General features: G+C 38.4%; 4 protein-coding genes across 4 annotated transcripts; 2 read left to right on the top strand and 2 right to left on the bottom strand.

Moving 5' to 3' along the window:
* Positions 1 to 10,692: 10,692 nt before the first annotated feature.
* Positions 10,693 to 23,338, bottom strand: LOC114150366 (protein shisa-like-2A). Its single transcript, XM_028026725.1, has 3 exons — positions 23,109 to 23,338; positions 20,568 to 20,704; positions 10,693 to 14,698 (listed from the first exon to the last, which is right to left on the bottom strand). The coding sequence occupies exons 1-3, from the start codon at positions 23,288 to 23,290 to the stop codon at positions 14,511 to 14,513; spliced, it is 507 nt and encodes a 168-aa protein (XP_027882526.1). The 5' UTR covers positions 23,291 to 23,338; the 3' UTR covers positions 10,693 to 14,510.
* Positions 23,339 to 38,353: 15,015 nt separating this feature from the next.
* slc1a7b (solute carrier family 1 member 7b) lies at positions 38,354 to 90,398 on the top strand. The gene is made up of 11 exons (XM_028028595.1): positions 38,354 to 38,735; positions 68,544 to 68,623; positions 72,140 to 72,355; positions 76,055 to 76,097; positions 77,213 to 77,444; positions 77,521 to 77,620; positions 80,286 to 80,519; positions 80,673 to 80,867; positions 84,799 to 84,933; positions 85,054 to 85,153; positions 85,536 to 90,398. Exons 1-11 carry the CDS (start codon positions 38,592 to 38,594, stop codon positions 85,794 to 85,796), a joined length of 1,740 nt encoding a protein of 579 aa, XP_027884396.1. The 5' UTR covers positions 38,354 to 38,591; the 3' UTR covers positions 85,797 to 90,398.
* LOC114151406 (N-lysine methyltransferase KMT5A-A-like) lies at positions 42,690 to 47,383 on the top strand. The gene is made up of 7 exons (XM_028028596.1): positions 42,690 to 44,475; positions 44,566 to 44,728; positions 44,824 to 45,016; positions 45,291 to 45,392; positions 45,510 to 45,593; positions 46,846 to 46,917; positions 47,087 to 47,383. Exons 1-7 carry the CDS (start codon positions 44,370 to 44,372, stop codon positions 47,189 to 47,191), a joined length of 825 nt encoding a protein of 274 aa, XP_027884397.1. The 5' UTR covers positions 42,690 to 44,369; the 3' UTR covers positions 47,192 to 47,383.
* Positions 90,399 to 91,352: 954 nt separating the features above from the next.
* Positions 91,353 to 107,489, bottom strand: podn (podocan). The gene is made up of 11 exons (XM_028028544.1): positions 107,266 to 107,489; positions 104,008 to 104,289; positions 103,236 to 103,329; positions 100,709 to 100,773; positions 98,291 to 98,400; positions 98,044 to 98,200; positions 96,245 to 96,360; positions 95,308 to 95,521; positions 94,734 to 95,177; positions 93,839 to 93,987; positions 91,353 to 92,631 (listed from the first exon to the last, which is right to left on the bottom strand). The coding sequence occupies exons 2-11, from the start codon at positions 104,269 to 104,271 to the stop codon at positions 92,481 to 92,483; spliced, it is 1,764 nt and encodes a 587-aa protein (XP_027884345.1). The 5' UTR covers positions 104,272 to 104,289; positions 107,266 to 107,489; the 3' UTR covers positions 91,353 to 92,480.
* Between the last annotated feature and the right edge of the window lie 3,314 nt (positions 107,490 to 110,803).

Raw genomic sequence — 110,803 nt, 5'->3', positions numbered from 1 at the left:
CCTGGCCATGCTGCCAGGCCAGATGCAGGGTTGGGTTGTTGAATCAGAAGGATGTGGGTGGCTTAGTCTTTTTGACGCACTCAGAGTTTAACACTCACAGGATGTAAGCTGTTAAAATTCCAGATCAGTATATTAATTAAAAGTCCACTATGCATTAGTCTACTTTACCTTGCTAGTTATGTTTTTCAGTCATTCCCATCTCTGCAGCTTCTTCGTTTCAAGAGGGGATGACACACACACACGCACGCACGCCCACCCGCACACACACACACACAAACACATTCATGCGATTAATTTTTCTATCACATGCATATGCAACCACTGAAATAGACATGAAAAGCTTTTTTTGTTTTTTCCATAATCATTTGGAAAAGTGTTTGAGGAAACGCTTGTCTATAGTTTGCTTATGAAGGACAGGAAGAGACAAGCAGTGGTTAAAAGGATGTGGGTACTTAATGTGCTCTCAGCAAGTCAGAAATTTGGAGAGCTTGAACTCATCCAAAAGCTGCACCTGTGCTCTGGCTGCTTCCAGCTCTACCTCCAACTCAGCATAATCTGCTGAGGACTGAAACTAACTTCAGTCAGTCCATTAATCCAAAATAGTAAAAAAAAAAAAAAAACCTCATCCGCTTCTGTATTAGACAGAATTTGGTATAGACAGTTTTCAGTCAATTTTTTCCTTACTTTTTCATGGCAAACATTTATCAAAGATTCAGAAACGTTCCATAAAAATTTTGATCTATATCAACATTATAGCATCATGAAGTTGGTGCAGATTTGTAGCCTTAACATTTTATGATGCCAATCTTGAATTTCACCACATTTCAAAGAGCCTCTGTTCGATAAAGATCTGGTGATTGTGGAAGCCGTTAGAGTATAATACAGTGTAGTTGCCTTATTCAGCTTTCAGAACATGGGCACACAAAATGGTCAAATAATTTGCAACCACACTAAGGCTGATTGAAATCCAGTTGACACTAAGTGACTGAGTATAACAAGAAAATGTGGCAACGGTTTAGGAAGTTTGGATTGCTGGCTTAAACTCTCACTCCATCTGTCTTCGTCATTGTGTCCTTGGGCAAGGCACTTCACCTGCCTTGCCTACTGCTGGTGGTCAGAGGGCCTGGTAGAGCCGGCACATTGCAGCTTCACTTCTGTCAGACCACCTCCAGGCAACTGTCACTATAATGTAGTGTGTGAATGTGTGTGTGAACTGGTGAATGACTGAATGTAGTGTGAAGCGCTTTGGGGTCCTCTGGATTTGATAAAGCGCTATCAAATCCAAGCTCAGGCCATTAACCAACTCCCGACTCGCAAAGCACACACACATACCTTGGGAGAGGCTGATTATACAATGAAAAACTGTAAAAGAGAAATAAAACTACCTGTTCAGGCCTCGGCCATTAGTGCTGAAAAGCAACAGGAAGAACGTATAGTTATGAATAAAATTAAAAGTTTGATTTCTGGAAAACAAAATAAAAAGGTTTTTATGTCTTCCACTCTTTAGTGGAAGAGTTTGGTTCAATAGTGCGAACACCCAAGAAAGTCACATAACACTGCACTGAAGGTGCTTTCACACCAGCCCATATTTGGGCCCCTTTAATTGAACTCTGCTTTTTTTGCCTAGGAAGTCCAGTTTTTTTTGGTGAGGTGTGGATGTGTAATCGAACTCTGATGTGGACCAAAAAAATCTAGTCCACCTAAAAACCTAGTTTTGTTTAAGTGAAACCTGGTGAGGTTCTAATGCAGAACAGCAAGCGGACTCCACTCCAAAAGCTGGAAGTAGACGATAGTGCAGGGCATTCTGGGTAAAAAGAACCAAACAAGTCACATGTATCTCGCGCTTAGAAAGAGAAATGTGGTCTAGAAATTCTAGAAACGCTACAATTTGAAGTCACTCCATTTGTTTGCATTTTGTGAAGAAGGAAGTTGTGCTCAGTGTTTTCTGCAGAGGTTCTTGTGTTATTTCCTTCAGTGGTTCTTGGTGCAGTGCCACCCACAGGTGATGGGGAGAAACAAATTTTTCAAAGGATTTGGATCATTTGACACAGTGAAAGCCAACCACACCAGCTGGAAATGTAATGAATGTAATTTTGGTCCCCAACTGCACTGAGTCTATTGGACTATCAGGGGTGAAAACATCCTTAAATGCGTCGCTTAGCAATGACTGGATGGAACTGATGAGTTGCTTCAGAATCAAAGCTCTGTGGAGCCCAATTTTACCGCTCAAAATGATGAAACAGATGATGAATTTCAAGTAACTGAATTCTCAAGCAGTGAAGTTTGTATCCTCAGAGAAAATGAAGGATCTGAAAGGTGATATAAGCCTGAGCGACAATGTGTCAAACATGGACAGAAGAAGTTGAACACAGATTAAGAAAACCAAAGGAACAACTCAAACTAAAGGAGGAGGTTAAAGCTCATGTGGACAAAGTAGATGTAATACAATCACAAAACTCCGTAAGTGGAAAAAAAAAATCCAATACAAAAAAATCTTCAGATCTGGAGTTCAGGCTTGTTCTCCTTCTGTTGATACAAAATCATTTGTTCCATAACAATGAAATGGAGAGATATGGAAAAGGAATGTTCTGATCCAGCTGCAAGGCCAAAAGAACATCCAGCATCTTAACAGTTACATTGTATGACTGTAACTAATAAACATCATGTCATCAATGTACCAAGAGAAAACACAACAAAAGAAGAAAATGTTCAAAATATGAATCACAGCACATAAACCTTAGGACAGCTATATCTATATTGAAGTTGCAGCATCATCAGATGTGAAAGGCTGTGAAATGATTAATGAAAAGCAAAGCTATGCATCTGTGACATCAAGCTATAGGAAAGAAAAACATCACATTGAAAAGCGCTGTTTTTTTTGTTGTTTTTTTAAAGAAAGAAGCTTTTAATTAACTAAAGAATGTTCCACTTATTTATAAAGCATGTCACAGCACAAAAACATCTCTGAGAAGTTTAGATAGCATTCTTTGAATCTTAAATGATAGCATATTGTCATGACTTGGACAGTGGTTAACGGTCAAGTACATTGCTCTGAATTGGATTGAATCATATCTGACAGAAGTTTATCGTTGCAGTTTGGGAGAATGTTTTTCCTCAGCAGCTCACCTCATGTCCTCAGTCATTCCTCATGTACAGGCTGATCTTGGGTCAGTCCTCAGGAAATAAATGTAACTTCCCATTGTTATGCAGGTAATTTTTGCAACTAATATTTTGTGATGTCTCGCAAATTTCAGGATTTTGATTAATAAAATGGATCTCACCCATCTGAAAAATCTGTCTGGAAGGTAATTTTTTTTCTAATCATGAAACTAACTTATTCCATTAAAATGGTACAAAACAGATTGTGTACGTTCATCAAAAACAGTAAAGTTAACACCAGCTACATCTCCATTACAAGTGTGAGCAGGTCTTTGTCTATACTCTGCTGATGTTGAAAAAAATGCAATTTTGCAATTGCGGTGTTTCCATTAAACAAGAAAGCAAAATTCAAATCACAAGTGAATAAACTTGTTAACATGATAAGTCATTCAAAATCCTGGCAGCGATGGATGTAAACAACTAAATGAGCTTCATCATTCAGAGGAGACGCTGGAAACCCGATCAAACAGCCACAGCTGGAGTTTGGAACGTTTAGCAAAATGAAAAACAGAAATAGATTATTTCTCACCACCTTGTTTAAACAGACAAGAATAACTCTTCCTACCGGTGCTGTTAAGGATATGAGCTGCTGGCTGGAGCTTCTCACTACTCCAAAGTCTTAGACATGTTGACAATAAAAAGGAAGAAAAAGGTGCATCAAGAGTTTACACATCAATGGCTTTTATTAATCAAGGGGTAAAAATATACTATTTTAAAATCTTTCTGAATGTCCTTGTAACAAAAAAAGGTTCAGTTTTAGTACAAAACAGGTTGTGAAAAAACGGCTTTGCACTTTGAGAAGCACTGATGCAGAGAACAATCAGTGCGTTAATGAATGTTGGTCCAGGTTTCTCCATTAAATACAAAACACACACAGCGCTGCAGCTGGTTACAGTTTCTATCTGGTAGAAAAACCACATGAGCTCAATCTTGGCTTTTTAGGATTCCAATAGAGCAGTAGCAAAGCATCTGGACGCCTCCTGGAAGTCTTAAGTGAAAGAGATTTAGGTGTTTTGTTAAAGAGTTATGATACTGTGTTTTTTGGGGGGGGGGGGGGGGGGGGTTGCAGTAATGCAGAAAAAGCTCTGCTGATTTTTTAATCCACCTATTTCCCCTGTCACATATGGCCACATGGTGTGGATCATGACTGCAAAAGCAACATTTTGCAGTCATGAAGTGAGAATCCTCCATATGCTGGCTCAGCTCAGTCACGGCTGAGGAACTGTGTCATCTGAGGGGAGCTGGGAGGAGACCCCCGGGGTCAGACCCACAACAGGCTGGAGAGGCACTACATCCCTTCTGGCCTGGGAGACACTGCTGGACTCCAGTGTTTGCTCTGTCTCACTCACTGTGTCTTCAAAAGAAATGTTTAGAGCAAATAATTATAGCAATAAATGAAAGTGGTTACAGTTGCTGGATAAACTCAGTTTAAAATTCAAATGCAAGAATCGCATCACACAGATCAATATGAAGAATATAAAGGTTGTGCAAAAATGAACATCTATTTACACAGAAAGATAAGAAATAAAAAGCGCTTTCATCACAGACCAGCTTATTGTCATGACAGAACCGCTGTGGTTGAGAATGGAGCTAAAAATATACAGTCATTGACAAGTGATAAGTTACATGACAATTAGTCCATAGCCCTGACTAAGAGAAAGATTTGTCTGCTGCTACACAAAGGAGCAGCTGCCAGAAACCTTATTGAGACACAAGGACTGTAATTCCAAAAATAAGTTGTTTTCTAAAGACCTTTGAACTTAGAAAAAACATGCTGGTAAGAGCTGATAACTTCCCCTGCAATGTTTAGTTATGTTGATGTTGATGTTGTTAAGTTTCAAGTGAGGCCAGTATCAGCATTAAATCTTAGCAGAAAAGTCACAGAGCTCTAAGTTGATTATGATTATGATAATGTGTTTTATCATCCATATCCAGCTAAGTCTTTAAAATCAGAGGAATCATTTCTTGAGCTGTGCGTACGGTTGTGGTCCATCTACTGACCGGTTCTCTGCTCTACCAGAACAAATGGAGATTCTGATACTTTAATGTTGATCCATGAGGTTCCCTCTGGGTACTGCAGCTTCCTCCCACAGTCCAAAACCATGAATGTTAAGTTAACTCTTAGGCAAATGTGTGTCTGCGTGGTTGTTTTTCCAACTTCAGGTCATAATGCCAGTTTTTAAAATGTTTCTCTCTGAGGAATGTTGAACGTTTACTGCAGTGATCCCTTATACTGAGGGAGCCTGTGGTATTAGCAGAGAGGAACCGATCAATTTTAAAGAGATTAAGGTATAAATAAAATAAAGTCATTTGTTTGGTGTTATATTTTAATAAGCAGCTAAAATAGGTGAAATATGGAAGCATTTCTTTGGAAAAACCTTTTACTTTAAGAGAAATATCTAATCTTAGAAACATAATTGTCCACTTTTGTAAAACACGACTGCCAGCATCAGCAGCTTGCTTGATAAGCATTGTCATGACAACATGACATGCTGACAAGTCTGTGTATGTACAATGAATCTTTAATAGCATGATGTCTCTGAAGGAGTATTTCCTTTAACTGCTGAATATTTATCTGCCACTCTGCGAGTTTCAATCAGAAACTACAAAAGGAACAGAAATAAATTGGGATTCATTCTTTGAATGCTTAAATGGGACTTTAGAACACAAATGGCTGGAAAAGTGTCAGAAATGTCCAGGCAGCATCCATGACCAAATATCTTATGTGTTTACAATCCTGAGCAGGTTGGAATGTGAATATGAAACTGGATGTCATGTTGAAAAGCTGCGAGCTCATAATCCTGCTAAATTCCATTCAGAATTTTTCTTTTTTAAAACCATTTTTATTTGACATTTCAGGGGGATTTTGCAAAAGTGAATATTTGTATGCTACTCATTTACAGGGGCTCTGACCGCTATTAAAGTGCCAGCTTATTGTGCTGCAAAAAATCAGACCATAAATCATTCAAAACCCCTTTTGAAAAAAATAAACAATACAATATTCTGTGCAATTAACCTGAAGAACAAACCAATCTGTTCTAGAGAAAATTAAAAGAAGAAAAAAAGATTCTGTTGACATAGCTGTGCTGACCCTAAACTAACTTTGTCGAAGCGTCTTTTGATTAGTATTTGTTCACTCTGCCTTAAAGATGTTCTGGTCCACATTGTCTCTTGTCCACAGATGATTCACTTGAATCCACTGACTCTTGGCCAGATTTAGCTTTGGACTCTGACCAGGCCATGCCAGTCTTCTGCTTCTTAGCAGAGGCTTAAAGGTTTTAGTCGACTGTCTGATTGGTATTTGGAATGATTCATAACTGCCTTCACCTTGATAAATCCCCAGTTCTGTCCAAAGCAAACTTACTGATTCATTTGGCTAAATGAGGTAGAATAATCTCTAGGAAAAAGGCAGTCAGTCTTGCACTATGCCAGAGATTTTTCTCAAAGTCTGCACTCAGAAGTCAAAGATGGCAACAGAACAGAAGAAATATTTTTGCATCTTTAAAAAGATTATTCATAAAAACAAGAATGGGACCCAGCAGCTAGGGTTATTTATCTGTTTGGAGCATCTTGGTCAGAATTGGGCCAGCCTCCTGGTGAGTCACTCTCAAATATTAAATAGTTTGCATCGTACAGCGCTGATGACTCACAATACCCAAAATGTTGTCTTTCAATAAATGTTGTTTGTGGATTTTAATGCAAGGACAAGTATCAAAGTCTAATTTTGTCTGCCTGTTTTGCCAAGGATGTTACAAACTTTCTTTGAGGACATGATGGATAATCAACACCTGTGGTTCTGTCACACTTCTGCTAGAATTACTTTCCAAGCAAAACCTCTCCCTAATTGGAGCTCCTCTTTCCCCTGCGCATGAGAACATCTGTAATAAAGTCTTGTGATGAAGAGGACTAAAAATAAAAAAAGTCAGTTTTTGTCTCTCTGGTGTTACAGTGAAATCTCTTCAACACAAAGAACATAAAGGGCTTCTGGAAAGTACAGAGTGGTGTTCATATTAATCTGGGGCATCAAATGATTTGACTGATTTTCTTTTTTCCAGTCCGAGCATCACAGGATGTCCAAAAACAAGAATTTAGAAAACCAGCCTGAACTTATTGTGGATTTTCTCTAATTCACAAAAGAGCAAAATTACAAACAGAGGCTCCAGTATGATTACATGCATCCTCACTCATATTTTGTTTGATGTTCATTTGAAATCTGCTCCTTCACCACTGAGGTAATACCACCAGCATCTGATCCCTCTGATTGGTGTTCATTATTAAAATAGTTGAATTCCTGCATGGATTCAGCTTTTCAGAATAGTCCAGGCTCAGGGTGTTATGGACTATTCCAGTACTTTAATGGCACAGTTATTGTTTCTTTTTGAGCAGCGTATTGTGCCAGACTTTAACATTCAGAGTCCTGCATCGTCAAGCTTCCTCTGATAATAATGGGTTTGTTAGGCCACATACCCCTCTAATCTGTTTGTTTGTGTTTCGTCTTTCATGAGCCACCTAAGGGTTTGGGGTGTTGAGTTTTTTTCAAAATACACAGCAATGGAAAGAGAAAGAAATGGAACATTTATAAAGGAGGAGATAAGAATATAGGTGAGAAAGAAGGATAAAGAGAATAAGAAAACCTTAGAAATCTGCTTCACCTGCAGAAAAAGAGCAAAAACAGAACTGAGAAGCCATAGCAACAAACAACATGTGCTTAAGACATGGTGACAGCCTTTACTGCTTACTGCTAAAAATCTCTGGCAGTAAACAGTACCTAAAGATGTTTCACTGAACTGTTATTTTACAGTTTTTATTGTTTTTAATACTTTTTTTAATATTAGGACCTTCACAGATTGAGAAAAGCAGCAACTTCAAAATAAGAATGATCACAATATTTTCTTTTGTCTCATGAGATTAGTAAACAGAAATCAGTGGGCTTGACCTTTAGTCCTGCATTAAATATGTATGATAGTGACCCTGTGTGGGTTAGAAAAAAAATCTACAATCAATTCACACTTTTAAAGTTATTTGTTTTGTTGAACTATTCCACTGGGAGGGGAGATAGTACAGAAAAGTAACTTTTACTAATAACTTTCATGCTTACGAATGTTTAAAAATTGCAGTGTTAGAAACTCAAAGCTGTCTATCATTGAGCTGTACCTGCAGCAGAACTTCAGGATGGAAACTGCACTAACCCAACAGGTTCTGTTTCTCCTGAAAAGAAATGAGGCTAGCTACCTTGCTGGATGTTTTTCAAGGCCTCCTTCATTATAACTGAACCTTGCAACTTAAAGTGCTTAGTGACTGTTAGCAAGAACTTTCCTACACGTGAGGCCATTTTGATATCATGTGACAATAGCACAAAGTTCTTTTTTAGAGGGAACCTTTGCTAACCCTTATGTAATTATTTTTCAAGACTATCAGCCGATATTAGTCTTTTTTTTTACGTATCGTATTGGTCAGATGAATAAAACTGGGTCAATGTTAATGGTATTTATTTCCATCTTGTTACAATTTTCTTCTGGAGACAGGAGGAGGTCGGTCATGTGGTCTCTGTTTGGTCACATGACAGTGATAGCGTCACAAGATTGTGGGAAGTTTAACTGAAGCAGAGAAGCAGGGGTGAAGATAGCAGTGTGGTCGTTTTCCCCAAGGTGTTGAAAGAGAAGTTATCTGCCACATCAGCAATAATAGTAATATTGGCATGTACTGTACATATGTGTATGACATATTATTACATTATATCATTATATTATGCACTCAGGTCTTCATGATCTAATTCTTCTATGAAGGCATAATAAGCCTCGCCCAGCCCTTAAAATCACCAAGATACGCAATAACTGTTTCAAGTTTCATATAATTAGCTTTAAAAATGACCAATAAATTGTCAGTCTAGAAAAAAAGAAGCAAAACAGAAACACATTTGCATCCCAAGGCGCCTCATAGTTTAAACTGAACTACATCTGAGTTGGTTTAGACCAAACTAACTATGTTCTTTGCAGCTCGTCGTTGAATAGAATATAAATGATCTCTGTTTGTATTAGTTAATATCAGCTCCCACCACTATGCTGGATGAAGGCAAATGTACTGAGACATTCTGCTAGTGCCTGTCATTTAAACACCTTTCTAACCTCTTCTGTCTACAATAAAGCGCTTACTCTTTTTATGCTGTCATAGCAACAATTGTGCCATGCATTATTGCTATGATGATAAAAGATATCATGTCTTGCTTTGTCGTGCCTGTCTCAGGTTTTAGCTTCCACAGAGGATAAGAACAGCTGAAACTCAGCAGGGATGCAGAAGGCAGAAAGAGGAGTAGAAAGGCTCTTCGATCTGCACAAATCCCACTAAAAAAACTTTAGAGTAACAAGGCAACAACAAAAAGTCGCACGTTTCCCCCCCTAACGTGGAACAGAAAAACAAACTGTTTTCTTATACCAATATGGCAAAAAGAAACTGTAGAAGAGGTAAAAAAAGATTAAGCAATTTCAGATTTAATGAAAACAACACACAAAAATGTCCTCAGAATGGAAAATAGACATATAAAAGCAAGAGGTACAGTAGCGAATATTTAGTACAATAATATGAAACATAAACATTTGTGTAAACAACATTAACTATCTTGAAAGATATTTACATTCATAAATATTCTTAAAAGCTGCATTTGTGGCGTTCCGTGAGCATCGTGGCTCTGAAATTCACTCAGATCCTTTCCGCAGCAATCATATCGGAGTGGAGAACTGGTGAATCCATGTGTCACAAGATTTGTTTCTTTCTGACTGCACAACACAACGGGACAACAAGGTTAAAGCAGGTAAGCTCCAACCTTACCTGCCACAATGTGGCACCACACATTGTGGCAGCGTGGTGCAGCAGCTCTGTTGAGAGTTACTTCATTTAAACATCTTACAGGATTAATAAAAGCTGGATTGTAGAGTAATTCTTAGTTTTTGCATTTACTGATCAATATTCATCCATCCATTTTCTAACACCCTTGTCCTTAGTGGGGTCAGGAGGGGTGCTTGTGTCTATCTCCAGCTAACGTTCCAGGCGAGAGGCGGGGTCACCCTGAACAGGTTGCCAGTCTGTCGCAGGGCAACACAGAGACAGACATGACAAATAACCATGCACACACACACACACACTCACACCTAGGGAGAATTTGGAGAGACCAATTTATCTGACAGTCATGTTTTTGGACTGTGTGAGGAAGCCGGAGTACCCGGAGAAAACCCACGCATGCACAAGGAGAACATGCAAACTCCGTGCAGAAAGACCCCGGGTAGGGAATCGAACCCAGGACCTTCTTGCTGCAAGGCAACAGTGCTACCAACTGCACCACTGTGCAGCCCCTGATCAATATCAAAAGTCAAATTTAAAGCTTAAATTAAAATGGCCTTTTACTTCTTAGTAAGCTAAGAGGTAAAATTTTCTTTAGGCACCAATGGGTGGCAAAAGTGTGGTTCTTGGAATGCAGATGGAAAAAGAATGATTTTAAAGCTTCATAAAATATATATATATAAAAAAAATGATACAATAAAACATATTTGTCTTTTATTTGCCACACTTTATGCTTCAGTTTAAATTTGACCGTTAAATGGGGCCACAAGGATCTAGGATTTGTTACAGAGTCGCAAACTTGGGGCATTAAACCTGGCAGAGAACACACAAAACATTTTGTTTTCTTGGTGATCAAGACAGAAAAGAATCAACCACAAACTTTTTGAAAATTAGGTGCTTGTCTGTAAGTAAGGCAAATATAAGACCCTTGATATACTGTATTTTGGGTGTGCATTAATTTGCATATCCCTTTTTGACAAAAAAAAATCTTATTTCAATTCTTTCAAATATTGCATGATTAGTGGATTGTTAGAGTTGTTAAAATAAAACAAACAAAAAACCAAAATACATTGGTAAGATAAACATTCATGAAGACTCCATGTTCATAACAGGAGTCAAAAATCCCTAAAAAGACTACATTTGTAGTTTGAATTTTGGTGGCCCTGTGTTCTTTCACCTTGACTATTTTAACTCATTTGGCAAAAAAGATCCATATTACAGTGACATGTTTCATGGCCCATGTTTGTGTGAAAGGTTGAAGTTACTGAAGATTCTCAGCTTTGCATAACATGTACCTAACAGCTCCAGTACTCAATTTTTATTAGGTGCTATGCAGACCTCTCATCAGATAAAAACCGGTGTAATATTCATGTTTAGAAATTACAGGCATAAAACGAAGCATGGCCTCACCTGCACTGTAATCACATTGAGGTTTTGGTTGTCCTGTACCCGTCTTTTCAAATCCACAATCAATTCGTAAACCATGAGATGAGTTTTACCAACCATGTCAGTTTGTACCCACTGATGGAACATTTCGTATCTGCTATTTGGCAAAAAGTCATTTAGGTAGCTTTCTATATTCTACTCATAGTATTCTAGGAGGAAATGTAGTTCTGTGAAGAGTTCTGAATGTCTTATATCGGATGAGACTATGGGTTAGAACCAATTGTCTGTTAATGGGTATGAAATCAAAGTAGAAAGAAGCAGAATGGTAACACGAAATGGTGCTATAAAGTGCTAAATAAAGCAGAACTTATTTGCTACTAAAATTGTAATAATTACTACTTAAAATGTTTGCTTAAAAGACAAAAACTAATTTGGAAGTGATTTGTACTATTTCTGTTCATAGGCGCAGTTTTCCTTTGAGCCAAATGCTAACAGGATGGTTGGAGGCTCACAAAGCATTACTAGCTTGTTTGCTTATTAGCCCAAGACACAAAATCACTTTGCTAGCATGTGTTACAGCTCATATTTTTAGCTTCGCTGTATAATTCATGTCACAACTAAGGTCACATAAATCCATTTCTTTTTCTATGTTGCTAAAAACAGACAATCGCCAAAGTTCAGGAGACATTTTCTGCTTATTTTTAGGTATTGACGCAAGTTCCTGAGATCTGAAATAGACGCCTGACATTCTTTGGTCAAAAAGCCAACAACAAAGACCCAAATCTCGGTTTTCAGCCATGAGTGTACATGGCTGAAAACCATGTGCATCCTCAGCGAAGAGATGTAGAGAATGCACTGAGGCACTTAACTTCCTTCCACCATATTCTTCTATTGGTGAATAGTTTTCTATGCTTGATTCAACAGCCAAAAACTACAATGTGAATGTATATTCAGGTTTAAAAAGGCGTGAAAAACATTCTCCTATCTGCACAAAAGCAAAAGTGATAAACTTATACAACAAGACGCCACACAGATAAATATTTAGCAGCCATAATAACCTTTTAATATTTACATTTTCCTCAGCGTGAGTTCAATCTTAGACAGCTGCCATTGGTCTATCTATAAAGAAGAGCGCCATTTGTATGAATGATGGGAACTGGTAACGTTTGGGAAAGCAGTCAGTTCAAAAGGATCAAATCCCCGTAATTCCGTGTTGCTCAATTTATCCGTAGTGTGTTCATTTTTGAGGGCCCAGATTAAATCAGTTTGCTATAATGTGCTTACCATATTTTCTAATATCCTTAGAAAATGGAGCTGGTCCCTTTTGACCATCTGTAACATGATTGGAGTGTGTAAGTGGGTTTTCTCAGCAGAACTTTTCAGCAGGATTACTAATGCTTCTAAGAATTGGCAATGGAATTTTTGCTGCTTTTTTTCTCTTCACTTTTCAGCAACCACTTTAATTTTAGCAGAATGAAAAATGGTCTGCTTGGCGCTTACAGTTTGAGCTGAGAGAGTGATAAATACTTAACATTTAACAAAGACCCATAAGGGAGGGTTTTTACCACATATCATTAAACTACATATCTAATAAAACGGAATAATTTAGTTACTTTCTGTTTTGAAATAAAAGTTTGACTGACTAACTGACTGACTGACTGACGCAGAAATACTTGCTAAAACTTGATACACGTACATTTAGACATAAGTTTAAACATTGCTAAGGTCCGGATTTACAGCATCTGGCTTCTTCAGAATGTTTCATGTTAATGACGTAAAAGTGGGATTAAAAACATAACAGTTCAGGCTGCAGATGCTATGAAAATATGGATGCGTATTTTCATAGTGTGTCTGTGTTCTATTTGTGTTCTATATGTAATACATACACAGATTTTTTTAGAGTGTGAAAAGATCAGAAATGGGCTGTTCATACTGTCTTAAAAAAGTTTGATTTGCAGGCTGTGAATGCAACCTGCAAAGATGCAAAAGAGGATCAGTCCCGCCAATACTGTTAAGAGAGAGAACCGTATAAATCGTTCCACTACTAGGGAATGTGTAGAAATTGACTTAGACTTGGATTAGAGTTGGTGATAATCTGGCACACAGTTACAACAGCTGTGTCAACATAGTGTAGAAAAAGATAGAATGACTGCATGACAACACTCTCATAACATCATCACCGGTATCCAAGGTGGAGGTTATGCCACCTATTACTTATTTGATCTGATATTAATAATCCTCACAACAGTCAAATATTGTTTCACCCATTTCATTCCACTTAGCTATTTGTGTGCTTAACCTTTATGAGTGTATTTTTGAAACCCAAGGTGCCCTAACAAACTGCATGTTGCTTTTTTTCTAGAGCTTTAAAGATATTAGGCACTTTTATCACCAAATTATATGCTTTCAGTCCTCATTTTCCCCACATTGAATCTCTTTTGAGCTAAATATGTGCGCCTGTGTAAATGATTCAAGAGAAAAGATGTGCTAATGGACTGTGGTTATAAAGTCTATTCAGATCTCAAAGAATACTGACAGCTTTTAGGGAATTGAGCAGAATGTGTAAAATTACAGGATAGATGGTGATAAACAGACTTTACTGCTCACATTGTTTTTGCTAAATAAAAGTACAAGTAATTAACGACATGAAGTAAATCATATACCAAATAAGGGCTTAACAACAGCAATCCCAGAAAAGCAAGTGTTCACTTTTCTCCTATTAGAGAACCAGTTTCCCATCTGCCTGTTTAGTTCTGATAATCTGAGCTGTTAAACAAGAATAAATCTCCATCGGAATTTCAATTATTTTTGTTCATTGTTATGGGCAGTAAAGCTTCCATTTTTTAAAATCATGACAGATATAATGGTTACTTGAATGTTAACTAATTAAACAGCTACAGAACTAAACCTCAAATACTAAATGTTACATGTCAAAAATCGGACTTGCAGTTCAGGTTTTCCCACAGATAGGGGCCACAATAAAGATTTTGCACTTGCAATTTTGTTCTGTTGAATTACATAATACTGTGTTTGTTGATAAAATAAAAACAACAACAACTCAGATTATACTATAGGGGCAGAGAAGAAAAAAGACGTTAACTCAAATCCAAAATGTTGAAAAAAGTGTCGTCCTATGTAGGGTTCTCCACATTGATGGATGTGACAGTGGCCATGAAACAGCGTTGGAAAAGGCGGTCGGGGTCTGGCTGCTGGTTGTCACAGTCTAGCTTGCCTCTTACAAAGTGTTTCCTGAGGCCTTGTGGGCCAGCAGGGGCGCTGCTGTGGCTGGCTCCCGCTCCTTGTTGACTGATGATGGCGTCTGGAAAAATGAAAAAACGAAAACTTGAGCTTGGATTCAGTATGAAATACGTATTGCTGCTTCTCCAACAGATTTATCAAAGCAACTTAACCCATTTAAGCTTGAATGGCCTACTATGAGGAACATGCACCAAGACACGATTCATAATGAGGAAGAGACAGGCTTGTCCATGACACAAATGGCTCAAAGCCAGTAGTCTTGGTGTGATACTGAAAAAGTGGGACCCACATACATTCAAGCTGTGTTTCACAAAATAAAATAATTTTCTTAAAACCCAACAGAGACCGAGATTACATTTTGCACCCAAGACGGAGGCAGCAATAAAGCTTAAACAGTTTTTATCAAGAATGTCTTAAAGTTTCTTTTGTATTGGACGCTCAGATTACTTTGTCTCTTCAGGCATACCTGACATGTTTCCATTGTATTCTCCTTAGTCTGAAAAACCAGAAAAAAGAAAACTTGAAGAGGTGTCCTAGATGTTTCCAAAGGGAGCATCAACCCATCACTATGACGACAAACTAACACCGCCTACTGTTGCTGGCTTTTTGCTTGACAATGTCATTCCAGGTATAGGAAGGCTAGAATCCTGTGGCTGTGTGGGTTTGTTTCCTAACCTCCACCGTTTCCATGATGTCTGTTGTCTGTTGTTTTCCCTTTAGATGATCTTGGCCCTTTCCCAACCCATGATGTGATTTTTCCGTTTACCGTGGTCCGCTGTAGCTGATTTCAAGATTTTTTTTTCGGCTTGTTGCTAGGCTTAGAAACAACAGCTGTCACACCTCTGATGAAGACGAAGGCATACAGTCGAAATGTCAGGTAATTTGAGTGTCTAATAACAAAATCAACTTTAAGATTTTATTGCATACAGGCACAAGTAGTTTTATTGAAATAATAATAAAAGGTGAAAGCAGGAACAGAACATTATCCTTTTTCTTTTTCAGGTCAGACTGTAAAAGAGACATGATGGTGACTGACTGGTAACACAACCAGGACAGAATGCTAAAACAGGAAGTTATGTTTTATCCAGCAGGTGGTTTCCCAGGGTTTCCTCTGCAGAGACTCAGATATATTAGAAGATAAGCCTTTCGTTCCTCACAAGACTAAAGGTTTGAAAAGATAGTCTCACTCCAACCAATCAAATGCTTTTTCAGCATCAAATGACATTATTACCTCACAGGTTTTTGTTTCTGGATGTAGATTAATGGTATAGAATATTATACTGGTGTCTGATGTTAAAAGAATATTAATCTTTTCTAAATGCTGTCTGATCAGGGAACATAATCATTGGGATTAAATTCTGAAGATGACATGTCAATACTTTAGCAAGAATTTTTGAGTCGGTGTTAAGAAGAGAGGTAGGGCGATTAAAAACTGCAACTAAGCAGATCTTTGCCTTTTTTGAACAATAAAGATAAAACTGCTTGATGGATGAGTATTGGTACTGCCTTTGAGGTCACACTGACAGTAGCAAGGCCATCCGGACTGGGTGCTTTCCTGCTTTGGATGCTTCTGAATGCTGACGCTATTTCTGTAGTTGTCGGATCTTCCTCAAGCTCATTAAAATGATCAGCAGTGACAGAAGTGATTTGCAGAGATCTGAAAATGTTTTCTCAGCTCATCAACGCCAGCGGGCAAGTCAGAGCTGTACATTGATTTGTAAAAATCTCTAAAGCAGGAATTTATTTCTGCATCATTAGTGTGTCGCGCCCCCTCATCTCCCATGTTTTATCACTGGGATTGTTTGTTTCACTGATGTTAGCTGATGTGCAAGCAATCAACCTGTCTTCTTACTTTTTCAGCCATCGTTTTGGATACAATATATTCAGCTTGTTGTGTAGAAATAATATCAAATTTAGTTTTAGTGATTAGTGTTTTGTAAAACGTTCTGCTGTCGGAGATCTACGGTAAAACTCATCCACATTTAGAAGCTCTTTGGTTAGTTGTTTAAGACATTCCTTTTTTGCTATATGAAATTGTTATGACCACCATGTTCAAAGTGTCCCATAATGCCAAAGATGAAACTCCTGGGATGTGATGAACTGCTACAAAGAATTTACCTTCAGATTAAACATATTTCAAAAATACCTATTCTGAGAGCAGTAAGGCGCCACAGACAGGCTGTAGAGAGTAGTTTCATAGAGAGGCCCCTAGTCTGAGATGACTACATCCAGAATCACACTTTGTTATTAGGAGCCACAAACACCAAACAGTCATCCATGTAGAAAGAAACAAATTACCCACAGTTTCTTTACTCAACTCATTCATTCATCTTTTGCACATTTCCTCAGGAAACCGTCCTTGGAAACTGTAACTTCAAGGAGGAGCTGAGTCTTGAAGGTGGAGCTAGGTCCACCCAGACGTTTTGCACAGCTGAATGGTTGCCATAGTGATTAAAGGATTTCTCAAACATGCATGAAAGAATCAAGGCAACACTCCAGGAATATTTTTATGAGGGAATAATGATGTAAAACTTAAAAAGTTAATTTTACATAATACTGCCCCTTTAAGCCGCTTGACAAAAAGTGTTGTTTTCTGTTGTTTCGTGTTGTGTCCATATCAATAAACTCGTAGCTGTCTTTGTTTTCCTCTGGATGAAAGAGTAACACAGTTGGGTGTTGAGAACCAGGTTTTTCAATGGGAATCCATTTTCTTCAATCATCATTGATGTATCCAGCACACAAACAGCCAAACAGATGCCATTCTCCTTGAAGAAGCCAATCGTCTCTCAGTGAACCTTTTGTTCCAACTGTGCACATAATACCGGCACATCGACTCCTCCACAACAAAGACACTTTGTGCTGTCAGAATTGCCTCTTTCACTTTCACGTTTTGTTCTTTCTAATCCAATAAAGTGACATCTGTAGCATCTGTAGTTCCCTTTAACCAAAATGAGGTTGTGATCTCTGCTCCTTCACACATTTATTTATGTTTGATAAGGGAACATTGTTGGCATTTCCAAATAAAGGGAAAGTTAGGATCATTTTTCTCTCAATAAAGAGAGAATAAAGTTGCCTTTTAAATTTCTCCTGCAGTTTGTAGAGCACCTTTGTGGTGACTGCTCTACTCTATCTGTGATGTCAAACTCATCCAGGTAATGAATTCCTTCCATTTCACTAGAGCGTCCTCTAAGGAAACGGCTGTGATCCTGAAGCACTTCTGCATCATCCCTTTTTATTGGAGGCTGTGAGAAAACTCGTTCCATGAAAGCATGGGCAATTTTCTGCCAAATAATGTTTTTGCTTTCAGAATTGATAGATTGATGGGCTTCTGTAGCCCATCAATCTAGCTTTTGGAAGTGAGGTCTGATGGGCCTCAGTTCCAGAAGATAAAGCTCCGTGACACCTAGCTTTTTTTCTTTTTTTGCTAAGATGGATGGCATTGTGTTGTGTCCTCATTATGTACAGCATATAGTTATGATCCTCATTTCCTGAGCTGTGATTCATATTTTGAATGCTTTCATTTTGATGCTCTGTCCTCTCTGTTATCATATTGAGGCAGCAGGATATGACGTTTATTAGATACAGACACAATGTATAGCTAACGTAACTACATCTGAATGAAGAGTTCAATAATTGTTTCCTTTGATGCTCTAGTAATTTATCTTTATCTGCTGCTGATTTCTTAACTGATACTGCAGCAAATTCAGAGGAGGAACAAAACGCTGCTGGTTAGAAAAGAGACATTGAGATTAAAACATGCCTTTCATTAATTTACCACATAAAAACATACAACTTAGAAAAATTATGTGCAAGACACAATTAAACTAAAAATGATTGCAATACGTGAAGCAGTCACACTCTCTTCCCTGCTACTCAAGCAGGGGGGTGAATAGCCCCTGGTTACAAGTTTAGTTGAACTACATATTCATAAGCAAATAAGAAAACTAAAAAACTTGAAACCTAAATAAATGAACATCAGACAAATTACTTTAAAGGCTCCTACAGAAACAGACCCAAACAGATGTGAGCCTTCATGAATCAAGCTGGCGTTGCAGAGCCCTGATTAAGCCTGGAGTGGAACTCAACAGAACTCATACGGAGCATTTCACGTAAAAATAGTGCCAGGAATCTTCTGTCAAAGTGAGATGTCAATGTGTACATATCAAACAATATGCATAGTAATACACAGCGTGATGGTGGCGATGGCAGTAGGAGTTTCAGCTGCACAGAGTGGCATGCTGGTTCGGTCTCTGGGCACCTTGCCTGCCCAGGGCAATCTAGTAATGTCCCTTTAATATTTTGATCTGAATAAATAAATTATAAATAAAATGTATTATTTTTATGTGAATAAGCTCGCTCATGTGATAAGTCACTAAAAATCATGGCAGCGACGGATGTAAATAGTTACATGAGATTTATTCATAATTCAGCCATGGCGCTAACGATCCCCATCTATCAGCCAATCAGAGGAGACTTCAGCATCTAATTCAGGTGTTGGAGCAACAAGCTCCGCCTACCTGGCAGCGGCTGTGTTCTGAGGATGTCGTAGTTGGCTGTTTTATGGAGGAGATGCGGATTCAACATATCCGAATGACATGCAACATTTTATGAACTGTGTGATGCTGTGAGAGCTCTGGTGCAGCTCCAGCTGCACATTGTCTGAGAAAAAACATCATTCTGCCACCACTTCCTGTTGTATTCTTTGTCGTTTTCGCCAGTAGTAACTTCCAGTTGTTGATCACGTGACTCATGAGATGCAAAAACAGTGTTTCCTTTGCAACCTTTCTGAAATATGATATGGCTGAAAAACCAACTCATTCTAGCGCAAAAACTTTTTATTGAAAAACCTGAGTTTTTTCAAAAGTAGCATGCCTCCACTGAGCAAATTTATTGTCATAGTTTTAATTTGCACTATTCTATGGATAATGGAAATGCATCTAAAGTCTGTTTAAGGTCTCTTAAAACCATGGGTCGTCCCTGGTCAAATGTGCAAAAGTGTATCTTTGGCCATCTGGTTACACAAACAGATACATCAATCCTTCAAGCTGCCAAGTCAGCTAATTCAAACATTTTCAGTCTGAAAACTCTAAAAATGGGCAACAACCAGTTAAGGTACATCAGCCTTTTAATTTTTATATAAAGCTGGTCGACAACATTCATACTCAATAATTCTTAGTTTGATTGATTCATGTAAATCTGCACCCAGCAGCCAGTCACTGACTTCCTGTTCCTGCTTCATTCTTTCCAGGGTCAAAGAGGTTACAGAGCTAATGCTAACACCAAGATATATTGTCGATTGTGCACACTGTCACACACCAACCACTAAACCTGTCATGCATGTGAGTTTGGAAAAGAAGGAGCCCAGAAAAAAGCCCCACAGGCACAGGGATCCTGCAGTCAGATGCAGTAATGCCTCAGGTGAGACTCAAACTTGGAATATTTCTCCTACAGTTAATGCTGCCTAGATTTTATTTGACCTTGTCACAATGGGCTTATTGTTAGAATTTCAATCACTTCCCACTCACCAATTCTAAACTGAAAACACGTTTAAAGCATTTCACTTCTGGAACTTATGTAAATTTAGTTTGAAACATCATTTTAAGCACATTCCACGAGTAAGAGGCCTGTCACACAGAGATGATCCTCTACAGCCCTATAAACTCCACTGAATTCTTCCCAAGATTATTCAAACCCCAGAGGGATGAACGCTGTGGGGTAACACTTAATGTCAAATGTGTGAAGACAGACAGGCTAAAACTATTGACATTATTCTGTATATTAAGTTTAAGACCTTGAAAATACATTTACAGCCCAGTCCATCTTTTTTTCGCCCCCCCAACACTATTGTCAGTGGACTACTGAATAATTTAAAGCATGTCAATGTTTTAGTAGACTGGGCCCCACACAGACGCTGCATCTGGAGACAGTACCTGGTGCTCGAAGGGGCAGTCCGCTGTCCAGACCTCTGGGTTTGGTGGTGACAAACAGGTAGCAGAGGACGCACAGAGTGATGACGAAAGCAAGCAGGACCACAGCCGCAACGGAGAGACCCACAAGAGCTCCGAGGCTGCAGGGCACAGCAGAAGGAAGCTTAGAGCAGAGAACAGTGTGGGACTAGAAGATTTCTTTGTCTCTGCTCGCAGCTGCAGCACTTCGGCTTCCTGCAGGAAAGATAGTTTTGCACCTCTTTTCCAATTTTGCAAAATAAAAACTGCAGGTGTGTCGAGTAATTAAAGCTGACAACTTTTTTGTATGCGAAGCAGTGATAAGACAGAGTCTGTTCTGTGATGAGAGAAATGAAGCCTGCTTAATCTTTTATTAGATCATTTCACGCGATTACCTTTATATTCTGCAAAAACAAGAATGAAAATTAAGTCAAGAAAATCAGCCAACCTGGAAACACGGTCCAGTTTTCAGGCAGAGACTCCGAGCTGGATGTCAGATTCAGATTAGTGTGTCCATTAAAAACATGATGGATAATTTGGACTGAATGTGCTGGTTCTGTTGGTTTCACCGTTCGGACACACACAAACACCCCCCCCCCACACACACACACACATACCGACCGGCTGAAAATAACAGTCATTCAGTATAAACTGAGCTGAAACATCTGCGCTCATAAGAACATATTGAGATTCTGGTGTGCTTCCCAGGATATACATTATGCAGCATTAGAGTCTACAGCACAGCCACAAGCTCATTATACATAATGCCACATAACGATGCATAGTGGCCAGCATACACAGACCAGAGCCAGTAATTCTCCTGGACCTCAGAGCTGTTGCACAGTCTGGCTGAGACTAAAATAGCATATTCATTTCATAAACATATAAAAGCAAATGTACTCAGTGACTGTTCAGCTCATAAAACATTTTCGGCAAATATGTTATAGCTACAGAGCGACATGCAGCTCAGCTCCACCTCCATCAGAGAAGACAGACACCTGGATTGATCCAAGGCTGCTTCTGTCCGCGTGGGATGCAGGTGTGGAATGAAACAGCAACATGAATTACTTCTTAAATAATGAATACGTCTTTAGGAATGTATTCACAATCTGGCAATAATTATGACATTTCATGGAGTCCGTCTGGCAGCAGAAGTCTAACCTTCAAGGACTTACAGTATTCTAACTACATCCGTGACTTTAACGTGTTGATTTTGAAGAATTACGTGGCTCTTAAAACTTTAATGGAATTATCCACTTTTTTTCCTAACATACAAAGTTTCTGTCCAGAACTTTTGTACTCACGCATTTCTGGTATTTCCATTTATCTGATGCAGAATCGATATCCACACACGAACAGCAGTGATGGACGACAAAATCACTTCTAACTTGTGGATTCGACTCTGAAACGTCTTCAGGGTTATAAAAAAAAAAAAAAAAAAGACCACTTGAAAGACTCTGCAGCTTCATTACAGGATCAGTGTACTCCTCTTGTTTTTCTGGTTTATGACAAGAAATTAGAGTTGCAACAACTATTAAATTATTGAAAGTTTAAGAGTTGATTTAATACATGTAGAGTGTGAGAGGTACACTGATCCCATAAAATCACTTCTGGTTATGTCGTCCATATTTGCAGTGCTGGTGTTGGTCAGAGGGCCTGGCAGCCTCTCCTCTGTCAGACTGCCTCAGGGCAGCTGTGGCTACTATCAGGTAGCTTGACACTGTCAATGTGTGAATGGATGAATGTGGTGTGAAGCTCTTTAGGATCCTCTGGAGTTGATAAAACTCTATACAAGTACAGGCATTTACTTCTCTTGGTCCATCAAAAACCATTTGCATTTGTTTTTTTTCTTTCTGCCCTCCAGGGGTCTTTTGTCGGCTCTAGTGCCCCTTATATGAAAATAGGCTGACAGGAAAGGGAGAAGACATGCGGCAAATATCACGGGGTCCAGGAATCGAACCCGCGACGTCCGCGTCAAGGACTCAAGGCCTCCAAATGTGGGTCGCGCTATCCTCTACGTCACCACAGCACGCCCCAAACTCCAGTGTTAACGAGATTCTGGTTTTATTACCGGTTTGTCAGCACTGGGGACACACTGAGATACTTCAGCACACACACTGTTCATTGAAATACTTGTTGAATAGCTGCTCTTTGCTCAGTTCATTAATAAAGCTTTCATAAACTCATCAGCTCCCGCTGACATTAAGCAGCGCCTCGTTTATTTTACGCTTCATTGTTTGAACGTTTTTAATCAACCCAGAAGCAGTTCCGCTGTTGTTATCGGACATAAAGCAACGCAATATGCAAATTCCTCACTGCGCGGAAACTCCGCAGGCTAAATGTCAGCAACACCTTCCTGAGCGAACCGGAGGTGTTCAGTTCAGCCAGGCTGGTCAGAGAGGGACGCAGAGACCAGTCTGCTCCTGAAACATGTGGGCTGCTGCTGAACTGAGCAACAGGCAGTTTGATCACCTCCTGAACCCAAACGGAGCTCCACCTCTGCACACAGTCACAGTGGTCCCTCACCTCAGCCACCACATGTATCCATACTCGTAGGGGAAGAAGCTGTTCGGGTCATCACAGCAGTACTTCAAGTCACTGAAGCCGCAGCAGAACACCGCCGTGGACTCGCCCCCCGCCTTCGGACACGTGAAGCTGTCCACGAACAGCTTTTCCCTGGAGTGGTAACTCTCGCACACCGCGCTCATGTCAGGCGCACAGGACGCGCAACCGGCCAGTGGGAACAGATTGCTCTCATTCTGGTCCAGCTGCTGCAGCTGAGTGGGAGAGAGAGAGAGAGAGAGAGAGAGAGAGAGAGAGAGACAGAGAGAGGAAGAAAGACAGAGCCCCCGCCTCTCCTCTCTCCATCACTGCCTCACCTGCTCCAGAAGCTCCCCACTCACCTTTAGATATCATGGACTAAAGTTGGGTGGGGAAAAAAATGTAAAAAGCGCAACTTTAAATATATTTAGCTGTAGCATAACTTTTATTTATGCATATTAAAAATGTTTGACAGTTTGGTGTGAGACGTTTAATCTGTGAGCAGATCAGTCTCTTCCTCCTCCTCCCTGAGCTGCTATTGCTGTCTGAAGCAATGCTCCTCGATCAATAACAACCAATCAGAGCCAGGAGGAGGATTTAGCGCTGTCAATCATCCTCATGGACTGTTGCTAAATGCGCTAAAGGAAGAGAAACAACCTACCATTACAGGAAAAACATAATCTGCCATCATCTGTGGCCGTTAATTAGAACTGGAAGAAGACAGAAGAGGTTGATTTTTTTTCCACAGAAGTAGCTATGAGACAGTATAGTCTCATACTATACTGTCATGACATAGTGACAATTTCAACAAACTGTTTCCCTGTGTTGTAAAAATGTTACAGAACTGTCAGAGTGATGAACCGTATGGTAAACTGGGAAAGTGTGGAAATGAAAAACTGATATTTTTGATTATGTAAACTTGTATATAATTTAAATTTTACAGCAATATCAACAAGATAGTGAACAAACAGGTTTTCCTCCCCAGCTAATTTAAAAAGGTAAAATGTGGAGCAAGAGAAAATGGCAAATAAGAAAACATTGTATAAAAACCTTGCTATAGAAATATGCTTGTGAAATGCTTCAGGCTGTGTTTAGTAAATATAAAGTCAGTATTAGGGATGGAAATCAAAAGTACTGATATAGTTAGTCTGTGATTTTGTTCTGACAGAAGTCAGCTAAATTCTTTCATTATACAGAAGTCTGGTACAAATACACTGAGAGAAGCTTTTCATGTGTGGAGCCTCGCTGTAAAACAGACGGCTTCATACAGATACAAAAGGTTTATTGTACACCAATGGAGGCATTTGTCAATAGTTTCATCTCAATCAAAAATATATGAAAACATATTTTAAAAAATAGAATATAACATATCTGAAAGATGTGTTATTGATGTGAAATCAAATGCGCTTGCTAGGGAGTTACATTCATCAAAGTCTTTAAACAGCTCTTTGTTATTTCTCCAAAAGGGGAAATAAATGTTGCCGTGACTCGTAATCATCTCAGTCTTTTCAAAGACTCGTTGTGGGTTGTGATTCTGTGGGCAGGAAGCAGTCAGGGTTGCAACTGATCTGAAGAAGCCTCTGACTAAACACTATTCCTGTATGAGTCCAGTGACAATCATGACATAACAGCTCAGTTCCTCGACAACAGAGGGACAATGTTCAACACGTCTTGGATGACATCATTGGTTGTTGGCAAGCACTGCTATTCCACCTCGTTTGCTTTTGCCTCTTTCCTCTAAATCTCTGTGAGGTTAGAAAGTCTCGGAGAGAGATGTTGGAATCGAGGACATGATGGTTTAAACTTCCTACTTCTCTCTCTGCTCTTTGGTTCTGCTATGGATCCATCTGATCTCTGACCCAGATTAATGTTGAACTGCAGCCCACTGAATGGCATGAGACAAACGGGTCCAATAGGCTGATTGAATTGGAACTGCAAAATAAAAAATGTAAAAAAGGTTCCACTTGCATGTCAAACAGTAGCTCTTGAGAGTCATCCAATGAAAGGAAATGCGATTTGATTTTATGGATTCCTAAGAGGTTTTAAGATTCGCTGAAAGGTTTCACTTCACCGTAGCAACCATGCAGGTGTAAAGAGAAAAACAGAAAAAGGGCACAAGCACTTGTGAAATTATTAGGGATGATGATCATCTATTGGATTACCAATCAATGAATACAAGCAAACCCTAAATTACAAATATGTTATACGCAACCCTGCAGAGCATTAGAGAGTTAATTTGTAATAGTTGTATGTTTTTTTGGTTTTTGAGGAACTGTGTTATGAAAGGGGTTCTGATTAATGCTCTCCTGGCCCAGTCTGCTAGTTTAGATAGAATAGTACGTTTTTGTGGTTTTGCAGCACTCTTTTAACTTTTAGATGATGGACTGAACAGAGTTCAAAGCTTGTGACATTGTTTTCTAACCTAACCCTGCTTTAAACTTCTTGTTTCGGTAATGCCCCCACTGCCAGCTCTGTCTTATAGAGTTCTGATATCCATACGGTCCTGTGAGTGAAACAATCCCCAGTAAACCCCAACCTTTTCTCCTCTTGTCACCCAGAAGAACTTCCTCCAAGTTTCCTAGGTTGCTGGATTCCTTGGTGCCAAGAATTCACTTTAATCATGTAAAGCCTCACTACCTGTTTCAACATTATTATAAATCAGCAGTCTGCAAAATTTGGCTGGTAAACTATCTGGAGGAGAAGCTGCTGATCTTTATGGAAATTCCATTTATTGTCAATAAATCCTCTGACTTTTGGGTTTGAATCATACAAGGATCATTTCATATGTGACAGGGTTCACTTAAGCTGTTAAATAGCAGATGATCGTTTACATAGATTAAGCAGCATTATGCAGTTTGAATGTTTTTAAAGGTGACCCAAATGCAGAGAGGAAGGCAGCAGGTGATTTTTGAATGTTGAATATATTTATATTATAATTTCTGTCATATTTAAAAATAACTGGTGTCTTTCTGCATTGAGTTTGCATGTTCTTCTTGTGTGTGTTGGTTCTCTCCTGGTCCTCTGGCTTCCTCCTGCAGTCCAGAAACATGACTGTTAGGTTAATTGATATCTTTAAATTGGCTCTCAATATGAGTGGGTGTGAGCCTGGTTGTTTGTGTCTCCATGTTGCTCTGCAGATAAAGGCAACAGCAGGAAAAACAAGGGATGAACAGCATATGAATCTATTCCTTTGTTCTGCCTTCAGAAAACAGAAAAAAAAGTAATAGATACCCAACTCCTGCAGAACCAGCAACATTTCACTAAACAGATTTGATCAATAATGATAAAAAGAGCTTTGCAGAGAAAATATCTGAACTACAACAAATGGTATTAATGATAGTATTGATTCACTGTATTAAAAAAGTGCATGTTTTAGTCAGAGTTATTGTTGCACCATGAAGAATGTTTTCAGTGAGCCTGTGTTTATCCGCTTTATCATTCTCAAGTGATCTGGTGAAAAAGACATGAATATAACAACAATCTTTGGTTGCTGCCTTTTTAGCGTTCACAGTTGTTTGTATCAATATAAATGGGATGCATTTTAACCACACTGCAGGGTGGCACAGGTCGGCTGGGTGCAGCTGCTAAATTAAACGCTGATGTACTTGAAAACCTGATTACCACTTGCAGTTTGCGACTATGAATTGCTGAAACACAAAAAAGCAGAAACAGCAGGGGTTCCATTTCACAAGCCAGGTAAAATCATCTTGTGTGATTTTCTTGTCAGTCACAGTCGAACAGAAACTCCTGGTATTTTTGAGTCAAATATGGGGCCATTTGAAAGCTGCAGCATCCAAAACTAGTGATTAACAAGACAGTGATCCCAATAAGAGCAGCAAATCTACAACAGAACGGCCGAGGAAAAACAAGGATTACAGTGTTGACATGGCCCAGTTAAAGTCCAGACCTCAATCTGACTGGAATGATGATGTGGGACCTTCAGGGAGCTCAATGAAAAGTCCTTCAGACCTCAGTGAGGTGAAATCCCAGCATAATGACGAATCCTTCATCTGATGAACTGAAGCCATTTTCTAATTCACATCCTTTGATTCAGCTTTTATTCAGCACAGGGATATTTTAACTATTTTTTATTTACTAAAATAATTAAAAGCTTCTCTTTTCAAAATCTAACATGCTTTGAGCTGTTTGTTCAATTAAAAGAGTAATTTGAATAGTTATATTTTTATTATTAAGACTGCTTTAGACTCATGCAAGAGGAAAAAACTCATTATGTAGATGGTCGAATCAGAAATTAAGTACAAATTGTACAATAAAGTCAAGTTCTGTTAATCAATTTTGATAAAAGTTTTTTTTATCAAAGAAACCATTTAGATTATCATGTCATTAACTTCATTCCCATTGCAAAGGTAAAGTAAGGTCTTTTTTATTTATGTAGCACATTTTCAGCAACAAGGCAGTTCAAAGTGGTTTACATGAATTAGAAGGAAATACAAACAAAACAACAAACCAAAGCCAAAAGCAAAAGAAAAAAACCATCTAAAACTAAGTATTGGTTCCTTGTGTTTAAGAATAAGTAGTCTGTAATTTATAAACTAGATCTTAAGTTTGTTCTAGATTTGTAAACTAACAGGAGTTTCTCTTGGTCTTGCTCCAATATTAAAAGTTTAAAACTAGATTTTGATCGAAGGTAATGAGGAGTTTCTCTGGATTCTAAGTTTGTTCTAAATCCTGTGCACAAAACTTTTTTGATAGTTGAAAAAAACACCAATTTATGGAAAATTGTGGTATCAGATTTTACAGAACTATGTATTCTGCATGAATGACAAAGTCAACTTGTGATGAAGTGTGATGTCTTGTAGAGCAGGCTGTGTATTGTCCAAGGCAATATGAGCGATTTGCTGCTGTATATAAACTGGCGTGATGTGAAAAAAAATCAGTTTTGTGAAATACACAAATTTCACAAAAGGATCAATAAAAAGGAATAAACATTACACAAGAAATGAAAAATAACTTTTTTCTCAGCTGTGAGGGTTCTGCAGGCCAAATGGCCGTCGTCAAATAAGAATCAATAATAACAGCTCCAGACTTATGTTACAGCTATCTAAGTGCTTTTTAAATTACTCAGATAAACAAAGAGAGCAGGAGTTGTGAGACCAGTTGCTCTCTCCAACTCATTCTCTGCAGCCACGCCCATAACGTCTTACAAAGATTTTATAAAGTCCAGTGTTTGATGGGCTCCTGAGGAGCTGAGCTGAGCGGCGCTGGAGGGCAGCTGGAGGGGCTGGGCAAAGCAGGAAAGGTGCTGGGCAGAACCGGAGGACGCCTGGGCAGAACTGAATGTTGAGAGAGCAGAGCTGCAGGGTGGCACAGGTCGGCTGGGTGCAGCTGATAAATTAAACGCTGATGTACTTTAATGGCTCTGGAAAACTTTTTGTAGGTGCTTTTGTTGTTTTTGATAGGGCATGAAGGTTGCCAACAAGCCTTTTTCTCCCTGGAAACATCTTCACCAGTTGATTTTTGCCAGCTGATCTAAATCAAGCTAACATCAAACACCAATCAAGCTGCAACTATGTGACTGTACAGTATTTAAAAATACTTCATACCTAAGAATACTGTCAGCTTGGAAAGAAAATCTCCCATTTAAAGGTTTATGTAAAATTAACTTTTTACATCATGTTATGTTATTCCCTCATCAAAACCATACCTGGACTGTTCATGCAAGTTTGAGGAATCATTGAATCTCCTAAACGCTTTCCGCCTATTTACCCAAAGTTCTGTGGATCTGCAGTCCTCAATAGTGATGGATCATGTATTTGTCCTCAGAACCGGCTTCCTATTTTTTGCTGCTCAGCTCTCACTCTCGGTGGCTCTGCCCTGCTTACAACAGAAGTCTGTTTTGATTGACATCATGACGGCCTTGTGGCCAAACACATGAGGAGGTGCGATCATATGAAAACAGAGCAGGGGACAGATTCAACAGTCAGGTGGAGAATCTGTCCTCTCCCTCAGTCAGTAGACAATGGTAAGGAAAAGATTGTGTCAGAAAACAACATAAATATAACTGACACCTGTAAACAAAGCAGCAGTTTACAGTTTAAAGAGATTATGCAATAATAATATTAAACAATAATAAATTATTTTTATGTCCATGTTGGGTAGATTTGTTTGAGCTGTTATCTTAAATTCATTTAGTGTCAAATAAATAAAAGTTTAATTCAAATATTATACAAAAGCCAGCATGCCTGCTTTTGTAAATTCATAAAATTATGCAATTATAAGACTCCTCAGAAAAACACCAACTACAAAAAAGAATTTATTAACAAAAAAAACTCAACTTAAGTGCCAACTTAAGCTAATATATGATTCTGCAAATTAAGAGTCGTTTGGGAGCCTAAAGAGTCAAACCTCCACTCACCAGTTGTTCCCGCCACTCAGCTCCTCCAGACTCGTGGCAGCAGCAATTACTAAACTCCTGGTGAGCTAACTGCAGCACTCTGAAGAATGGTTATGAACAGCATAATGGAGGAGTATTGTTTTGATACATGCTGGAAGTGGAGTGTAGGGAAGAGTAGGAACTTCTTAAAGAGACAGAGGTCAATTAGACTTACTGACAGGTAGGTAGGAAGGGAAAAAAAGAAAAGCCAAAAAAATTTTTACTGGCACAAATGTTACATTTACAAAATCTTGTGTCAGAAATGTTCTCAGTCTCTACTTTGTTGTGTGCAGTAAGTCAACTTATGGGTATAAACGTTTAAGCCTTCCTGAGACACCTGCTCTACATTTTAGAGGTTCTTCTCAGAGCTACTATTTCACACTCCAGCAGACAGAACAATGAATGAATAATAAATAAGTATGCTGATTTTCTGCAGTAACACAGGTCAACCTGATGGGGGCACCATACCTAGAGGGCAAAGAAAAACAAGTTTCCTCAAGAGAACGGAAACGTGATGCCCCTCAGTCAGCGGTTTGGGTGGCCTGATGTGCTGACAACCTCAAATCCTAAGTAGGTATAACATGGAGGATGTGTGTGTTGTGAGGGTGTGTGAGGATGTGTGAGGGTGTGCGGGGGTGTGCGTGTGTGTGTGATTGAAGAAATATGCTTGATATCCTCCCCACCAAGCCTTCATTCAAAACTGGTAGCTATAGGTTGTGAATTGCCATTTTTCTCCTGGCTCACCAGGAAAAGATTCAGCTAAGAGATTTAACAGCCTCTGCAGACTTTTATACATCTCACACATTCCTTCCCTCTGCCATCATTAAGCCATTCTTCTTTGGACATTCTCTCTCATGGTTAAACTGCAAAGAAGTGTCCTTGATGAGTCGATGAGTCCATGTCGCATTTCCTCTCAAATTATTGGAGCTAATGACTAAAGAGAATCACATCTACTCTGCATGGCAAAAACAATTATACATTTTGACGCATATGTCCAGGAAGTAGTCACAGGGATATTATTGCCTCTTTTCTTCCAAACATGACAGCTGACATTAAACCCAAACAGTTCAATCTTCATCACATGAGACCAGAGAATCTTGTTTCTCCTGGTCTGAGAGTCCTTCAGGACCGGCTGCCATCCATCCATCCATTTTCTGTTCACCCTTGTCCCTAATGGGGTCGGGAGGGTTGCTGGTGCCCATCTCCAGCTACGTTCCGGGCGAGAGGCGGGGTCACCCTGGACAGGTCGCCAGTCTGTCGCAGGGGGACCGGCTGCCATGAACCTTTTATTAAGGAGTCGCTTCAGTCTGACCACTCTACCCTACAGGCCTGATATGACTGGTGGATTGCTACAGAGATGTTTCTCCTTCTGGAACGTTCTCCTCTCTCCACTGACCTGTCAGGCTCAGGCACTGATGGACACAGGGACTGAACAGAAAATTACAACCAGGTATTTATTGGGAGGTCGACAAACTCTTAGTCGGACAGGCCAGGGTCAGAACCAGGGAATCAAATCAGGATCAGGCGGCCCCTCATCTTCGGGCCGGGCAAACAGGGGATCCGAGCCCGCGGGTCCAGAGTCCAGATCAAAACGCGTATCCGGTCAGACAGGCCGGGGGGTGTCGAAGCCAGGAGGTCCTTATCCAACAGAGAGGGTCAGGGACAGGAGGGGGATCGCTGAGGGAGAGACAGACAGACAGGTTAGATTCTGGGCAGTCAGCTCAAGTCTCAGTAGCAGGTCTGAAGGTGTTACCGCTGAGGGTTTCACAACAATCTGACGCCGTGCAGGGAGAGGTCCGTCCTTATATGGCAGCAGCTGGAGATCAGGAGGATGATGATCAGGTGCGAGTGGTCACTGCACAACAGCAGCTGTGACATGACCAATGATGAAGGGCGCTGAGATCATTGGGTCATTCAGAGCAGCTGAAATGTTCTTCATCTTTCTCTGGTGGAAAAAGAAAGAAATGAAGAAATGCAAATCATGCATTATTTTCCTTTCCTTCCAAAATGATGACTGTGTTTGTGTTGGGTTGCCATATACAAACTCCGTAACCCCCCAGAGGACATGGAGGGTTTTTGGGGGGTTTTTTGCATCACCTTGCAATACCCTCTCAATAGGTTTTTTGTTCTCTGGCAGTAATGGACTGATCAGTTCATGCAGCATAATTGAATATTGAAAGTCTTTATTACAGTGCCCTTCGTACTTTCTGCTATTATACTAGGTTTTTGTGAGGTTTTTCCATGTGTGTTAATATCTCGTTGTGAAATATCTGAAGTTTTATATCTTTTTCTTTAGGATAGAAATGTACCACATAGCTAAGATATAAACAGAAACTTTCCAAAAATTGGAAAGAATGAAAAACTACATCCAAACTATTTCTGAGTTATTATCATAAGTCATCTGACAGTTTTGATTGTGTCTCTATTGTGTTGGTAGCCTGAATGGTTTAAAGGGCCGATTCCATGTGCAGTTCCATCTCAACCTTACACAAACAGACATAAGCATTCAGAGAACAAATCGATTCCCAATCAGTTTTTTGAACAAAAGAGTTAAGAATAAACACTGAGGTTCTTTAAATGTGTATATATTTGATATTTTAAATTGATATTTGGGACTGTATACAAAATAGACCAGCAAATATTGCAGCAAGCATATTGTGAGGGAAAATGAAGCTTATTTTGAGGTAGTGCAAAAAAAAAAAAATACTCATGTCCCCTATAGGGCTCCATAAAAAACCCAACAAAATACATTGAGGTAAAAAATAATATTTTGTAAGATGCTGTATAAGAGTTGTTTTTAATATGGAGTCAGCTGTGAAACGTTACAAGTCAACCAGTTTACTTTTTACAAATTGCCCTTTACAAAACTCCACCCTTGAAGTGTTTCTCATCTCAGTGAATATGTGATTAATGCTTTGGATCATCTAGTCTTAGAAGGTCCTAGAAGTATTCAAGGTGAGATATTTCTTTATTCCATCTTTCACAAAAATATATTCTTGGTGGTTGGAGGGGACAACACAAGAATGTCCTGCTGAAGATAATGTAGTGACCTCAGAGAGTCCATTTCATTTGCTAAGCATAAAACGTTTGTTGTAGTTTGGCACAAAGATGAAATCACAAGACAGCTTCCCTCCCAGATTTCCTTTTTCAGCCGGACGACCTTCAGCTCTGAGGTAAAGATGGTTCCTTCACTAATGCTTCAGTGACACCCCCATCATGTTCATGATATCAAAGCAAGACGACCAGATCTGTGTTGTGTAATCATGCAGCACACGTTCCTGAGACCGAAGGAAAAGCCCAGAACCCGTGTTAAAGTGTGACCTAGATATGCATCTGATTTGAGCATGAGGGGTGAATTTTGGCTCCGTTGGAGGCATGTGAGCAACTGCATATGGGTTTTTAATGAATGACTGCATGTCGGCCTGGGCATGGTTGTCTAATCCTGTGTAATCCCTCCCTGATGAAACCAGACACAGTTGAAATATTGGCAAAAGAGACGGATTAGTGATCATGGAGTCTGCCAAAGCATGTGATCCCAGCGTGCGCACATGCTTTACTCACATCTATGCAGCTGTCTGCTGGACCAGAGCGGCACTGCAGCACCGAGCTTCAGTCCTCTGGTCAGGATGTGCAACTGCTTAAAGTAAGTTCAATGATGCATCATCTGCAGCCATGAACAGACCCAATTGGACAACTTCTTAATGAGACCTGACTGAGGCACGCTTCATGATCTCACTGCAAGGACAGAATATGAAGCTCAAATCGATTTGACTCACTTGAGCATACGGAGGATTAAACTCTGCCTTCTGGATGAAATAAATCAATTCAATCAAATCTGTGCTGCAGATAGAACAGGTCAGGAATGGAGGGGAGAGAGGATCGGCAGGCTGGATGTGTTTTAGAATGTGGACTCGGATAAATAAAGCAGTGAGGAGCCTTGAGCTTGCCTCAGCTCAGTCCTGGTTTCCTCTCAAATGGAAATGTGATAGAATTCCATCACATCCATTTGATGAGTTTATGGTGTTTGTATACTATTAAGGAAGAATAATTGATAAATTAACTTTGGACAAAACGTTTGGCTCTCTCTTCCTTAATCTTCCGGGTCCTCTCAGCGGGCGACGTGCAGCCACAAGGCAACAACAAAGCGCGTTGACGTCACAGAATCACAAAGTTTAATTCCATACAAAGCAACGCATGAATCAACAACAAAGCTGCAGAGGAACAGAGATATGCATTGTTTACCTTATACAAACAAAGACAGACAAAGACAAACAAAAAACAAAACAAAGACGCGTCTTTGGAGAGAGCCGATGGAAAAAAGCAAAATAGTGGCAGCTCTCTGAATTTTTACTCCTGTACACAAAGTCTTATACTAAAGGTGTGTCTTTGTTTTTTAATATATTCAATTAAGGCGTTCCTCTAGTTGACCAACTGGAAGCTACCTTGGACACTCAGAGAAACTTAGAAACTCCCCCTAATTTTACGGCAAAAATCAAAGGCCATTTGCTCCCTTGGTAAAACAAAAGAGCCAACAGCTGCGTCCTGACCCCCTGTGGTTCTACGGTCATTTTGGGTACAGAAAAGCATGAGATAAGCTTTCACACCATCCCAGATGTTGGTTTCTGGCAGGCTTTTGATCTGCCAGAACAGGCTTCTCTCCCCCAAGCTCCAGTGATTTTGCTCTGCAGGATATGCTAATTTTATGGCCTCCTGTGCTCTGACAGCACAGCAGGAGTCCCCATTGAGAGATCTGCATTTGGCCCCTGTTGTCTTAATGCTTGGTCATCTGGTTTAGTTTTAAATCCTTAACACAAACCTGTTCAAAATAAAGAAATTTGTTCAAATTAAGAGTGTTGAATATACCTTTTACACATGCCGTAAGATTAACTGTATTAAGCACTAAAAATAATCATTTTTCCTCAACAATACGAACAGAGCCGACTGTTTAAACATGGCCTGATGGAAATCGGTTTGATCCAGATATAGAAGTTCTCCATCAGAGCAAACTTACATCATCTTATCTGTTTAATTTTTTTATTGAGTTATTTCAAATGATTCATTTATAGTTTACGCTGTTAGCGACCACCAACCAATAATCTAATAAAACCATCTGTTCCTGGTCATTTTAAACATGGTAACATGACTTTCAAACGTCTTTGCAACAATGTCATAAATTTTGAAGTTACTAACATATTGAATATTAAATTACTGCAGCAAAGAATGTACTAGAATATCTCAAATAAAAATAGAATATTTTGTAAAATTGTTTAATAATTTTTGCCACTCATCTCAGAAAGTCAAATATCATTTTATAGAGATTCATTACATGTAATGAAACGTCTAACTGTTTGAGAGTCTTAATGATAGTTTCGGAAGGTACAGAATATGAAAACGTGCTTCGGTTTCTGAGCTTCTTCTTCTAACAAAAACAGTCTTTCGTATTTTCTTTACCTGAACTTTGCTGATTATTCCTGGCTCCTTCTGGCCTCAGTGATGATGTGATTAAAAAACTAATTGAGTTCCTCTCTTAAAGAAGGAAAACTGAAGATGAAAAAAATACCATCAAATTTCATTTTGGAGAACAGCAGAAAGGATCAGAGGCCTGATTCCCTCCAGCTGCAGCCGCTGAGACCTCTACAGGAAAATTCATTCTGTCTGATGAAGGACAAGAGTCATCCTCAAACTATCTAAATAACAATTTAACAGATAATTACATGACTGTGTCTATTTATTTTCACCTATATGAGAAGTAACTGATTTTAATCTATCTCAAAGAGAATGTTTTGAGATAACGTAGTTCATGTCTCTAGTTTGCTGTTGGGTGTAAGAGAAAAAAATTATATTTGGCTTCAGAAAAACCTTCAAAAACGTTCAGAAAACCATAAAAAAGTTCAAGCAGATTAAATTTCAGACAGCTAAGCAGAACCTGATGAAAAAAGAGGCTTTACTCTGCCGCAAACAAATCTCAGGAGTTTCAAACACAAATCAGGAAAAGTTTTCCTAATCATGCATTCAATTTTTATCTGCAATAAATCTCCATGCTAACGTTTCTTTCAACTTTCCCTCATATTTCAAAGTCTGAAATAGAGCAGAAAGCAATGATGGCACCTTTTGAGCTCTTCTTCAGTACTTCCTGTTTCAAAAGGTCGCCACTCCAGATGCTTCAATGTCACATCAAGCCCTGAAATTTGCATCACTAACACACTTCCATCAATTACTGATTCACTTTGCAAACATTAATTTGTGATTCACATGGGCTTGAAACTAGTATCAAGTTCTACTACTTACCATATAAAACCAACAAACCTTTCCTTCTGCTGCTTCTCTTCAGCTAGAAGAAGAAAACAACTGTGTTTTTTATTTTTGTTTTAGACTTACTGTGCTGTTTTAAATTGTTTTTGATCCTGAAGGACATCAACTGTCAGGCTGTTTTTTAAAAGAACAATCAGAGAAAGGCTTTCTGTTAAAAGCCCCATAATGACCCTGAATGGGTTGACAGAATGTTCTTTCTGTGCTCTTGTCAAAGTGAAAAAATTCTGTTTACCTGAATTTTAAAAGAACAAAATGAGCTATTAATGTCTGGTAAAAACCTCACTGGGCCTCCTGTTCACCAGTTAAACACCTCTAAAGAATAATTATTCCAATGAATAAATGGAATAAGTAATCTGTAGAACATCATTGAGTATTTTGCACAACGGTAGTGAGTCATTTTTATCATCTTCATTCACATTGTGTGGGATTGTAGAGTGAAAACCATTTCCTGTTGAAATAGTAATTCAACAGGAAGAGGACTGCAAAAGTGGTCAAATTGTCTCAAAAGAAGTCTCAGGAATAGCACCCAGAAATGATGGGAAAGAAGCAATAATGTGCATAAACAAGAAACATATCCTAACCAAAGATTAAATGTTTTGCTGACTTTTTAACACATAAAAATGCAGAACAGAAAGGTGAAGTTTCTGTTCTACATTTTTATGTGTTAAAACTTCACCTTTCTGTTTTATCTGAATGTTTTTCTTCCTTTTCTCATGATCGTAAAGCTTAGAATCAAATACTTGAGTACTGGAGGCAAAAATGGTTCACTTCCCGCTTTTCTGATCTTAATTTTACATTTTCATAATCATCTGAGCAGCACAAATTTAATTCTTCTGTTGTCAAAAGTGACCCATGTAATCCTAAATTGGATATGATATGTGTGAATGTGGTTCAAAGGAATCTCGATCTGAACGGTCGCGTCTCATTTTATTTGACTTTTATGTAACTGAAGTGTAACAGAACTACAGTGTGATGCAGGAAGCAGAAGCCTTCAGGATCACATGTAAACAATGTGATTACTGTTCTGTTAATAATTTTACATAACAGCCACACTTGCAACCCCCTATGCATTATGTAATGTAAATTATTTTTCATATCTACCTTCACAAAATTTATTGTGAAGGTAGGTTTAGTCACAACATTTAATGTGTGAATAAACATTACATGTTTATTTGAAGTTGTTGAACTGCATTGGCAATATCATCCTCCATCCATTCATTTTCTTCCATTCTTTTCCCATTGGGGTCCTGAGGGGTGCTGGTGCCTATGTCCAGCTGTCAACGGGCGAGAGGCGAGAAACACCCTGGACAGGTCGACAGTTCATGGCAACCCATCATGTTATTATGTCTTTTCTTACTTTGGATGGAGATTGCAACATCGTCGTCCATGGAGGAGGCTGACTGCAGAAAGGCGTGGCGCTCTCTCCATGACTGTTTCATAAAAGCAACATGGAGGATGCGGGGAGTGTGTGGGAAAGCTGTGCCTGTATGCTACAGTGACGTAACGTATACTGAAGCAGGAGGGTTGTCCCCCAGGTGGTTTATGAGTGTATGAAAGGTGTTTGGAAATACAAACGTTCTGCAGTGACATGACTGTTTGGCTTTGGATGAAGTATGGGAGAGCCTTAGATGTTTCACTAAGACAGGTGTGCCACCATTTAAGAGATAAAAAGGTCATTTTGAAGCAAAAATCAGTTTTGAATTAAATTGTGACCCCAAAAATTGAAATTGAATGGTGAGATAGTCAAAGATTCCCAGATCTGGATCAGAATCCTTTCATCTGCTCTGAGACTCTGAATAACTGATCTGAAAAGAGTATTATAGCATGCAGTTGGTGGAAATACAGATTTCCTGCTACTCCAAACTCCTTTGGTTTAAACTCATTTTAAATGAACCAGTGGAAGTCCTGCTGACACTTCTTGAATGAAAGGCATTTGAGTTCATGCTTGGGATATTTCAGGCATTTCATTTAAGTAGAGAGAGGATCACAGTTGGCGTTTTAAAAGTTAATCAACTGCAGACAGTTGAGGAATTTAGTTTTAATACCTTGAAATATCAAAAATGGAAGTAGTCCCACAGAACCCTGGACAATGATGTGTAGGAGATTACAAAACACAACAGTTTGACAATCATTCTTACATTCTGTTTTATCCCTTTTGCTGTCAGGAACAATAACACATGCTTTGCTAATACATTTGTTGTTATCAGTGCAGTGTGAATATGAAGTTTGTGCATTGTGATGCTCAGGGAAAAGATTTTCTTACTTCTGAAAGTTGCGTGTCCGCACACCAGAGCGCTCAAACATTCTCCATTCAGCGCACCAGGTTCAGAATCCCCTGTGATGTTGCTCTGATAACCTCTGTCAAATCGCTCACAGATCTTTAATCCAGCTTCGGACCTGTTTAATACAGCGGCACTCTAACAGGATTGTGGATGTTAACCCATCGGGACAGGGTTTAGCAGCTCCTCCCTCCCCCAGGCTGTGGGTGAGCGCACGCAGGGCTGCCGATGGGTGGAGCAGAGTGGGCAGTGATGCCTGGAAAGTGAGAGGATCCTCTGAGCTTAATGCGGACGGACGCAGCGTGAGGACGACAGGGATGTTGATCCCAAAGGTCCTTTAGAACATCACAGAGGGTTGGATATCTTGCGTTTGGCCCCTGGAGTTTCTCTTTGTGTGTTTTACTTTCACCGTCTTACCTGGAGTTCAAAGTTTTGGAAGAGCCACATTTATGGATTACTGAGAGGACAGGGGGCACACAGCTCATGATGGCCGTGGCTTTAGATGCAGTGTGGGTGAGGGTCAAGAATGTCCTCAAACAGAACGGTCTCCTCATCCTGTCCGTGTTGGCTGTGGTCATCGGGTGTCTTCTGGGGTTCTTCCTGAGAACACGACGTCTCTCAGAGCAGGTCAGTCTGTCTCCTCCCCTTGACCCGCAGTGACGTCATCCAGAAACATCCTGTCCTCCACACAGTATTATTCTGTTGACATATGTTTACATGCACTCTACTGTCCTGCTCTGAGTCTCAGCTTCCAGGTTACCTTTCTCCTCTCCTCTAACGGATGCAGCTCTGTGTTGAGATGAAGTTCAGCCCAAAATTAATCATACCTGTTGATAGATTTACATTTCAAATGATTTTATTCAACCCAGAGGTTTGTTTGAGATGGAATAAGACACACATCTGACAACAGCTGAAACAACTAAAGGTATCATCAGTTTCAAAATGGACATATATATATATATATATATATATATATATATTATTTTAAAAAATATGTACACATACACACCCATTTAATAAACTATAATATTACTGAAAAGTCCATTTATTTCAGGAACTTTATTATTGAGTGAAAAACATTACATAGATTAGTTACACACAGTTGGATGTTTATTTCTGTTATTTATGATGATTTTCCACTTCCAGGTAATGAAAAATTTACAATATTATATCAGACCAATAGAAAACCATATTTAAGACAGAAATTTGGCTTAATGAATTGTATGTTTAATACTTACTTAAAAATAATTTTTAAAAGACAAAAGTCTAATCTAAACACATATCTTACTTTATTAAATATGACTATATATTTCTAAATAATTAGTAGATTTTCTTTTTCTTTTCGGCATTTCAGTAAAACCCTCTTACTTATAATTGCTGATCTTTTTTTTTTTGCGTGTTTTCATTGGTGTATTAATGATTTATTTTTGGTAATGAGCTCAAACTCGTTCGGCCTGGAAGGCCTCTCTGCCATAACCCCAATCTTTAAGCTCCCTCCAGAGATTCTCGTTGACATTCAAGTTGGGACTCTGGCTGCAGCCCTCCATACATCCATTTTACTTCCTGTCAAAAGAAACTTTTTGATCAAAATCTAACGATTACACTGCAAAACATAACCTTCACCAAACAAGTAAGAAAAACAGAAAACAAGACATATTTTTATGTTACAAGTAAAAAAAAATGTGCCAATGAAACTATTACTTTCCATCAATATTTAAGAATTATTGACTTCAAACAATCTGCCATAGTGTTATTCAATTAATTAAGATATATGTCCTAATGAGTCTTGTTTATCAGATTACATGTTTAACATAACCTTTAAGTAAACGTTAAACAAGCTTTTCATTAAGGGAAAAAATCTGTTTTTAAAGCAGTTTTTAAATTTTGAATGACAAGTAATCAAGCATCCATCTGTGTTGTAAAAAAGATAATAATCTTTATTATCTGTTTCACTTAGTGATAACAAGTGTACCTAAATTGTGTTTTTGCAGTGTTCATTCAACTTAATACCAACACAGGTATGTATCACTTCACTGTATGTCAATTTGAATCATATTGGGGTTTTTAATACCTCTGTAAAAAGATTGATTTTTCCAAAAACTGAAAAAATTATATCTCCATTAAATAGCTGTACTACAAAACCATGCAGGCAGTTTATTCAATTATCTCCATGTCACATGTCATCAGAGAAACGTTAAATGCGTTCTCTGCCTTCAACTTTCTTTGCTAAAAAGCAGAGCTTTTATTTTAAAACATCTTGTCTAAACCCGTCTGTAGAATAATAACACACTACGGTTTCAGAAAACCAAACACCCTTTTTTTTTACTCCAAGTTCAGCTTTGTTAGAAGATTAGATAATAATACCTCTACTATATAAATGGATGTAGCATATTTAGCCTCCTCACTTCTATGAAACAGGATAATCTTCCAGCTGAAAACTGGAGTGAAAGTTTTCAGCTGGAAGAAATCTAAGAGGGATTTCTACCATGTTAAAATAAATCCTGGCTCAGTCATCACATAGTGGTTCATACAAACACCAGTTTATAAACTGGTATGCAGTTATCACATTTTCATTAGATGGTGATTTAAATTAAGGTCTGTAGTCTTCTCCACTAAAAACCATGTTGGTCCCTGGCCTGTTCTCTCATGTACAGTAGAGAGCATAATAGAAAAGAAATGCCTTCTGCAAACCTGTGAAAATTTAATATTTTATTTTTTGTTGTTGTTGTTAAGCTATAATACTGTGGGACCAACTTTATGCAATCTGATGAGAACACTGCTTCATCAGATACAAACATAACTGCATGTTATTTTGAATATTTTGCTTTAGGACAATAATAAACAAAAAAATATATTGTGAATACGTGAGATTCCACTGAACACATTTTGTACTTTTTTTTCTATGCTTGTTCTGTGTTAACTAATTTTTCTTTTTCATTTTGTTGTTTAATTGTTGCTTCCTGTTTTGATCTATGAAGATGTGTTGCCTTCACTAGATAGATAGATAGATAGATAGATAGATAGATAGATAGATAGATAGATAGATAGATAGAAGTCCAAAACTTCTAGGACTGAAATAAACTCACCATCTACTACCTGTTTCTTGACAAAAATAGCAAAACAGTCAGTAACATGGCAGCAGCTCACTGTTAAGGACATCTAGATGTTGTGAAGACAACTTGTTGAAATTTTATGTAAGAATCAGAAAGAGGACGCAAGAGGCATTGTAGTGACTTCAAATGTTGCATGGTCATAGGTTCCAGACAAGCTGGTCTGATTATTTTACAAACGTCTGATATACTGGGATTTTTCCTCTCAGGTTTACAGAGAATGGTTCAAGAAAAGTGTTAACATCCAGTGAGAAGTGGCTGTGTGGACTATAATACATTGCTGATGTGAAAGGTCAGAGGAGAATGGATGGAATGGACTGAGATATTAACTAAACATGGGTTATAACTAAGGTATGCGGAATACCAGCTCTGAACACATCCTGTCTAACCATGTAGCTGATGGGCTACAGCAGCAGAAGACTTGTGTATTTAATAAGGAAAGTTTCAGAACTCGACAAATGTTGCGGATCAAACATGTTAAACTGCATAAACATAAACCCTTTTTTTTTTATTTTTGCAATGTAATGAAAGCCGGCACATTTTAAAGAAAATTTCTAAAGTTTTAAAACGTCATGATCAACTGATTCTCTGTCCTGGTCCGGCCCGTCTGATGCGTGTTTACAGAACGCCTCAGTGACTAGTGAATGGTATAATCCATTCTATTCATCCTCGCATTTCTCTGTGTCTGAGAATCGCTTCAGGTTTTTAATCAAACAAGAACACAGACAAACCCAAAGACAAGATTACAGACATACACTCAGGTTTACATTTAGTACCATCGATGCATTACCTGTAACACATCCAGAGAGGAGCTTCATGAAGTAAAACCATCACCCCTGAAGGCTAAAGCCTCCTGTTGTCAAATACTCCTAAAAATAGGCCATGTCTCCTTGACTCTCACAATAGGGGATTACAGTCCAATCAAACAAATGCTTTCTGTAACTGTACATCAAATAAAAGTGCCTGTCAGTGGGATTCATCCCAGGGGACACCAGAGATACACACCTATGTGTTTCCAGACAGCCTGTAGAAGCCCAGACTCTCCTCTATGAAACGGGGCTACTCATCTGCTCAACTCTACATGTGGGGATGAGGACTCTGTATGGGGCCCATACTCGTGCCCCACAAGAAGAAGTGCTGTTTAAGGTTTAGTGGTTAGGTTTAGGACTATGGGGTAAAGTGAGTTTAGGTCAGGGTTAAGGTTAGGCATGTACTGGTAATGGTTAGGTTTAGGATTAAGGTCAGGGTAAGGCTATAGAAATAAATCAAAAAATGACTGGAAGTCAATACAAAGTCCTTACTAGGATGGAAATACAAGGATGTGTGTGTGTGTGTGTGTGCGTGTGTGTGTGTGTGTGTGTGTGTGTGTGTGTGTGTGTGTGTGTGTGTGTGTGTGTGTGTGTGTGTGTGTGTGTGTGTGTGTGTGTTGGTATATATGGTTTAGCCTGCCTTTTGACCTGAATATGTACTTACGTTACGCGGACCTAGGGGTAATACACGGACAGTGCCAATGTCCGCATAAATCATGGAGTGTATTTTAAATTTTGAGTATCTAAACAACACTTTTTCTCATAAATCTAAAGTTTTATAGGAACTATGCCAGTGTTTGCATGATTTGGACCATGTATTTGTACTTTTCACTGAATAAACAGCGTGATATCTCACTTTCTTTAATTGTCCTTTTATACCATGTAACCTGAGTTTTGTGTATTCCAGTGTATAACACAGCGCCGCCTGATGTCAGTGTATGAATTGCAGTTTTACACACATTTTTATACACTACGCGCGCTTTTAGCCGGTCATCATCTGATTGGCTGGAAAAAAACTGTGGGCGTGTCTTATTACCAAACCATCCCAGACGCAAGGTTTTTAAAAATTAAATCCTCATTTGAAGCCGCAGCCCTCAATATGGACGTGTTGGTGGAATAACTGTGCACAGGTAAGCATTAATGGTAAATTAAAATAATTTTTGTCTAGATGAAGTTATTTACAAGTAAATAACTGCAGATGCAAGAAAGGTTTTTGAGCAAAATGAAATATTTTAGATTTTAATTTAGGTGACATTAAAGCTAAGCAACTTATTTTAGATATTTGCATCAAGTAGCTTAAATATGTATGCTTTTATGACTGAAAAGACTTACCTGAAGCAGTATAGTTTTTATTCCGAGTGTTTCAAAGTAAGAGACTAGCTGGGCTAGGAGAGCTAGCTTCCTAGCTAGAGCTAGCCTCCTAGCTAGAAACAGGTGTTTGACAAGTTGACAATATTTGGGGTAGGTGGTACCTGTGTGGTACCTACTACCTAGCTTTTGGTGATAAAAGTTGGGTGATGAACTGTAAGGTTTTCATCATTATATTTAACAATATTGGCGAACTGCTTGCTTTATGTTAGCTAATTGCACCGTAGTGATGCTTGTTAAGCTCGTTAAGCTTGATTTCAAGCAGGAGATTAATAAGAAGCAAACCCACAGGTTTCTGTGAAACTTGTTTATCTTTTGGAAAAGCACCAATGGTTGAAGGTTTTAATAATTGGCTGCAATAGGGCTGGTGCATCAATGGCTTTAAAGCTGTGTACTGTAATCACTTTCATGACTTAAATGCTGAAAGTGTAAATCAAGAGTCCTCAAATTTAGGCAAATATCGGTGTCCTTCAATTTTTAAATGTGTATTTGTACCTGAATCAATTAGCTGAATAACCTCCTCATATGCAGCCAAATTCTCCAGATTTCTGACCACATTATTTGACTTAGGTGTGTTGAAGCAGAGATGCATCTAAAAGTTGGAGGAGACTGTCCCTGGAGGACTGATTAAAACTGTTTAATTAAAGATAAATAGGACTTCTCTAATAAAATTCATTTGTGCAACAAACTACCCTTTTTCCTTAAAGTATGGCTCAAATGTTCTTGTAAGGATGTACTATTGGCTGAACATCAATATACTGAACACTGAACTATTTGTAGATGGTAAAGCACTTTTTTAAATCAGTGATTAAATAAATTATAGTGTTGGTGTTTTATCTGAGCTGTGTGTCTTGCATGCATAACATGTTTCCATATTTATAATTAAATTTTTAGCTTTAACATTTGTAGGAATTACAAAGAAGCTTGTAATTCCTTCTTTGACTGTTATAACTTTTCATACATGTCAGTAAAACATGCAGAGGCGAAGACGCATAAATCCGAAGGAAGATGCCAAATATTATATTGATACCAAAACGGACAAAGTAGGGCTTGACGTCACGTACATCAATGCCTTTAAAGGTATGGGGATTTCTTTGGAGTGGTTTAAATACAATCAAGCCTTTATACGTTGTTTACTCTTTCTACTATTATTTTTGCTTTCTTCTTTAGGTCGTGGTATCTTTGCCACAACCTCTTTTCAGAAAGGAGACTTTCTGTGTGAATATCGAGGTGAACTGATCAGTAAAGAGGAATGTGAGAGGAGACAGAGAGTTTACCATGACAACCTTAAAGTATTCTTGTTTGAATTCCATTTTAATGGAAAACTCTGGTGGTGAGTATGTTTGTATCAGAAGTCTAATTAGAACTAAATGGCATATATATAAATGAATATTTTAATATTTAAAATTAAATGTTATGTATTTGCAGTGTTGATGCAGCAAAAGAAGATTGCTCCCTTGGAAGGCTTATAAACGATGACAATATCAGCCCAAATGCCAAAATGAAGTATTTGACCGTCCAACAGAAGCCACATTTGTGTTTATTTGCAACTCGAGATATCAATCAGGGAGAAGAGATTACATACAATTATGGGGACTCAGACTGGCCATGGCGACTCAAGGTACTAAAAAAATAAAAATGTATGAATCTTAAGACAATGTTCATTTAAGAAATGCACTAATAATGATGATTTACAACCTGAACCTCCTTTGTTTTACCATTCTTTTCACAACACTAGATGGCTGACTATACAAGACATTACTGGGCAAATTAACCAGTTGCCCACAAATGTATAATAAATAATTACAGTATAGTAGTATTTACAGTAGTATTTTACGTATTCTCAAAACATTGTTACATCTATAATAAATTTGATATATATTCAAATTCAACAGAACTCCAGTGGGATGTCTTCAACTGGACAAGATGTTGAGGTGCCATCCACATCACAGTTGGTTTCATACTATGGACCGGTATCAAGCAAAGACCAAATAAAGGTGTGGGAAAATGATATTATTGAAAGCTTTAAGACAAAATCTGAATAGAAGTGAGGGTATCTCTGTGAATGAATGTAGGGCAGTATGGTGTTGACTTGTATTTATTTTCTGTTTCAGATCAGAGCTGAAAATGACCAGGATCAGATGATAACCAGTGTCCCAAACGAGACAGATCCAGTCCTGGATTCACTCCCCATCAAGGTTGGGAATATTGGTTTGACCTCTGATAAATGTTGACTTGGCACCACAGAATATATTGAGAGAGTAAATATTTTAATTTCTTAAAGGTTATAGAAAATATTTTTATTTTTGGTGATTTTAATCTAACAGAATCAGACTTCAATTTGGTCAATGCTGGTGAAATTATAATAGTCAACTTGTTTCTTAGCATTCGTCTTGCAGACTGTTTCCAGAATTCAAAACACTTGGGTTAACCACCAAATTATTTTCTCTGCTACATCAGAAAATCTTCTGTGGGGATAAAACAATCAATCTTTCATCTTTTTCACTGGAATTGGAGAAAGAAATGTCCCAAAGTCCTGACTGCACTCATTCAACTTCTTCAGCTGGCAACACAGAACAGGTACAAAAGTTGGGTTTTCATTTTGAAATTACCAAACATTTTGGCTGGATTTAAAACTAGTTTCCTTTCATGGGTGTTTTCTCTCATGGAACAATCATTTAAGTGAAGATATCTCTGTGAAGTAATCAAGGGCAGTATGGTGTTGACTTGTATTTATTTTCTGTTTCAGATCAGAGCTGAAAATGATCAGGATCAGATGACAACCAGTGTCCCAAATGAGACAGACCCTGTCCTGGATTCACTCCCCATCAATTCAGAGGTATTTTATGTTTAAGGTGCACCTAATTGATGTCAGTCAGCCAACCTGTTCAACTTCACTGTGTCTGTGTGTGGACCTGAATGCCATGTGGTTTATCTGGACATTGGTTTGTAAGGACAGTCTCATGTCATGGTTTTCAGTTTGTAAGTTCAGCGTGTGTATGTGTGTGTTTCATTGTCACCTGCTCCAATGTGATACAGGAGGACCATATTGTATATGGGGACCTTGCGTTCTTGAATTGATAAAAACATATGTTTTGGTTCTTGTGACCTTGTAAATATTGATTTCACCTCTCATAAATGTTGACTTGGCATTACAGAATATATTGGGAGAGTAAATACTTTAATTTCTTAAAGGTTAAAGTAGATGCATAGATTTTTGCTAAAATTTCTTTTAATTTCACAACAAAATCAGACTTCAATCTTGTCAATGCTGGTGAAATTGGAGTATTTTGAATATTTGTTAAAGTTTGCTGTCATTCAATGTGTATGACGTTCATCTTTTAAGGTGTTTCCAGGATTTAAAACACTCGAGTTACAATCGGACTATTTTCTCTGCTGCATCACAGAATTTCTGTGGAGAAAAAAATCAATTTTTCTTCTTTTTCACAGGAATTGGAGGAAGAAATGTCCCAAAGTCCTGATTGTCCTCGTACAACTTCTTCAGCTGGCAACACAGAACAGGTACAGAAGTTGGGTTTTCATTTTGAAATTACCAAACATTTTGGCTGGATTTAAAACTAGTTTCCTTTCATGGGTGTTTTCTCTCATAGAACAATCATTTAAGTGAAGATATCTCTGTGAAGTAGTCAAGGGCAGTATGGTGTTGACTTGTATTTATTTTCTGTTTCAGATCAGAGCTGAAAATGATCAGGATCAGATGACAACCAGTGTCCCAAATGAGACAGACCCTGTCCTGGATTCACTCCCCATCAATTCAGAGGTATTTTATGTTTAAGGTGCAGCTAAATGATGTCAGTCAGCCAACCTGTTCAACTTCAGTGTGTCTGTGTGTGGACCTGAATGCCATGTGGTTTATCTGGACATTGGTTTGTAAGGACAGTCTCATGTCATGGTTTTCAGTTTGTAAGTTCAGCGTGTGTATGTGTGTGTTTCATGGTCACCTGCCCCAATGTGATACAGGAGGACCATATTGTATACGGGGACCTTGTGTTCTTGAATTGATAAAAACATATGTTTTGGTTCTTGTGACCTTGTAAATATTGATTTGACCTCTGATAAATGTTGACTTGGCATTACAGAATATATTGGGAGAGTAAATATTTTAATTTCTTAAAGGTTAAAGTAGATGCATACATTTTCGGTAACATTTCTTTTAATTTCACAACAGAATCAGACCTCAATTTGGTCAGTGCTGGTGAAATTGTAGTATTTTGAATATTTGTTAAAGTTTGCTGTCATTCAATGTGTTTACCGTTCATCCTTTAGGTTGTTTCCAGGATTCAAAACACTTGAGTCACAATCGGACTATTTTCTCTGCTGCATTACAGAATTTCTCTGGGGTGAAAAAATCAATTTTTCTTCTTTTTCACAGGAATTGGAGGAAGAAATGTCCCAAAGTCCTGACTGTCCTCATACAACTTCTACAGCTGGCAACACAGAACAGGTACAGAAGTTGGATTTCATTTTTAATTTACCGAACATTTTGGCTGGATTTAAAACTAGTTTCCTTCCATGGTTGTTGGCTCTCATAGCACAATCATTTAAGTGAAGATATCTCTGTGAAGTAGTCAACCATTTCATATATGGGGACCTTGCTTTATTGAATAGATAAAAACATATGTTTTGGTTCTTGTGAGGTTGAGAATATTGGTTTGACTTCTGATAAATGTTGACTTGGTGGCACAGAATATAATCTTAGAAAAATGTTTTAAATGTTGTCAAAGTTAAAATATATATATATATATATATATATATAAATTTTGTCTTTTGTATTCATCTACATCTTGACCACACAATATTTTTAATTCAACAATTTAAAAGTTTGCAGAAAAAGTTGTTTTTTATGACTGGAACCCTCTGTAACTATTTGTCTCATTTATTATCCAATATAGTATGATCCCAAAGGGGAAATTGCTTATTCATTGAAAAGCTACTCCATCTGAGCTAATAAATATAAATAATAAAATATGTCTGTCTGTGAAAACGTTTGGGCACCCTTATTAATCTTAATTATTTTATTTCTAAATATTTGGGGTTTTGCAACAGCTATTTCAGTTTGATATATCTAATAACTGATGGAAACATTAATATTCCAGTATTGAATTGAGGTTTATTGTACTAACAGAAAATGTGCAATATGCATTAAAACAGAATTTGACAGGTGCAAAAATTTGGGTACCCTTATCATTTTATTGATTTGAATACTCCCAACTACTTTTCACTGACTTACTGAAACACAAAATTGGTTTGGTAACCTCATTAAGCTTTGAATTTCATAGACAAGTGTATCCAATCATGAGAATATGTATTTAAGGTGGCCAGTTGCAAGTTGTTCTCCTATTTGAGTCTCCTCTGAAGAGTGGCATCATGGGCACCTCAAAACAACTCTCAAATGATCTGAATACAAAGATTGTTCAACATAGTTGTTTAGGGGAAGGATACAAAAAGTTGTCTCAGAGATTTAAACTGTCAGTTTCCACTGTGAGGAACATAGTAAGGAAATGGAAGACCACAGGGACAGTTCTTGTTAAGCCCAGAAGTGGCAGGCCAAGAAAAATATCAGAGAGGCAGAGAAGAAGAATGGTGAGAACAATCAAAGACAACCCACAGACCACCTCAAAGACCTGCAGCATCATCTTGCTGCAGATGGTGTTACTTGAATCCAAAGATGCTATAGCTTTTTGTCTATCTGTTTTTTGTTTTTTAAACTTTTGTTGTTTGTCTTAGTGGGAGCAGTGTCATCGACAGCAGAGGAAACTGTCCATCCTGTTGAAGGCAAGTCAAGTTTCCTTATGAGTCTGTGTTTTGATCCTAGCTACATTTAGTTAAAGCATAATTCTACTGCGCTGACCATATTAACTAGTTCATGCTTAAAGGCCATGCAGTCTAGATGACCTCAAACTATATGCCATTTGCTTGAGACATGTGCCAACCTAGTGAAGAGTGTTACGACCGGCTCTTTGAGCCATACCAAAGACAGGAAGACACGGAGTTCAACAATAAATAAGCTCTTTATTGAGCACAAGCATGAAATAAAACTAAACTGAAACAACTTGTTTTTTGTCCACATGCCTCCATTTGGGAGATTGCTTTTGTTTCTGCTTGGACATTTCTCATTGTCCTTCTTCTCCACCCAATTTCCAGTAATTTCACATTTTTGAAGCATTGTATTCCAAATTTTTGTCCACTTTCTCAGTTAGTTGATTAGTAGAGAAACTGACAAACATGCTTGACCAGCAGCCATCTTGAATGTTTTTCATTTTTTGTTTTAATAAACTGTTTTAATCATTTTTCTCTTTACTTTTTTCCCTTCAGAGACCTCCTCTGCTGCACCCAGAAGACAACCAAAAAAACCATGGTCAAGTGCTGAGGTTTCTGCTGTTATGAGGCATTTTAAAGCTCACATAGGTAAAGGAAAACTTGCCACTAAAAATGAGTGCAAACACTGCAAGTTGGTGGAAGGTCCTGTGCTGGCTCAAAGAACAGCACAAAATATCAGGGACTTTGTGAGAAACCGTGGAATAACTGCGATGAGGCAGGCACAAAAGAACAGGCTCTAGATTTTATGTGAAGTAATCATTTGTTCAAAAGTGTTTCATTTTGTTCATGCTACTAAAACTTTTTTTTTTGTTGCCTATCAAACAATATTATCTGTAAAGTCCCGTGACTTAGAGGCTGTTTAAATGTATTTGTGTTGATAGGCAGAAAAGCGTTTTTCTAATGGTGAGGCATTTTTCTGTTGTCCAGCATAAAAATTATTCAAAAAGGTGGCAGAATTTTAATTTAACATTCTTTTACTTATTTATTTATATTCAGAATATTTGGCAACAGTCTGCACCCTAAAGCCCCTATTTTACTTTTGTGTACGTTTTGTTGAGGCACTTAAATTAGATTGTTTTTCTTTTGGTAATTTCAATTTGAGGCTTACTTTTATTTTTTAAAGAAAAATAATTGAATTATTTGGTCATATTTACCTAATAAAATATGTTCTGTTAATGCTTTGTGCTGTCAGGTTGTGTATTTATGCTAATCAGCAGGTTTTTAAATATGACGTAGTTGTCCCTTTAAAGTTCTCACAATACTTTGTTTTGTTCTCATAAACCACATTTGCTGATGTCCATACAAGCCACCATGTTGTCAGGCTGCTGAAAGAAAGGCTGTGTAGCTGCTATCTGAAACCTAAAGTGAGCTAAATTTTTTTCAGATTTTTTGCAGTGTTTTAAGCCACCTCCCATTGCTCTAGCTACTTGGGAAAGGGTAGTCCAGCTAAACCACCGTCGGGCCTGTTTGGCGAAAAAGGCAGGCTATACCTTATATACCTGTATGTGTGTGTGTGTGTGTTTGTGTGTGTGTGTGTGAGAGAGAGAGAGCGAGAGACAGACTCCTGTGAGCTGAGATAAGACTTAAGAAATGTTTGAGGTGAATTGGAATATTGAGGATTAGCCCAAAGGACTGCAGTTAATTACTGTTTTGGTGGTCCACAAACCTATTAATATTTTCCCCACTTAGTCGATTATTTTTAACCATCTCTCTGCTCTCTGATATCCCATCATCTGTTCTGAGCATATATTGTATGTATGTTTTCAGTTTTGCAAGTGTGTGCAATCCTTTACATCATTTCATACAGTCTCATGATACAGCGATGTGTGATTTCTTTCTCTGATTAGTTTTAATTCGAAGTTTCAAACACTTACGTCAAACCTAGATTATTTTTTTGTAACACATACAATAGAATTCTGTTTTTGGCACACACACAAAAAACTCTGGAGATTTATCTAACATGTATAACAGGGTGCTGAAGTCCAGTCCAGTCTGTCCTGCAACTATTAGATGACTCCCTTCTCCAACATATCTCAATCAGATTAATTTCTCAATCTCTTGGCCTCATCAGAGTTAAATGATGATGATGATGATGATGATGATGATGATGATGAGACTGTGAGGATCCAGCCATGAAGGACTAACCTATACACATGGAACAAAGAAACTGATATAAAACCTATTTGTCCCAGAATGCATTGCATTAACCCAAGAAGAAGAGGATGAGTGTTACAGTGTGACTACGTGGCATGGCTAACAAAACTGGCCTGCTGACCTCTGTCCTTCCCTTTTCTGGAGCTGTAACAGATGACATCACATGGGATCCAGCCTCACTGGGAGCAGAGGACCACTTCTTCCAAGAAGTAAATTTATAATTCTGCAGAATGAATCTATGAGTTACAGGTTCCCCGAACAGAATCGCTGCCTCTGATCCTGTCACTGAATCAACTGAGCTGATGCTTCGCCTGTTGTGAAAGTCCCCAACCACCAGAACTGAAAAAAAAGGAACCACTTTTTCCTCATCCACCGACTCCCTTCCTTCACTCATTCACTTCGCCTCACTGATCACTGGAGATCTCCCAGTTCAAAAGAACAATTAGAATGTCAGAGCAAATGGTTGCTGTGGTGGTGCAGGGGCAACGCACAACCCACGTATTGAGGCCTTAGTCCTCATGCTGGTGGTTGCAGGTTCGACTCCCGGCCTGGCAACATTTTCTGCATGTCTTCCCTCTCTCTCATTACCCTCTTTCCTGTCGAACTACTTTCAAATAAAGGCCACTAGAGATAAAACCTTTAAAAACAAAAGAATGTCAGAGCAGAAACTAATTAGATCTGAATAAAAGAATCAAGGTCATTCTATGAGTTATTTTATGTTTTAGCCTTGCATATTTTGGTGCTGTGAGTAATTGACAACATATTTCTGAAGCACACTAAATTAGTTTGAAAGACAATTCAGTCTCATTTTCAAACTTATTCTGAAATAAAGCAGCTTTGTCTACTCAGGGTCTGGTATCCTTGACCCAAAGGAGAAATCACTTAACAATATTTAGTTATTTGATCAGTTATTTCAAGTTATATCATTATTACAACATTTATCAATATTGTTTTATATGTCAGGTTTACCCAAAAATCTGCACACTTTTAATGAACAATGGCTTTTATACGCCACTGGATCTTACTCCTGATTGGTTCTTGCTCATTACTATATCTCCAATTACTCCATCCTGATTAGCTATTTTGGTTCCCATGGCAACATTACCAAGGGACATGTCCATTTTTCTGGCAGCACAATGCTCCCTTACGAAGACTGCGCCTTTGGCAATTTGTGATAAAAGTGTTTTATAAGTGTGCCTTTACCCTGACATTCACAGTAAAGCAGCAGTAACAAAGCATTTGCTGTTTGCTGCCATCCTTCCTGTCTGACTGCAGCTCTTCAACATGAGAAGCAAAGAGCTTAATTTATGAAGGAGGAAAAAGGTCTTTGTGGAAGTTTTCTCTGCAAATGATTAAGTAGAACTTTCAGAAACCAGATCTGCACCATTGAAAACAAAGTTTCAGGACTGAATTTTCAATATTTTTATTCAGTGCCTTCAAACATAGAATAGAATAGAATAGAATTCAACTTTATTGTTGTTGCACTGTCACAAGTACAAGCAACAAGATGTAGTTTGCATCTATCCAGAAGTGCTCTACGAGATATAAATATTTATTCACAGATGTACAAGACTATGTATGTATGGACTATAAGGGGTTATAGCAAAGAGATATAGATATTGTGTATAAATATAAATATGGGAGCTATATGCACAGATTATACAGATTATACAAGAATGTTAGGGAATGGATTATATATGTACATAATATAATACAAGATAAATAATGGCAGATAAAATTTACAGGTTGTGTGTGTGTGTGTGTGTGTGTGTGTGAAGAAAACAGTCCTTGATGTGTGTGTGTGTGAGGATAGTCCATGTGTTATTGTTGTATGGGAGGATAGGGGAGTACAGTCCTTATAGTTTATGTTTTATGTCAGGAGGCGTTCAAAAGCGTGACAGCTGTGGGAAAGAAGCTGTTCCGGTGCCTGGTGGTTCTGGTCCGTAGGCGTCTGTAGCGCCTCCCAGAGGGCAGGAGGGAAAAGAGTGTGTGTGCTGGGTGAGTGGAGTCCTTTGTGATTTTCCCGGCCCTTTTCAAACACCGCTTCCTGTAGATGTCCTTGATGGCAGGGAGCGGTGCCCCGGCGACATACTGGGTAGTTTTCACCACCCTCTGCAGCGCCTGCCGGTCGGAGACAGAGCAGTTCCCGTACCAAGCTGTAATACAGTTGGTGAGGATGCTCTCAATGGTGCAGCGGTAAACGTTCGTGAGGATCTCTGAGGACAGGTGGTTCTTCCTCAGGGTCCTCATGAAGAAGAGGCGCTGATGCGCCTTCTTAATGAGTTTGGAGCAGCTGGTCGTCCAAGTCAGGTCCTCGGAGATGTGGACTCCCAAGAATTTAAAGGTGTCAAACATTTGATGTAAATTAGAGCTATTTAAACAAATTTAAATGAAAATAATCTAATTCCAGCAGCTCTACATGTAAGCAGCAGTTTAATTCAGAAATGGTCATTTGAAGCCAAATTTTTCACTTTACAAGGACAAACATTTTCCCTCATTGTCTGAAGTTAAGATATTTGATTTAATTAATTTAATGGCTTTGTTTAATTTTTTCTAATTTATAATAAGAACTAAATTTAACTCCAGTGTTTTTTTTAGTGTTTAATCATTTTTCTCTTTGTATAGAACAATACACAGTAGATTGCTAATTTAATTAATGCACATTACATTTGCAAAACATACTGATTTGCACAAAGGAGTTATGGTTATGTAATTATATCTCTTAACCCTCCTGCGATCCGAACATTTTGCTTACTCCTCTTCATTTCTTAATATCTTTTTAGTAAGGGAATAATAAAAATACCTCTTGTAACACAACAAAACTAAATGTAGCTTGATTCTGTGAACAATTTAACATCAGCTCTTATGTTGTGTCTCATAATTATATGAGATGTTCAATACAAGAACATCTTCTGCTCAACATAAGGTGTTGAACATAAGATGAAGAAAATCTTCACTAGATGATGTTCATCTCATAAAATGTTCTTATGCTGAACATCCTCAATACAAGATAAAGAACATTTTCTGCTCAACATAAGGTGTTGAACTTATAAAATGTTCGTCAACATAAGATGAAAAACATCCTGTCCTTCTTACCCCACGTTGAACATAAAATGAAGAACATTCATATGAGGTGGAGATGTTCATGTTCTTTCATTAAGTCTCTGAGACTGGAAGGACTCTTTGCCATCACCTTAATCTTTACTTCCCTTCTCTGTATAGTAAGTTTAGGGTTACTGTATTTGTAGGGAAAATAACTAAAATGTAAAAAAGCCAGGAAAGCAAACAGAAAACACCAACAAAACAAAACAAAAAAAAAAGTCTCTAAATTACCGGCAGCTGTGGTTAGCAGAATTTAATTCTGTATTTTTCTGGTAAAAATCTGGCAACCACAGCTGCTGGTACTTTACTGTAAATTAGAGACTTTTTTGTTTTTTTACAGTGCACTTGTTGTTCATCAACAGACGGGATCAATCAGTCTAAAAGTGAACTTGAATCTGTTTTAGCTCATTACCTTGTTCACAAAAAGAAGAAGCCACTTTGCCTCTCATGCTGAAGGTCATCCATTTAGTTGGGCATGCCAGTGAAAACCTTAGTTATGAATAGAAAGCCTCTTCATTGCTTTGAAAGCTGAAAGATTAAATAGTTTGTGTTGCATTCTGAAACTGTAATACAGCGTTAGGGAAAACCGAGTTCAACTCTGGGGCATCTATGCGAGGGAAATCACCAGCTAGATGTTTTTAATCAGACGTACTCTTCTGACTGATCAGTGGCCAGCAGTGTGATGACGTTCTGGACTAAAGGAACTAACTGATGTGTGTTGCGGTGAAGCAGGACAGACGTCTGAAATGACAGAGCTTTAGATCTCAGCATCCAAACAAACTGGTCCAGCAGAAACAACGAAAATGTGGCCTGTTATGAAAAACTTGAAAATAAACTCAAACTCTTGTTTAATATTGACGGAGGTGAGAAAATATTGGAAAATCTGAAGGTTTTCAGATATTGGGTCCTATTAATTTTTCAGTACTATTAAGCCTCCTTAAATAAAACAAGAGCTTCTGTCTACGCAGACCTGTAATCTGAAATTTCACCATTAACATGTTAACATGAACACTGTTTCCTATATTTAACATAAAAATTTAGTAAAATCAAAACATCACCTTCAAAAATGATTTTGCAAGTTTTACGATTATTTTGAACTTATCTGGTGTCAGTGGAGCTTACTGGAAATTGCTTAGTTCTGTAAGCAACCCTATGGAGGAGTAGGGCTACCAGATCTTTGCCAGCAATAAAACATGTTTAACACTCCTACTTCTGATTGGCCAGGATGTAATCCAGTGGGAGAAATTCAGCTCCATAGGAGAAATACCAGATGGCGCATTGAAGGGAGATGAGAATCGAGTGGAACTGCATAGGAATTTTTATTTTATTTGGCTTCTTCTTGATAGTTCCTTAGGCTGCATTGTATTTCACTTGTGATACTCTTGTTCTATACTTCTATATTCTGTCAAAAGTTATTTTAAGTTTTGAGATAACTAAAAAAGAAACAGGTGCACCCCAAGTTTATCAATGGAGCAGTTGTGTCATCACAGCACTGATTGTTTTACACCTGTGAAATAGAATCACTGCTGTCACTCTACTAAGCACAAAGTCTCGCAGCAAAAGAAAACTCAACAGGAAGTTATTTTTTACATCTAAAACCAGCAGAACACATTTAAGCTGCACACCTGTTATTATATTTGCATTGTCTCTAATTTTGGTGTTTCAAACTGCTGCTTTGGAACCATAGTCTCCAGCATGTGGTGGTTTTTGATATGGGTCGGATCAATGTTTAGCAAAACAACATAATTTAACATTGTCAAGTGTAACATGGCACAGCGGATGATTGACAGCGCTAAGACCCTCCTCCTAGCTCTGATTGGTTGTTTCTAGTTTGAACTTTTCTTTAGGAAGAAAGCAGAGAGATTTTAGATGCATACCCATTTTTTGGCTTAAATTTGACTTTTTTCTGATATCAATATGGGATTGGGAGACCCCTAGTTGTAAAATATACATATTGTCGGTAAATATAGGTTAACAGCAATATTAATATGGGATATCGATATCTGCCCAAAATTGCTTATGGGTGCATCTATTACTTTTGTGGCTTTACACAAACATAACAGTGATAAACTGTGGTCATAGTTGATATTCCAGCTGGTTTTCTTTGACCAGATGTTTTAAGCCACAGCTGGAGCTTCAAGGAGGACATGACAGAAAAAAACAACTGTCAGTCTGTTTTGCTGTTGCTGCTCACAGAGGTCTCCGTTTTTCCACCATACGATGCTGAGATGGTCATGATCACTGTTTTATACTTTACAGTGGTGAAACATTTTCTTTGTGTCACAAATCAAAGCCATTTCATGTAGCTTGAAGTATGTGAGCACACCTGTTATCATATCTGGACCAGAGAGACTGTGTCCATTATGGCTGATTTGCAGAATAAAGACAACTTGCAGTGTTTTGGTTTATTTGGTCAGTAAGTGCCATGATGGGACGGGTGCCATTCCTCTGCATTACTCTCAACTTCTTTGTTTCTCCCCTTTCAGTCATGTCAGCTATGTATCTGGTATATGTACCTTACTTATATTTACCTTTGTTATCTGGCACGTGGAGCCTTTTCTTAATGGGCAGTGGAAATCCATGATGACCTTGTTCATTTCTTCTAAAAGATTCCCTAAGGTTCTTGAGAAAAGTGACATCCACATATGAGGAAAGGTTGTTTTTTTTTCATTTCATCTGCTTTGAAATCCCTCTGTTATGCACAAACTGCATCAGAGAGAGTTATTGGTGGCATCTCTTTTCCAGATACGAGATGGATGAAGTGGTTTATATGCTTTCTGTTTGTTGAGACCTGTCTGTTAATTCTCAGCCTGATCAGTTCAGTGTCACATGCAACACTGTCTCCCACCAAGCAGCGACACCGAGTACGTAAACGGTCATAAAGATTTGTTTTTGTGTAAATATGTCCACTGGACGCCTCATCTAAGAACAGACCTCAGAGGAGGAGCAGACCTGAGTATGCAGGGACCTTTACCGCCTCGCTGTTCACACCTACATTTTCTCCCATCATTCTCCATAGTTCTAGTGTCACTGGGGTCATTTCCACTTGAAGGTCATGACTTTCCTCTTTCTCATTAAAGGCTGACTCACATTCTGTGTCTGGGTTTATAGCAGATTCCACCCACACAATCTTTGAAACAAGACACTGACGTTCTGTAGCAACTGTGGTTAAGTGCCACAGCATTTATTATGCCTGATGCGCCACTTTGGGTTTGGTCTATTCGTTTGACTTTCTGCAGCTGTTGCATGATGGCAGATTGGATGCTTTTAAATGAAGATTTGAAAGGTGAGGCTCTGACTACAACCTCTTGAACTGTGGCTCTTTTTAAATCAGCCATAAAATATTATATACTTCTTAACAAATGTCTTTCTATCCTTTAGCTGTCTCATCATACACAAAGGTCCAAAATTTGATGTTTTGTTACAAAACGCTTTGTTCTTGAGACACTTTCATTAATCCTTTTCTGTTCTCTTGTCGCTGGTGATTCCAAAGCACACAGAGGATGGATGGAGGTAATTGTGTTGCACGCTACATGAGCTTCAAACAGGAGAAATTCTGCAAATTCACTAATCATTGGAAACTCTTTTTTTTCTTGCATCATAGCCTTTGTAACCGGATTTGTTTTTCTGGCAGTTGTCCAGTCTTATAGTTTCTTGTGTCACTTTTGATTTTCTTCACAATCGCTTTTGCATTGTTGGACCTTCTGTCTTCTCGTTTTCATATAATGTGAGAAGATAAAGAGCAATATGGGATGTGGGATCGATCGGGCAACAGTAGACTCATGAGTGGAGAATGACAAGTTTTAATCTAAAAACTCCAAGGCAGCATTGTTCATGCCTTAATTTAACTTTGGGAAACATTTTGAAAGTGCAAACAAAGTAAATCTCCATTAGCTAATGGCCTTCATGACTATAAAAGTGAATATCAGTGTGAAAAGGAGTAAAGATTAAGGTTGCTGCCCTCTGCCGAGTGTTCCTGAAATACAAAGGAAATTATAAATGGGACAGATTTTTGAAAAGTTTCCTTCTTGCAGCAGCAGTTTGTTGAGTGCTGCTGACTGTTTCATTGCGATTCACACCTCAGTGAAGTTGATAAAAAACATGTCATGGGAATAACCCACTAAAGGACAACTGATATCTTAACCTTGTGCTAAATCAATGGGTTTTGTGGAAGGGAGATGTAAAAACCATCAAAGAAATAACAGCTTACCTGTCTGGGGAGAAAAGACTTCAGGAGGAATGGATTTTTTTCTGCACAAAGAGACAAACCTGTCAACTTGGCCATTAGTTCAAGCAGGAAGAAGGTATTTTATGTGTGGATAGGAGAGTACCTTAACCTCAACAGATGCAAAGGGTATAAATTACTGAAATGTTTGGTTTCAGTAAAAAAAAAAAAAAAAATGGTTATGATTGCATTAACCATTAGAGAGAAAACAATCTACTTTGCTTTTGCTTTCTAAAGCTCCAGTCACCTAGATTTGAAGAAAGTGGAAAACACAGAAACTTAGTTATGAGAGATTTCCTCAGCTGTAACCTTTAATCCTCAGCTCTCATTTATCCTGCAAATTGTTGAATATGAAAGAAGATTTTTAACAGCAAGTGAGAAAGTTTCATATTCATATCTCTGTAGGCTAAATGCTTTATAAATATGACTTACTTTGTCAGCCCTCAGTGTGAGAATACATTCATCTATGACTTCTTAAAAAATATTAAAAGTTGCAGTTCAGTTGTTTTCTACCTTAACCAGGTAAAGATGCCTGTAGCCTTTGACTGGTGCGTGCTTGAAGAATTGGTATGTGTGTAGTATTGGTGTGTGTGGAATTGGTGTGTGTGTAGGATTGGTGTATGTGTGGAACAGTTCTTGATGTGCTGACTCCAGTCCCCAAAATTCTTGAGTACATTGTGCTTGACATTCCTCTCACGCCGGTTTTCCCTGTTGCTGCTTCGCATTTTCCTGCTAACGTTTTTCTTTCCACTGAACATGTAATGACCCAGTTACATGAAACTATGTGAGCTCAAATTGACCTTTTTTTTTTTTTTTTACAATATTCTCATTTTTAGAGATGTGGGCCTAATCATAAATTCCACTTTCTGTGTTTATATTCTGAGGGTTCTGGTAGGTGTTAGCATTCCCTGGCAGGATGCCCGAAAAGCTAATCTCCATGATGCTAGTAATTTCAGAAATGGGAAAACCGTTCCATGAAACAATTGCATACAGTAAAAGTTATGGGGAAGAGGGCTTTGCATATATTGCTAAGTTTTAAACTCCTTGAAATGAACCATGCCAATTCCTAAAAAGCATTCCTTTCTCACACTCCTATCAGCAGCAGAACTTCTGCAGCCAAGCTTTTCTAAAATCAGCTTTCCTCTATTTTAAAATGGGGTTTTATGCAAAATCAACATTTTTTGGTTTAATTTTGCACTATAATGTCATTCCTGATCAAACACATCCTCACCTCAATTTCTGCATTGTGATATTATGTTTTTTGTTGTTGTTACTCTTCTTCATGGGTGCCGTTGTTGATCATTAATCAGCTGACTCATTTGAATGTAGTTTCACATTTGTGAGGATTTTTGCTTTTTGCAACATTCAACCTTTTATGGTTGAATGTTGGGAGTAGAGGCCACAACATGAGGCAGAACCTGGAAGACAAATGTTGAGGTGCAGCTGTTATTTCTAGAGGAGACGTTGCTTTCAGGTGTTCGTGTGCAAAGGTTTAGAAGTCTAGATGCTTTTGACACACACCTTTTTAGCCTTTGTACATTTCTTACTTTAGCCCTGTCATGCATGAATTATGATCTTTTATGTCGCGATTTTTTCCCCCAATGTGTTTTTGATTTTCTTAAGGCATAAGAAAGAGGTAGAAAAAAGAATTCTGTAAATAAATAAATAAATAAATAAAATCTAGGATTTTTTTTCTAGGGATGAACATTGGGTTTATCCCTATGTTTTGTAATTTTCTCCAAATACAAAGTTATTTGGAAAATATATCAGTAGTATTAGTCTGCACTTGCATTGAATGATCAGCAGTTGATAGTGTATTGTATGATGCATTACTGTGCAAGTCAGTGGTCTGTGTGCATTTATAACATAAAAATCCACAAGAAACACAAGAAAATGGCTTTTAGATACAGTAGCTGTCCACTGCAGTGACCGTTGTGCATGAAAGGGTTAGTTTTGTTCATGGCTCATTTGGGTTTGTTGTTCTTTGATTTCGGTCACTCGGTGTTCTATTCTTGTTTTGAGATTGTCATTTTAGTATTAAAGTTTATAAATTCTATGCAGGAACACATTTTTGTTCTCTCTCCCAAAGCTGATAGTAAATGATGTCATCCTCTTTCGGCCCTGGTTGGAACTTCTTGTTTGCCCTTGATGCATCATTTGGACAGAACTTTTTTCTTGCACTGCTCTCAACGCCCGTTATATAGAAATACTTCAGTGTGAAGACTCTGTGGGTTTTTCCAAAGGTTCTGCAGCCATGTTATTGTGAAGTGTGAAATGACTTGTCCAGAACAAACTTTATTCAACTTGACATCTCTAGTAAAAGAACAGATTTCTTTGCTTTCATGGAGGTTATGTGTTGGCCTTCAGCCTTTATCTTTGGTATAGCTTGATCGTTTTGTGTTCCTTTCTAAGTCTTATAGTCATTTTCCGTGATCTTCTTTCTTTGGTTTCTCAAACACTGTGCACTCCACTGATTCGTCTCTGCTGGTTTGCTTGTAACTCAGTCCAGAAACAGTCAGTGTCAATGGCTCTTTGTGAGATTCTTCCATTGTCTATTTCCACACTGTTTCTCCTGTCTCCTTTTATCACTGCTCAGTCTGTATTCATCACAACCCGTGTTTAACATTCCTCTCATGTCTCCATCTGCCTAACAGCTTCCAGTTCAGTAAATCATCATCACCTACAACATCAGGTTGACATTCGCCTGTCTGGCTTTGGGTCCAACTTCACAACAAATTATGACAGAGTTAACCCTTAACCTGTTGGCTGCTTCCTTTCTCTCTCCTTGCTCAACCTGTCAATTTGGATGAATAGTCATATTAGAACTAAGTACTTTGTGAGATGTTCAAACCTTAACAGGTTTAGAACCTAATTATACATTTTTGTTTACGACGTCCTCCCTGCTGTGTCTGCTGTTCTCAGGTTTTTATGAGGCTGTTTGTTCTCTAACAAGCCGCTGAAGTCTCATGGAACAGCTGAAGTTAAAAGTTTTGATTATCCACAAATTCAGCTAGCAGTTTGCTTTTGTCAGTGGCTCGTCTTTGTTAACACGATGTCACATTCGTGCAACAAAATGCTTCCTGTTCCTGCTTTAACTGTAAATAGGCTCATAAAACTGTGGTTCAGTCTGTGGCTGGAGGTCTGACATTCTGTAACACTACAGATGAAGTGAGTCAGGGGCCAAATCAAGACCATGAATGTACTCATGGGCAACAAAATATAATGATAAAACTACACAATTAATTGCTAAAATATTCTCTCTGCATTCAGTGAGAACTTCTAAAGTTTTGCAGTATTAAACATCTTTTCACATGTATGTAATTTGGGAGAATACAGATAAAAACTGCTTTGGTTTAATTGATGAAACAATATTTAAACTTACTGTACTGTTTTCTTGGCAGCTCTATTTATGCCTCTCTAGGATCTAGAGGGCCACATAAAAAGTTATGGCCGTTAATGACCGTGAACAGGAAATGATCCCAATGCACTAATGCTTCATTGATGATTGATCACATCTCTAGAGACCAACAGTGTTTGTAAGAGTTCCTTTGCATGCTGTCTGCTCTCTGCAGTATGTTCTGTTTCATTAGACATCTGTTGCTGAGCCACAGCTGTGACATCAGGTTTGAAAAAACGTCCTAAGAAGCTTTTTCAAACCCCTGATCCATGGCCAAGTTTGTTTTGACAGAGTGAAGAAATGAGATTGGTCTGCAGAGAGGCTGCAGCCCAGGAGACGAGACAAAACACACGAGCGCCATGTTTGCTGGATACAGATGAGCTTTTCGCTATGAATTATGGGTTGTGTTTATGTGGAAATAAATCTACGTACTCAAGTGTCAGAGAACAAGAGTGGAAAAGCTCGGTCTGTCACGATGGTTGCACTGGCATCCCCTCTCTGCAAAGCTGGAGCTTCCAAATGACTTTAGTTCCATAACTTACATCCTTTCTCACTTTCATGCTTCTATCTGTTCAGGTGACTGATGCCAGATTGTGCAATGCAGGTAAATACTGCAAACCACAAGAGGCTTTTTTGTCATTCTTGTAATATTAAATTAGACAGACCTTATAAAATATAAAAGGTACTTTCCAAATAATTATTTAATTTATTATATTTGAAACAAATCTGGAATTATGTGAATGAATAATTACTCCACTAGTTAAATCATAAATTTACAATGATGAATTACATTTATTTGCAACACTGGAATAACAATGTGTCCATTTTTAAGGCAGCTACTGATCCGATTAACGATGGCACCAAAAGGAGACTACTCGCGTTAGCATTTTAGAAGCTAACAACTAGCATGCCTAAGCTGCTCAACCACTGGATTACACATGTGAACACAGAAAAAAATATCATGAGAAAAGATTGACATACAATATCTGCGATTATAAAGCTTGCCAGATTATTCATGATATCATTGTGTATAAATGTGCCTTGTGTTTAATATTACGTGCATTAAAGATTATTGAATGTCAGCCATTTGTCTTGATAAAATTTTGTTTTAAAAAGCATGTTTAATCCAGAGGAAGGCCGGCCTTAGAATGCTGCTTGTTAGTTTTTTAATGCTAGCACCAGCTTGTCCATACTAATGGACAGCAGACGAGGTATGTTAGTCACTAGCATCTCCAAAGCTGAGACAAGTGAGTAATCTACTCGTTCTCCAGCGCTGGCAGCTAAGTTGCCGATGCCAGCCAATCATTAATCAGATCAGCAGCCAAGAAGGCAGCTGACCAGCTGGGGTGGAAAACCTGACTCCATGGATCAGGTCTGTTTGTCCAGAACATCCCATAGTGTCTCATTTGAATTAAGAACTTGAGAACTTGAAGGCCAATTTAACATCCAAACCTTTCTGCGTTCACTATACTGTTCCTGAACCTTTGTTGCTTTATAACAGGACATGTTTATCTGCTGTAATGCCGCGGCTGTCTCTGTCCTCACTGGTCTGCTGCTATGAAGCCACAAAATGCACCAAACTGTAATCCTCTTTGTTTTCTGACACCTTTCTATCAGGACCAGCAGTTTGAGTAGCACTGATTCATCTGCACACATGGAACAGCGTTTAGCCTCCCATGTGGATCAGTAAGCCCCCCCAGCCCATGAGCCATCTGCAGTTCATCTCTGTTCCTTTCTTGGACCAATTTTGATTCTGGCTTAAATGCTCTCTTTACTGTTTTTTTGTTTTGTTTTTTTTGCCAGCTTCTCACAAATGAATGTTGATGACAAAATTATCGTTGCCCCAAATATATCATATGCGATAATGATGAGATAATTAGTGTGATTTGTCTGATTTGTGTGTATTGACAATGACAAACTAGGCCAAAATGCGCTGGTTTTATAAATATTGGCAGTGGACTTCCCATCAGCATCATCGACTAATAACAAGCATAGCAATACATCCTGCTGTCCAACAGTTGCAGCCAGGAGGATCGGCATAGCAACAGTCTCCATGTGGCTGACAGTGGCTTTTGGTCATTAGAAACCTTTTCCTGTTTGAGTTCATGCGGTCATGACATTCTTGAAATCCTCTGCACAGATTAGCTCATCACTTCTCTCAGTATCTGGAGCATGATGGGGCAGCACTGTAGTTCTTGTCATTATTCATATGTTCCTACCAGCAGGAGGTGTCAGAGCAATGCTCCGTGTCTCCATGGGTAACATAGAATCTCGCCTTTTAGAGGCCGTGTAAATCACCATGCATGAGACTCAACTGAAGTATCGCTGCTACCACATTTCCAGAGGTCAAGGGTTAAAAATGTCTCATCCAGGAATCTCTTCCCCCGTCTACCCAACTTCTTTAAGTTGGTTTAATACTTAAAATCAGATTTTCCCTGATTTTGTATTTTAGCACATCCAGCGGAAACCCAAATGATCAAAAAGTATTTTCTTACCGATGAAACAACCATGACTATTCGTATTTGCAAACCCTCACACTAATACACATAAACTCTGAGAATCTGTAGTTTCAAGAATGTAGCAGCACAAGTCCTGCTTGTCTGAACAAATAGCGACAATAAGAAGAGCTGTTCAATGAAAAATGTAAAACATATGGAAAAAATATTTGTTTGCTTAGACAAGCTGAAATACAATATCTAGATTTGGAACTGCTTTAGATGAATTTTTTTTTTTTGAAAAGGATCTTGAGTTGGTTAAGGTCTTGCAATATGGACTTTGACTTTTATCACAATATTTTGCTGTAATATTGTGATAATGATACAAATTATTATCTCTTTTTCAGGTAACTTTATGCTTAAAGCGTCACAGACACAAATAATGATAAGCTTCTTCACGATGTCACTTAGCTAAAGAAATATGATTTATAACTGCACACAGAGACTTTCTTTAATCACATCTGGAATTTATCCTCCATTGTTTATTCTTATTACAACTATTCCATTTGGAAAAGGTACAAATCAGATTGTTTTGGAGGGTGGAAAGATTGGAGTTGATCTGTTCCGACTGACACAAAGAGTAGATAAAAATATGGCTTACTTTTGCCTGCTTTGTGGATGTAACCTAAGACTCAAAAGTAAACAAAGAGAAAGATAAAAACACAAAAATAAACTAAGAAACTAAACACCAAGGAATAAGGTAATGTGGTAACACCTTACTAATAATAATTAGTACAGACAAGCGACCTGAGTATTAACTATTGAACAGAAATAAACAGCAAGGCAATGATCAAAACCAAACAGAAATAAAAGCCCAAACATCTAAAGATCATAAAACAGAAATATTGCAATTCATTTGGAAACAAAAAAAACTTGTGGCCCCCGATTACTTTTAACTTGGAAGTTTGGGCCCATGGAGCAAAAGACATGAAACATAACATTAGGATTGAGAGCAAAAATAAACTGAATTGGCAGTATGGTTGTATTATATTAACTTTTTTTCTATAGTGTCTTAATGCTGTATTTATTGTCAGTTGACACCATCGTAATGAACTGAATGGAAAAAAATCAATTGAAACAGTGAGTCATGCTTTATTTAGTTACCTTAGCTTAATTTAACATCTTTTAACTGAGTGCTGCAGATATTGAGATTTGACATTAACCACTATTTTCATAGTTTTGCTGTACTTCTGTTATGAGCTGGATTTAAAAAGCTCTCTGAGACCCAGACCCTGGGCTTTACTCTGAACACACAGCAGTGGGAGTTTTGGATGTATGAACCAATTAAACATCAGGGGAGGATTATATGAGTCAGAGTTCATTTAATTCTTAGTATTGACCATCCTCTGTGAAGTCCTGGACAGCAGACTGTGCAGGATCATTCAGCAGGAGGTGGTGGTGGTGAAGTTCTTGTTTCTGCAGTTTCAAGGATTTCTCAGACAAGAATCAAAGCAACACTCTGGATATGTGCTTGATGGAGGTTTATAACATGACAATAAATTGAAGAAAACTGATTTTGCATAATAACTCTCCTTTAACAGCAGCGTCACCAATAATCAGAGAGTACTGCATGGCTGTTAAGAGTTCCTGCCTGCTTTTTTTCTGCAGCTGAAACAGACGTCTCTCAGTCATGCAGCGTTCTGCTCAGATGTGTCAGCTCTGGTTTCTAGATGCTCAGTTTGATTGATTTTTTCCTCTGGCAGTCATCCAAGTGTCTGTTTTTTTCTAAGTGGGGTAGATGCGGAGGTCATGACACATAGAGGCCTACCTGCTGTGAGCAGTAATTCAGTATTTATATGAGGAGGAAAGATGATATCACACTGTGTGTATGTCTGCAGGTGTACGGGTGTGTGCAGGCGTGTGTGTGTGTGTGTGTGTGAGAGAGAGAGAGAGAGAGAGAGACAGAGCAGGAGGGGTTAAACAGGGTTTTTATTCATTAAAATAAAGACAAAATAATTTGTTGTTGACTTTTTAAACTTTCTGGGATTGGCTGTGTCAGTCCTCAGGCCTTGTAAGATTTAAAAATCCATGTATGGATGCTTTCTGTGTACTTTATAATTACAATTTGTTTGCATTGATTAGTTAACTAACCTGTAACTGTTCTTTTATTCAGCCAAAAGGTCATGTTTGACACTATGGATTATTTATCATCATACTGTATTTGGCTCATTTCAATACTCCATTAATTAAACACATTCTAATTACAGTATTTTCAAAATGAACATTCTGGTTAAACTATAAAGTAAGAATGAGAAAAAGACATTTCTCATGTCTCTGAGTATCAGTTGATTCAGCTGACCTTCCTTATACTCTATAGGCTTTTGAAAGTTTTATCAAACAGACTATTTAGTTGATAGCAAATGATTTTCCGGGAATGTTCATGTTTTTCTCCGAACAGAAATTCTTGAAGCCTCAAACCACAACAGCAAATAGAAAGCTGTATTTGAGCAGAAAGCAGCCAGAATCTGAACAATCAAAAGACTGGAACAGACAGGCTGGTCAGTTAGCAGGCGGTAAAACCTGCCCAGGACTTCATTTCAAAACTTTTGATATAGTTGTTGAGGATGCTGGTTTCTTCCAGTTACCTTCAGAAAATGTCTAAATTTTTTCTAATGTCCTGCAAGTTTCCAGTCAGAACCTCTTAAAATTGCCGAAAAGAGAGAGCAAGTCAGGTTTTTTTTTTTTGCTGCCTTGATTTTTCTAATACTAAACTCTGTCTTGGATCCATTAAAACCAGTCAGATGTTCTAGTGATAATTGTCTGACTGTCTAAAAATGAACACAGGTTTTAAAAAATCATAATCGTCTTATGTCAAATTCTAACTAATGTTAATGAAAATGAACCACTGTTGTAACATGGTGTTACAGCTTAGGATCATTCAAGTTAGAAAGTTATCATATCAGTAAATAAAGGAATGAATATGAAAATAATTAACTATTGAACATAAAAAATTTGCTGATTAAAATGCTTGAAAAGTTTATATGTAACTGGATGGATGCTTTAAAATTGCAATCACGATTTTTTAGATGAAAAGCATTTCATCAAAAGATGAGCACAACAAATCTGTGCTTAATCAAGGAAGAGTACATAGTTTAAAGGAGGTGAATGGTGAAGAGTTGTACTGGATATTATTTTTGACAGACATAATATTTTAGCAACTGTAACAACTAATCTGTCAGTTAGTTCTAATTTGCCTCACCTATTAAATCTGCCTCTGTGACGGAAAAGATCAGCTTTAATGCCCTGCTTATCTTCTTTTGGGGTAGAAATCAAAACAGCTTGTAAGTTAACAAGTGATTCTTGTTTGGCAGATCTTCTCAGAGAGACTTTATTTGTATTTGTCTGCTCTGTTCATATCAGTTAGCCTGAACTTTTTGCTGCGTGTGCAGTTCTGCCCAGGTTGCCATTTTCCAGCAGCTTTTTTGTGGTTTAGCGAACTGAAGAGACGATGAGTTACCCGGAGAGCCGACTGTGACATCTGCCGCTGTTCCTGAGCATCGCACTGAGACTGCGGGAGAGTTAAACAGTTACATTTGGCACCTGATTATCATCTGATTGATAAAGTACTTATCCAATGCAGATCATTTACCATAAAGAAAATTAAGGACCTTCTTTTTTGGGAGGGGGATTGTAACTGTCTTCAAAAAGGAGGGCGTCTCTGGGGCAAAAGGGATCAATAAGAAAATCAAAAGATTTACTAATGGGTTGCCATGTTTGTAATGTGCACCAGTTTTTTTTTTTAACTACAAAAGGAAAATCAATGTCACCAGCCTCATTTTTGTTCATTCCTCTGGTTGCTTCTAAGGTGGAACATTCAGAGACTATTCAGAAGTTATTTTATCATCCTCTATTATTAATCATGACCTTTTCTTAAATATCATTAGATTGTTTAATGAACCTCTCCCTGCTGTGTCCTGTGCTCTGCTCCTGGCAGGAGGTGAAGTACTTCCAGTTTCCTGGTGAACTCCTAATGAGGATGCTGAAGATGCTCATTTTGCCGCTTGTCGTGTCCAGGTACCTGCACTCACAGCCCCGTCACAATTCTGCAATGGCCAGAATCAATACCTCTGGGCTGCATTGAAAAAAAGTTTTTCAATGTGAAAAACTTTTCACATTGTGCCACAAACTCTTATGTACTTTCTATGGATTTTATGTAAAATCACCAAGCTTTCACTATGGTTTCACTATGGTTCAGATTTAGATCGTATGTCCCATATGACATTTTGTGTAAAGGCTAAAAGTTCCGTTTTTTCTAATCACACAAATAACATAATGCTTTATTATTTACAGAAGAACGTTATTAAAGGAGCAGCCTGTTGGCTGAATACATAAGTTGTTGTTGTTCTGTGGTCTGATCCCAGTACAGGGACTAAAGGACTGGAACAATGACTGGAATCAAGTTCCACTGAATCGTGACAGAAAAAATAATGTAAACCAAGAACAAAGCAGGAACACACCACTTTTGCTTCTTTGTGAAACACAACAATCGTCCTTCTCCTTTATATGATAATCGAAGCTCACAGTTTACAATTCCTTTCTGTTGATAGAAATGTGATTCATGTCTCAGTGCAAAAATACTTAATTACAGCCTTGAGTCCAAGGAAATCTAACTTTTGCATTCAGTAATAAAAGCTGGAGTTGTGTGCTGTTATTAATATTACTATCACCAACGATGCTTCAAATGTTTCCCATTCAAGTTTTTTCAAAGCAACAACACTAGGTCTGCATTTCAAGGCGTTTAATAGTCAGATACGGATTCAGATGTTCATATAGAGAATCGCCAAACAGAACCCAAGAAAAAGATCCACTGGAAATTCTAAAAATGGTTCTAATCGCTTCAGCCAAGAAAAAACGTTAAAGTCTCGCTTTGAGTCAAATGTTTATACAGCTCAGGTTGTGAACCCACACAGCAGGAATGTTGGAGCAATGTGAGAACCAGACAGTGAAAAAAAAACAACAACTCATTCTTCTGTTAGTGAGGTTTCAAAACAAACATCTGCTTATTTATTTTTAGGTTTCTGCTAATATGTGAATTTGTCCCGAATGAGTAACCTATTGATTCACTGAAGTGGGTGAATGCAGAGATTTCAGTCACACTGGCTGCTTTTCCATTAGCCGTAGGTTTGCGCTAATTGAAATTACAAAAATAAATTCATTCAATTTAAACTCACATTTTTGATAAAAGGTTTTTGCAGAAGGATGCTGTGGTTTTTCAGCCGTATCAGAATATGTATAGTATTTCACAAATCTGCAATGAAAACATTTTTTCCACGTGACACGAGTCACGTGATCAACAACTGGATGTTACTACTGGTGGAAAAGATGAAGAAGACGAGAGGAAGTAGTCTTCCTCACGGTTTGCAGTTTGTTGTTTTTCAGACAATGTGCATTTGGCTCCACCAGACATAAAAAGTTGAAGAATCCATAACTCTTCTGTAAAATCACTGACTATAATTTTTCCCAAACGCCGCATATGTAGCCGCTCCCAAGTAGGCGGGGCTTGTCGCTCCAACCCCTTAATAAGAGGCCAACGTCTCCTCTGATTGGCTGATAGATGATGAGGGCTGGCTGAATTATGAATATATCTTGTATAACTGTCTATTGCTGCCATGATTTGAATGACTTATTGCATGAAGGAGCTTATTCATGTGTGATTTTAATTTCATTCCTCATTCATCTTGAGGAAGAACCACAATTGCAAAATCATGTTTTTTCAACATCAGCAGAATATAGAAAAAGATTTGAGCCCATTTCGTAATGGAAACACAACTGCTGTGACTGGAGCCAGATTTGTAAGGAAAATTAGGCAGAGAAAAAAAAATGGAAGGATTTACCTGCTTTAGATTATCCAATCATAGTTGTAAAGCTAACAGGATAAGGTCATGTGTCACGCAACGTTTGCAGTTGGATTGTTTGAATCAGAGGTAGAACTATGAGCAACTTCCTTAAGTGACATCATGGAAACGTCTAGAGAAATCAGACAAGATATTTGGTAAAGAATTATGGTCCTTCACCGTCTGGTTCAGCCTTCAATACCACTGGAGGTTCCACATATAGATGTTCAAACAGAAGTATAAACACTATTGGATGATCTAGTCCTCATAGTGTTAAGGATGGAGATGTGTTCTGAGTCCCAGAGTGTGAAAATGTGAAATGTGTGAATCATCACCAAAACAAAAGCAATAGAACTGGTGAAGATGCACAGTGAAGCCAGTAGGAAACTTTACTTTTCCTAATCAGAGAACTAAACAACCTTAGCTGATCTCTTGTCCTTGCAAATCAGCCGATGTTTCCTACTTCATGTTTGAGTCCAACACTGAACCACATTGACCAACATTTTTAAAAAAAACTGATTGCAGCTCCATCTGTCAGGATCACGACAGGAGAAATCTGAGAGATGGCTCCCTTCTCTCTGGTGCTGCATTGTGTGACAACATTTTGTCCAAAACATAAAGAACCTGATGAGGAAATCAGAAAACGACTTGCAAGCATTTTTAACTCTGCAGATATTTTTAATCTGCCAGATGTCATTTGTTCCCTATCACAAAAAAAGATAAAATAAATAAAATCATTATAAAAACTCAACAACAAGTTCTGATTTTTATTGACTTTTTAGTCAACAAGGACAGCATGACCTTACACATTCATCTGAGGAAGGACTGAATTAATTGAAAATGTCACTTGTCACTTTTACAAAAATGATCCTGGGATACGCAGCTGAAAGAGCCTTTACTACCTGAATCAATCATTTAGAAGACGATTAAGTTCAGCTGTGGAGCAAATTTTTGTATTTTTCAAAATTCTGCCAGTTTTATAGGACATAGGAAAAGGGTGGAGAGACAAGACGTTGAGCAGAGGTCAGGAATCAAACCTCAGATGGAGGTTTGATGTAGGGAGCCCACTCTCCACCTCCACACCACCTCCCAAACTCAGTTTGATTTAGTGAAATGTTATAGTTTGTCACAGAAAATTATTGACCCTGACAAAGTAATTAATTAAAAGCAGTGCAGTTTTTTTGTATTTATTTATTTTGACATTTAATTGCTCCATTTATGACAAAAAACCAAACCGTTATTAACAAGTCTATATTTGAATATTAGGTTTTATAAAACACTCCAACACATAGAGCTTTGCACAACTGAAATCCATAAGTAAACAATTCATTTTTAAAATTTATTAGATAAATATAAATACAGCGGTTACATACAGTAACGTACACCCCATCTATCTGTGGGGAAAATAAAAAGGCAAAATTGAGGACGTATTTCTGAAAACTACATAAAGATGCCAAATTTAAAAAAGAACTGAAAAGATAAAATGGTTCTGTTATTCAAAATGAAAGCAGCACTGTGACAAATCCTATTTATCTGTGAACAGCTAAAGCCCTGCAAACTTTCGGAGTTTACAAAAACCTAATTTGTTTGAAATCAGCAAGAAAAAATATGTAATTGAACAGCAGCAAACAACTTTTGATTATATGTCCTGTGTAACATGAACAAATAAAGAACATCCAACTCTTCTTTCTTGCAGCCTGATGTCTGGACTGGCGGCTCTCGATGCCAAGTGCTCCAGCCGGCTCGGCCTGATCACCGTGTCGTATTATCTCTGGACCACGTTTGTGGCCGTGATCATAGGGATCATGATGGTGTCCATCATCCACCCGGGCGGGGCGGCCCAGAAGGAGGACTCTGAGGACAGCGGCAAGCACATCATGAGTTCTGCCGACGCTCTGCTGGATCTAATCCGGTAAGACGCCAACAGTCTGAGCTTCAGAATGGCATCACGGGCCGATGGGAGAGCAGAGACGCAGCCGTGACGGCATCAGAACCGAAGAGGCGCTTTTTGTTCCATTATTCTGACGGGGGTGACAGGCCCTGCTGGTGGCGTGTGATTGATGCACATCAGCAGGAGGAACACAAAGCAGAGGACAAGTAATGCTTGTCAGAGCCTTGGCAAATCAGTGTTCTCAAAGCAAAAATCATTAAGTTCAAGCAGCATGCAGGCTGAGCTTCAGATTGATACTGATGGGAAGACTGACTGCCTCCACTTATCCGGAGGAAGAAACCTACAGAATGAGTGTTTAAGGGGATGAAACGTGGACACTGATTGAACGAGTCTGAGCGCGCAGCTTTAGAGAGCTGGTGGATTCAGTCCTCCGGCAGCTACTGCAGTTATGATGTCTACAGTTATTTATTGGGGCAACTGAGGTTCAGTGGAAGAATTCAGAAAGTTGTCAGTTTGATGCATTTTTCCTCCCCTGGGACATGTAGAGGTAGCCTCTGAGCAAGGCACTTATCCACCAGTTACCTACCAGTCTACCCACAGCCACCTGAACAACGAACCAGGAAGAATAACTGCTCTGATCTCCTATCATTTCAACCAAAGAAATCTGAGCATTCAGTACATTGTGATAAATTTACAAAGTAAATGCTAGATTTTTTATTCCTCCATAGCAGCACAGTGGAATAGAATAGAATAGAATAGAATAGAATAGAATAGCTATTAAATATTAATCATACAAATAACCATAAGAGATAAAGTTTACTTAAACTAAGAGTGATGAGGTAATTTAATGTATAACAATCATGCACATGCAAATATGTTGATCTATAGATAATCTATAAATGAGTGCAGAGAAAATTAGAATGAAGTTACTCAGACATGTACACTGTAAAGCCAACTGGCTACAGGCGGAAATGCAGACATCATTACCTGTGTCTTTGCACTGCATCCTTACAGCAATAACATTTTGATTTTATTTTTTTGTTTGTTTGTTTTTCTAATATATATATTTAACAAAAGCAAAACAATAATGATGATTTGGGTAAAATCCCAGCTTGGACTCTTTCTGCATTGGTGTGACGAGTCTTTTCTCTGGATGTTCTGGTTCTATCAGATGTGCTTTTGTCCAACTCACTGCATAAAAGTAACTGTAATTTAGTGCAGCTCATAAGAAACATTTCTTCTTTTTTGCCTCTTATGAGTCTGTAACCCAGATCCAAATGTGTTCTTAAACCGTCTGTTTCATGGAGAAATCCTAAAATGCACAACTATGACTGTGGAAGGTGAAATCTATGGGGTCAGATGATCTCCAAACAGGCTATGTCCAATCTCAGGAAACTTCCACTGAATTAAAAAAAAAAAAAGTCTGCATGTTTATTCACAGATTAATGAGTCGGCCTCACTGAGGCTCAGAGCTTCAATGCATATTTCTCAGGTTTTGGTTGCAAATTTGACTCAATACAGCCTGAAAGTTTGAAACTAATAATGTTCAAGTTGCATCAGCTGAATGAGCCTCCACTCACAGAACACGTAGCATTAGCTGCTGTTAGTCACTGTTTCTCTGGCATGTTTTGTCCTCTACATTCGTCTTTCTTTGTCAGCCTGACAAGGACGACCAACATGTGAATACTCACGGCCCAGTTCATGGATATGCTGCCGTCTCCACTGCTCCCCACTCATGATCTAAAACCATAACAAACCATGCTAGTTTGCTTCAAAAATAAATCTGGAGCCTGTTAAAAACTCATGGTTCATCATGAAAAACAGGAAGTCCACTGAGTTTTCAACCCCCTCTCCTGATTTTATCAGCCGAACTATTTCTAACTATTTCCGTGTTGGTTGGAATTCCATCCGACATGGAGTAGAAACAAAGAAGATCAAGGCAGTTGCTTCCTTCCCCCAGGAGAGTTAGCTATATGGATTTGATCATCTAACCAAAGGATCATGGGCGACTCAATAACCACTCTAAATCCCTGCCAGTACTTGCTTGTGTTATTGCTTCAGTTGCCACATCAAAGATTGTCCGTAAATATCTTTTTTATTGTCTTACATTAATCTGAGTTAGCTCACCATCAATACAGCACTAAAGATTAAGGACGGCTGTCTGAGGCATGTAAGGAGAAATCCATGAGGGCATTACTGTCCATCTGCAGTGTGCTTAAGAACACATGGATAAACCACAAGGCAGATGGAGCTGCATGTTGATGGAGCATGAGATCATATTTTGGGTTACTCTTGGCAATAAAAACCAGTTTGTTTCTAATAGGATTCTTTTGAATTAACAGAAGAAATACTGGTCACTCACTATGCATGTAATTATGTTTGATGCACACATGATGACAATTAAAGAAAATTAGCACCTTGTATATACTGATAAACGCAACACTTATAACAACCTGTTTCATTTAAGAAAATTGATAAAAGGAAATGAATATTCACTGCAGCGACAAAATTATTCACTTCTCTGCCTTCAAACTCACACAAGCTTAAGTGACATTCTTAATATTTAGGGTTGAATTTGATGTTGGCCTGTCCATCCCTGAGGTTTAGAAGTTTGTTCATGGGAATATCTGACCGATGCTGGACGAGAAGGCCTCCATTTGAAATGTTCCGGAAGGTAATTTGACAGACTTGTCCATCTGTCTGCCACACAGATGAAATGTCTCCACTGCTCTAAAGTCCAGCTGACATAACTAACAGTTGACTGTGAAATATTTATGAAAACAGAAAGAAATTGAAACTGAAAAATAGCTTGTTTGTTTTTTTTCCCTTTCAAATCTTTTTGTTCAGTTTCAGTTTCCATTTTTTTAAGAAACCTTATGGTCCCAATTTAGCGCTGTATATGTTTATCATTTATTAAACACATCTTATCTCCACTCGCAGAACCACAGTTAATTAGCAGGAGGTGATCATCTTCCAGCAGCCTGTATTTTATGAACATCTTTGGTTTTTAAATGAGGTACTAAACTTTATAAAATGCATGGTCAACACTGCTGCTGACTCCACTCTGGAACTGGCATTGACTGCCATCTTGTTCAGACCTTGTAAGCTGTGGAGACTCTTTTCACTGAACACAAATGAGGTTTTTCATTAAAACTAGATGTTTTCTTCATATTTTAAGCTCAGCTTAGTTTAGTCAGGAGAGACTTTCTCTGATGTTCTCAGCTAAAGTCGTAGCTTCTAGTTCTTCATCTGCACAACTTCAGCTGCAGCAGGCAAGTAAACACCAAAGGAAATGTTTATTGAAGAGTGATTTGGATTGCCTGACACCAGCTGAACATAATCTACATAGTGGAGTGTAGTTTTATTAGCCCAGGGAGACAGAGTGAGAGACCTTTTGTAAATTAGTTCATTTTAATCAGTTTTCTGTCAGATGAATTAAGTCTCCTTAGAGCAAGTTCACAGTTGTTAACTCGGTGTTGTCTTATTTTGTCCAAATCACTTAAAGACTCTTCTCTTTAAGAATCTGCTTGATATGTCTCATTGAAGTTTCATGTGCATAAAATTTTGGAGCACAAAAATGTAGCCATAATTGTAAACCCCAAAAAAGATTAACATAATAAAACTTCACTACAGAAAGAACCAAGTTGCTTTATGGTTGGGTTTTTTTGTTTGTTTGTTTGTTTGTTTTTTACATCTTTCCTTCTTTTTCTTTCTTTATAGAAATATGTTCCCATCAAATCTGGTCCAGGCCACTTTTCAGCAGGTAAGATCCAACAGAGTTCTTTAAAGGTACAGGACAGGTATAAATGTTCCTCTGTCAATTGTAGATTTATTTATTTTTTTTAGTTTAAATAAATACATTAACAATAACTAACTATTGGAAAGAAAACTTCATAAGTATGTGACAAACTGATAAAGTCAGACTGAACATGGCTTTAATACATAATAACAGAAGAGGTGAAATACAACAAATCAACCTGGTAAAACTAGAGGTTGGAAGATTTTAGGACATTTCCAAGTTGGAAACATAAAACCATAGAAATTAACAGGAGTTTAGCAAAGTTAATAGAAATATATGGGATTAAAAGGGAATAAAACTGGAATATGAAACACTGAAGGGTGACTTATAACAGGAATTTTAAATACTGATGGGGATAAAACAGCAAATTCTTGGATAAAACAACCAGGTTACATCCAGTCATACATGCCTGAGTCTAAAGGTCAATAGGCAAGAGGCACATCATCAGTCCATTACAGTAATATCATATGAAAATGTGTCCAGGCTGTCCATAGCTTTACCTAGCACCATTTAAGTAGTGAGGTCAAGGTTTGAAAAATATTTTATTCAATATTTATGTTTTTGTTGTTTAATGAAGAATTTCATTGCTAACTAATATTTCCTTACTTGCTTAATTTGTTCTAGTGTTCTGCTTTAGTAATCATCTGCTAATCTAAGTATTGCATACATTATAGAAATACATTTATGTTTATTAGTTAGCAAATCTGGCAAAACTGGGTGTAACTGTAACTTTTACATGTCATCAAAGGGCTTCTTTTATATGTGCTGAATATGCATTATTGGATCTGCTATCATTCATAGGAGGCACCTTACATTACCTTTAGACCTGTGGTGGTTTGAAGTAAATCTTCTAAGATTCTTAAGGAGAGGCTCAAACTAAAGCTCTGCTTACAACCTCTGTTGAAAAGCAATGTTTTTAATTCAGCTGTTTGTCAAAATATCATCTTAGTTTCCAGTTCATTCCAGTTGGAATGCTTCAGAAAATGTCCCAGAAATCCATTTGTAAGTTCTGGTTCAAAAAAATCTTAACACAATTTATTCAACCTCATGAAACATGTCACTGTCTCCCCTGACAACAGTACCAAACACGGAGCCAGCTCATCATGAAGCCGAAGCCGACGGTGAGTCAGGCCCAGTCAGAGTCCACCACGCGGCGGCCGCTCATCTACGGCATCCAGGACGATAACGGCAGCGACATCCAGAACTTTGCTCTTGACCTCACCCCGCCTCCGGACGTGCTGGTGCGCACTCGTGAAGGAACGAGTGACGGAATGAACGTCCTCGGGATCGTTATCTTCTCGGCCACCATGGGTACGTGTTCCAACTGTGTTTGGAATTTGGAACCGTTTCAGAATGATGTGCTTTTGACATCCTGTTGTTTTGACAGGCATCATGTTAGGAAGAATGGGCCCCAATGGAAGCGCCTTGGTCAACTTCTGCCAAAGTCTCAATGAAGCGGTTCTTAGAATTGTGGCCATTGTCATATGGTGAGGACCTTTAATGATACTTATACATACAGTACATATAAGTAGAAGTTCTGTTGAAGTTGTTACATATTTGTTTACATGTTCAGTTTATTATGAGACAGCTCCTCTGCCTTGTCCCAGTGCTCCCAGTTCTAACTAGAAACAACCAATCAGAGCTAGGAGGCGGGTCTTAGCACCTCCTAGCTCTGTGCCATGAATGCTAAGACTAGCTACCATGGCCACCAATGACGGCAGATAAACTGTTTTCCTGTAATGGTAAGTTGTTTCTCTGCCACCTTTAGCAGTGCTTTCACTAGAGTTTTTGACAGCACTAAGACCCTCCCCCTGGCTCTGATTGGTTGTTTTGGTTCTGAAACGGTGCATTTCTTCAGGAAGCGATAGTATCTCAGGGAGGAAGTGGAAGAGCTCGATTGATTCTCACAGATTATCTGTCTGTCATGACAAGGTGACAGTTTTAACAAATATGCAAAAAAATTCCTTTTTAATAAAAGTTACATGCTGCAGCTTTAAAGCTTTGTGTTACAGAAAGTACAGAGAAAACTGAACATTGAAACATGTTTAGTTTAAATTTCAAAGAAAAAGATTAAGCAGATTTTAGTGAATAATTCATCAAGGACTTTATTCATAATGAATCTTGACATGAACTGAATTCAATGGCGCCATCTACAGCTGACATCATAATAGAAACTGAATAGCAGCAACTGAGACCAATAGGAAGAGAAGGTAATATTTTATTCAGCTACATAGAATGGAAATATTCTACTGGTTTTTCATTATCCATGAAGTCATTGCATTATAAAACTTTTTATGTTGAATAGCTACATTATATCCATTTATAAACTGGTGGTGCACAAAATAGCTCTATTAAGATTTCTTCAGTACACTTAATGAATCAGTGAATGAATCAGTGATACATTCATTCATATTTCATCAGAGTGCAGAAAATGCAAACGAGTAAAACACAAGCTCAGAACAAGATGAAATAAAGGGATGGATATTACTATACGACCAAAAGATTGCTAACACAGAAGCAAGACGGTGTTTCTTTTACAAGTGGTTGCTGAGTGTCCTTGTCTTCCAAGGTCTACAGCGATTTGCTATTGTTGCAGTGTGTTGGAGTCTTGGCAGTGCATTGTGGGACGGGCTGGAAAAACCTGCTGTGCATTGTGTTTCAGAGCTACACTCACTAAAAACAATATGCAGCTGGAGGATTCAGCTCCGGGTCTACATATGAAAAAAAAACCTTTTATTGACTCATCTGTTCGTTTAGTTGAACCTAAAAGCATTTCTTCCCATTAAGAGGAAAAAAGAAAATTGCCTGTGGTTGAGTCTTTGCAAAACAATGCCTTCATCTCCATCCTCTCATGTTGCAAATGAACTAAATTTGTTAGTCATAACCATGATTGTTAAAATGAATGCGCTGACTTTGTTGGGCATCATGAGGTTCAGAATTGCAGAACCTAATGATATTCACTTACTGCTGTATTAAGCACATGTGGCTATTAGCATGTTGGTATTCCTTAAAAACTGCTTTTCATTTTTTGTGGCATAAATTCAGCAAGAAATCAGAAAGATTCCTCAGAGATTTTCATCCATACCGGCTGCGCTTCCAGTTCCCATAAAATTGCACAAACTGAAAGTACAAAAGTAAATTTGCTTATTGGAAACAGCAATTTAAAAAAAACTTCCTTTCCAATTAAATGTTTTTGCGCTAGAATGAGGTGGTTTTTCAGCTGTAACAAAATAAATGCATTTCACAAAACTGCAATGGAAACACTTTTCTAATCACACGAGTCACAAGATAAACAGCCGAATGTTACTACTGGCAGAAAAGATGAAGTCGTCAGGAAGCAGTAGGACGATGATGGTTTGGTTTAGTTTTTTCCAGACATAGAGCAGCTGGTTCCGCCAGAGCTCTCACAGCTTCACACGGTTCATAAAACATTGTGTGCCATTTGAACGTGTTGGATCTCCCACAGCAGTGGCATCAGGGTCGCCATAGCTCTTCTGTAAAATCGCTGGCTACAATTTCCCCAAAACACCGCAAGTAGGAGGGGCTTGTTGCTCGGATGCCTGAATAAGATGATTCCTCTGATTGGCTGTAGGGTAAAAGCGACAATTCTTCCAGATTCTGATGATCGGTTTAAACTTCAGCACATCAACATCACCACATGTAGATCCCTAAATGCATTGAATTTCTACCATTGTCACATGAACATGTGTACCTAATAAAGTGCCATTAGAGTGTGTAAATGAGAAGAAAAAGAAAATTGCAAAATAGTCTTGGAATCAACAAATGAGATGTCCCACTCACAGCAGTGGCATTAGGGTTCTGCTGCAACCTTTAGCTTGTAGCTTCATCCCAACATAAAGCAACAATGTACAAGGTCATAGAGAAACAGCATTGAAAAAAGTTGCGCAAAACAACCAAAGTGTGTAAGTAATAAGAGTTAAAACATTATAATTACCTTCACACTGAAGGTTTCATTAATAAACAGATCCAGACATTTTGCTAAACTGTGTGTGGTTGTGGAGGCTGTAAAATAGTCCTTACTCTGTGAGAAAGGGTCTTAAATATTTACGTATCTTCACTTATTAGTTGTTCTAATGTTTGCACTCATAAATGAATTAGCTGATTTTAAAGGTGTACACTTCGTCCTGCCAGGTACTTTCCATTCGGCATTGTTTTCCTGGTGGCTGGTAAAATCCTGGAGATGAGTGATCCCTCTGCAATGGGGAAGAAGCTGGGTTTTTATGCCATCACCGTGGTGTTTGGTTTGGTGTTGCACGGCTTGTTCATCCTGCCTGCCATGTACTTCTTCATCACCAAAAAGAGCCCCATCGTTTACATCCGGGGAATCCTGCAAGCCTTGCTTATAGCCCTGGCCACTTCCTCCAGGTAAAGAAATAAGTAGCACAGTTAGAGACATATGTTCTACATTTGTTTCTGGTCGTCTTTTAAAAGGTTTCCTCTTGATTTTTTATATAAAAGGATTTAATCTGATTTGGGATTTTTAATTTTCTAATGACACCTCTTTTCTATCTTCTTCAGTTCTGCCACTTTGCCTATAACCTTCAAGTGCCTCTTAGAGAACAATCACATTGACCGGCGCATCATCCGATTTGTGCTCCCAGTGGGCGCCACCATCAACATGGACGGCACTGCCCTTTATGAAGCTGTGGCGGCCATCTTCATTGCACAAGTTAATAATTATGAGCTGGATTTTGGCCAGATCATCACTATCAGGTCAGTGACGTTACATCATACCAGCTTTATAACAACATTTACATGTGACTGGTAGGAGTTTAGAACAATGGTAGGTCCAGAATGCAAAATCCTTCATAAAGCTTTAATAAATTAAAATGTCCCTTTTTCAATTTATTAAATAAAAAATAGAATCCATAGTGTTATCCAACCAGTAGCTTTTATAAAAGCATAAACACTTAGAGCCAGATACAGTATTGACACAAAGGCTCTTTTTCTGACTGTCCAAATCACTGATTTTGTCAGTGATTTGATCCACAAACTACAGCTTTTGATGGCATGTTTAGCTATTATCCACTTGAAGACCCATCTGCTCCTCTAGCCTTAACATCTTGGTTGATGTCTTGACGTTGTACTTTTAAGGGGGTTGAGGACGGCCCACCTTTGTATCAAGTCCCTGCTTTCTCTTCTGACCCTTATGAAACAAAGTGTCTTGATCTCTGCAGCCTTTATGACAGCAACCTAAGGTCCAACATGGATCTCCACAGCCTCACTTTTGTGTCCCAGGGGAAGTGTTCCCTTGATTCTTTCATGTGTTTGAGAAATCCTATTATCTCCAATGGCAACCATTGAGCTTTGCAAAACACCTGGGTGGATATAGCCCCAACTTCAAGGTTCAGCTCCTACTCAAAGCTTCAGTTCCCTGGGGCGTGCTGTGGTGGCAGGGGGTTAGCACGCCCCACGTTTGGAGGCCTTAGTCCTCAACGCGGATGTCGCGGGTTCGACTCCCGGTCCCAACGACCTTTACCGCATGTCTTCCCCCCTCTCCTCACCCTCCTTCCTGTCTGCCTACTGTAGAAAAAATACGAGCCACTAGCGCCGCAAAAATTCTTCGGAGAAAAAAAAAAAAAGCTGCAGTTCCCAAGTTGCTAGCACACAGAGCAGCCCTCACCCCCCGGCTCCCTCACTCAGCTCCTTCAGACTAGCCAGCAGCAGTTAACAAACACCTGGTGGAATTGCACATCTGTTGACCTCATTATAGGAACTTCTCAGTGTAACGCTGCTAAAAAATGTTGTTAAAGGTTTAACAGAGGAACCATGTTGTGATAACTTCCTGAAGGCGGAGTTTCAGAAGTTTTTAAAGAGACAGAGGCCCAATTTCAAGGCGTTAAATTAAGAAATCAAATTTCTTTGAAGTCATAGTTGATATAAAACATTTTTTCTAACAACTGAAGTTAACATAGTTATATAATTGTTCTAGGAAATGGCACTATGTGCTTGGAAAATACATAGCACTGCACCTGTAATCTTCTCATCAGAAGTCCTGTTTATGCTTGTAAATCGTGATATTTTCTGGTCACACACACTCTGGTCACACACACCATGAATCTTCGCTACATCACTCCTTCCACCAGCAGAGCCAGCTCACCCCTACAGAAGTCAGCTGATTCAGAATTCGCTTTTGAAAACAAAGGTAACAGAGGTGGGCTGACTTTAAGTCCTCTCATCACATCAGTCTTTCACAACACACACACATGCACACACACACACACACACACAATATGAAAACAGCAAAAGATCGACTCAATTCTATCTTAAAGTGTGAAAGGGCCACATGTGACTCATATTACACTTTGTTTATGGGCTTTATTTCTTAAAACTTTGTCTTGGGACTTCTTCCGAAATTTGAGGACTTTTGATTGTTACCACATTGAAGCTGCGTTGCTCTTAACAAAGAGCCCCTATGCTCACTTCCACCACACCCTCCATCCCCTTCCAGCCCTACCAGGGTTGGGTTAGGCTCTGCTCCCAGCTGTTCCCAAGCTTCAAAGTTTTGACAATTCTGTAACCAATCAACCAAAACCCGGTCCCTCTTATCATTTGGTTGGTAGGGAGTTTAAATGCCCAATGTTTTAAAGTCATTATAAGGTGGTTTATAGAAGGTGCCACCCTGAGTCCCAGATTTGGTTAAAACCTAACAATGTAGTTCAGCAGTTATCTCACAGAAGGATCTGAACCAGTTCTTTGACCTTGAGCATAAAGCATATCATGAGCAGTGGAATGTCTGTTTTATTTCTTTACGCTGCCTCAACTCTGGCTTTATTGACTATTTCAACTTGAAAGCATTTTTCCTTTTCAAGGTGAGACAGTACCCATCCAAACAATCAAGGCTCACATATGCTAACAGATGCTGTGTAGTCGTCAAAGCAACCATGACATTCCAGGAATCTCCATTTCTCTTTTCTTCTATGGCTGATGCTCACACTACCAATGTTAGCGCCTTCCTCATTTTACTCCACAACTACATCTTATGCTTACACACCTGGAACTTCCTACATTGAAGATCTGTCCACAACCAGCCAGGTGAACCTCTGACCAGACACATTCAGTACAATGTACTCTGTTAAATTACCATTCTACTTCTGCCAAATTTAACTTCTAATCAGGGATCATTTTAAAGTTGAAACATCGCAACAGTAAGAACTTTGTTTTGGGGGGTTTTGTTTTTTGTATTTTTATGAAAAACGTCCTCTAATTTCCTCCGTTTTTACCATTGTCGATCGCCAAGGTCATGGGGGAAGTCTTGCTGTGGTTTTTAACAGAATTACAATTATAATCAGATGGAGAATGGCTCTTTCACTTCTGAATGCCAGGTCTTCAAAGTAGGTATGAAAAATATATTTTACTGTATTGTAATTTATTGACCCCCTGCTCCGGTTGAACCTTTACATTCTGAATGTGTAGAGACATTTTAACACTAATTATCAAATGGAAGGTTTCAATTGCTTATGATTTCAACTTTCACATTGATTACCCCCTCCTGTGATGAAGCTGCAGACTCTTTTAACTTAAAAAAATAAGATGGTGGCCACTAATATAACAAGGCATACATTTGATCTTCACTTTAGGACTAATCATCGACCATTTATATATTTGAAAAGATTTCTGTGTGACCATCATTGTGTTTTCCTAAGGCTTATTCTAATATTAATCCTGTAGCATCCTGTATTTTTGTTTTATTCAACTGAAAAGGAATATTCCCCTGATATCTGACCTCTGGTGTTTTTAAAAGAGCTGTGATCAAACTCACAGCCTCTGGGAAGTTCACATTCTGTGCCTTAAAGCTCTTATAAAGTCTTTGAATTCGATATTTAAAACAACTCCAGAGCTGTTGTCAAATCCACTATTCTCAAGCAAAACAAATTGGTAAAATAAATTATGCTGCTTCTCCTTAATACCTGTACATTTTACAGATATTTGACATTGTAGCTTGCATCATCTTATTTAACACACTTCTTAGTTTGGTGGACATTTCTGAATGGAGGGGTTTGGATCTTCAGTGTCCGTATAAACCATGTCATGTCAAACTCTACTGGGTAATTATGTGGCACACCTCAAGAACATTTTTGCTATATATCATATATTTGCTATATTGTATTTTTACTCACTTGGAGAGATCATTAACATATTTTATAGTATTTCCTATTACATTTATTCAAATGAAGGAAGACAGTTATTGAAACTGTTGGAATTACAGTGTCTTAAAGAAATAAACTTTTTGAAAATTAACACACTTTAACTGAACTCTGAGACTAAATATTTGATGATTGTCCCCAGAGAGCATCTGTGTTCTCTAATTCATTAATTAGAGAACACAGATTAACTCTACATTGTTCTTTTTTATTATTATTTTTGCTTGGTCAAGACTCTGTCTCCTTACTCACATTCACTTTACTTACTAAAAATCTATTCATTTTGTCACTGGGATGGTCTTGGTGAAGTTGACTAAATGTTTGCAGTTACTTTGTCTGTTTTACTCCCCACACTTTGAACAACCCAGCTGTGAATAATATAAATTTGTGTTTCTACCTTGAGATGACTTTTGTTGTGAAATAGCAGAACATAAACAAACAGTATGTCACTAATTTCAGTCCTTCATTGGAACAATGCTAATCTTCCAAATCTCTACCAGCATCACAGCGACTGCAGCAAGCATCGGAGCAGCAGGGATACCACAAGCTGGACTGGTCACCATGGTAATTGTGTTGACATCTGTTGGATTGCCCACTGATGACATCACCCTCATCATTGCAGTGGACTGGGCACTGTAGGTCATGCTTCTTTTTACTAATGTTCTCTAAAAACTCATCAGGCTGAGTATACCGGCTTCATTTTTGCTGCATGGTCGCTGCATTTCTGATCCGGCTTCTCTTTGTCTCCTTTGCAGGGACAGATTCCGAACGATGGTAAATGTAATGGGGGACGCTTTGGCCACAGGCATCATGGCACACATCTGCAGGAAAGATTTCATGAAAGAGGGAGATGGGGTTGGTTCTAATTCATTGGTTGCTTATACTTATGTTTAAAACCATTCATTGAGAAAAAACATTGTGTTGTTTTTTTAAACATGGATCAAAATCACGTTTTTAAATTTGCAAAGCATAATTATTTGTCAAACATCCTTCAACAAACAATGATTCGGTCAAAGTCTGATCATTTGTGATCACATTTCTATTGAGAATTGATGGCTGAATTTGCTTTTAAAGTTTCAGCTTAAAATGTTACTTTTTTCAGTTGGATTTTTATTTTCACTTCATTAAATTCTCTGGAGGTGTTTAATCAAAGCGAAAAGAACCAAAAACTGTTTTTTGGTTTTGTTTGTTTGTTTGTTTTGTCTTTTGTAAGTACTTTTTTATGTTCTGTCCACAGGTACCTCTGGTCTGTGAGGCTAAAATCCCAGTGAATCCCCCACCCACAATGAACTGCCACAACAACAATGGGAACGTTCGACCGCCTTCCTCCGGAGTCAAACACAAGCTCATCCCGCCTGATGTTGCTCGACTAATGCAGCTTGAGGAAGGTGTTCAGCAGATTTCAGACAAAAAGAAACCTCCAATTCCTCCAAGATATCTGAAGAAGAGCAAACAACACTGCACTATTGACATGAATGGCCTTGAGACCAATGTATAGCCTCTGAGTGCAATTTCATTTGACATTGGTGTATTTGGACAGATGGATGCCCAGAAGCAAAGGAAACTGGTAAAGGCATCAATATTGTATTTTATATCCTGCGGTACCAAAATCTATCTATCTACCTATCTGTCTATCTAGCTATCCAGCTAGCTAGCAATCTGTCTGTCTAACCAGCTACCTAGCTTGTTGTATACTGCAGCACTGGTCACACCAAAAGAAATGACATAAGTTGTACTTTTACTTAAAGGTCAGAATTTGTGAGCAGTAGACAATGGCCAGAGTCAGACCTTGGAAAACATGGAAAAATTGGCTGGAAAGTTTTTATGTGGAGAAAACTTCTAGTCCACCGGCACCGATATGGTTTAGTTGAAAATAAATTGACATAAGTTTCACCCAAATTACACGCTGTGTGTGATGAATGGAGTTTGTTTTCCAGCTGTGATAGTTTTTGTTTTGTTTCGTTTTTTAATTCAGACTCTGTCGGGTTTTAAAAACCTCTTATTCTCATTTCTTCATTGCGAGGAAGAGGACTGCAATGCCGTTTCTCTCCATTGCCAGTATGTTTAAGCATTGTTTTTCTGACCCAGGACTGGTTTTCATGCTCACACAAGACGTCGCTTCTTGTTCCTCTCAATTTACAGATTCCTTAGCGACGGGACGTTCCCACTCACACAGTGAAAACATGTTTACAATACAATGACGTAAAGAAAATTACAATGATTGGTTGGAGCACATTGTGAGGTAACATGTCTCTGCCCCGGAGTCAAATATTGACTGATGCAATTGTATATTCAGTTAAGATAGTCCAGTCACTTGTCTGAAAAATGCACCAAGAGAAGGATTCTGTAGAGTCTATGTGTGTGTGCTCAAGTGTGTGTATGATAAGTTGTTCCTCACCTGGAACTGCAGTGAATAATGTTGAGTGTCAGAAATACTGTGACACACAAAAGTCTGTTACTTTCACTTGACATCTTGGTACTAGAATCCAAAACCAAGTTCTCAAATGACAACTTTTTCCTCCATAACAAACTTTTGATCTTCTGTGGCACCTTAATGCTCAACTCCTTGACCAGTTTTTTCTTGAGCGTTCGTCAGATTGATTACACACTTTGTCTGCTTCTGTCAGTTGCAGGAAAAACTCTGACTTTCACAGAACCACATCCATGCAAAAGGACATACATTCAAGCTTGGTGATGAAAAGGTAAACTTAAACAGTTTTGCCTTCGTATGATCCTTGGCTGATAAGGATGGGAACTGAAGTGATTTTGTTTTGTATGTTTCAACTGATATATGAAGAAAAAAGACACAAATTTAATGACTTTTGGCTAAACTTGATCAAAGCAAAAGACTTGGGACTTTATTTGGATTTGACCTTTTTGATATTTCTTCAACGAACTATTAACGTTGAACATTTCCAGCCACCTTTCACAATTACCCAGCCTCCCTGTAACAACACAACATCCAACGAAGTTGCCGAAGATAAGCATGAAAAAATTTGGAGAAAGAAATGTTTCCAGAAATGAGGTGGTGAAAAAGGAGCAATGTCAAGTGTGCAAGGCTGGACAGAAAGCCAACCATGGCAATCAAGGTTTGGGACTAACATTAAACAAATGCTATCTTAACAAAAAGGTTTTGTTTTTGTTTTTTTTGCTTGCTACTTACATCATAGAGACAGAAAAGTCATTTTGTTTACAGGAGTTGGCGTGTTGGCTGATCTCATTGATTAATCTGAAAAAAACACACACATTTACACCCAGTATAATAATAATACTTTCACTTGTTTTGTCTAATGAACAGTCCAAGTCTCAAAACTGTTAAGATAAATAAGACTCTTACAGCACAAATAAACTCCTAACTCTTGTCTATATATTTTTTGTGCCTGTTTATTTGAGTTGCTGCCTGTGTTTCGCCAATATTAAGGATTGATTATGTCCACAGCCAAGGCTGTTTCAGAAAGGAAAAAAGAAAAAGTCAATCAGTGGACCACTCTTTTCCTTTTGATCAGTGGACCTGCTAGAGTGGTGAAAACAATGCTCTCAACGTTTATCAGACTAGCAATATTCATAGTTTCAGCTGCTATGTCCGAACATTCATTTCATACAAATCAGGGCAGAATGTGATGGGCCTCTACAGCAGGGTTGTGCATATGGCTAATGGCTAATATCCAATTCACATAAAAAACAGAAACACTTACAATAAAGTCAGGCCTACACAGACTGGTTTCACTCCACTGCATCATTCTTTTCATATGCACAAAAGTTTCTGAAGGCCAAGAACCAAGCATAGAAATTAACAGTCAAACATATGGAACGTAGATTATGCAAGAAAGACAGAGACAAAAAAACAACCTCGCTCTGTTTATATTAAGTGAATCAAGTGATCAATGGTACAAACGCAAAGTATAGTCTGTGGTAAGAGAATAGAACAGGTGTGCCAACCAGCCTGACTTGCATCTCTTCAAAGCCTTGTTCACAATCATCTGACCAATGGTAACCTAACTGCCGTTGCCACTGACAACCCTAAATCTTCTGCATTTCATCAGCTATTAGCTCTTGGCTGCCAATTTTGCAAAGCCTTCAATAAATAATCTGTAGTAGCTGACAAACCCCAGAAAGGACTGCAGCTCTGGGCCACTGGTTGGACAAGATTAATTCTTTACAGTAGAGATTTTAATTGAGTCCATGGACTGACTGGAAATAACCAAGACTAGGTATTTTACGTCTTTCCTGAAGAATCCACTTTTTTTGAGCCTCTCTTTTAGTCCCTCTTGTTTCAGGTGGCTTCATCACAGTTTCCAGACGATGCAAACGTTCAGCAACTGAGGAAGAGAGAACCTCAAGGTCATCCAAGTATAACAGAGACCGACAATATTGAGACCCAAACATTTGCTCCATTAGTGACTGAAACGTGTTGGGGGCATTGCGATGTCCAAATAGCATTCTGTTAAATTCAAACAACCCAAAAGGCTTACAGACGACAGTCTTTACCTTATTAGGTATGACAACAAAACCAAAGTTATTGTGTTTGATGATCGCACCTTCATAGGCAAACTGATTTCCTTGGCTCCCTTAGCAGTCCATCGCTCCTCCACTGTCAGGAGTCTCTGAGTGTTGTTAGGTAGTTCCTTGAAATGTCAGAAAGTGTCCACAGTAGTCAGGATTTTCTTGTATCACCAAATTACCAAAGATAAATCTTACATTCTTCCTAAAAATCTTGAAAATCTTTTACATTAATTTGTTACCTCTAGATTGGACTACTGCAACTCATATTATGACCTGGATCAGTCGACTCTCCATCGTCTGCAGTTAGTCCACAATGCCAGATGTCCCAGCCAGATGCTTGTAGTGCAGTGGAGATCAAGGTTTTTGCTGCATGATCTTTGAGATTGTGATGTTGTAATCTCCAGTTTTTCATGCTGTTAGTTTGTGCTGGTGTTGGTCAGAGGGCCCGGTGGGGCCGGTGCCTGGCAGCCTCTCCTCTATCAGACTGGCCCAGGGCCGCTGTGGCTACTAGTAGGTAGCTTGGTACCATTAGTGTGTGAATGTTTTTCAAACAAAGACAAACATTTCTGTGCCAAACTGTTCATTGATGTGACATGCTTTTCTTTAAAGAAACACATGCCACAGTTTTTGATGTTATTCTTTAGTACATTAAGTACAGTATGTACAAATACTGAAGCTCCAACTAAACCTTTGTCAGAACAGCGTATGAAATCTCTTAGAAAATATTTCTACAAAAATCACTGACTGTTGTTTTTCATGGAAAAGCAATTTCTCTAAGTTAGAAATGTAGGCATCTACCGTTCAGTCGCTGTTGACAGTGTCTATGTATTGGAGATGATTGGGGTTATTACAGGGAATGCTTGAGAAGTTTGCCTTGAAACAGCAGAAAATTACTCTCCTACATGAAAGATTTCAGTGATTGTCTCACACATAAGGTCGAACTGCTTTCAGGTTTTCAGTCTTATGACCAACAGTAGATTTCACAGTTTCAGTTTTCCTCATCAAGTTATCTAACTTCTGTGATGTTGACATTCATCTGTGCCTTCTTTCAGCCATACACAACCCCCCCAAAATGGAGCACTGTGGCACTTGGTGCATATTGAGACCAAATGATTGTACGTCAAACAACTTTCAGTTTGTAGGACAAGCTGCAGCGATGTTATCCAGAAGATTCTGCTGACTCTAAGGAAACAGACAGCCATTTCTTTTTCATCGTTTTCAATGATTTATTGCTTTTTTGAATGACTGTAATACTCTATGTGACGATACAAGGCTACAATATGTGCAAGTGACTGTGTTCATAGCAACATGATGAAGGTTATATGTTAGTTAAGCATTTTAATTTGATAAGAAATATTTGATATCTTGGTGGAAAACAGGCTGGGTGTAAAGGAAGAGAAGCAGGAACTTCTTCCTCAGCTATATTGATAAGGGTGTTTTTTTTTCTTTTGCTTGAAGTATTGCATCCAAAAATACAGCATAATACAGAAAGTAATAAGAACATGCATAGCTCATTATTTATTTCTACACAGGAGTAAGTCATTGGCTGTATTTAGTGTAACATTAAAGAGGTTCTGGCTTCAGATCAGTGCTGAAATCTAAATGTTTTCCAGGTTATGTATGAGGCATAAGTCTGATCATTCATCATTTTAATTGTATCTGGAATTAAAATGATAAATGTGATTAACTTTGATGGGTTAGCTTTGGCTGCACAGTGGTGCAGTTGGTACCACTGTTGCCTTACAGCAAGAAGGTCCTGGGTTCGATTCCCGCCCCGGGGTCTTTCTGCACGGAGTTTGCATGTTCTCCCTGTGCATGGTGGGTTCTCTCCGGGTACTCCGGCTTCCTCCCACAGTCCAAAAACATGACTGCTATATTAATTGGTCTCTCTAAATTCTCCCTAGGTGTGAGTGTGAGTGTGTGTGTGCATGGTTGTTTGTCCTGTCTGTCTCTGTGTTGCCCTGCGACAGACTGGCAACCTGTCCAGGGTGAACCCACCTCTCACCCGGAACGTTAGCTGGAGATAGGCACCAGCAGCCCTCCCCACCCCACTAGGGACAATGTTGTTAGAAAATGGATGGAGGGATGGAAGGATTACACAGCTTAGTTTGAGCATAAAGATGCCGAAACATATCCAATATGTCCATTTACCTTTTTGCCATTTCTCGTTGGAAAACGAAGACATTTTATCTAGATAAATTTATTTTATATTGCAATGTAATAAAATATTGACTGGGGCATACAATCAGCTGAAGAATATTTCTTTTAAAGGCAGCCACCAGGATGTATGTGCACAGTTTTGATTGCTTTCTGTCAATAGCAGCCAAAGAAAATGTGCAGATGGAGAAAAAATCTAAAGAACGCCACGTCATAGCTGTGCAAGATCTACTGGTAATAATTCATGATGACATCCAGGAAGCCATGCTGTTTTGAAGTGGCGTCATGAAAGTATTTTTGGACTCAAATTTTTCAGTTCCATGTTTCCTTTTGTTTTTCACTAAGACAAGGTTTGACAAGCTAACCTTATCTTAATTAGTAATTTATTTGACTATTTCTTTAGAAAATTAGATACTGTTCAGTTTTAATTTTTTTGTTTGAGACAGTCTATAGGGCACTGTTGAGATTAATTTGGATGAAAATTGTTTAAATGCTTAGAATGTTAAAGAGAAATCATTAGTAAATAAACCATCTTTACTTGTTGAGCAAAACCATTTTCCTTAGAAGAGCAGGAGGGGTTCTCCATGTCTGTTTTTGAAGGTTACTTTATGCCTACGTGTAGTAATATCTAGCATTTGGTGTCATTTTTTTCCTTCTTTACTAAACCCATATCAAACCAGGACTTCAAAGCAGAGTGTGTGTACACTTACATCCCTGATCCACTGGGTCTTGCAAATCAAATGTTCTGGCTTACAAATAGGAAAGTTGAACCCGTGGACATACTGAGAACATTTGTCATACTTTATGATCACACAACGTTTGACTGGGAGAAAGTCCACCAGTCTTTAAAAGATCAAGTCTATAAGTCCATTTCAGGTCGGCTGCTGCTCAACCACAAAAATCTTACTCTGTAGTTGTTTTTTTTATTACTACTCTGGCTTAAAATAACTTAAAACCTTTGGATTTTGTTACATTGCTGAATAATAACATAAAAACAAATTTTGTTAGGCTTGTGTTGGCCTATAAATATCCAGGAACAGTAACATGGAATTATGTCCCTGATTTCTATGTTTGATTCAAATGTTTTTGTGGTTTTAATAAAATGAGTGCTTTGGTTGCTATATTTGCTTCAACAAATCCAAGTAGATTGCATTGGTAATATTGCTGACAGGGCAGCCATTTTCAAAATGACATAAAAATGAAGAGGAAAACTGGAAGTGACTTTGTCCTTTTTCATGTTTCTTTCCAGGTTGGTGTTCAGATGCATATATGATAGATTCCTTCTTTCTTTTCTTTTTATAGTTTTTCTTTAAAGATAAAGATTACATATGAACAATCAAAAGCAAATTTTAAAATTCAGTTTGAACAAAATGAACTTCCATCCGGTATCCTGCACCAGAAATATGTGGCTCTGCATCTCAGCATGATTTAAAGATGGAGATATAAAAAAAACAAAAACAATACACAAGTTCCGTCCCGTTTAAGAGCCTGTTCTGTTTTCTGAAACATGCAGCCCAGTGCTCTATGTTTCCTGCTCCATCACCTCTCCAACTTCTTTCTCATCTGTTTTTGAGGACAGCTCTGTGTTTCCCGTCCCAAAGTCCAGCACCTGCAAGTTGACAAGGTGGGCGAAGGAGCTCTCGTCTATAGAGTCCACCGACAGCCGGTTAAACCTTGGAACGAAAAACAGGAGGGACGGTTTAGTTTGTGAAATTGGCACTTCGTCTGCTGAAGCCGAAGGCTTTAGGATTCACTTAGCAGATGAACTTAAATTTACAGATCTGTCTGGTGATGCTGGTCCAGAGTGAGTTTGGAAGGGTGCAAATTGTGAGCATCTCTAACAACTGTTGAGCAAAACTAGTTTTAGTTGTTCTGCACCATTTACTCACCAAAGTGTTGGCTTTAGTTACCTCAGAGTATTTTTAAGGAATGTCTGAGATCCATTCCATTTACTTGCATGTGTAGAAACTGATTACACAGCCTATCCATGAGTTTAATCATCCATCACCAAGTGATTTCTGTGACGTTACAATCTTTATTTCCATTTCCCTCCTGCTGCAAACACTCCAGTTGGTACAGACTATGTGTTTAGTACTGCAACAGTACTAAACACTGCTGAGGGAAGCAAGCGGAGAGAAATGGAGCAGCGGCTGTTATGATAATAATGACAAACCTGCATCCCGGAAGGGGTCAAAGCTCGTAAGCGTAGCTATAAAGCAACAAGGTTAAGGTCACACTGAAACCAAACCAGAACAAATACCTTGAAAGCACATGTTCAAACCCTCTTAACTCTTGTCTGACCGCTGCTTTCAGCTGCAGGGCTTGTGGCGGTAAGCCCGCAGTACGTGGAATAAACCAAAGTGGAACATTTGCTGAATGCACTCAAGTTAGTGGAGTTGGAGAGATTAGATCCTGTGTTGCGGTACTCTACAAAATGAAGCTAAGTCCGAATGCGCAGCAGATAGTGCTTTCTTTTGATTTGCAACAGAACGGCGCACACAGAAGGTCGTTCCTGTGAGGAAAAATCTCATTTTATTAACACTAAAACCAAAAACAGCTCCAGAAAGGAAAATGGTCCCAAATGTAAACGCTGAATGTTGTAGATCTTACAAAAAAGTGTTGAATTATTTGTAAGTTGACAAATAACTTATTTGTAAGCAGATAGTGGATTGCATTCACTATCTGCTCTATCTCAATTTATAATTCACAAAGCAGAAAGCACCAATGACCTGCCAGCAGAAACATCCATAAGTTTAGATCATAGTTGAACAAATAGACCAGGGGATGAGAACATTAGTGTAGATATTAGGTCTTTAATTACTTTTTGAAGCATGCAGATGTGGCCATGTTTCAGGTTAAGGATGTTTGTGCGTCTCTTACCGAAGGAAGATGCCTTTAATGTTTGGAGTGCCTTCAAACGCTGAAGCAGGAACATTGGAGATCCGGTTGCTTTGCAGGTAAAGATACTCCAGAGACTCAGGAAGGTCTGATGGGATGTGTGTTAGCTGGTTACCAGAAAGGTCTAGTGTCTAAAATAATAATAACATATATACATCATCAAAAAGGAACATAGCAAAAGAAATTAATGTTACTCATATACTACTATCACATGTGGGTGGGTGGATGGATCCGTAAAAATTTATTTATTTTTTGTATTTTGTCACACTTGAAGTATGTAACTTTTATAAAAATGTTTTTGCATATTTTGTACACCTGTCAGTGTGCTGTGACAGTATATCATAAGACAGATGATCTGTGAAAAAGAATCAAGTTCCTCTACCTTGTCCCTGTGGTCCTACTGCTAACTAAAGTCAAAAACAACCAATCAGAGCCAGGAGGAAGGTATTAGTACTGTGAATTAAGCTTGTGTATGCGCTCCTCAGTGTGCTAATGACGGAGAAGAGACTTACTGTTACTGAAAAACAGTTTATCTGCCATCATCGGTGACTATGCTAACTAGCCTAGCATTCACGGCAGGCTCTGTTGAGGGCAACTAGCGGTAGCATAGCAGAAAAAAGGGTGTGAGTAGTGCGTACACGAGCATGATTCTGATTGCTAGATTCCTGAGCGGTATATCTCTGCAGATCTGACCACAGGAAGGAGGCAATGGAGCTTAATGTTTTCACAGATTTTTTTTCACAGTCTCATTTAAAACAAATAATGTAAATAAAAGTAATCTACTGTAGGTTTTAACCTTCTATGTTAAGGTAATAGACTGGGGTTACTAGACTTGTCACTAAGCATAATCTGACCAGTATCTCTGCAGGTCACTCACTGTGAGAGCACTGAGCTCCATCCAAGCTCCTTGGTAGGCTGAGTTGAGTTTTAGTTTGTTGTCACTGAGGATCAACTTCTGTAGCTTCTGCATTCCTGCCAGGGCTCCATATGGTATAGCACTGAGCTGGTTGTTCTTGATCTCCAGAACCTTCAGACTGTGCGGAAGGCCCAGTGGAATGGCATGAAGGGCATTTCCAGACAGGTCCAGAGTTTCCAGTATGCGCAGCTTTCTGAAGGCGTCACGGTGAATCTTGGTGTTGGTCAGTTTGTTGTAGCTGAGATTGAGCTCAGTCAGGGTATACAGCAAGGACAGGTCATTGCGGCCAATTTCAGAAACAAAGTTGTGGAGCAGCATGAGAGTCTTGGCTCGCCGAGGTAAGCCTCTGGGAACTCGTTCCAGCAAGTTATTATACAAATGAAGTGTGTGTAGCTTCTTCAAGCCCTAGGAGAAAAATGCAATTCAAATGAATGAAGAGCACTGTTGCTATGCAGTGCGTCTGAGGATATGCACTGCCATTACACATACAGTATGTGAGTAGCATCCAGTATATGTCAACTTTTCCTTAAAGTACCTGGAAGGCCATTGGGTGTATAGAGCGGGAGCGCAGCTTGTTATTGTGAAGTAGCAGGTATTCAATGTTCCGCACAGAGATGAGCGCGTCTCCAGGAATGCTGCGGATGGCGTTCTTCTCCAGGTGCAGCAGCACCAGGTTGCGAGGCAAACCCATAGGAACAACGCTCAGATTGTTATTTGACAAGTCAAGATACTCGAGGCTACTCAGCTGGCTGCGGAAATAGAAGAGGAGGGAAATCATGTTTTTGATTCTGCACTCTGTCATTTAACACTTTATGTTCTTTGTGACACCTAGCTGCTTAACAGCTACAGAGCAAATTCCAAGGTTTGCATTTAAAGATGCTTGAAATAAGTTTCCTGCACATTAGAGTTGAAAATAGTAATAAAAAAACATTTTGTCCAAGAAGGATCAAGGGATGATGTATACCAGGAGACTTCAGTTACCTCTCCAGCATTAGCTAGATGTACTGGCAGTTAACTACCAACTACCATTCAGACAACCAAGTGGTGAGTCTGCTTAAGTTGAATACTTCGATTCTATGGTGTTTATGGTGTCAGTGGAAGAAACATTAAGAAACTACACAGTTTGTTAAATCCTTGTTCTAGAGAACAAAGATAAAAGTTGACCAAAATATTAAATATCTGCAGCTGGTGGTTATGATTTTACAAGCGGATTGGTTCTTTTTTGATCAGGTAAAGTCTTTTGCCCAGCAGTGCTGCTCATTTAGGGAGATCTGAGATCTGGTGATCATGTTAACAAACCATTCACAGTACAGACTCTGTCTTAGAATGCTGTGGACTTGTTAGTTGTGTAAATTTTGAGGTATGATCTATTTGTGTGATGTGAGACACTTTTGTGTTCTTTATTTTAGTTATGAAAATACAGAGTGAAATATTTAAATTGTTTTGTTTTGTGACTAAAATGTTAAGCGCACCTGAAAGTCTCGTTGTCCATCCCATCATTGGTGAGGAGGTTGTTCTGGAGATAAAGTTCTCGAAGGTTGCGCAAATCCTCAAAGGCCCCTGTTGGGATTTTCTCCAGCCTGTTACTCTGTGGCAAAAAGGAAATATTTTTTTATGAATAAAATGATATGCTCTCCACAACCTTTTAGCAGAGAGTGGCTGGATTGGGGCAAATGAACTAAAACTCTTTTGGTGTGAAGTCAGTCATGATCCTGCCAGGCTCAAGTACTCGGCAAATAAAGTTTTTCCAGTTTGCATCACTACTGTGTCTCACCATGACGACCCCACCAGATCATGCAGGAACATGCAAGAAGATTTCCCTCCAGACCTTATATCTTTATCATATCCTTTTGTTTTTAGGTAAAATTTCTCAAAGGGTCCAAAGCATTTGAACTTACAACAAATAAAACAGTAATAATAATAAATAAGCGAAATATGAAAGAAAATCATCAGAATTTATTAAATCTTTCTCTCTGTATCCAGTTTCAAACATTTCAGGTTCTTTTCTTTTTTTTAAATTATTCCAGGAAACATCTGCTGCATATTTACAGGCATTTTTCCCTAATTCTGTTTAGGCTTGTTGAACAGATGTCTCTAAAACACAGTCAGAGTGAATGATTACTACCTGGTGTTTACATAAAAGCCTAAGCACAGATTAACTCTGGATCTAAAAAGTCTACTGGACCAAGATAAAACTGTCAGATTTTTAGAATGTGAAAAAAAACAGACTAAAATATGTCATCGTACATCTTTAATCTGACGTATTAATCTGGTGAAATATTCACTGATGGGAAACACCTGGTGGCTTCATCAGGAAAGATATTCAAGATTTTAAGAGAAGAGGAAGGAATGTGATCAGTTAAAATGCAACACAAGGAAATGAGCAGAAAAGGAACAAGATAAAGAAGAAGAGTTCAAGAAGATGACGAAGAACAATAATGGAAGGAGACGGCATAGTGGCAGGAAACAAGAAGTGGCTCCAGACATGACTTCAGGATATGGTTTGACTGAGATGGAGTCCTGGGTTTTTACGTGTCTTGTTCTGCATTTTATTTACTGTGTTGGTCATAGAATATTCTTGTCCAGCTGCTTTAGAGAAACATGAACCCCAGCTGGCTCACACTAAGAACATACTTCTACATACATTATGTAAATAGACACAAGCAGTTTTCTTACTGTCTGATATTAAATCTGTCTAGAAGCATCAATTAAGATTGCCAAAATTATTTTTATTTGCAAATGTTCTAAATAACGAGAAATATAATTTTCTTAGTAATTTTTATGCTCCTTCAGTTTCCCACCACCAGCTTCTCACAACAATTTTTGAATTTTGACCCATTTCTTCTGGTTTATCTTAATCAGGTTTGTAAGTTTGCTCTCTTTTAGTTCTGCAAACGTCTATGGAACAAATATCAGAGGTTTTTGATGGTCAGTTCAAAACATTAACATTGTTGTCCTTAATGAACTTTGTCCATCTGGAAAACTCATTTGTGCTCAAGGCTTAACATCCTGGCTCAAGTCTTGTAACGCTGCTTCAGTATTTTTACATAATGTTCTTTTCTCACAGTGATATTTAATGAAGTGCACCAGTCCCTCCTGCAGTAAAACACCAACACAGCATGATAAAACCACTACCGTACTTATCTGTTGAAAAAGTTTTTCCTCTTACTTCAGCATCGCTGAAGAGGAAAACCTTATGGAGGAATAAATAACGTGTGTTATTGTAATCGCTTGTGTCCAAATATCATTGTTGTTGCTGCATGTGTGAGACCTTCAGATGAAGTCGGAGAAGACTGGACGGCAGATTGCTGGGAACGACCCTCAGGAAGTTGCTGGATATGGTGAGGATCTCCAGCGTGTCAGAAGCATTGAACATATTATCGGGAAGTCCTTCATCTGTCAGCTTGTTGTTATGGAGATACACAGACCTATGGAGTCATGATACACACACAGGATATGTTCTACTAACTGTACCTGAAATAAAAAGAGGTATAATCACACATAAGACATGTCGGTACCTTAGTTTTGGTTTATGACCAAATGTGTATGGGTAGATCCTGGAGAGCTGATTAGCAGCAAAATCAGCGCTGACCAAAGATGGCGGCAGGACTCTTGGTGCAGAGGAGAGCTACAAGCACATCAGAGAATGAATGAAATATTGTGATTTCTTTTTAGTTTTCGCTATGTGGTTTACATGTATTGTCACAACTGGCCATTAGCCGCTTTTTCTGAGGCTGCCTTATTCTGGCTAAGCTGTTGGAGACAAAGAACTGTAAATTGTTTGTTGTTAGATCTTCCTTCCAAATGTACAAGAGGCCTCTACTGGTATTAGTAGAGGGAGTGAAAGAGGTCGTCTCAGTTTAAATGTAGAGAGCGACTTTAGGAATCTAAAAACAGAACTGCAACAAACAAGACTTGAACAGGGAGAAGAACAAAAAATAAGAAAAGAGGTGCTTCAAACATTATTAGCATAATTAAAATATAAGGTTAATCCATAGATTAAGGTGAAAATTCTTCCAGTTCCATCCAGAGTGCATTTACTCTCCAAGAATTCATCCTGAATCAAATTCTGATTGATGATGGCAAGAGACATGCAGTTTCTGAAAACAAGTGTTGCATATTATATAATATAATGACCCTTCCATTGGTCCTTTCACATTTCCAGCATGGATCATAATCTCCTAGTTTCATTCCTGCAATGATATTAAAGCTCCAACTACTTATGCGTTCTCCACCTTCCCTAATGTCTTACGTCTGAAGCCAAAAGTCTCTTTCCACATCTCCTTTTCTATTTTTCTGATCTAAATCACAGCCCAGATTACCCAAAAGCCTCTGAGCTCTGAGGCCTCTCATCAAATTATATCAGCAATCGAAATGTTGTTGCCCCTAAGCGATTAATTACTCTGATGATGTATGCCTCAAAGCACGTGATATGTAAAATGGTTTCATTTAGCAGATTTTTCAAGAAAAAGAAACTCCAGTTTTGTCTAAATTTTCTCATTTTTTGCATAGAAAGTTAGATTATTACATACTATCTATAAAACAGAAATGTCAGGTTTCTGAAAAGTTCACATTCTCCTCTCCTGTCCCCAACCAGACAGGCATCCCACCCTCCTCTGACCCACAGCTTTCCTGTAAAATCTGAGATGTTTTATTTTCTACCTCAGCCATTGACTCTTCTACTTCCACAAGTTTGTCTTCAACCAAATCAGGAGCTGCTGCTGCTCCCTTTGCTTCCCCTCCCACTTTTCTGTATATAGAAGTCAGGTGAAGAGGCAGCTGGAGAGACTGATCCGGAGCAAGGCAGCAGGTCTGGATGGTGTGAGCCCCAGAGTCCTGAAGGCCTCTGTGGGATTCTGCAACATCTCCTCATCCTCAGCCTGACCAAACAGAAGGTTCTGTTGTTGTGGAAGACATCCTGCCTGGTTCAGGTACCAAAGAAAACTCAGCAATCAGCCATTAACAACTACAGACCTGTTGCCATAACATTCCTGGATGAAATTCATGGATGGACCATTTCCTACCACATTTTTTCCTTCCACTCAATTTTCTATGAAAATGATTGGATACAGCACTTTGTGAACAATCAGAATAATTAGTATTAACCTTTTGTGGCTTCCCTTCCTTGCCTTCCTTGTGAAAAGTTTGTCTTCTGTACATCTGTCCAGTCGGCAGTTTAACTCATGATTGTGGAGCCAACTGACCCAGAGTGAGAGACCATTTAGAGGCTCAGGAAACCTTTGCAGGTGTTTTCCTTCCACTCAATTTTTTTATAAATCGCTTGGATACAGTTTCCAATACTTAACTTGTTGGAAGATATTTACATTTTTTGAGAAGAAAAACTGAATCTTGGTTTAACACTATTTGTAACCTGTAATTATCAAAATTCCAAGAATTAAAGGCTTAAAATATCTCACTCTATGTTCAGTAAATCTATATAACATACATTCTTTCTGAGCGTCATCATAGTTAAAAAGAAAAGATGTATCTCTTCAATAATATAAGGCTTTCAAATGCTAAAATCTGTCAAATGAATATAAAAAGCAGAGAAGCATTTTTGAGATTACACATTCATTTAGAGCTTTCTCCTTAATAACACGGTTTATGTATTAAAGTAACACGGGATGTCTTTGAAGCTTAGTGAGCACTTAAAAATCCTCTATTCTTCCTGCATTCTGTTTTTCTGTTTGACCCTTTGGACACACAAATCTGCCCATCCTTTCTCTCTCACTCGCCTTGTCCAATCCGGTCCTCAGTAGCACTCATTGCTACTGAGTGAAAGGTCAGTAGCATTTTTAGCTTTGACCAGCTAAAACACACTATTTTGTTGTGTCTTTCATAACAAAATAGACAAGATGTTTTGAGGGCAAAGAAACAATCGTGCCATTGTGCAGTGTGATAATTTTGTACATTTTAGATTCTTGCGTATGACTCACCTTGTTGTTAGCCAGGTACAAATAAGCCAGCTCTTCAAGCATTTCAAAGCCTTCATCTTCAAGGCCTGAAAAATAGACAAAAATGTGAATTAATATGCCTGCCTGTCATTGCATTGTCCCAAAGGGGTGGTGGTACCTGGTGCCATTTTATAGCACAATCAAGTAACTGTATCAACTTCAGCTGTTATAAAATTATATATCCAACATGACTTAAAAAAAGTTTGACTTTGTAATTTATCGCTTTGAAATTGGGCCATAGAAAAAAGACCTGGAGATCAAAGCTGTTTTAATACTTAATCCTGCCTATGAAATCATGATGTCACATGCATGCAAGTTTTTCGGTCAAACCTAGAGGTTTCAGATCACAAAAGTTCAAAATCAGATAAAGCTAAATAGAAAATATAGCATTCAAGATGATTTCATTCATTAGAGGAAAAATCCTACCCAAACCACCCTGACAATACATGAAGATGTAATTTTTAAATAACTGATTAACTGTGATTAACCACATTTGTTTAGTTCTGTTCCCCTTGCCACGCCTTCCTGTCAGTGGAATTAACAAATCCCTTAAAAAGAACCTGCCTAACAACATGAAGTAGACTAAAAGATCTGAAAAAACAACACATAAAATCCTATTTAAAATAAGATTGATATCCGATGAGAAACAAAGTCCCTGATGTCTATCTGACCGGAAAGCGTTACAACCCTGTTTGTAGAGTGTTCAGACTCCAGTGAACCACAGTGAGAGCCGTTATCCACAAACAGAGAAAACACAGAACAGTGGTGAACCATCCCTGGATTGTCTGGTAGATCAAACTTACTCCAAGGTCTCAAAAGAACTTTAAAAGCAGAGATGGTGTAAAAATGGCCTGGAAAGGGTTCCAATGCCAAATCCACTGCTGACCAAAAACAAACACAAAACCACATTTCAAAGATCCCAGAGACTACAAGGAAACCATTCTGTGGAATGGTCAAACGATGCACAATTTTTGCCATGTGTGCACTATGTAACATCTAGATTAAACCTAGCACAACATTATAGAAAAAGGACATTGTACTGAGAGTCAAACATGACAGCTGTAACAGGATGGTCTGTGGCTGCTTTCATTCTTTTTGACCTTTTGATGGGATTCTGATGTTTTCTCTCTATGAGAAAACTCTGAAAGAGAATATTCCTCTCTTGATCAAAGCACACTTGGGGTTTACAGCAGGACAGTGATCCAAAGTCAAACAAGTCCAGATCTGAGCTTTTCAAATGTTACCAAATCAGATCATTTGGATTGGCAGTTAAAAGTCTGTACTTAAATCTAATCGAGTTGCTGTGGCATGACCATAAACACACCATCCATGCATCAAACCCTTTATTGCAGCTGAATTAATACAATTATCCAGAGAAGAGTGAGTTGATGTTGACTCAGTGATCTGAAAGACTCAGTTATCGCCAAGGCTTGATGGCAGTTTGTGCTCTCTAGAGTGGCACAGTCAACTATCTAATGTGGATTGAGAGTTAGAAATTTTATTACATCCTCTCACATTACATTACTAACCTACATTTTGTTATGTCTTATTTCACAAAACTTTCTCCAAAAGTTTATTCTTTCATTGAATAAACTTTACCTAGTCATCCCTGAAGGTTATTCTCAAGGGATGTACGTAGTTTTGTAAAACTACAGAAGATGTTTAGGTGAATCTTCTGTCATTGGCTATAAAAGTCATTGATTCTGGCAGAACTTTTTTCTTTGACCTGAACAACAACTCTTGAGCGACGGAGCTCTCATATCTTTTACAAGCAATATTTCATATATATGGTGTTCTACACTGAGAAAAAACAGTTGCCAGCAAGTCCTATTACATTTTAATATTTTCATTATTCAGTCATATCTGTTATGAGTGAATAACAGATATGAAAAACAAGTAAAAGTTTCTGTTGTTACTTTTACTTGTATTTTATTTCTACTTTTGATCATTACATGTGTTTCTAATGCATGTCAGATCTGCCTTATAAAATTCATGGGTTCTATTAGTTTATTTTATGAATTCTTTTTAGTTCAGCACTTTTGTCATTGTTATTTTTTAAGTAAATAAAAATAGAGTTGGCTTGATAAATCCTGGTCGAGGACTTTGTATGGAATTTGAACATTCCAACATTCACTAGAAGTCGGCTGTTGATCATGTGACTCCATGTCATTTAAACAACACTTCAGAAACCTTTCTGTCAAAAATTAAAAATGAATTCTTTCGTCTCCATCCATTGCCATCTATTTCTTGTATGTGACTATTTGCTGGAATTAAACACACGTTGGGACAGACCGCTGAACCAGGCAACAAGTGAAATAGCAGCAATTCCTCTGCTACTGACAGGTGCATATTGAAGATATTTACTTCAATCAGCCAACCTACAAACAAAGCTGCACTGATAAAACTTTCCACTCTGCCTCTAAAATGGCCTTGGAACCACGTCTGCAGTTTCCCTCCCCAGTGAACACAGAGTTCCAGCATAGTGTTGAGACTTGGTTACTGTGTTTACCCTCTGTGGTGAGCCAGTTGTTTTGAAGGTTGAGAGTCTCGAGCTGATGCAGATGGGAAATGTGCTCCACTGTTATTTCCTTGATTTTGTTGTTCTGCCATCAGGGGAAAAAATATGCAATATTTACAAAGGCAGACTAAAGTTCAGCACTTTGTGTTCTGAGCAATAATTTCATATTATGAATAGGTAGGTGTACTGCTGAAATTGATGAGAAATGTGTGTGTGTGGGTGGGCGCGTGTGTGACTACTTGTTTAGCAGTATTTATGGATCTTTTGAAGACAGATAAGCCTTATGGGGACCAAACATTGTATTAGGACCAAATGCTGGTCCTAATACAAAGGACCCTTTTGTTTACATTTAGCATGAGGGTTTAGAAGTAAGGTGTGAATTAGGTTAAGGTTAGGATTGTCATGGGAAATTGTCTGGATTAGGCATAATATACTTACTAAAATAAATGGAAGTTAATGCAAAGTCACAATATGGGTAGAAATACAAATTTGTGTGTGTGCGTCTGAACCAGATTTTTATGTCCTTGTGGGAACATATTTCTGTTGACATTGTGGGGTCATGGTGACCGCTGCTTCTTGTGGGGACAAATCCTGGTCCCCATAAGGGGAAATTGCGTTTATGGGTTAGGGGTTTGATAGATGTGATAGGGTTACGGTTAAGATTAGGGTTAGGGGTAGGGAAAGGGTTAGGCTGTAGAAAATGAATGTAAGCTAATGTAAAGTCCCCACAAGGCACAAAAACACAATTGTGTGTGTGTGGGACCTGTAGAGAAAGTCGACGGATCTTATTAGGCAGCTCTTCGGGGAACTCTGTCAGGTCAACTCCTGCACAGTCCACTGTTCCGTCTGTTGTGCAGCTGCATTCTGAAGGGCATTCAGTTGTTACCAGTGTTGCAGTGTCAGCTTCCTTTACTGCCTCTTCCTCTTCTTCTTCCTCAGGTTCCACTGGGGTCTGGCAACGTACCAGCATCCACACCAAGAGCATCACACTGAAGGCCTGCAGGATGGAATGCTTTGGAAAGTCCATGTCTACTGTTGATATGTCCTGTTGCACAAGCAAATACACAGCAACAGTTATCTCCACTGTTCAACGAAAAAGCAGCAATCAGTTTTCTGTTTTTCTGTTTTGTTTCAGCTCATTAAAGAAATTGAAATATCAGACAAAGATAATATGAGTAAATACAATAGCAGTCCCAAATGTTTTTCTTCTTCAATGGAAAATAGCTATCCAAACCTACCAGACTCTATGTGAGACTATGTGAGACCCCAGAAACCTAATATCTGTTTGTGCCACTCTTGGCAGCAACAACTGCCACCAGGCATTCACAAAAACTGACAATTAGTATTTTTTTTCACTGTGGAGGAAATTTGACACACTCTGCTAACTCAGCAACATTGGAAGGAAGATCAGAATGTTTTTGAGCGTTACCTGTTTACTATCATGCCACAGGATATCAAACATTTTTACATCTGAACTTTGACTACATCACTTCAGAACCTTCTTTTTTTCCTTCATTCGTAGTTGGACTCTGTGCTGCATATTTCATGAAGCAAAGCAGTATATGCACGTCAGTGGGTTATTGAGCTTAAGGTTACAAACTGGACATTCATCTTCACAATTTTCTCACAGGATTTTATCATGACACACACAATCCAAAAATGTTTAATTCCTATCTTATTACTCATCAGAATATTTTTTCCTAATGTCAGAGATCTTCAAGATGATTGGAAAATGTTATTAAAGCTTTTGTGTTTTCTTTTTGATCAGTAGAGTTTTCCTTGGAATTCCCTCAGGAATCATTCAAACAATATTTAGTTCAATAATTCTCCTTTGAGCTGGGGCTTTTAAATGGATGCTCCAGCAAGAAATCAAAATTGTTCATCTTTGGGTTTTTAGGTGCAAACTACAGAAATGAAAGTCTTCCAAGCAGTGAAAGGTCTGCATTTCCTAACGATCTGGCAAACTAGCCAATCCGTTCTCAGGTTTTAAATGATGTTATTATTAGTCAAGGAGAAGGCAGCTGTACTTGAGGTGGCAAAAACAAAATAACAAAAATCTTTTTGATTGGATATTTCATACCTCAAAAGAAACAAGTGAAGAACTTTCAGGAAGTGCTCAAAGGTCCTTACCACACCCACTTGATATTTCTGACTAATTACTCCATAGTTGTTGGAGACCACGCAAAAAAGAGCAATCAAAGAATTAGTAAGCTCTTGACTTTGATCCTCAGTACATGACTGTCTGCTTTGAGATCTTCTTCATTCAAAACTGGATGAAGGAGATCCTGCAGCCCAAACCAGGGCTGCAGTAATAGAAGAGTGCGGTTTCTTACTTGTAGCCCTGAGAGAGAAAACAAATGTCTCTGGTCTTGCAGAGCTTGCATAGACCTTAAAGGCTCTGACATGCTTCATCCAAAGCTTCAAAATGTAGGCGCATGATGAAAATGGCATCTTCCTTCAGGGAGCAGTCTTCCTCTCACTCTCACAGAGCTCAGTGCAATGTTTTCTATGACTGGTCAGAAGTTTGTATTTATGCAGAAATGCGCTTGGATGGCAGTGTTGATATTTCGCTTCAACTTGTCTGCTTCCACCATCCGGTTTTGTATCCACAGTTGACGTTAATACTTTTGAGAAGCATTTATCAAACGCAGTGATAGTAGGTATTTTTTCATCACAAAATACCTATTATAATGACTGTTAAATGGCCAAAAACTCTTGGAAGAAAATTCCAAGGCAGTTGTTCACAGAGGAGCCAGTCTGCAGAATGGTGTGGCTGTTTAGTTAAAGCAAAATGGAGGATGCAGGAACAGAGTGGAGACGCCAGTGTGGCTTAGACTGAAGGTCAAATGGTGTTCAAAGGCGATCTGTGCCGTGTGTGAAAGGTGTGTGCGAATACAAACGTCCAGCATCTACATGACCGAGTGTCGACTGTTGGCTTCAGGTAAACCTACTTCATGTTATCAGGCAGGTTTCTATTTTAAAAATTCCTTGATTCTACAGCATTAGCGGTGCTGGTCAAATTGAACTCAGTTTCAAAAAGAAATACGGTTATTCACAGCTGTTTCTTCATTCTGAACACTTCTCACATAGTGACGGGTTCATTTGGATGGATTTTAAGAGACAAAATCATCATTTGCAAGGGTTTTTTTGTATTTACTCATGTTATCTTTGTCTGAAAGTAAGACCTGATTACCTGAAACACTTGAGTGTGACATCACAGAAAAAACTGAAGAAATTTATAACGAAGCAAATTCTCACAGATACGGCCTGGATATAAACCTGTTTGATTTAAATATTTCACTTCAAATCTGTCTGGATATCGATCACCAACACATAAAAATAAACATTATGAGCACATTTCCACCAGTAGCAGAAGGTCAACACCCAAATGTAAAGTCTAATTTAAAGAAACAAAAGCATGACATGTTAGGGCTTTTGCTCTGTTTTTTCTAATTGCACCAGTGATTTTCTGAGATTTGAAGTCTTAAGCAAGGTGTGTGCAAACTTCTACAGCAACATATTGCTGTAATTTATTCTTTCTTGAGCTTTCTTTCAAAAAAGAAAAACTGCTTCATTACGTTCTCTGATTCTGACAGAGATACCACTGTTGTGCACTCAGAGCAGCTCTCAAGGCAAGCTTCTAAAAGCTGTCCATCAAAGGAACCTTTTCAGGCTGTTGCAGGGCAAGAACTAATAGAAACAGCTTAAAAACATGGGCTAGAGTAGACTCAGCGCAGCGAGCACTTAGTGCACACAGACGACTTCACAAAAACATCATAGCAACCAAGGGTCATAGAGAAGTTTAAAGCCATCTCTAAGAGAACACCAATATCCTGCTAAAAGTTGTCATTTATGGGCTTAAAGTACAAAATAGAGATGCTCAGTACTTTTATGACTTTGGTCTGTTTTCATGCCATTTCTGAGCAAAGCAGAGGTTATGAAGAGGCTCTGCTCATATTTAGCTGACTGGATTGTCTTAACACATACCAGAAGGCAGAACTGTCATGCATAAATGAATTACCTTGACTCTGGAAACTCAGTGCGAGCTCTGTCCTACATAACAGCCAACCGCAAATCATGCAGCAGAGTTACTACGCTACTTTACCCCCTCTGACCAACATTTGCTGAAAAGAACCGAAGCGTGATATCTGGTCCAAGCTGAGGCTGTCCCATAGCAGGCGAGGAGTCACAGATCTGCAGTAGAACCCCTTCCAGATGTGAAGTGAGAGAGGGAAGGTTAAAGGAAGAGAAGAAGGCAGGAAGATGTGAAAAGGAAGTGAGTTTGGAGGAGGGTCAGCCAACAACGCAGATTCTTCCTTGTTTTTTGCTCTTTTAAAAAGAAAAAAGAAACTGTGGAATTTGGGTTTTAAAAAATATCTTCACCAAAATGTTCTCAGATCTCTTCAAAAAAAAAGAAAAGGATACTTAAAAGCAGTCAAGTTTCTCAGGGCCATGAATCATTGTTGTACAAATTGCCTGAAAAATGTGCTTAAATTATGTAAGGAGGAAAGTGAAAAGATTAACCATCCAGACAAAATAGTAAAGTAAAAGAGCAGCAAGTCTTAATGTTACATTTATTTAAGCACATTGAAAAACGGTTTAAAGAAATACTCAACAGAATAAACACAGAAAGGGAAGTAAAATGTAGCAAAACACATTAAAAGAAATAAAAATTAAACTTAGACTCATTAAAACTAAACTCCATACAAAAATTGGGATATTTTTATTTGGATTATTTGCAGAAATCACAATTGAAACAATATCCAAGAAAGACAATAGGTGGATGAGGATGACGCTAAGGGAAGTGGGCGTGGTGAAGGTGGATGCTGGTTCAGGTTCTTTGGGGTTTCCAGACGTTACTGAAGGAGATTTCAGGATGTAACAGACGAGCCGGCAGGCAGGGAGTGAGGAGCAAAATCAAGAGTTGCATCATTCTTTTAGTCTTATACAAAAGTATTCATTGCACTTTCACTTTTTCAACAAAACTAAGCTCATAACTGTGGAGAGAAATGAAAAATAAACTAAGCAGAAGTCTTTATCTGAAAGGTGTGGCATTTATTCATGTTCAGTCTTGTTGAGTCATTAGTTTTGCTGCAGCTGCAGCTGCCGGTCTTCTCCATTTCTACCTCTACTGCCTTTGCACATCTAGAAACTGAAATGTTTGCCCATTTTCCTTCCAGTATAGCTCAGTCTAACTGAGATTGGAGTAAAAGACTCTGGAAACCTTAATTTCCATATCTTGTCACAACTTGTCAGTGACTCGGTGCAATCTGTTGCGTTTCATAATTTCTCAAACTAATTTGAAAAATCAACTGAACTTAATGCACAGTTTGATAACCGGGGTCAATTGAAGTTTATGCCTTAATTTAAATGACATACTTGTAAATTACCTCAAGACAAAACTTGTTGCTGACTGAATTGAATTGAATCCGGATTTAGGTCTAAACTTTGACTGGGCCATTTTAAGGAAGGAATATCGTTGGATCCAGACCATTCCATTTCTAACTGGTTTTATGTTTGCAGTAGTTTTCTTGCTGCGAGGCGATCTTTCTCTCCAGCCTCAAATCTTTTGAAGCTTTGTCCAGTTTTTCCTCCAGGATTCACCACGCCGTCCTCTCTGACCTGCCTGCTGCTCTTTGGTCTCCATTAGTTCCCCAATGTCCTCTAAAAAACCTGATCCCTTCATAGAACAAATAGATTTATCCTGAAATTTAATTACACACAGGGGGATTCTGTTTCTTGATTAGGTGACTTCTAAGTAACTTTATTAAATTATTATTATATAACTGGGGGTCAAAAGAAACACACATTAAACTTTAGAGATGTTGAAAACTGTAGATCCTTTTCATTCTGGTGCATTATCAGGAAAATCTTTGATTCAGAAATTCCCATTAAAAATACTGAAGTACTCATAACTTGACAATGAGGTTAAAGGAAGTTGAATACTTCAATAAATTAAATTTTTTTTTTTAGTTTTCTTCTTGTAAATCTAAAAGAACTAAACTACTGGTACGTTGAAGGAAATGTTGTCCTTTGCAGAGTGCTTTTGTAAGCATGTATAAAGCAAACTGAAACTGCACTTTGTTTAAATGGGAAAAGACTGAAGGACCACCCTTCATCAGCTTTTTTTTCTTTTTTTCAGAAACATAAGTCCTTTTCAGAACCATAACCATAAAGTTCATTAAATGCAAAGAAATCCCAAAGAAATGCCTCCAAAACAATAAATGTTTATGCTTATCTTACCTTTTGTGCTTTTAAAGATTACAGACAAAATGTAGAGGCAGTTGCAGGGCAGGTGAGAGATTTAAAATCCTGCTATCACAGTGAAGTGCCTGGATCAGGAAGAAGAGAGGAAGGAAGAGGAGGGGGGCAGATTTACCGAGGCTGGAGAGTGGAAAGATGATTGGTCCAGATAACACCCTGCTAAGGGACGGAGGGGTCAAAGAGAAAGGTCAAAGGCCTTTTAAACTAATAGTTTAACTCAACTCCCAAGAGTGAAAGAACATCTGAGGAATGCAAAACTTCAACAAATCATAAAGGAATGGCTGCTGTTTCACATAGTTTATTTATTTAAAATGTTCCAATATGTAATGCTACTGTTCATTATTATTAATCATTATAGAAGTCACTATAGAAACCTAAAAGACCCAATGTTTCATTGTTACCACTGTGATTCGTTTCTATGTTTTTCTTCACAATAAACAGAATCAAATGTTTGAAAATGAAAAGATATTGGTTGTTTTTTTCTTTTTTGACATGTTGCAAAAACAAACAAAGGAATACACTTTAAACCAGAGTTTGATGAGTGAGCCAACATCATATGAAATGCAATGGATTAATCCTGACATGTCCCCCATGATTATGTGTGACGGCAGATGAGAGAATCGTTTTAGCAACACAGAGTATTTAATGATTAGTAGACCCAATAAAGTCTTCTGCTTCAGAACAAATATAAACTAAGTGGTCAACATTTTTTCTTATTGTATATTTGCAATACATTATGAAATTATAATACTGGATCCACAACCCTTATATTAAGTCACATCCATCAGCATAATTAAAAATAAGAACTGATGATGCTTCTTGATAGAGACTCATATTTCTCAGAAGAATATTTTCACAACTTTTTACATTAAATGTCATGATGGGGGAAGAGGAACCTGGGATTCAAACTAAAACAGATAAGCCATAAAATATAGACATCTTAAACTAGGACTAGGACAAGGTGTTTGTTGCTTTTTCTTTGCAGTATCAAAATTGGTTTATTTCCCAAAACTGCAATAGAAACACTTTTTCTACATCACACGAGTTGCATGATCAACAACCGGATGTTACCACTTCAACAAACCACAAGGAAGAAGATGACAGGAAGTGGTTAGAGGATCGTGTTTCTTAATAACTTATCACTTGAACAAACTTATTCACGTGTGATTATAATTGTTTCTCATTTACTGGAAACACTGCAATTGCAATATTGTGGGATGTTTGTTTTTACATTAGTGGAATAGTGACAAGGTTTTGAGCATATTTGTGATGGGAACACAGCTGGTGGAGATGCA

The sequence above is a fragment of the Xiphophorus couchianus genome, chromosome 9 (genome assembly GCF_001444195.1).
Source record: "Xiphophorus couchianus chromosome 9, X_couchianus-1.0, whole genome shotgun sequence".
In the NCBI taxonomy this organism is placed as follows: domain Eukaryota; kingdom Metazoa; phylum Chordata; class Actinopteri; order Cyprinodontiformes; family Poeciliidae; genus Xiphophorus; species Xiphophorus couchianus.
Note: the sequence above shows the minus strand (reverse complement) of the source record. Positions and strands in the feature narration are given on the sequence as shown.

Coding starts and splice junctions, on each gene's coding strand:
- podn (XM_028028544.1), bottom strand. CDS start 104,271: ATGGACTTTCCAAAGCATTCCATCCTGCAGGCCTTCAGTGTGATGCTC. Junction 96,361..98,043: donor TTCTCCGACTTCATCTGAAG/GTCTCACACATG, acceptor TTTTTGCCACAG/AGTAACAGGCTGGAGAAAAT. Junction 95,178..95,307: donor TACACCCAATGGCCTTCCAG/GTACTTTAAGGA, acceptor TTTTTCTCCTAG/GGCTTGAAGAAGCTACACAC.
- slc1a7b (XM_028028595.1), top strand. CDS start 38,592: ATGATGGCCGTGGCTTTAGATGCAGTGTGGGTGAGGGTCAAGAATGTC. Junction 68,624..72,139: donor TTGCCGCTTGTCGTGTCCAG/GTACCTGCACTC, acceptor TCTTTCTTGCAG/CCTGATGTCTGGACTGGCGG. Junction 76,098..77,212: donor TCCAGGCCACTTTTCAGCAG/GTAAGATCCAAC, acceptor CCCTGACAACAG/TACCAAACACGGAGCCAGCT.
- LOC114151406 (XM_028028596.1), top strand. CDS start 44,370: ATGCAGAGGCGAAGACGCATAAATCCGAAGGAAGATGCCAAATATTAT. Junction 45,594..46,845: donor TGGATTCACTCCCCATCAAG/GTTGGGAATATT, acceptor TCTTTTTCACAG/GAATTGGAGGAAGAAATGTC. Junction 46,918..47,086: donor CAGCTGGCAACACAGAACAG/GTACAGAAGTTG, acceptor TTTCTGTTTCAG/ATCAGAGCTGAAAATGATCA.
- LOC114150366 (XM_028026725.1), bottom strand. CDS start 23,290: ATGAGCGCGGTGTGCGAGAGTTACCACTCCAGGGAAAAGCTGTTCGTG. Junction 20,705..23,108: donor GGATACATGTGGTGGCTGAG/GTGAGGGACCAC, acceptor TGTGCCCTGCAG/CCTCGGAGCTCTTGTGGGTC. Junction 14,699..20,567: donor ACTGCCCCTTCGAGCACCAG/GTACTGTCTCCA, acceptor TCATTTTTCCAG/ACGCCATCATCAGTCAACAA.